The sequence below is a fragment of the Lutjanus erythropterus genome, chromosome 8 (genome assembly GCF_056507025.1).
Source record: "Lutjanus erythropterus isolate fLutEry1 chromosome 8, fLutEry1.hap2, whole genome shotgun sequence".
In the NCBI taxonomy this organism is placed as follows: Eukaryota; Metazoa; Chordata; class Actinopteri; order Lutjaniformes; family Lutjanidae; genus Lutjanus; species Lutjanus erythropterus.
In genome coordinates this window covers 16,046,452-16,190,630 of record NC_139324.1, presented here as the reverse complement: position 1 = coordinate 16,190,630, position 144,179 = coordinate 16,046,452, and the positions used below count along the sequence as shown (strand labels likewise).

The following is a 144,179-nucleotide window of genomic DNA, read 5'->3' as shown; positions in this document are numbered from 1 at the left end:
TCATGTCAGTCCATCCAGTCATTATGTAGTTGTTATACTTTAGTCTTATCAACCGACTAACAAACCTTGCCACCCCTAGAGCCAGATAGTCTGACTCAACATTAATACATTGAGGTATACATTTTTGATATGGGTTTAATGTTATTTTGTGAACTGTGATGTTAAATGATTCCCTGCAGAGAGTGACTGCAAGAAAGACAATATTAAAAACATAATTGGTTTTAATCAGAAAATCTGTTGTGTAACTGATACAGGCACACGTGACAACACACACACATGCAGACAGAAAAAACCCACACAAACATACATATTCAGAGACCCACACACGCATACACTTACACACACCACACACACACACACACAATACGATCCCTCTTGGCAATCTATGACCCAAATCCTCTATGAACCCCTCCCTCTTGGCTCCTCCAATTCTGTTTTCTCTCAGTCTGTCTTTCTGGCAAGGGATTGGGACCTCATACACACACTTACGACTTTTCTTCCAATCAGTTTCAATTTTACATGAACACAAGACTCAAATACACACGTTTCTCGACAAAAAAATAACATTTTCTACACCTCTCCAAGGAGAAATCTCTGTTGTTATAACTGAAAGAGTATCTAAATTTCCACATGTACAGAAGATCTGAGTTTGTCTGGAGGGCCATGTGAGTGGGACAAAAGACAGCAGCATCCTTCCTTAAGACACTGATTGATCCTAATAGGTACAAAACGATTCTTACCTGACCTCCAGTCAATCAGTGATATGATTTCTCTCTTCTCTTTCACAAACATCTTTACCTATTTACCACATCACTGTTCTCACCTCTGCCTCACCATGTGAAGGAAGAACAGGTGTCCAGGAGGGAGAGAGGCTGCCGGGGCTACACAGGGTTAAATGCGGTCGCTGACCCCCACTGATCACCCTGCTGAGTCTATAATGCCACCCATAGACCAAGGGCACAGGGAGACACACACATGGCTCTGCAATGAGAATATAAACTAGGCAAGACTTCTGTGGGTTGCAGGGAAAACGGAGGCAAAGGATTTCAAAGAGAGTCTTCTGAGAGTTGCCATATGCTCAATAAGCCCTTTAACGCCTGCACTCTTTACCATAAGCCGTCACTAGGATGATAGTCACAGAGTGAACAGACACTTCTATCCTTCAGAACCTTCCCCTTTTTGACTGCTTTGAGTGCCTGACCAGGGTATATTTTTAATACATCCTTAAGCATTTCAAAGCAAGATCTATTACTTTTTTCCACCTTTAAAATGAAATAACTTGGTGAGTATTTACCAGTGGTGGAAGAAGTACTCAAATCCTGAAAGTAAAAGTAGGCCTACCATTAAAACAATGTGTAAATACTCCATTACAAAGTAATGAGGCATTCAAAAAGTAACTTAAGCGAGAGTCGAAAAGTATTATCGGCAGGAAGCCAGCATTACAACTAGATCTGGGCGGAAATGGGCAACCAGCACCATCATACAACAAGCACAGTGCTCACTCAGGACAAGGGACATCATTGGAATGCCTTGCACTAGGAGACAAGGCGTCAAGACATCTCACTTACAGCACCTGACAAAGGAAAACCCCAAGGAGAGAAGAGCCATGATTCAGGCAGAAGTGAGGAACCTGGAGGACGAAGAGAGGAGACCAAGAGCTGTGGAGCTGGACAAAGTGTGTGGTCCCAAAAGAAAGGAGGAACTATGGCGCACATCATTGACCCAAGGCAGGTACAGATGGCGCCATGATAAAGTATTATTGATGCTGGGAGACATCTTGGTCCAGGAACAAAGGAAGAAACCAAAGACCATCAGGGTGTCAGTCTACTTCACACCATCACCTTTGTGAAGGAAGGAGGAAAGTCTCTGGCCAAAAACTCAACCGAGCCGCCCCTGCTTCAGTCAGCAAATGAATGGGAGATGGGAGCTGTCCTGGGAAGGATGACATTTGTACAACTGGTGCCTTTTTTTATTTTTTTAACACCTGCCCCGCAGAAATCCAGTCTGCCACTGAGTGCAGTCCATCACTGATATGTACACAATGATAAAACAAAACTATTCTCTACTATGTGTGCCTATTCCTAACTTCAGTCACGAAACAAGACAATGGGCCTGACGCAAGAATATGTCTCCTATAGTTCTGGACCACTCATTCATTGTGTGCCATACAAGATAAAATTTAAAATACGAGAACACTGGTGAATGCAGCAAAGTTCTCCTCGCACACACTACCTTAGAATGAATCTGTTTGCGTGAGAGGTTCGTGCATGAGGCCCAGTGCTCACACAGCAGATCTCACTGTCTACAGAAATGAAGACAAAAAAGGTCACACAAACACATCACGACCAGACCAACAACAAAGCTCTAATCAGCTGCTCAGCCTTTCTGGAAATTACACCATTACACAAGCAACTCTCTGATGAAGTAAGAAGACACACAGCGGGGAGATAATACACTCTTGCACACTATTGCGGGGTTACTAATATCCACTGTGGACTGGCAGTGATGAATGAGATTCCTGGTCTATGTGGAGGAGTATTGAGCGGGAGGTAAGAGAGTAAAGGATGCAGAGAATGGAAGAAGGCAGTTGGGTGATTAACCAAAGGTTGCATGAATGGCCCCTCTGATAGTTATTTCAAACGTGTATTGTTACATGGGCGCTCTACAGTGTTTGAATGTGGGGTCTTATTATTCTCATGGCGGATATCCAGACACTCCAGGAGAGGGAGAGTATTCTTTATGCAGACATTGTTTCACCAGGCAATCTTTTCATGCTTTGCTTTACTATTAAGTTTTCTTTGTGGTTTCAACAAAGCAGCTCCTTTATATATCCGCTCAGCAGCAATCAATATTTTATCACTCATCTGATTTTGAACTCATGAAAATCTGGACAGGCCAGACAATGTTCAGACCACTGAGTGGAAACACCTGCACTTTGTGGTAAGATCATGCTTACAATGTAATATGGTGCAATATAAATCATCAAGCTAGTAGTGAAAAGCAACTAATTACCTTTACTCAAATGTGGAGTTAAGTACAATTTTGAGGTACTTTAGTATTTATATTTTATGCTACTTTACACTTATACTCCTTATTTCAGAGGGAAATACTACATTTGACTGACAGGTGTAGTATCAGATTTTCAGTACAGGATTTTCAATAAAAACTATAATGATCGGCCTATAAAACACAATAAATTGTGAAAGACAGAAAGATTATGAGACACTAGTTCCATCTCAGATTTTCCACCTCAAAAGGTTATTTCCATGACTTTTTAATTAATGCCTTTTTTAGAAGCTCCTCAATTATGAGGGTTTGTGGTGTTTCTTATTATGGATATTTTGACCCTTTAGTTTCTGAAATGTATCATGCCACTTTCTCTATATAACTTTTGTTTACAAATCTGCACATTAAAGTGTTAATTAAAGTATGCCACACTGAATAAACACATTCTGGGTTGAAGTCTTTCATGTACAGATTGCTGTCACCCCTTGGTTGCACTAAACCAAACATGATATTACTCATGTCCCTCATTGGACGCCACCCTTGCCTCTCTGTTAGTCTAGGACAATGACTGGCCTGAAGCTATAACAACATGCTCAGCCAATTTTCAAATGTGCCCTATTGGCTGATACATGTGTGGATGTATATGATTGGTTGTCTTTTATATTTTTTCACCTTTGTGAATTCCTCTGTTCATGTTAATGTGTTTCATAACGAGTACGATGAAGGCCAGAGTTGAAACGATAAACGATAAAGTACAAGTGTTGCTGGAGTTTTACCTTTCTGAGCCCTTTCCCCTTCTCTGTGCACCTTTGCATTAGGTGAAGTTGTGCCAGGAACTCCTTCCTGTTCCTGGACTAGTAGTTCCCTTTTGACCACTTAACAAAAAAGCAGTGTCTACTTGCAGCTCCCTTGTGTTGTTCTGTATTTCTCAAAATGCGTTTCTATCCACCTGTTTTCTTTTAAATTTGCACATAAATGAAAGCACTGACACCTTGAAAAAGAGCTAAATAGATTTGTTTCTACACTTGGATGAGTTGGAAACTAATTACTCATTACATACATGAAGCATGCTCTCAAGCTTCTGCTCCACTGAAGAGATGAAAAAAGCAGTTAACACAAACATCAGCTATTCTTTAAATTAATCAATGAAATAAACAAATATTATGTTTACATCATGTTTTCCACTGTTTTACTGGGATTATTATTTAGATTATTTACAGCCTTCTTCATTTTCAATTGTTAACGGGCCTAAACTGGAGAATGAGAGCCACAAAGAGACAATTTTATCTCAGTGCACCCGGCTTCTGATATTTGCATGTCAAAAGTGGATCGTAATTCATTTTCATTCTCTTTTGCTTGTTTTGTTCTCTTTTTCCCAATATTATGGAAAGTTGGTTAAAATTTGTGTAACATGTTAGCAGTTTCCCTAAAGAGAGATTCCCCCTCTAAACCTCTTAAATGCGCTAAAATGTCAAATGGACAAATATAGCATAACATTTTTTGTTGTTGTTTTTTTTTATATTTATTCTTATATATGCCAATAATCTCCTCATGACCCCTCAGATTTTATATAATAATACTTCATTTGTATTAATCATGTAATATATATATCATTGATGATCAATAGACATCTTGGTGATTTGTTTTGTTTTTGCCAGATGTGCGTGGACTTGTTCCATTTTGTTCATCCATGACCATAGCGAACTGCCTCATTAATTCCTTGTTTGGTTCTGTGTTTTTTACTATGGGAGGAGGACAAAGAGCAGGACTCAGAGAAAAAGTCACAATTAGAAATCCATCTGTTTCTTCATAGACAGCATCATGGATTCATTGCAGTACAGTCAGGCTACTGATATTTCAGAACCATGGTCGGTGCCGTAGTAGATTCTCTCTGCTACTTGCAGACAGATGGGGTATGGCAGGTTAACAAGGTTGTGCATTTTGGTCATTTTGTTATCAAGGAGGATGGCAGCCTCCTCAAATCACCTCCTGCTGGCGGTTGATGATTTTTCTGCAGAACAAGAACTTTTTGAGCACTTTTTTCTCATATACTACAGGTTAACTTGAGTACTTTAATGCCTTTAATTTGTAATGGTTTATGTTAACATTGTTGTTTGGCGACTTTTAGTTAAGTAAAGGATCTGAGTTTGTCCTGCACCACTGCTTCCAGGCCAGTTTAAGCAACTCATCAATGATAAAGGCAGACAAAGCAGAGCAGAAAGGGAAGAGGAGCACAAAGAGGTGAGCAGATGTCTTTACTTAACATTACTCCTCCAGGTAATGTATCACCTGCTATCCTCTGCACCATTGTTTCTCAGTCTTTCTTTTTCTTGGGACCCACTTTTTTAAAATGACAAACTGTTGCGACCCAATTAACAATAGGCCTTATCAATAAATCTTGGGAGGAGTTCATTTGAGCATAAAGAAACTGTTGTTAAATACTTCACAAATGGGAAATAAATGCATTTAGCCCATCTCATTGTTTTAATTTCCTCTCATCAGGCAAACAGTATAGGATAAGCCTACTTCATCAATGAGACAAAAGAAGTGCATTAAATGGAGTAAAGAGGCATTCGTTTTTTATTCCTATCATCAGTAAAACAATACACACATTTTAAATGATTTATAAAAGGGGTACTGCAGATATGAATCATAAATTTGCAGAATTTCTTCTTTCTTCTTTCTATTTGGCGACCCCAATTAAAATCCCCTGTGACCCAGCTGTCACGACCCAGTCTGTGGGAATGACTGCTCTGCACAAACCACACATAACCAAAAATATAGGGCTGCAACTATTGATTCATTCCATTGTAATCGTTTAATCCATAAAAATCAGAACTCCTAAAGCCCAAGGTGACATTTACATATTGCTTGTTTTGTCCAGAAAACAAAAATATACCATTTCCAATCATATAAAATAGGGAAAGCATCAGACTTTACATTTTGGAATCTTCAAACAGGGATTCTTTGCTTGATAAAGGACTTAAATGACTACTAGATTGCCAAAATTGTTTTCTTTTCAGCTGTACAATAATACATCTCATACACCTCCACTGGTTTTGATGGCAGCTCTGGGAGAAATAAATCAAAGTGCCTCCCAAATACCTTCAGAGGGTGAATAACACACTGTACAGTAGGATTTTAAATTAAAGAAATTTGTCTTTCAAGGTACAAATGTCAGTGTGCTACAAAGTAGACAGAAGATACTGTGTGAAGTGCAGCATATTTCAGACTTGTGCCTGGCACACTTCTGACTGTTTAAAGTAAAGCTCTTCTCAATTTGACCTCATGGCTATTATAAGGATGTGAGAGCACCTTCTCAGATCTATAAATGGGTGTCTCATAATGAGTATGATGACACCAAGCCGAAATACTCCTCTGTTTCATCAGGGAACTCACACAATCTGATATATTCTATTCTTCTGTGGCAAACCCACTATAGGAATGTCCTTTGTTCAAAAGGACTGTTTAATCGCTTTTGCAAAAAACACTCAGAAATTGACGTGGGAAAGTCAGCCTTTGAGCACTCCGTGGCAAAGAAATAGATTTCTAAAGCCACTCTGATATGTTGCATCTTCCAGATTTAGAGGATGTTACATCATGTTTGGCCTTGTGGGTGAAGAGGCCAGTCTTGAGGTCTTGTGTGTTTACCTAAATGCCACTGAGCTGCAGAGTTAATGCTCTCTACTGAACCTGACCTCTAACCTCGCCGAAAGGAGAAGGGGCCAGAGAAAAGAGGCTGCTGGCTTGCTATGATTACGTGTGCTATGTGATGACTTGACATTTCTGCTGCAGGTATGATTGCACTTTTGATGACAGTGGCGTGAGTGGAAGAGATGAACAATATTGGATTTTTGATATTCAATATGCCGATATTTTCTGCTTTAATTTGGCTGATGCTCATATATGCACATATGTTTTTTCCACCTAATTGCAGTGAACATCAAGTCTCTCCAGCAGGCTCAGACAGGCATTCTGGCATGTCTGGCAAATGCCAGATGGGCCAGTCCAACTAGTAGGCTGCAAGGCCACCACCAGATAAAAAATAAAATAAAATAAATTAATCAATTAAATAAAAAAAATAAAAAAAAGTACAAATATTTTTTACCTGCCAGATGCAGCCCACTCGATGTTGGAGTGGCCCATCTGACTGGGATGTTACATAGTCATAGTACTGTAAGGCAGGTGCAGGGAGTGGTACTGACCGTCGTCACCTCCTCCTCCAAGTGGAACAGCCCACCCATGTCATAGGTCAAGTGGGAAATAATCAAATGAAGACCAAAACACCACAGTCTGAATTGAAAACAAACAAAACAAAAAGAAAAAATAAAGTGGAAAACTGCTAACTGCTAACAATTTTGAACTATTTTATATTGCTGGATGGTTTTATCCATATTCTATCACAATGAATCATATTTCATCAACTTATCATATGACATATCACACGTTTTATGTGTAATAGCTCTGTATGTAATATTTGGGGCAGAAAATAACAATTATTTATATTATGGATTTTTGAGATATTGATTAAGCTGTTAATTATTTTCCTGATCAATCCATTAATTGGTTGCTATATAAAATGTGTTAGAAATTGTAAACCCAAATTTATTCGTTTTTGTAACACACAAGACAGAAAAGCATACCTGAGGAGCTGAAACTAGGGAAAATTTTATGTAAAGAAAAGAAAAAAGAAAAAGCATGTTGTTTGTCTCCTCTGTAATTTAAAATTAATAACACTGAAAACAAATATAGTTTAAAATGATCTTTAAAAGGCATAGCAAAACAGAAAATGCGACATTCATTGAAAAGCCCTCAAGGATCCTGTGCTAATTATGAAATAAATGAGCAACAGTTATTGATAGATTTGGCTTCGGTGAACGAGCATCAGAGAGTGTTTTATTTCCATTACTGCAGTTTGTGCGTGGAGGGAGGTTACGATGATTAATATTGCCTCTGCATGAGCCTGAGTGATGGAGCTTGAGAAACAGAGAGACAAGGACAGGACATGAATGCTCCACTGCACGTCGGCCCTGGTTAACCTTACAGCCACACAGGTTGTGACGGAGAGCGAATATAAATGGACTAATAGGCCCCTCCAGTGTATTGTTGTCCAGGTTTTCCCCTTCTTCTGTCAGATACTGTATGTTGCACCAAGGCTAACTGTTATTATTTGTAATTTATACAGTACATAAAGTGCAATCCACGTAAAAAAGCACATAAATGTTCTGGCATTGATAAAGAGGAGTGGAAATAAAAAGCTGATGGAAAGACTTTTTTAGGATAAACACTGCAGGAGCTGCTTTTTCCTCTGCTGTAGATGCACTATCATCCACGGTTACACCACCGCTTCAGTAAACCACATCACTAATAATTCTAATAATGAAATGATATAACCACATGTAGTGGTGGAATGTCACTTAATTTACTGAAGTACTGTATGAAAGTTCAGGTGAGGTATTTGTATTTTGCTGAGTTGCTGAGAAATACTTTTTCTCTACATTTAAGAGGAATTATTCTCCACTATATATTTTACAGTTATAGTTACTCGTTAGATTCAGATTATTAAAACAAAATCTAATAAACATGAACATTATGACAGCCAGCGTAGATAAAATAAGCCTCATCTATGCCATTTGCAACAATATGATCTTTGCACATTGTTGCATCAATAAGTATAATCAAACAATACCTGCATCTTTGTGATATGTCAAAACACATCATTAGTACTTTTATTGTTGTTGTTCTGGTGAGAAGCGTCTCACCAGTGACAGTGTTTTGAATGCACTGTAATATGTCTGATACAAATTTCAGTGTAGTTGACTGTTAGAAGTGTCCACACTTCTTGTATGATTTTGCAAACTGTTTTTTTCATTCAATATTAAAGGGATAGTTCACCCAAAAATGAAAATTCTGTCATTATCTACTCACCCGCATGCCAATTGAGGGTCAGGTTTATTTTGTTAGTCTGCAAAACACGGCTGGAGTTTCACAGTAAAACAGCATTGCAGAAACAATATAAGTGAATGGTGACCATTTCTATCCAGAATTTATAGAAAAACTTTACATATGTAACACTTGTTTTGAAATGGAAAAAACAACTAGAATAAACATAAAATGCCTCCATACTGCTCGTCTGGTATAATCTAAGTCTCCTAAAGTCCCAAAATGCTGTTTCAACACTACCATAACACACACCCAGTTCAGATGGTGCGCAGGTGAATGTGGCACCAAGCTAAGGATCTACAGTGAAGATTCAGGTTAAAAATATGGTGTAATTAACATTGTCGGGGCTTTAGGAGACTTGGATTACACCAGAAGAGCAGTATGGAGGCATTTTATGTTTTTAATTTGTTGTTTTTTATGTCTGAAAACTGGTCACCATTCATTTCCATTGTTTGGGAGATTTTGCAGTGCTATTTTCCTGTGAAACTCCAGCAGTGTTTTATGGACTGAAAAACTAAGCCTAAAACTTTCAGTCGGCATGATGGTGAGTAGATAATGACTGAATTTTCATTTTTGGGTGAACTATCCCTTTAAGTTTCAGCTTGTTGTGAACTATGAACTAACACACTGATCTACACAAAATTACATCCAGTAACCTTTCTCACTGAGGGGAAATCACTCCCATGGGCCATGCTGCAAAAAAGTACACCAAAGCTCAAGTCATTTGCCTGGAAAACTTAAGTTGAATCATTTTCATCAAAGAGATTATAAATAGATTATAAAATTAATTAACTGCTAATGTAATTAAGTGTGGTGTAACTATATGCTAGCAAAGTGTAAAACAAAGTGTATGCTTCATGAAAGCAAATCAAAGAAAATGTTAAACACTGCTGACAAGCACCACATTTCTTGCAGTGTTTCTGCATAGACTTTTTTAAAATTACACAATCTGTATTTCCCACTGTAAACTGATTCTCCATTGAATTAATTATTTAATTGCATTGAATAGCAGGCATCAAATAAAAAAATAAAATCATGTACGTAGCGGCTTGAAGGTAAATAAAGGTTAACAAAGGACTAACAAAATAATATATTGGTTAAAAAAGCTTCAGTTTTTTGATATCAAGAGTTCATTATTCTAAGTGAATTTTACATTATTTTCAGAAAAAAAATGACTTATTATTTGGTGGTATAGCACAGCACTGTTTGTGTGTGTGTGTGTGTGTTTGTGTTCATCAGTTGTCCTACATGCATTTGTGGTACTATATATTTTGTGTCAAAATGCACTTGCATTTATGCCCTTCCATCATACCTTTAAACCCACAATGACTGATTTAGGCACTTGGGGCAGTGGAAACAAGCTGTGAACACTGACACATCACCATCTTTTAAGTTGATAATGCAAACTTATTTGCAAATGTGCATATTAGGATGTCCAGCAGTTACAGAGCAACTTAATCATTCATTTTGATTTCTTTTATTTCTGCCCATCTGGTGAATGCAAGTCAAGTATTCACTCTCTTTCCACCGACCACTGGTATCAACTACATACATTTTAATGCAATGTTAAGGTTCCTAAACGATGTCATAAAGTCAAGTAACATTTCCACATTAATCAGCAAAATAGATCTGTCGTTATTAATTTAATGTGACAGACCCCTAAAGGCAAAAATGACATATTTAAAAATGAAGATTGACCAAATGACACTTGACATCAGTCATAACATGTCCATGACCAGGTGTCATGTCATGGTTATGATAGTGTCATGACAGTGTCTTATGCACACCCTTTCAAATGAAAGTGTTAAACTTATAATAACCTTGTTATTATAAAAAAAATATTACATCCCTGACAAAGACAGAGCATCCAGAAATACTGACATCAATAGTGTTGTGTCCTTCAGCAGACAGTAAGGTGTATACAGGTCAGCTTCTATGATCTGAACCTGTGCATGTATGCCACCATCATCCAGCTACATGTGTTTCCTTCTCTGAATCCTTTCTTCTTAACACATCCTCTGCTTCACTCAACGTTCCTCCCTCAGTGTCTCTCCGTCTCTTGCGTTGCAGTCGTTTGTTTCTGGCTGTCTTTGATCATGAGCTGTGGAGGACAGTAATGTACTGGAAGCCAAGTGTTTATATCTAGGACAGCTGAGAATTAGGTCACACGTGATTTCTGCTGCCCTAGGCCCACATGGGCGCTGCCTCAAAGTTTCCTCACGATCGTCTCCCTCCACTGTGCCCAAGTTTGTCAACAATGACTCAGCAAAATGGATGCACACGTCCAGCCAAGTGTCAAGGTGAGACCAGGATAAAAGACAGATGTCCCGCATAATACTCTGTACTTTCACGCTATTTAAATCAATAGCTTGGCAGCAAATCAACTTCAAAGGAGATTACAGTGATTTACAGAGTAACTACACCCTCAAATTATGCTAGAACCCTCTATCCTGTCATCCTCAGAAAATGCAAAAGAGGAGTGAGAGAGCACTGTAGGAGGACACGTAGTGTGTGACACTAGGGGTCAGGGGACACAGGGACAATGTTGGACTCACTGATTCCTCTCTGGAGAGACAGGGTGTACCTGTACCTGTGGCCATGCTGTTTATCACAGTTAACGTTAGTGTTTGTGAGCTTTAAATATGTTGTTAAGTTCTGAATATAGCACATTGTCCTTTTATTTATACTTGGCTCTGCAGGTGCTACCAAAACTACCGGTCACGTACAAAATAGACCCCAGAGCCTCGCCTGTTACGTCACACTTAAGAAAGGAGTGAGAGAATTTGGCTGAACCCAACTTTCAGATCCAAGCAGATATACACATTTTTTAGTACAGAAAAATACAAGAATCACACTGTGTTTATGTGTACAGAAGTAATTGAGTTTGAGTAGCAGTTGTAAAGCAATTTACTACTGTCTGCATCTGGTTTATATTATACTGTAAATACAGCTGGCTTCAGGTATGACAGTGGGTCCATAGTTCGACAACTATCCAAAGGATTCCCATGAAATTTTGTACAATAATCCAAATCCATCTGGTTATGCCCTAACTTTTCCTGTTGCACCACCATGAGATTGACATTTGTCCATAAGAGTGACGTTTGCGTTTTTGTAACTTTAGCGTTTCCCAATCCTGGTGACTGGGATTAGAATGAGCCTTTTATACCCACAGATGATGCAAGTCCTCTTCCATGGAGGCCGTCATGTTATTTACATACAGATTGAAGAGACAGGGCTGCTTAAACATAGACTTCATAGTGTCGAACAAAATTAATGACCCTGGGGAATCATCAACCGCCAAACAAGAGCTTTCTTGGATTCCCCTATGGTAGAAAAGTCTTTGGAATTCATTCACAGCACCTACATGTGTCAAAGCTGCTGCTGACATCCTCAGTGAATGTGTTAAGCTCTTTTTAGGATGATGTCGGTGATCACAATTGGTAAAAATATTAGTTTCCTATGCATATTGACAGTGTCTTGTTTATCCCATTGAGGAGACTGAAATAGACTGTTAGTGTGAATACAAACCCCATTACTGTGTAAAAAAAAACACTTTGGCACTATGAAAAGAAATCATATTTGCTATGATGGATTTTCCAGTACAGGCCTTTTTCATTAATGTATATGTACATTGATCTTACACACTGCACATACATATTTTGATGCTATACAGTTTCCTCGCTCTAGTAGCTGACAATTTGCCTTTTTAATGTAACCAGAAAATACTCCAAAATATTAAAGAAAAAAAAAAACTTGTCTGAGTCTCATCAAAGACCACACTGAAGCAGAGAAGTGTTGCCATTACCCTCTCTACATGTGTTGTCACATTTATATAATAAAATAGTACTTTGAAATTTGCCTGCAGACACAGAGCAGCAGGATGCCTCGTTGGCTTCTTTGAAAAGGTAATACTGCTGCTGATCAGTAATGTGCACAGACTTAGGGGGGCCGGGAAGGAGCGAAAATTTGGACTTTCGTAAAGCAAAGTTATAATATCATAATAAAATGTTTCTGTCTGTACACTTACACATAATGCTGCTCTTTCTTTACTCCATCAGGCAGATAGCAGCACGCTGGCTGGGCAGACTGCACGGTGATGTCAGGGAGGACGGAGGCACGTGTGCTCCCGCAGATGTGCCGGTAATTATGGGGGAATGAATAGTGATGTTTTAAGAGGAGATCAGGGGCAATTACAGTGATTTAAAGCAATGGAGCCAGGCCTTGAACACACACCTTCTAATTACCAGGCAAGATCTCAGATCTCGCAGCAAGCTCGACAGATTTGGCATGTTTGCACAATCAAACAAAGGCTTCTGTATATGTTTGTCTTTCAATATTTAAAGGTCTCGATTCTGCTTGTGCTCGATAGCGCATTTGCTCTGTGATGTGTTTGCTTCTGCTGCCGCTGTTGTCGCTGTTAATGACTTTGAAGGAGCTTGGTGATATATTTAGCTGCTAATCAGACAAAATTAATCTAAAGTCGTTTGGAAGTTTTGTTGCCTTCAATAGCTTGTGGGAACGTGTTACATAGGAGTGTGTGTGTATGTGTGTGTGTGTGTGTGTGTGTGTGTGTGTGTGTGTGAGGGGGTATCCACAAGAGGCCAAAACAGGGATATAATTTCATTTGATTGCCACACTCATCAAGTCCAAATGAAGATCAATGAACACATGATGGAGGATTGAAAATAATAATATTCCCGTTGTCTTTAGGCCTCTAATTTGTTTGAGAACATGCTGTCACGCTACAGAGGGCTTATTGGCATTTGCTAATGGACTGCTCATTGTAATGGAGACGAGGAGGGGGTGGAGGGGGGGACATCTGTATACACTAGAAAGGCCACAAGCTATAAAGAGTGTAAGAACGGAAAGCGGTGTGGTAATGTATGTGTTTTATAAGTGCTCTTTGAGGCGACTGTGATGAAGAGAAACTTAAACACAAAGAGTGTGTGAGCAGGAATGAGTTAGTGTATGAGTAGAGGGGGGTGGCCAATTCCCTAAATAACTTGTTCATTGATTGCAGCAAGTAGATGCAGTATTGATAGTGTTGTTCGCCCAAAGGACCCAGATCCACTAATAATTAATTGCAATAGAATAAAGAGGCAGGGCATCTATACTGCATTGCAGCTCTACAGAGTACATTGGAGATACAGTATATAATATGCTCAACCCTGTATATCATACTATTGTAACAGCTAATACATTTAGAGATAGTCATGCAGCCAGTTTTTATCAACATGATTAGGAGACATTTATAGCCCTCTGTGGTACAGTGTTGCCTTCAGGTAACATACCCATTTTTGGATCTTTATACTCACACAATACCTCTTCAATTATGGTGCAACAGAGCTCAACTGTGACAGGCCCACTTTTTCAATGGCCCTGGTTCTGGAAGTGAATTTCTCATTTATTCACTCCATTGATGTTTCAGAAAATCCTCGAATAGAGGTTTAAGCCTGGAACCAATGATGGTAAATAAAGATGGACGACACATCTCCACTTCCTCCAACAGTACAAAAATGATGCCGCGAGTGATGCAATCTTGTGTGCGGTGACGTTATTTGGAGCCAGAGTCTGCGCAGTGGTAACCAGTGTTGGAGCTGCGGTATCGAGTTCACACCCACGCACCTGACAGACTCAAGTGCAAGCAGAGCCGAGCTGTCAATCATGGCATAAAGCCCAGTTTTTATATCATCAAATAACTATTTAAAATCAAACCAATCAGAAAAATGAACAGGAAGGAACTACTCATCCCATAAACTACTGTAAATGATACCACTACTTAAATTGAACTTTTGTCATTATTATAGTGTATATATTGTAATGAACAGCATTGCCATAAATTATAGTTTGTGTTTGTGAGTGTATAAATTCTACTTACTGTGGTATAATGACATTATTAGTGCGACTTGTGTTAGTTAACTAACCAGCCTACCCATGTGTAGGTTTGGTTAACATTTCCATGGCAACAGCTCCACCAATCAGAGGCATTGTTGTTATACTTTTGGACTGTGGATAGTGTAGTACATCTCCATGACATTGCAAATAAAACATATTTTTCTTAAAAAAAAAAAAAAAAAAGGTTGATATCATATGGACTTGTACAGGAGCATAAACCATTGTTTCATATTCTGATAACTCGGGGTCAGTCTACCTTGGAAGGTCACGACATTATACTAATAATTTTAAACTTATATTCAGAATGAATATGAATAGGCTTTTTACTTCTGGAACCTCACAGTTGAGCTCTAAAACAGGCCCTAGGGAATGCAAGGGAACCAATAGCAGTATTTTAATTTTTTACGTGACTCTCTGGATCTTCTTTTTCCACAAAAATGGTCTGAAAATGTCTTTTTCTGTCATTTTTTTACAATCTGGAAAAAATAATTCACAATAATTCTACATATGCCATTTTAGGCAAAGTAATGTGGGATCAATATGAAGTCAAAGCACACAGACGGGTACGACATACGACAGTTCAGGCAAACAATTGCATAATGGTGCATACCCTAGGCTAATACAGAGGTGACAATCCCCCCCCCCCCCCCCAAAAAAAAGTACTCAGCATAAAACAAAAAGCAACAATGACAATGACAGTTATCCGTCTAATCAATAGCTCCAACACCATGTTAATCAATCAAATGATGCCAATATCACATCCACTGTAGAAAGTACCAGTACATGTCAGTCAGCCCAGTGATAACAATATCACTGCTCTAAAATGACAAAAGAGACACAACTGAAGGAATAATGTTAATGTTAGCTAAAGATCAACCTTTAGGTGGTAACTTAAACTGCGTTCTTGTTTAATGCTACATCCTTCAAGATCAGAGAAACAGAGTTCACAGGAGTTCATGAGTCGAGTTCAACCAATCAACACATCGGATGTTTTCTTACTTTGAAAACAACTTACTAACTTTTGTTAGTTAACATTTCTTTGTGCAAAATTTTTCCCTTAACATTTTTAACAAGTTATGCTTTCAAAAAGTGGTGTGGACGGCATCCACAGTGTAAATGACATCTATTATTAACACACATGTCTCATGTGTCTTAATCTTGCTATGGTTCAGAGTCCGTCATACAAGAACATTACATTTCTGGATTCTGATAAATATTTGAATGTGGAAAAGACAATAGCCATCAAAAAGAACAGATTACCTTAATTTGAAATTATAAGGGGATTATTAGCAGTGAGTACATTAAAAAAATATTTGTTTACATTCTGTTCTTTGCTTGATTTTCTTGTGCTTTTGTTGTTTTTGTTAGAATGTAGGATAAGTGGACAATGATGCCATTTGGGTACAACAACTGAGTGATCAGAATCTAAAGGACTGCTGAAGTTTTAGTAGGTAAAGAACAAGAGAAACGAATGGTATTCGAGTTATATTTGATATACATGTATGTTTATATATGTTAATCATATATTGTTTGAGTTGACCAGATATGAAGATACTGAGCTAGCAGCATTAAAATTAACATGTAACGCAAGTTTATTATTTTAATTTAGTACTTTACAAGCATCATTGCTAGGAACAGGGCTGCATGTTGGATCACATCCAAACACTCATCTCTAGTATTAAATCAAGAACATGGCTGCAGACCGTCCTACTGTATTAAAAACAATTAAAAACAGCTTTATGTTCAAGTTTACATGCTTTGTCTTAGAGTCTTGGTTTTATTTATAATGTGAAGGTTCAGCTTCCATAGATTCAAGCCTCCAGACGTGTTCCACAGCAGCGTGTACAGCTCGCTTGTTCTCCACCCACACAGAGTGATAGGTTATCTATACTGTAGATAGAGAGCACACTGGAATAGAATATTCACTTCAGCATGATATTCACAAACTTCCCTTTGTGTGTATGTGGGTGTGTGTGTAGATACACAACACACAAAGGTTGAATAGACTAATCAGTGCAGAGCAAGTACGTTACAATACTCTCTAATATCTATAATGTGTGTATATTCATTAGAATATTCACTAGCATTTACTAACACAGTCCCTCATTACACAAAGTAATGTCCTATCTGCAGCCCTGTCTCCTAGAAATTACATTTATATACAACTAATTTGCAACAGTAAATAATGACAGAATAATGAGGGCATGTTGTTGATGAACAGCTCTGGCATGTCACAATAATGTTAAAACTGAATGAATCAGTAAATGTTCACTGATGATCATTTTCCATCAAAAGCCAAATACTTTTGTTGCCAAAACTGGGGGTTTAAACCTACAGCTCTTTTGTCTTTCTCCAGTGGCTCCCTGTGGCTTTGACAAAAAATTATATGGAAATCAATAGGAGTTCTTTTTTCAACATTATTATTTTCATTTTCTATCATTGTTGTAGGTCTGAAGTGATTCTTATGTGCCCAGTCTCATTCCCACCTCATCAAATATGACGTTTTGTCACCACCCATTGTGGACCCATATACTGTAGATGCACAAGGTACCTGCTAACAGTTGAAGGAGATGCATTGACTTTTCAAGTGTATGGATCACATGGTCTACCAACTGAGGTATAGAGAGTCTCCACGCACCAAACTTTTGACATAGTATAATGAGGTACAAATCCATGTCTGGAGGGGTGGATGGATTGATGAGTCAAACAAATACAGAACTTTTATTTATTAATAGTTTGAAGGTATGTAACATTACATGAATCACTAGACTTTCGTCAAATGACCTTCGTCTTGAGAGTCACTTCAGTGACGTCACATGACGTCTGTAATGTAACATAGTTATTGTACCCCCAAACCCCAATCATCCTAAACCTACCCAAGTAGTTTCTGTGCCTTAATCAAATCAATCTGTGAATGTTTCACGAAGTTAACCATTCTACACAATGCTTGTGATTCCACCAGCAGCACCTTGGCGCATCCCAGAAGCGGCTCCTCGCTCCATTCCTCTTCAAAAACCTGCTGAGTCTGTTTTTGATGGATGCCGTGTCAATTAGCACAGAGCAGATCGAATGGACAGGAATGCAGACATAGAAAAGGCGGGGAGAATCTGGTTAATTTTCAAAATAAAAGACCCCATACAGACTCACAATCATAAAGACAGAGAGAGGATAATATAACCACATAGCTTGCTTATCCATGGTAGACTACTCAACAAAATCTGAGCGAGTAAACATTATCTTGAGGGCAAAACAATCCACTGCTGAAATGCTGTGGTACAGATGTGCCATGCTTGGTGGAGACACCGGTAAAGGATATCTTGGGCATCAGTATGAAACACAGGGGGCAGTGAGAAAATGTTTGTAGTCTATACAGTGAATCTGAACACATTCATAGCCTACATTAACAGTTAACATTTATTCCTTCACATTTTGCCAGTGGCTAGTCTAGACCTAGGCTAAATATGGATGTCAAATCCTAGACAGAGAAAATAGAAAATCAGAAAATAGAGAATTGACTGTTTTGTTCTTTTTCAACCAAAAATCACTCCTTTGATAGTACAGGTTGCCAACCCCTGGACCTACTGAAAATAACAGGTTTTCCCTAACCCTAACCAAAGTGCTTTTATTACCTAAACCTACTCAATATGATGATATTTCCTTAGCTCAACCAAAGCGCTTTTGTTGCAGGAGTATGAGTGAGTGACAGTGTTTGTAAGCAGCACAGCTCAATAACACCATGCTTGTGCATATGAGTTATTAATAACAGTGTGCCCTTGATTCTCATGCTCTCAGCTCCCGCTGGCTGACACTGCAATGTCTTATTCCAGGCAGCGTTGTCCAAATTGAAAGTAGTGAGATGCCTGAGGTTTATGAGTTCTGTCGCAGTCAGGGCCGGGAAATCACGTTCAACACGCAGCTCAGATGAAATGTGTGATTCGAAAGGAAGGAGACGACATCCCTAGTATTTCCTGAGTCACCAAGTATCCACTCTGATACCTTCCACCAGTCCTTCATCTCATCTCTTCCTCTCCGTTCAGTCCCACTATTTGTTTAAAAATTTAAGCCTAACTCACTTGGTATTTTATTAACTTTTCAGCAGAAGTTGGGGAAATGAAGACAGAACGTAGTGTGCATATTGCCTATTTTATCTGAGTCGAGTGCCTAGCTGTTATTTTCATCCTTTCCCAGCCACAGGTTCACACAGGTGGGCTTACGCACAAGCACATTCACATTCACATTTATGCACAAACAGCAAGAATTCTGCTGCAACCTTACTCATAGCTGGGGGGGATAATGTGTGGGTGGACCCTCGGGGCAATTTCTGATCCCTCACACCACCCGGGACGGAGCGAGAAGGTGAGAGGGAGAGAAACAAGAGTGAGACAGTGAGAAAGATGGTGTGTATGTGCATGAGAGAGAAACAGAGGAAGGGTATCTGAGGGATGTGGAAAAAAAAGTCTGCCACTAACATTATGCATGACCTTTGGAAATGCAGCTCTCTTCTAAAGTAGACTAATTTAATATAGAACAGAAAAAACATTAATTAAACCGTGTAGACTATTTTTGAGTTTTGCAGGTGGTGGTGAGAACAATCTTAAAGGAGACACAGATGTGTTACGTGTAGCCTTAAATGTATAACAGGATTACAAAAAATTACATGTGCACCAAACAACATGAGGACACAGAGGAGTTAAAACACTTAGACAAAATTATTTTTAAAAATGTCAGGCAGATTTGACATTGACTCTTAGAGAACTGCTAATGAGAACAGTGTAAGGTTATTCAGCTTGTGCCCTTAGAAGAGCCCTTTTTGGTTCCTGGTAGAACTTCTGATCCATAATCTATGAGTTATACCTAGGGCTATCTGTGAAAGCTTCCGCCAAGAACCCTCTTTGAGAGGTTCTACAGAGCACCCCTCAATAGTGTAATGGTTCCACGCAGAACCCTCTCTGGCAGTTCTATCCAGGACTGTTCCACCTTCTAAGAGTGTTAACAAGAACGCATCCAGGAGGTTCTACCGAAAAGCATTTCATATCCCAAGGGTTTAATATAGAACTGACCCAGAGGGATCTAAAAACATATTTTGTAAGGATTTCACTCATAACCCTCTCGTCTCCAGAGGGTTCTGCAAAGAACCACGCTGTATTCTACAGGTGACACAAGAAATTATTGAATCCTGTTGATATGAATTTACAAAACATTGTTTAACACCCATGATTTCAACAATCCTTGAAAAAGCATTTACTCCACAAAAGAGTTCTTAATCCCTTGTTTTACAAAGAACCCTTGACAAACCGTTTCAAAAAGCGTTTTTTCCAGAAGCAAATGGTTCTGGACTCAATAATTTGTTACAAAATATTAACCTAAAATTATTTTGGTAGTCCAGAGTCTATGATCAGAACTGCATCCACAGCAATAGTCTGTTCTTCATAGCAACAATATAGAAATAACAGACCTTATAATTGACCAATCAGAATCAAATATTTAAGAACTTTAAGTACTGCAGCAAGTATACTGTGACATATATAAGATGGACAAGATGAGAGCTCCCCAAACTGAAGCTGAAACATCTTGATCGCCCCCTGGTGGCTGGCTGCAGTACAGGTTATGAATCCTGCCCCCCATTTTAACTGATAGAACATAGGTCAAACTAAAACATCAAATAACTTGTCAAATACATTTTACTCTAACATGATTTCTGTCTTTTTAGGCAGTTCTCATCATGCTGATGTTTGTTCAAGTGTTCATTTGTTTATAATTAGGTATTTAGTAATTTGATGCTATAAAGACAATGTTTTACGTCATGATGGACAGCTGAGTCCTGCTCGCAGTTTAGTCAGCTGGCAGTAACTCGGAAACACGGCTCCATTCACGATCACTACTGCGCAGGCTCTGGCTACAAATGACTTCAGCAGAGGCAAGATGGCAGTGTTCGTATGCGGGATATTTTGGCTTCATTTTTGTACAGTGGGAGGAAGTGGAGATGTGGTGTCCATCTGTGTTTATGTCCATACTGCAACACCAAGATGATACATGTCAACTTCAACATATTAAATACACATAATCCTGTGACTATCAGTTTATGGATTAGAATTTAGATGAGCAATAAATGCTGTTAGATGAAATTAGTAAATAAATAATAGTGAAACTGCTGTCACCAAAATGCATTGCTTTGTATTGAAAACATTCTTAAATGTTAATTGTAGATGTGAAAAATTGAATGTGACTATTTTCTGTGAGTGAGATCATGCTCAACTCCTCATGAGGCCAATCTTACAGAGAAATCATTACATCAGCAATTTGTGCAAGACAACAGTCATCTTTATGTCAATGAGGCTATAAACTACTCTGCTAGTGTCCTTGTAACAAATTAATCATTACTTATTACTTATTACTGATTACAGTTATTTAGAAATTACTCAACTGCAGAAGTAATTCGTTACATGTTACATTATTTTCCATAATTCAGCCAAGTTCTGTCAACGGTGGCTTCCAAGAAAGCTTCCACACCCACACATCACATCTTCTGTATATTTAACATCATAAGAAACAGAAAACACTGTGGCTTAACAAGCAGCCCGCCTACAGCTTGCAGATATTTACTGATCAACTAGCTGGTGACAGCACACAAAATTCCTGAAGCCCTGTCTTTATTTTGAAGCTTCAGGGTTTACACAGCCTCCAACTCTGAACAAAAGTTTGAGTCATCTGCAGCGGGGATCCAGGACTCTGGGGCAAAGAAGCCCATTGAGACTTCAGTAGATGACCACTGATATATACAGTTGATGCTGCATTCAGGCTTATGAGATGTGTCTCTGCTGCCTTCATCATGTAGGTGCTCAGACCCATTCAATTAGTAGAAAATGACAGACTTTTGGAAATGATATTTGTGAATCAGCTATGTCATCGTTATTGTGTTAAAGGTGCAGTAAGTGATTTTGGCTCTTAACAACAAACATCATGTTGTATAAAGTCCCAATTTTGTGTGTAATTGTAATATTTAACACAGGATATGTCAATCTTATGTTGTGCAGTGAAGGTTTAATCTCTTAACAAGCATATACTTTGTGGCTGATAATAAAGGTTATGATTTATCAAAATGATTAGCTTCAAAGTGCTTTAAAAGGCAGGCAAACCAATAGAGGATCGAAGAACAGCAGGGGGATCTCTCTGCCTCAACGCCATCAACAATCAAGATTGCATGTTTTATTTCTTCAGCTAAGAACGTGGTTTGCAAATAACAGGTAGCCTACAGGTCACTTCCTGTATATTCTCTGACTGCTGGAAAATTACTGACTTGACTGCAGCTATTTATCACCACCTCCTGCTGCCACCGCCTGATCCCTTCTCTCCAGGCGAGGCGCAGTTCATCTCAAAGGAGCCTATTTCCATGACAGAAAGTACACACAAGTCAACACGATACACGCAGTAATTAGAGAAAAATACACTGTAAATAATCACAAGTATGTGCATAACACAATGAGCAACATAAGATATGCGTGCAACAAAAAACACAACAAACCAAAATAAAATACATGCAATTCAAAACACCATAACCCAAAATGTAAAGACCATAGATCCACATTGGCAGAGTGCTAAAACAACGTGTGGAGTAGCTCACCACAGACATATACAGGATACGTAGACGCCACATTGACCACTTTGGCCTGTTGCTGTGACACATCCACTTTGCCCCCATATTGAATCTGGCAAGACTGGCCTGTGAACGAATACATGCAAACAAGGAAACTGCTGTTTTTCTGGATATAACATCTACACTTCTCAACTGAGTGAGTCATGTTATATTCAAGGGTCTATGAACTACATGGAGTAAGAAAAACGTTATGTTTTTTTTCTAACTTACTTTACATAGATCCAAAAGCCAATCCAGGGTCTACATATATGTGTCAATTATGTAACCTTCACTTTTAAAGCTTCAACGGGCCTTTGCTCCACTCTTCCATTACTATATGCCTCTCTACTGTTGTACTTGTGTCACTTATCTGATTATACTCCTCAACTGAGTTTTACATTGTCTTATAGTCCCTCAATTGTCTTCACATATTGTTCCATTGTCTTTGTCTGTGCGCAGTATGTGTAGCCTACGTGCATATCTTCACATCTTCATCATGAGCTCCCTGTTTGGAACCCAAAGAGGAAATCTCTGCATGCACAGATTTATAGTTAAAAGGCTTTTCATCTATCAGGAACCAAACTGAGTCAGACATGAAAATGTGTGACAAGCCACCGTCAGTGACCCAACACACATTCCAAACCATGAACCACTGCTTCACACCATCAAATCTAATGTTTCTGTGGACGCTCACACCTCAGGACTGGTGATGTGTGATCAACCTGAGGACAGAACAACAGCATACATCAAACCTAATAGCTTTGTCAGTAACAAGATATTGATTTGGATCCTCGCCCAACAGAATGATGATATGTGTCTGCTTAGTTTGGCCAGCTGACAAGGGAGATTTTTTTTTTCACTCCTCTCTTGCACTTTCTCTTTAGTCCCATCCATGCCAGACCCGTCTGTCATCTCTCATCCATTTCAGAGTGTCTCTTCCGGTGTGAAGGGAGACCCGAGAGAGTGGCAGAGGCATCTGAGACATGGCATGAAGATAAGGGTTATAGTGCTCAACAGACAGTGTCTGTCTCCAAACCCCTCAGCCAGATGGCCACTGTCTGCCAGGGAGATGGCCAATCCCCCAGATTTACACATGCAAAATCACACACACGAACACATATTAAATAAATATGCTACTATCATATAATGTGACTGTATTAAATATGTTAATAATGGTATGCAGCAATAAAGTAGTCACACAGGCATAAAGTACACATTGTTTAAATCTCTACTGATTGGAGCTGCCATGTCAGCCAAAGGTAATGAAAGCTCTAAAAGGCATAAAAATGTTTCAGCCATATGTGTTTTCTGTGGCACATATGCGGTTTTGTTGTCCATGCCATTGTTGGCAAACACTGGCTGTATCATGGCAGCCATGGAGAGCAAGGCCGGGAAACTGAGAAACTGAGTCTGTGTTCAATGATATCCACCCAAGACCCCCCTTCTTTTCCAAGGGGAGATCTAACCTTCTGTAAGCCCCCCAGATCCACACACAGATGGACTCATCTTTCCTCCACCTCCCTCTCACTCTATTCTCCCGGGCGGAGCCATTCATCCTGCCCCAGGGAACATATGTGCTGCTTCTAGGAGGAAGTGCAAAATCTCATACAAGTGCCAAATTTGAAATCTAGCCTGTTTATTATTCTGTTGGACCGTCTGTTTTGATGGACATTCTTGGATTCGATGCCCACATGGCGACCTCTTCTGTAGTGTCACAGTTAAATTATACGAGGGGTAGGGATGAAACCATTACCCGTTTCATGATAAACCACAGTAAAATTCCTGAAGATTGGTATTAGTGTTTAAAATTAGAATTGCTAGACCATGTTTGATTACCACACTTTGAAAAACTCTTAAATACTGTCCAACGGCAACTACAGTTAGCACAGATGCACTGCTCAGACTAGACGTCTTCATGGACTCACCCAAACCATAGCACCCAAGAACCATATTGGTTCCAATGCATGTACATACCATCAATCAGAACCAGGAACAACAAGACTAGTATGAAGTTAGGCTTTGTTAAAATAAATCAACAAAATGTTCAGTCTCCTTGCTGGTCATTCCGACACATTCAGACTCATTAACCTTTTTGTCGTTAGCTTGTAACTGGCAGCTTGCTTCATCACCCAAAAATAATCTAACCTTAACCCTTTAAATGTTTAGATTATTGTCATAATATCATAATATCATAAATGTGCAATGACTAGTTGACTATTGGTTTGAACTGATGACTATTAGTAAAATACAACTATTGGTTGTATTTTACCAACTTTCTTGGCAGGAGGATAATTATATGAGCCAGGCACAGGGGAGGGCACTACTAATGTTACATTAAGGAAGAAATAATTTAACTTTTTAATAACAATAAGCAGTGAATTTGATGCCAACCTGTTTGGGTCAGATTTGACATTTGTTGGCTCTGCATGGGTCCAGGTCTCACCTTCCAAATAATAGATGGGTCTGGTTCGATTCTGGGGTGTACATTTCCCAGTCTTGTTGGCTTTGGACACACATTTTTGGACCTGTGAAGACCTCTAGCTCAGACACAGCATGCAATGTGGGTTTGTTTTGGTCATCATCCCGAAAGTCACAGTCCTGCACCTCAAAAAGTATGAAACAGAGAAAAGGCTATGAATAGTTCAAGTCTGTCAGCAGATGAAACAACATTGTAGACATGATGCAAGTTGTTGGCTCTTTCTGATTGTTTTGAAAGCCTACTTCGTCATCTTATATTCCTTTCACTTTTACAACAGCTGAGGATGAGTAAATGCAGTTTCATCCAGATAATGGGTTATTAAATGTCCCCACCTCTGCCACTCTACAATTAACTCTTCAATTATTTTTTCTGAATAAGATGTGTAACATTACTGTCAAGTATTTGCAAAGGTAATAATAAAGTTAACCATGGATTGCTGTCATTGTGCATTATTTTTTCCTGATGCTGCTAAAATAGATGGTCTTGTGTTATATACATGGCTTTCATAAGGATTAATGATGGATTTTTTTTCCCCTTCACTTTAACAGCAGTATGAAAGTATTATTCCATTTAATATACAATTTCCAAATCAATTGAGCGAGTGATGATCACATTACCATATTAATTCTGTGGCCAATTATTATATTAAGTTGGTAAAAAAAAAAAAAAAAAGAATGGTTAGTTCAGTGTGTTTTTACACAACAATGACTTAAAACCATCCTAATGCATCTGTATAAACACTACACAGAAATGTGTGTTTCAGTGTGTATAAAAATAACATAACATTACTGACCTAACCAGAAGAGACAGCAAGACAGTTAACATTAACATTAGCCTACATTACAAGTTTGATTATGTGCGGTGTGTTTTACTTTCAGGCTTGGCATTAAGAAAATGTGTCCAGGATGTGCATTGATATTTCAGAATTAATTTCCACATTTTTATCATATTGTGCAACAATATCAAACGGTAATATTAGCTCAGAAGTGGCTGAATTCTAGTGTTAGCTGATGTCTCATGATACCAAAGGAGTTATCAAATATGTAGGTTTATCTTGAAATATGACCCAATGTCCACTTCCATTGTCTTTTCAATTGCTGATCAGTGAGGAAGTGAAGAAATGATAATGATTTTCCAGATTCTCTACAATTAACATGCAACCTGGAACACAGCAGTGCAACATTTGAGCTGTGTATGACTGTGACACCTATAAATGTATTGTTACAAATTTTCTGTGGTTTCTGAGAAAAAGGCCACACTTAATGTAAGGTTACAGTGGTTTTGCGATGTCGCCTTGAAATTACAGTTTCTTAGTTGCACCACAGTGAGAAGTCACCTCTGCTGAGGTGAGCTCTGGTTGTGGTGTGGCCGCGTGGGGCTTCCACCCCTCAAACAGAGAGCAGCCTGCTGGATGACAGCCACTGACGTCCCCTGTCTCCCTTCCTCCTGTGTGAAGCAGGTTAGTACTGTGTGTTATAACTTCTCGCAATGCATTTTTAATGACTTTAAAAGCCTTCCTTGTGCTGTTTGACAAAGTTTCGGGTAGAATATTCAAAGTTTGGTGATATGAGAAAGTTTTCCTGCCCAGTGCAATGCTTTGTTAACTCACATGTAAACAATGCAATAAGATGGTGGCCTTACTGATGTTTTCATGCGTTATTCCTGCAGCTCCTTGACACTTATTTAAGCTAGTTTCCTAAGATTATTTTGGAAATACAGTTATTTAAGGTGATTTAAGTGCTTATTGTCACTTACTCTGGTCATGTTATTAAGATGATATTGTAAATGAACTGTAGTTATGTTTTGGTAATGTTAAATGGCCAAAGGTGTCAATACATAATACATACATGTTTATATTTTGTAACTGTTATAGAAAAAAATGTTAAATAAGTAGGCTTAGTTACAGTGTTAAAGCCACAGTTTTTGAGGCTGGTCAAATATATATTTTCTTGAAGCTGATAAGCAGCAGTAATTAATGATGAGTCATAATGTGCATTAAGAAATGTAAGACAACTTATTTCTCTTTAAATTGGTGGCAGATTCACATCTTCTGTCAGCAGGTAACTCAGCTGAGGCCTGTAACGTGATGTCATTGGAAAACGGCTGCCGTGTGGATATGGTGAATGGACTCAAGTTAGAACAACTCAACTCTAGCTGAACTTTGAATATATTTAATCTGACTGCAAATACTTATGAGCAGAAGGACCAAAAGCATGTTAATATACTAGACAGACTCTGACAGGTTTTCTTTATGGAGATAATAGCAAGCATCTGAATGTACATACTCCTATGTCGTTTTTAATTATGGTGGCATTTATGTCAACTAAATTCAGTATAAGTGATAGCAGAATAGACTGATACATGAACCTCATTAATTACAATAATGCAGTTTGTTGGAGCACAACAAATGTTATTGCAGATGCAAAGCTCATACTTTCAGGATTGTCTTTAATGGACAAGGCAAAATGTAACAAATGGTAGATTGACTGTGTTTTGTATAGAGGGTATGCACTGATGTTACTTTCCCTCTGGGAGACACCCCCTCAGTTGGACTGAGTGGCAAAACAAGAGTTAGGAATGAGAGCCTTTAGTGGGGGAACCTGCAAAACCGAGAGAAAAACAATTGATTGCCTGCATAAATTAAAGGCAGTTGGACTCGATAGTGACCCATGTGACTTACCAAAGACACAGTGGTTCATTGATGTTGTCATTTGACTAGGAATCAGGTTTGCTGACATTTATATGTACCTGATTTTCACAGTGGGGAAATACACAAAGCAAAGAAGGCAAACAAAAGTGGTCATTTGATTGTAATGTTACTTCAAGGCAGGATTGGTTGGTGAAAACGACACCAAAGTATGTGGACAGGTCTGAGCAAATATGTTTATTTCATGACATTATTGGAGAGACATGTTTGCACATATCGAAAACACAGTCGAAACTGATGAAAAATGGTTCCTAGATGTTGAACTTTTAATGTGTAGATGTCGACCATATTATTATCATGTTGTTGCTGCTGTTTACAAATTCAGAAAAGTCTGACATAATTATTTAGTGAGTGTATGCATGTATTTATTTGTTTTATATTTTTTACCCAATTCCATTCTGAATTGAATTAATTATCTGTAATACAGCTTTATTTTGTGTGTATTGCGAAGGACAACATTAATTTTGTGCACAGCGCTCTGTTGTATAGTGATAATAATTAATGAGGTGCAAACATCATCAGGAAAGAACATGTTCAGGATCTTGAGATATCTGCAAATGTAAAAAGAAGATTAAAAGGGGAAAAACTGTAAGTTGTTGTGAAAGAAACTTTCAAATGAGTGTAATGTAATAAGAGCAGCCCCGCATTCAACTTCAGATCACTGCTGCCATGACACAAAAAATACTTGTAACCAAAGGTAATTCATTTGTTTTCCTTGGCCCACAGTGCTGTTGTGCATCAGGGATGCCTAAAGGAGAACTTTATTGTGTTTGTGAGGCAGGTACAGGATTGGTAGATTAGTAACAAGAGAAACATTAAGTCTGAACCAGGGGCGGGCCTGGGGTGAGCGCAGATCATACAAGTCATCAAGGTTCATGACTGAGTGTGATACTAAGAGGGAGCATGGAAAATTACCACACAGCAAATTAACTCGGCAGAGTGTGATTAAAAATAATTTTTGTGAAACTAATTTGCACTTACTGTAGCATAAAATTAAGGTTGCGTTGGAACAGTTGGTTCAATTTTCAGAGGACCATCAGGACTTTTGAAAATTTAATGAGGATCCAAATTGCCTCTTTCTCTCCCATTCACATCATGTATTTGTGACAACCCAATGCTGTCTCTGTCTGTTAGAGACCAAAAAGCCTCACAGCAGAAACACATTTATACTGACACAGAAGCACAGGTGGATCTGAAAAGGAAATATCTTAGGTTTATAGTAACTATCGCAACAATTATCTTAATTCTTTCCCCAACATTAGGTTTTTATTCCTAATTTTGACAGATTGTGTGGAGAAACAGAGTTATACATCTGGTGGAAATAAGTGACGCTTCTCTAAGCCCCTCCTCAGATCATCAACTGTCCAATCACAGAGCGGGCACCACAGACCTGTCAAGCTTTGTATTTCTCTACATGTTGAGTTTGGAGGGTGGTTCCTTTTTCCTAGTCTTTCAAAAATGTACCTGCTTTTAGCATGTCCGGCTTTCTAACTGCAGTAGTATTACCTTCAACCAAACATGTGTTAGATGCCACAGCATTTGCCAAAGTAATAGCTTATTCCCAGGGTTTACGTCAGGATTTGTTATGTGGGGGGTTTGAGGAGGAGTATTTGGGCTGGGGCAGAATTAAAGTGGACCAATGACAATACAGTTCTCTCTCTTAGGTATAAACCAGGTTAGCTTAGCCCTTATCCTGAGGTGAATGTGGTCCGGCTGCTCTGGCTGGGTGATCGGAGGTGTTCAAGCATTAGCATTGGTTCACTAGCTTGGCTCATTAACTTAACATTGGCAGGCTACATTTATGACATTTGCTAGCCAGTTATAATTTTAGCTGACAAAATCCACAGCTGTCAGCTAGAAATAAGAAGCCAATTCTTTTGTTTACCTCTCCCTGTAATGGGAGACATAGTGTTTCAACAGTTCCTCCCAATTTCAATGTTAAATCTGTGACCATTATCAGTGTAAACTGAATATTGATACTGCCAGGCGCAAACCTCACATCTCCATATTTTGACTTATTTTTTTCATAAATCAATGCTATTGGTCACTCGCTATGTCTGTCTGTGGGTTTTACAAATATTTAATCATAGGATATGAATATGAATATTGAAAAGAGCTACAAACTTTGACTAAGCAGCATTCAGTTAGTTTAAAAACACAGGATTTTTTCAAAATTTCCTGAAAACTAACAGTTTTGGACATACTAGGTTTCCGCCTGACAGCAACCTGCAGTCAAGAATGTAAAATTTTACAAGCATAGCAACAGTAACTGAGGAGGGCAGGGCTTAGGATCTGATGAAAAATAAGTGAAAGTATAAAAACGCTACCATTTCACTCTGCTCACTGGTCTTGTAGTGTCAAGAGAATAGCTCTACATTAAAGGTCAGAGGTTACAGGTCAGTGATGGGTTAAATGGTTGACCTTTCAACTCTGACTTCAGTTACAACCACAGAGGGCAGAGATAATTTATATCCTAATAGCATTTTATTTAGAAATCAACTCACTGCATCATCCATCCTGCTCTGGCATTTAAAGGGACGGGGAGAAAATCCATGTCAAATAATCTTAATGAATATGTATGCAGGGGCCACGAAAAATACACATCGGCAGTGCAGTTCTTAGTCACCACAGGTCAAGTTTTTGGGAGGTGAAATCCTGGGAGGTGAAACAGATGTTGAGTTTTGGTGATCCCACAGTGAGACTGGCACTCGGTGTGTATGTGGTACCTTTCCCTCATGTGGCTGACACACAGATTGGCCTACTTGAAGAGGAAGAGAGCAAATCTTTATGAGCTCCTCATGATAAGGCAGGGAGACATTAGGGTGACGGGTGTTCTAACCCGTCCTCCTCATTGTCATTGCTTGGAAGAGAAATGTTAGAAGATGACAGCAGAGAGAGCAAGCAGAATATAATCATCCTTTACCTCTGCATGGCCTCCATCCAGCACAGCCAGTCTTTTCTTGTCCTCTGCAGACATCCGTGGTCTGTCTGAAATGACAGAATAAGAGGCCATGACTGACTTTGATTTGTTAGAGGTGACATGAGTGCCCGCCTGCTAGCCTTGGTGCTGTCTCAGTCCATATACACGTACAGAAGTGGAAGGAATTTAACAGTGTTTTTGCCCCCTGGTGGTGGCTAGATTTAGCCTAGTTCAGACCTCTGATTGACCGCCCAGAGTCACACAGATTTTCAGACAGGTCTGATGTCTGTAACCAGTACCTTTTCTTATTGGTTGGAGAGATACATGACCAATCAGTGTTTACTAGGTGGCTTTACAGACTTGGGACATCATGTTCCTATGTAGCATGGAAAATTCACTGTGGACAATTACCTCATACAACTCAACTTCAAATAATCCAAACTATCTCTATAAAATAAAAATATTTATTATAGTGACTTTAATTACTGAAACACTGTGATGATGTTTTTGTGCCTCTTCTTAAATGTACATACTGATGTGCGTATTTTGTAGTGAAATGTGCTCTATAAATAAAGCTTTGCCTTTGACTCTTAGCAACCATTACAACAGCTTCTGTGTCAACTGAAACTGACAGTGAACATTTCTAAGAACATGCTGGTTGTAGCACTGTTGTTGGAGACTCCTTAGTCTCTGATGAGATATATGATTTAGTACAGTAAATAAACTAGATATTTCTCCTTTAGGTTCCAGAGCCATGACACCTGACAGCTGATGCAACTGTGGTTTTTCCTTCAATTCATGTACTTTTCAAAGCTTCCAGGAAGATGTAACCTGCACGGTGGCATTCTTTGATGAAAGACGTCAAATTGTTCAAGGTCAGAGCAGCAAAGTTCAAAAGTTACAGGACCGATCTGAGTTCAGGTCTTTGTCAATTCCTCTCTGTCTCAAAGCTGAAAATCTTGCTGCCGGATCAGAAGGAGCTGAACCCAGTTCTGTGGTTTTGGTAACCTTGTACCTTCAGTGAGTGAACCACAGGAGGGCATGTTTCTGCCTCAGGCTGGACACCTGTAGTTGAAAGGGCTGTCTTAAAGCGATGGATATGAAAGGCCTGAGCTTCGATGAGAAAGTGTGAAAGAAACTGTGTTTCAGGGAGCAGACTGCAAGGAGAGAAGGTGGATTTTGAACATTATTTGTGGAGGTTGTATCGCTCAACTGATACCAGACACATCTTGTCAATGCTATACCATATTTTATGAATGTTCAAGCTCCAACTGTACCAAGTTTTCTTTCTTTGATTTATCAGATTGAAAAGTATACAACCTTGTTCTGACATTCTCTCTATGTTTATTGCTCTATGTTTCTGCATATCATATCATCGATACTCTGCAGTTGTGAATATGAAAATTTGAAATGTGCACAAATGTAAGTAATCTAAGTAGATTACAAGAACAGACTTGAAAATCTACTCATACCTAAATACAGTAATTTGAGTATTTGTAATTAGTTACTTTCACCCCTGGTGGAAAGATTCTGGATAGAACCCCCAGAGTTCTGGGTGGAACCATTACACCATAAAGGTTCTCCTTTCTAACTTCTCATATATGTAGGGTTCTGGGTGAAACCTTGACAGGTGGTTCTAGGTATAATCCTTTATATTGGGTTCTTGGTAGAATTCCCTGAAAGGGATCTTTATAAAAGGTTCTACCAGGAACCAAAAAGGGTTCTCCTATGGGGACAAGCTATAGAACCGTTTATGGTTCTAGTTAGCACCTTTATTTCTGAGAATGTACCCTTGTTCATGCCCTCACAAAAGACTTACATCTAGAGAATCATTTTCTTCTGGCTTTTTTGCTTCTCTTGATCACTTTTGCTTTGGTTGAATTCATATCTCCATAACAGAAGACATTCAGATGTGTTAAATGGTAATAAGTCTAATTTAGTTAGTGAAGCGAAAGGAGCAGAAAAGGGCCACTGGTCACAATTACAAATCAGGCTAAATGAACACTGAGTAAAATACACGCAGATACTTTTCTCAAAGGTTGTGAATGTGTAGGCTGTATTAAAACTGCATTCATTCAAGGAGATCACAGAGGACTTTGCCAAAATAGAATCTAGTAACTCGAAACTCGTAACTACATCATCCAGCAACACAGTGGGTTGCCCAATCAAATATGTGCAAGCCATATTCCAGATGGATTACGTTGCAATCTTGGAAGCCACTGTCTATCGTCTGAAAATGACTATAGCCTCTGGGGGCGACGGCCAATGTTTCAGGGCTTCTGATGCAGCCAGCAGATGGGCCAAAACTTCCTCTTCCATGCACCGGTCATTGTTTACAGTCCAATTAACAACCTGAGACATGAGGCTAATCTCTATAAATAGGCATCTCCACATGAATGCAGATACATTTTTAAAAATCAAATAAAAAGCTTATTCATAATCGGATGATAGCTGATCAGTTCCATGATTGCATTGCAGCCAATGACTTCTGCGTCTTTTTCTCTCCACATGGGATGTTTACCTGCATGCAACCCAAGGCCACTCAAATGTGACTGGTGATTACCATTTGAACTACAAATGGAAACCAGAACACTTCTGATACCAAATCTTGTCCCTTGCCAATGATTCTGCATTCATATGAGGCAGTACAATATAAAATGATTGCTGCCAGCTGTAAAATCCGACACATGAAACTCATGAATGTATCGCTTGGACTCACAATGGACTTCATAATCACATTTAATCTTCTCACCTGTAGCAACATACAAAGGTGTAGATGATGATATGACTGTGAGTCCAGGGGTAGAGATCTGCTATAGGCTATGTTCATGTGTGTGTTTGTGTGTGTGCCTGTGTGCATGTGTGTGTATGAGAGGCAGTGATCCAGTGTCCAGTGACGTGATACAGTGATGAGGAATATTAGGGGAAGAAAAAGAAAAAACTAAAACTAATAACAATAATTATAATAATAATAAAAATGAGAATAATAAGTTAATACTGACACTAATACCGGTAATTACAATAATAAGAACAATAGTGATAACCCATTTTGAGATGAAATCATAGAATATTATCATATTATATCAACATAACAATCATTCTTTGTTTAAAGATAATGGAGGACCTAGATAAGATAATGGAGTAATGAAATAAGGCTCCAACTACTGGTTTTTATTTTCTCGATAAACTGACTAATCAAATCCAATAGGCTGAAATCCAGAGAACAAAAAAAACAACAAAACACATTTTGAGACACTTGTTGAGACATACATTTCATTGTAAATGCCTTACAGTGAAAGCTCATTGTAGAGCACAAACAAATTATTTTGAAGTACGTAACGCTTCAGACACTAATGCCAGCACACTACCATGCAAGGGACAGGCGTTACCATCAGGAGAAACTTTGGGTTCAATGTCTTGCCCAAACTTTGACATATGGACAGGAGGAGCTGGGGATCAAACCACTAATGCTGCGTTTAGTGGGTGACCCACATGACCAGCTGAGCCATATACAAAATTCAAAACACAAAGCAGTGCTTTATGGTTCTTTTTTTTTTTTTTCTTGTCATCAATTTGGTTTTGAAAGCCACCACCTTTTGTTCACTGCATCCAGGGTCATCGTGGCCACAAAAAGCCCTGTGAGAGCACTCAAGAGCTTTGCTCATGGCACACTGTGGTCACTCCCCAGGCCTCAGAGCTACAGGCCTAGCTGATCTCAGCTTGCACTCCTTCTCTCCTCTGTGACTAAGTCTCTTCCACCCAAAGTTAATTTTTAATGACACACTTTGTTATGTGGGTCCATAGGGGGCCCTTAGTGGCTGTGCTTTAATAAAGAGAGTCTCACTGCTCGCTCCCTTCTGAGAGGGCTTCATTAAAACTGGTGACAGGGAAAAAAAAAAAGATCTTTGAAGTCCCAGATTTAAGCCTATCTAAACTTTATATTTCTCTGTCCATCTGTCTGTCTGGTGTTTTATGAGTTTATTTTCGTTTTTTACGTCAATGGTTGCAATAAACAAATAAGATATATTGAAGGACAGATGATGTAACCCCCTAAGGCCCACTTCATAACTGCAATGGTGTGAGTGTGTGTGTTATGTAGGTCCATAGGGGGTTGGGGTAGAGAGACAAGGTACACATACACCATAAATCTTCATCAATAACCCTTTATCATCATCTTATGATATCCCTTCTCATCAGAACCACCATCTATATCTCTCAGTGACAAAATCAGTAGGTTCAGGACAAGGCTTCCAAAGGTGAACTCCTGTAGATAGGTTTGATTACAAAGCCACAGACTTTCTATACTTTGATTAGAAATACACTACTCGGGGTGCTCCCATAGCTCAGCGTTCGCCCCATGTACCGAGGCTGCTGGTCCTCTGCAGCAGTCGCTGGTTCAATTCCTGCCTGTGGCCCATTTGCTGCATGTCATTCCCCCTCTCTCTACCCCCTTTCCTGTCATATCTTCAGCTGTCCCTATCCAAATAAAGGCAAAAGCCCAAAAAATAATCTTAAAAAAATACACTACTCAAACCTCTGATACCTAAAAGGCAGTAATTTGGGATATTACCATTTTTTTCAGTAGTTAAAATATTTTAAATGCTTTAAGAGGTAATAATTTTATAGAGTAATCAAATGACTTTGCAGCACCTTGCAGCTTTCAGGAACATTCAGCTCATTGTTTGCTGGTCACTGTTGTCAAGTCTGTTTTCACAAAGATCTTGGTGCAGCTAATTTTACAGTTATGCACTGATTAATTTGGTCACTGAACGTCCCAACACTATTTCAGACTGCATTTCCATGGTAACAATTAATAACACCTGACAAAGAAGGAAACGTGGCTCAGATTTTGGTTTGCTAACAGTGTTTTGGAATAGGCACTGATGAAGGCAAAAGGGTTTCTATGCACTCCAGTAAACCAGCAACTGAAGTTTGCTAATATTGGCAACCACCTCTTTTTCAACATATGAAGTTATGTGTGAATGTGGGAGTTCTTCAGTCTCAAAACACAAGCCTGAAACTGGTTATGGAACAGGCTTTGGGAAAAACACAACATTGACATATCACTATTAGTTCGCAGCCAATAACAGCATAGCAAGTGTGGTTTTGGATGATCTGCAGACAAAAAGACGTTTAGCCATCTATTCAGACTGGACTGAACATTTTGATGACTATATGTTCAACATGTGACAGATACTACAAAATGTCCTGGATATATTTCCTGGCTGGTGGTTAAATAGTAAAATCCTTCACAAATATTACAGTGTAAATGCACTGAGATTCCACCAAAGTAATAATGGCTTATTTAGTTCTGCATACATTTAAGCTGTCAGTATAATGCATCAGAACTTTTTATCAGACTGGCAGATACCTTCAGAAACTGCAGATACCTTCAGAAACTGCAGATACCTTCAGAAACTGCAGATACCTTCAGAAACGCGCTACATCTGTCTGATGTCAGCTTCATCTGACCATTTCTCTCTAAGACTGATGACACTCACACCCCTTAGTCTACAAAGAAAGGCCATGTTTAAGTTTGTGTAAAGGAAATTCAGAGATTTGTCTCTAAACACATTATACAGGTTACAAAATATTTGCTGAAAATGTGAAGACTGAACTATGTTGAGGTGAATCGTGGAGTTAAAATTAAACATTAAAATGTTTCCTTCTGCTAAACTGGCATTTTGTATTTGTAGTGCAAGTGATGAGAAGACCAGTTCTTTTACATAACTTGGTTCATTTAGTTCAGCCACCATAAGTGAGCCAACTCATTTTAAATTTTGATGTGGATCATTTGATTCCACCATAGAGGGCTTAATATTTGAATCTTCCGGCACGCTACCAAGTTTTGCTCTGAGTTAAGCAAGCCTGATATCTGGAAGAACTTAGGGCAACTTTCTCCTTTCCTGTTTACTTAGATATGCTGTGTGCTAGGCTTGTCTCTTTTGGAAAGCAATTCAAATTTAAAGATGGTTAAAAGATGTTGCTGGGCGACCTGTAAAACATGCAGTAAAACATAGTCACATCTATGATAATAATAATAATACTAATACTACTACTAATAATAATAATAATGATAATGATGATGATGATGATGATAAAAATAATAATAACAATAATAATAACAACAATAATGATGACGATGATAATAATAATAATAATAATAATAATAATAACAGCTTAATTTTTTTTTTCACAAACACATTACGTGCTTCACATGTGGTAGCAACTTTATATCAACAGATCATGAAACAATTTGAACATAAGAATTCCCAAACAAAATAAAAATTGAAATGCATCAATAAAATCCAAGCAAATGAAGCAAAATGGAGCCAGTACAAATCAAGTAAAATCAGGAAAGACTCTCTGATTTAAAAAAAAAAAAAAAAAAAAAGTTTTAAGAAGAGATTTTAAAAAAAGTTGCTCGGCTTTTATCAGAGCACAGAGTAAAAGAGGGTGTGACTTAGGAAGGGTCAGTTATCTCTCTGACAACTCTGTGAGATAGTTGATGCTCTAAATAGCACATCATGTGAAAAGTAAATGATTTCAGGCTAAGTGAACCCTCCAGGACCTGCAGGGTTGTGCGCTGCTATGGAAACAAGTGGCCTTCAGTCTCAGTGAGGATTGGTCGGCGGGGGTGATTCATCACCACCGTTGTAAATGAAGTGAATAGACAAAGTGCCAACTCAAAGACAAACTAGTGTTAGCATCACAGCCACAGCCAACCGGTCTGACTATGTTTATCTGCTGTACAAAACCTTGTCTGACACCATTTTCCTCCAAGTCGGTGTAATCTAGTATCAAACTACCACTGCTGAGGGAGAGACATGTAATCTGCAGATAAAATAAGCTTGGTAGCTCACAATATTAGATACAGGTTGCAGTACCTGTTTTAATGATGTAGAGAGAACTTTGAAGTTGAGTGGAGCTGCTAGTAATTGTTCTGTATTGCTGTGTACTTCTGTTCCCTGCCAGAGTGAACACCTGGCTCTTGGCTTGTTGCTATAATAACCACGGGAAAAAAAGACTGCAGCTGTGCTGTAGTTGTATTTAGCCCATAAATTAATAAATATTTTCTATTGGCTACAACTGCCTTTAATTGCTGAAATTGATTAGACAGTTTATCGGATGTGTCTCCTTTCTCTTCTCCCATCTGTGAAAAGATGTAATTTTCTTTTCCTACACTTCTCAATTGAGAAAATAATTACAGAACAGAGTGATGAGAAAACTAAATGAACGCCATCAGAAAGAAAATGTCATTGTTTCAGGATTGGACAACTGAATGGTCCAAGTGAACAACATTACGTGGGACTAGTTAATGCTGGTGAGGAGGTGTCAATCGTAGGACACTGGAGCACATGATTTTTCATTATAATCTAGCCTTTGGTAAACTCTTTATAATCTTGTGTAAATCTCCTGCATGACCAACAAGGATATTACAGTATAATTAAGGAAACCACAGAGGTTATTTTAGGAGGCAATTACTGAGCCATGGCAGATTTCTCCTATGGTTTGGGGACACAGCGGATAACGTTCAGTGACGAATTGGCCATCTGCAAACTGGGCAAATGCCAGAGGGGTCACCTACCTAAAGATCAGCCACTTAGGCCACAAGCATCATCATCACATCAATGGAAATCATAATAATAAAATAACTACAGTTTTGTCTTTGATGATTTTGATTCAAAAAGTTATTTTGTGCATGCCACCCAATAAGAGAGCCCAAGTCTGTAGTAGTTGAATGAATTTCTATCCTGTTTTAATTGTGCCACAAATCACATATATGACGTTTATCAATTTGAGAGATAATTTTACAAGTTGGGAAGGTCACAGTTTATTGTAAAAATCTTGAGGTATAAAATTGTGATATACGTAACACTTCCAGAAGTCATGTTAGTGACATCATGACTTTCTCCCTACAAAAGCGAATATTGGCCACTGAAACTACAATGCCAGTGTGTTTTTGTACAGGGACGTAGTCACAGAAGCAACTGTTCTCGTTTGAATTTTGCTTCCTGGCTGATAAAAGAACCAGGAGTCATTGGATAAAACACATCAGGTAAAACACAGTTACAAGCGACAACAAAAGTTGGTTTTGGTGATGTACAGTACTTTTTGAGAGACAAGAGATGTGTTTTACTGAGCAATTTCACACTAAACCATTAATAAGGAAAACCTACTACAAATGGCAATGTTTTGGTCTCGTAAAATTATACTTTAATCATCAGAAAATCATTGGACACTCGCTATCAACCACTGTTAATTATTTGTTCTGAAGTACTTATGGAGTACTTTGGAAGGGGAGGGACGGTGCCTCTCTATAAACACATTTTCCCATGATCCCCTCAACTTAGTGAGTGGAAAGATCAAGTGGGTTTGGAAACTCTGAAATTAAGTGGACTAAAATTTAACATTACGTGAAGGGGGAGGAAGGCAGGACAGAGAAAAAGACATAATGCTGCTGGCTGAGAGGGAGGAAGAGACTGAGATCCTAATGAACCGGGATGATTTGAGTGACAACCTTGTTAAGAGTATGAAGGTAAGACATATTTATTGATTATTGCCTTCACCAAGGAGGTTATGTTTTTGGTTCAACTTTTTGTTGTGTTTGTCTGTTTGCAGCAGAATTACAGAAAAACTACTCACCACAAATTAACATGAAAAGATTTCAGCTTGACATGGCGTGACAAATTTGTGCTTGGTATTGTGAATCTGCGTCATAGATGTAGGCTATGACATTGCATTGCTCTTTTCATGTTTTGGTATAGGGCTGTTGTATTATTATGTGCTGTGAATGTCATTAACATTTGAACAGTAAAAAAAGCATACAATATTTCTTGAAATCTGTGTTTTGTGTTTATTCACGTCTGTGCCTGCATAAAGTTACAAGAAAAATCAAAATCATGCTTTAGGTAAAGAGATCACAGACAGTATTTCTGAAGCTGCTGTACTTCAGAGGGAAAATATCAAACATGGAAACTCAAACCATCACAAAGACTGACAGATCTGTCTTTATGTATCTGATACTCTATATAGCAGAAGGATTTTTTTTTTGTCTTGATGTCCATCTTTCTGCATCCACAGGCACTTGAACAGAAACTATTTTGTTTTTTTATCAGAGATTATTTAAAAGGGTAAAGTGAGTTTTTCACTGCATTGCATTCGGCCCAGTAGGGAGTGCTGCAGCACCCTCAGCACCCCTCCCTCGTGCCCATGTAGTCCCATTTTAAATCAACTAATGTTAGCAAAACTCTAGCTAAATAGTTCACCATTATGTAGATTAGCTACATATTGTTTTGGTAATATTAGCTATCAGATTTAACTCGCCAACTATTGATGTAGATTAGAAAGCTTGTTAGCCAGCCATAATTAGCAATCACATGTATTATAACATTGCTATAACATTGATGTAGATTTGCTAGTTAGCTAATATTTTGCTAACATTAGGTAACTTAAGATATATGTCACTTTTACAGGTCCTCTAGCAGCATCTTTCAGACAATTTTTGGTTTTCTTTCCCACACAGACAAATCTAGCACATAGCATATCAAAGTACAAGAAACAGGAAATGAGAAAGCTGATCGAGCTGATCGAGGTGCAGGGCTTAGGAAGTGTCATTTACCTCGAAAGAATCTGACAAATCTATGAAATAGTTGATACTTTAAATAGCACATTATGTGAAAAGTGTAAGTGGTGTATTTTTTGTATGTATATAAATGTCTGTAGCTGCAGAAAGTAAAAGTAAATAACTGAATAAAAGTCATGCTTTTTGGTAAAGAGATGATAGACAGACAGACATGGGCTGAAATATTCTGCTGGAATCTGTGAAGTTGCTGTGCTTCAGAGGGAAAATATCAAACATGGAAACTCAAACCATCACGAGGAGTGACAGATCTGTCTTTACTTATCTTCTATGCTATATGGCAGGAATTCTACAGAACGATGTTTGCTCGTCTTTCTGATGGACACATGCTGAAAAATAATTTCTGGTCCACCTTGAGCCTCACCCTAAGAAAAAGAAAGCCATAATGGTGATTTCACTCAGATTTTCCAGTTTGTACCTCTTTAGAGGATGAAATTAAATTATTAATCTTCTAAAATGTTTTTAAAAAATGGCAAAAACATGAAGGCATTTATGCCGATTATGCTAAATAATTTCAATTATGCTGCAGGAGACTTTTTCATGTTTAATTCTTGATCTTTCAGAAGGTCGCCGTCCTTCTACTGCTCATTGATTAATAAAAGTGAGTATTTTGTAGCAGATAAGATCAGTAGTAGGTGATGATTTAACAGGGGACATGTGAATGAAGCTTGTGCTCACTGCAGTGGCACTGCTCTGTGTACTCTCCATTTGTTTCATGTGATTTTGCACTCTCTCCTCACAGGAGGGGAAGAGCTGATTGCAGTGTTCTCGCTGTCTTTTTCAATAAGCCCGGCACTGTCGACTCCTCTTTGACTCAAGCTCGTGTGTGGAGTGACTGTCAACCCGCCAAGGCCCATTCACTCCAGCACACACCGCATCAAAACTCCCTGCGCTCTGCCTGCATCACAGCTCCTCCCCAGCTCACTCTCCCCTCACTGTCACGTTCTGCAGCTTTGAACTGAATTCAGCTCACCTCCAGTCTTTACCCCACAGTCCCTTTCCACTTCCCCATCCCCACTCTCCTCCCAATCTCATAAAACCGCCCACCCTCCCCTCACTTCCCTCCAGCTCCACTCGGGGCTACATGATAACACACTTTGGAGGGAACCGCTTTCCCCCAGAGCAGCCCAAACTGTGAGCATATTCACTCCATCATAACAGCACTGTAGCAAAACTGCTGTCACGCCGAGTTTGCCATGCTAATGTGGCTCTAGGCACCACTACCCTTCCCTTAAAATACTGTGATGGAGGTGTGCGGAGTGTTTTCTGGGGTGCTGGAGGGAAGGTGGGGGTTGTTTGGGGAGGTTAAATAGCAACAATGCATGGCTGCAGGGGTGATGCAGTGAATGTATGGAGGATGGGCTGGAGAGAGGCTGTGAAGATAGTTCACATCAAGGGAGCAGTTCTTCTTATAGCTGAGAGCGGTTTAATTCCCTGCAAGGTAAACACTGCTCCATGAATGGCAAAATGAGAAAACACTCAAGCTAGCTCCTCCTATTCTCACCCATCGACCGTATGAGAGGGGTGAGAGAAGAGGCTTCAAAGGGTTCGATTGACACCTGGCAACGCTTTGAACTATGTCCTTGGACTGTCATACGGAAAGACACACACTCCCTTTAATCACCTACTTACAAGCATCATGTATCAAGACAGACATACTCAGATTGTACATCATACAACGTCTCAGCATTGCCTCACTCTTATCCAGAGATGGATAGTTCACACATTCTGCACTCGCATCAAAGTACACATACTTGTGTAAGAAAGGAAAGAATGACCCTGTTATAAGCAAAAGTACAAATTCAACTTTTTAACTCAAGTATAAAAAAAAACACCCTCTGAAATCTACCGGATGTTTCTGTGCAAAGCTAAATGCACCTCACCTTTTCTCCTATCCAGTCTCCCTCACTTGTCTGCCTCATCTTGTTACATCTTTTTAATCTTGTTATGTCTTTTTCATAGCTTTTAGTGTTATGCCTTTTTTCATCTTGTTAGCATCATCTTTTTATTTATATGTATGTATATTTGTTTTGTTACATCTTTCTTGTCTTGTTACATCTTTTTTGTCTTGTCTTTTTGTCTTGTTACAGCCTTTACATCATTTTTCATCTTATTATCGTTTTTGTTTTATCTCATTTTTCATCTTGTTACATCTTTTTCATCTTGCTACGTCTTTTACATTATTTCTCATCTTGTTATGTCCTTAATGTTGCTTTTTAGTCTAGTTACATCTTTTTTGTCTAATGCTGTTTTACTCTTATTATGTCTTTTTTTTTTTATCTTATGTTGTTTTTCATATTGTTCTTTCTTTTACATTATTTTCCATCCATTCAAGTTCAAATCAGTCTTGATGTTTGGAAAGTCACATGCAATGGTGCAAAGTAAAAATAAACGATGATTCTACTCAAATGCATTTAATCTAAAGTAACAATCATATTAGAAAATGTAAGGAGAAGAAAGTACAGATCTTTGTGTCCAAATGTATGGAGGAAAAGTAAAAAGTTGCCAGAAAAATAAATAGTCAAGTAAAGTACAGATACCTGAAAAATCTGCTCAAGCACAGTAACGAAGTATTTGTACTTAGTTACCTCCCACCTCTACTTTTATCCCAGTAAACACTCACACACACAGAGTGTTTTCTGCAGAGTGAGGGACTGATGGGAGTAACGAGCTCTCACCTTCCTCCAAATGAGCAATAACTTCCTGCTGGCAACATGTTGCAGTCGTCGGCAAAATCATTGCGACACCAAGGAGGGCAATCAGCCAATTACCATTACCACATTTTTCCAGGTTACAGGCTCCCATTTATTCAAAAGCACATGTGGGATGCATGAAAGTGATTCCTCCTGTGTCTGTTTGCTTCATCTTTGATGTTTCATAAAACTCAGAAATGGCTCTGTGTGTGTGAAATGGCTGGTAGCTGCTTTGTTTCTCATGTATGGAGTTCAGAAACAATAACAAAATCTGCCTACCAGCGCATCTCAAACTCACTAATAAGCATGTTTTATCTTGTTTGTTTGACTGTTCCTATTTTCAGCAACTTTCTAGAGTCTCTGTCGGTTGCCCGGCAACGTCACAATAACAGCAAAATTCCAAGGATATTACAAAAGAAGGAAGGGTCATTCCGTGTTACACTTGAAAGTTCTCAGCGCAGTTATCAGTGTGGTGAATTGGCAGACCACTGCTTCATTTCTCACAGATTATCAGTCTGGGTGATGGAGGCACTGGTATTTTGGTGTGTTGTTATTGAGCTAATGTTTCATGTGTTTTCAAGGTGCATTTCGTTTGATCTGCATGTTAATTTAATAATTTATTTGTATGCAAGTTATGTCAGCGTTATGCTGGATTAATAATGGGATAGAGCCTCTTATGCATATGGGACTAAGGTTAGTAACAGACATATGTTAGTAAGTTAGAAAAACTGGGATAAATCCTAACTAAATTAATTCTGAGTGTGTTAGCTAATGTAATGTATTCTATTGTTTTTGATATTGTGACCAGAACTACAGCAGTGCTCCAGTTTTCAAGTTCATGATGAAGTTTTTCTGAAAGTTTCTGATAGGCATGAAATCCCTGTATGTCTGTTATTTTGAAGCTAAGGGTTAGTTTATATCCTGCCAATGCACAATTAATAATGGGGTGATTGTAAACTTTTGATTTGAATATATGATATTCCCAATAACATTAACTATTGTTAGCTCCGTCAGTCGGGGTGAAGCAGCTGTGATAAAAAACCCAGTAAAATATGTTTATAATCATCTTTGGATATTATTTGGAGTTCAATAACAAATAAACTAATGTGCACATCTGGAAAAATCGGTCAGTACGCTGTGTGATCTTTTACTTGTTAGTGGCATTTCTTCACTTAAGGTCACATAACGTGTAGGTGTGCTTCTTCATGCATTTCCCATAAGCTTCAATAGAAATGGGGCAGAGGCGTCCGAGCATTAGAACATCAGTATTATGACATTCTGACCCTTTAGTTTCATTGAAAGGTTTACTGCAACCATGGCCAAGAAATAATCTTGCACATAATCACCTATAAAACCACAACCTGACATTTTTACACTTTTTCAGTTTTTGGAGTCTTCTTATCTTGTTTCCTGAAGTCTGTACCACCTCTCCCAGTCATCCATAAACAAACCCTACATTTTGACCATATAATTGGCCTTCTCATACTATTTCTCATTTCCCTCTTCTTGTGCCTACTCACAATCATTCTTAACCTGCCACCACAAGTCTTTCTCTTTGTCCTTGTTCCACTCAAAACATTTAAAGCTAGAATATGTAACATTTCCGTGTTACAATGTCTTAAAGCACCAGACCTATGTAATATATTTTGAGTTGTGTACTCACATTGTCCCAAATGTTTCCAACAATGGTCAAACCCAGAGAAATCTGTAATTTATTCAATGTAACGGTGCATTTTCTGTTAGTCGCAAGGGATGTGCCCAGTCAAGTCCCAAGTCCTAAACTTTGACTTTCAATTCCTAAGCAAGTCATAATGTACTCGTCAACAAATGTAATGACATTTTAACAACAGAGCCTCAACTTACTGTTCTTTGTGCAACCTCAATTGTCAAACAAAGTTGTTTCATCTCTGTCTAACATAACATTAGTTCTTTATGGTTCTCTAGTGCAGCTTATCGGACGCTGTCAGATTGGTTCAAACAATGAATATCTATGGAATTATGTGAAGAGCCTTTGTGAATTAAACCCAATTGTGACTTCATCATTTTGTCAGGCTGGTCGCCAATGCAGGAATATCCCCAGTGGAGTCTAGACTCCTGTGTTGTCGAATGAGTGAAGATCTTGATGGATGTGATGTGTAACGAGATTTTTGACGAGCTTGCTGGAAGGACCCATTTAAGGCTGGTTCTGATCAAATCTGGCGTTGGGTTGCATAAACGTGACACTGAATTGACAGCAGCAGAACAAGGAACATTTTATAGTTTGACAGCAACAAGATGATTGACAGAGGTCATGATAAAATCTAATTGGCTAAAGTAAAAGGTACGCGCCTTCCAGCAGCTTATGGATTTGAAAAGTGAGAAAGGAAAAGAAAGAACATCAATTGAATAAGCATGGAGAACTTTAAATTTTTGTTACGTTTTCAGAAATTATATATTGTTAAAAAAATAGTGTAATAGTAATGGTAATAGTCTTTTTCTGCAAATAATTTAAAGTTGATCTCCTTTAGTTGAGCTGTAGATCTAATAATGGTGCAACAGTGTTAAGACTGTGGTCTTACAATTTGTATTGCAGTTCATTGTGTCTTTTCTGTGTGTTGATATGTCAAGGCTCTCATTTGTGTTGTCTGTGTGTTTGCGTGACGTACAAGTAAAACCAGAAGCAGGTCAGGAGTGAAATCAACCATCAGGTTGTTGGTGTGATGGAAAATAGACGATTGTTAATTCATGTCGCTGATGAATAAGTGATCGGCTCCAGCGTTGGGGGCCAGGCTTAAAGGCACGGGGCATATGGGGAATGAGGAGGGGCACAGATGCTCCTCGGGGCCAGAGGGCTGATAGGCAAACTTTAAGAGGGACACAGAGAGGGGAGAGGAGACACTGGGGCAAGCATGAGAGAGGAAGATAAAATATGAGGCAAAGGCAGAGAGAAAAGAGAGACATGCTTACCCTGCCTCAAAAGCCAACTCTGGTCCCACTGTGCAGAAATAACCCCTAAACTCAGCCCCCGAACCCAGCAAGTGAAGTGCCAGTTCACCGCAGGGTCCGGGAGAGACACTGCTTTAAGTAGTCTGCCTCTGAGCATCAGGTCCTGTCCTACTCTGACCTCTGACAAAAGTAAACAGCTCAAAGAGGAAAAGTTCTGCACCCACAAGTGACACCACAGAGTGGCCTCATGGGAGTCAAACAGAGAAACCAAATAAAATACAGACAGCACAGATTTTGATTAAAATATCCATATATTCCCTTAAAAGGAAAACTATCAATGTTCATAATCACACACATGCAGCAGACACACACACACACACACACACACACACACACAAATGTACAAATTCTGCAGAGCTACCCCTGGAGCATTGAGAGGATCTCAGCTCCATCTACTGGTGGCATTGTGAATAAGCTGCTCCACTCACTGTGGCTGAGGGGAAATAAACACCAACTCAGTTCCCTAAAATCATTTTCTCCACCGTCTTTGCCAAGCCTCTCCTTCTTCCATTTGCACCTCCTTCAAGCCAAGAAACTAATCTGACATGATTAGTTACAGTTTGCCAGTGCAGCAGTACGCTATCTTTTATCATCCATAAAGACCTTCTATTATACCAAAGGAGGAGGAAGGTAGTTTGAGATTAGATATGATCTAGATATCAGGCATTTTTCATGGCGACGTCTGTTTATAAAAATAATTGCAAAAAATCCCCCCCTGACTATGATAATATGACTTATCATCATATTTTAAGTTGAAATGGCAAACTTGTTAACAACTTGCTTATTACCCATCCAGCAGCTATGTAGCATCATGATCATTCATTTGGAGTTGTGCTTGTGGCCACCAGACAAATACAAGTCCAGTATTTACTGTCTCTTAGCTCTGATTTGGTCTCTACCAACTCCTGAGGGAAATATCTGCTCCACTATGTTCACCGGCTAGTCTCTAACCGTGTCTGCTTGGTGTTGCTGAGCAGGAAGCGTATAGTAAGGTTTTTAGCATTTTTGCCAAAAACCTTCCACTGCCAAAAATAATGCTATGAGATCAGTGAGAGTGAACCAAACCTGTAAAGTTGTGCGCTGGACAGTTTAACAATGAGCTGAAACTCACTATAAAGCTCTGTAAGACCCAGAGGAGCTGCAGACTTTGATCATTCTTTGTAGGTTCATCACTACATGTGACCCCCTTTTACATTACATAAGTATTTTAAAATTGTCAATTAAGTTGTCAATTCTGTTATAAAAAAAATATAATAGGGCTGCCCCAAAGATTTACCTAGTTGACCAGTAGTAGGCAGTTCAAGCAAATGGTCGACTAGTCCTTGCACGTTTATTATATGAATTCATTTTTTTAAATGGAAATATTTTGGGGGCATGAAATGAGCTGCCTATTAAATGCCAACAGCAAAAGGGTAATGACTCTGAATATGCCAGATCAACCAGCATGGTGACTGAAGATGTTGTTAATTTCTTTCAACACAGTATAATCTTTTTGGTGAAAACACAGGCATAAATGACTTCCAATTTTACAAAAACGAATACTTGCAGACTTAACAATATGATGGATGGTGTATACTTTTATATAATTATAAATTAACTCTCTAAGTTACAAACTTGCACCACAACTTCTTCCTGAACCTGACCCTGCCATCCACCACCCACCACCTTCATCGTCCCTGGAATCAACTCAGTTTTCCTGGTCATCAAATTTTCTCCCAGTCTAATAGGACCGTTCACTGAGCTAACTGGCTGATGGCAGCACAGTTAGCAGCAGTATGCCAGTGACTACACTGGGTCCATGTTGCAACACTCCCCAAACAGCGAAGCACAGCTCACAAATGGAGTGGGCCATTGCTTTTTCTGCAACTAACAAATAAATTAAAACGTGGTCGACTAAGGCTCTTTACTGACTAATGGTTTAGTCGACTACTAGGGCAGTCAGAATATATATTATAGATTGTGATGTACTATATATCATACATGCTTAAAGTTCTAATCTTCTATATTGAATGTTGAGCATCACATGACTTTCTTGTCCCATTATTTACATATATTGTTAATTCTTTGTCTATGATTTATATTTAGGAGGAAGTCAAACCATTATTCTGTGATTTTTTTTTCTGTCCCTCACCCTCCAGAGGGTTTGTTCAGGATATGCTTAAAACAAAATTCCAGTTATTTAGAATTGCAATTCCATATCCTGATTTTAGTATCAAATATAAGTAAGGCCTCAAAACATTTCATTCAACATTTCCCATCATGCAACTTGATAACATCTTCAGTTAGAAGCTCTGTGCCTCGTAAATAGAGAGCTGAAATCAAACCAGAACTTTTGGGTTCTGCAACAGAAGTAAAGAAAAAAAAACATTTAGAGTAGGACAGAGAGGAGCAGACAGTTCAGATGTTAATACACAGTAGTGATGGGAATTGGAACTGGATCTTGTGGCACCATTCTTTTCCAAGAGCCCTTCAAAAGAATGGCTCGTCGTTCTTTTTTCTATCAGGCAGGCGTTAGTAGGATTATCTGCAAAATAATTACTACTACCATTACTCGGGTAGTGCTGAAGTAAGATTTGCATCAGACTCAAACTGAGATATCCACCAATATCATTTCATCCTGCATGTGTGGATTAGGATTAGCTGCACTACATTACTCGTATTGCACGAGGCTGATGAGCAGCGTGGTGAAAAGATCATCTGATTATTCTGACTATTTGTTTATGAAAAAGAGAGAAAGAAATAATAAAACAGCTCTGAGACAGGAGCTCAGCATTCACTTAAAGGAGCTGACTCATAGAGCTGACTAGAGACGATCGGCGACCGACTACTTGCTACTAGAGAAAAGAGAAAAATTACATTGGTGAATTGGACCGATGCGGAAGAAACAATGACGTACCCATGCTGGTAGATCTTTGTGGAAGTCTCTCCATGTCTTTTAGACTCTACGCCCCCAATTTATACAACCCAGGCTTTCTAATAAAAAAGTGTGCGGTCTTTAAGATAATCCTGATGACATCAACAAGGTTTTTGTTGTAGTGTTTTTTTTTTTTGGTCCCCTTTCTTCAGAGGGCTTCCTCTAGAACCACAGAAGACAAACAATTGTTTTCTGATTGCAAAATAGTATTTTCTGTGATAAGTAAACTGAATGTGATGGCATTGTACTGCTGTGGACAGGGACAGCAAAAAGTATTTTAGCCATCTCAAAAAACAGAAAAAAAACAGTATGTTTAAGTGTATGCTGTATTTACGCTATTTTCACTGTTTCAGCTTGCCTTCAGACCGCCTTTTCCAATGGAAAACCAGTAATTTTGCCTCACAGACTGGCAGTGTACCGCTGCCTTGATCTGTTCGTTTGTGCTATTCTGTTACTTCTGTGAATTTGAAATGACCTGAAGTCACACAGTAACACAAAAACCTAAAAGATTGAGGCAGCAGTAGACCAGCAGTTCCCATGTTCTGCAAGGTATAATTCATAGAGTCTGGCTGGTTTGGAGAGTAATATTTGGCTTACATAACGACAGTTTTCCATTGGAAAAGGCTGTCTGAAGGCAAGGTAAGGTGATTAAAATATTCCAATTATCACATACACTTAAACTTAATTTTTTCATAGGCCTTTTTTTAGGTAGCCAAAATTCATTTTGTCCACAACTGTACTTCCTGCACAGGTATTCCAGCATCCTCTCCCAGAAATTGGCACTCAGACTTCAATCACGCTTAAATTGCACTACACAAGGAGTTGACTTGGACTTGTAATGTTAGTTAATTAATGTTAGTGCCTGTGGACTGTTAGCAAACATGTTTAGCTCAGCATCAGCTTTTTACTGTTAGCTTGCTTGATTAGATTGGTGTTTGCTGAATATTTTGCTCAGTTAACTGCATTTGTTTGCTTGGCACACTTGGTCTGGCTCAGAGTGCTGCTTCGCCATGACTGTAAAATAATTTCACCCCCAGCTTTGTGCAGAGGAATGATGACGGCTTCTTCATCTTTTTGCTTCTATTTCATTAGCTTTTATTTGTAGGATGTCTCAGTTTTTCTATTTGTGATTGATATCAGGTGATTCGCTCCCCGTCCTGCCTTTCAGCGCATGGGGAGCTGCGTTTTTTCCATACTCTGATCTTCAGGGCCTCTTACAGTGTATAACCTTCAGCTCTTCTTTTTCATACCAGTAGGCTTTATTTGATCCCAGCCTTCATCCCCTCATGCAGAATGTTACATATTCTACCATGTTGTGTAACTGAGGGGCACATTGGGTTCTGTGATGTGTCATTACTCCTGCTGTGACATAATTTCATACTGCATTGCAATAGCCTGTTTAAACTGATCATATACCAAACAGCTAATCAACTGATACTGCATGTTAGATAAAGGAGTGATGATAATACTGTACATGCTTTGAACTCCGTAGATAGGGGAGAGTGAGGTAAGATGAGCTTGTGGAGAAGTTGACCAACCCCCCTGTTTCTAGGCAATTGCGTGCATGTCATCAAGTTTATTTTATAGGATAAACCTCTTGAGATGTATCATCTCGTTTTCAATGGCCTCCCAACATATATCACAATCTGTTTGTTGTCATGCGACTATAACTTTAGGAAGTACCCATCATGTCCATAGACTGAGATGGATAGAAGCACATGGAAGAAGTGATTATTTTTATTTTTATTCATTCATTTTCTGTAACCGCTTAGTCCATAAGGGTAGCGGGCTGCTGGAGCCTATCCCAGTTGACATTGGGCGAGAGGCGGGGTTCACCCTGGACAGGTCGCCAGTTCATCGCAGGGCTGACACATAGACAGACAACCACTCACACTCAATTTAGAGTCACCAATTAACCTAGCATGCATGTCTTTGGACTGTGGGAGGAAGCCGGAGAACCCGGAGAGAACCCGGAGAGAACCCACGCAGACACAAGGAGAACATGCAAACTCCGCACAGAAAGGCCCCGCCCAGCTAGGGGATCGAACTCAGGAACTTCTTGCTGTGAGGCAGCAGTGCTAACCGCTGCACCACGTGCCGCCCTTTATTTTTATTTTTATTTTTATTTTACAGGCAACATTTTTTTGTTTGTCAAACTAAATTTTCTGCAAACTGCTCTCAGTGTCTCATTTTCCTTGCCTACAGGACAACATAAGAAAATTGGCTCTTCTTACCCCATGCTCCCCTATAGGCATAGTGTTCTAAGCAGACCTAGAACTATAAAAGACTTGAGACTTGACTTGCAAAAAATTGCTTGTGAACATCTCTGGTTTCTCCAAACTGTGTGTGTGTTGCCCGCCAACTCCTGTAATTAATACACTGACTACATGGATAAGTACTTAATACCACCACACTTCAAAAAATCCAAACAATTTCTTCAAAATTGGCATTGTAGTAGTATACGAATAAACAATTTAATCACAAAAACAAAATCTCAGTGTTTTTTGTGGGATTGATTCAGTCATCTCTATTATCAAGTGATTTCTAAATGTTTACTAAAATGACAATTTTATATCATGAGCTTGATCCCACGATGCATTTCTTCTTGGTGGAAGCAGTGTCTTTGAGGACAGGTTATTAGAAGAGATCTTCAACTGGCGTCTGAGGTCGTATAACGTAATTATTGACTTGTAGGAGATTAATGTTGTAAACGCGCATCAGACAAAACAGTCTACAGAGCTACAGTCACCAGGGGAGGCTTGAAGCTGCTATCTCAATTATTTTGACAACACTATGTAGATGTAGCACTATTTCTGGTTATATTCTGCTTGCAGTGTGCTTTTCCTATTCTTATCACCGCCGACAGCAGAACAGCAGAATAATAAAATCTATTGTGTAGCTACTTGTAAAAATGCCCCTCCCAACAGCAGAGAGCTTGTGGGCCATTTCCTCAGATTAAGTTTTCGGTTGATGTGGAAAAATATTGCATGACACTGAACATTTCAATGCAGCGGTTTCAGATAACATTCACGGAATATTTACACAGGTAAAGTGGAGACCAGATAACTGTCGCTCTGAATCAGCATATAGCAGTTATGAGTCCGTATGTCTGCATGTGTTAAGGTTCTCCCATCATCCTACAATTACGGACAAATACATCACTTTGTTATCAATGGGAACAGCTGCTCAAGGACTGATTGTAAAATGGTAATAAGCTGCGAGGACCTGCGGAGAACAGTGACAAGACAAATCTTCCTCTTAGGAGCATCTTTTTAGAAACCACGACGTGGTCCCTCACAGTCCCTATCTCCTCCTCGATCAGAAAATGAATTGCTACTGCACAGAGTGTAAACCAGCACACTGCTCTTCTTTATTCTGCATGATATATAGAGCAACAACACAACAAGGTTTAATAACGTCGTTCATGCCAGCGATTTGTTTTTGCCAAGGACGTTGGTTAATTTGCGTGCATGTGAGAGTCAGGCTTTTCCTTTTCTGATGAAGAGAACATGATGTACTGGTGGAGCAGAGATTTCCTTGATAATATCACACTCACACACACACAGAGTTACAGTGGGAGGAAGTGAGGGGCTAATAGCTTCTCTAAGGATGATATCCAACCTAATTTGCAGCATGCAAATTCCCTGTGGTAACTGCACCTACAAGACAACCATATTAATGTTCCTGGTGCATCTATGATCTTGTGGAAAAATTAACAGTATAAGCATGTTACAGAATGTGACTACAGTATGTGTGTGTAAAGAAGGAGAGAGGGAAAAAAAATAAAGAAAAAGTTCAATGTTCCTAATCTCTTTGATATCTACACTGTGACGTTCTGTACCAGGCAGAGAAATGCCCAAATTATTCTTTTGGTCTTTTATTCACTACCTGCGGGACATCCTGACTTACCCTCTTACTGCTTTGCTCCCAGTCAAACTCGATCCCCCTCCTCTTATTCTGCTCCTCTCTCATTCTTTCATTTCCCGTCTTATCATCCCCATGTGTGATATCTTACTAAGCTCATGCATTCGTGAGTGATGACTTATTTCCATAAAGTATATAGTGCAGTGGTGCGTGTGGGGTAAAGAGGCAGCCCTGAGAGCATTAGCATGTATGTTTTTCAAGATTATGATTAACAGTAATTATGCACTGATGGAAGTAATGCCCATTTGGATAATTAGTTCAAAATGCATTTTTATATCTTAAAATGAATGATTTTACGATTTAAGCATGTCAACAAGTTCTCCATTTTCTAATCAATTTCATGTTTTAGTGTTGCATAGTTCATGGGTCTTCAACAGGGGGTTCAGGACCCCTAGGGAGTACTCAGAGTTACTGCAAGGAAATCCCCAAATTATGGTTGGATCTTTTTTTTTGAAAAGTGCAGAGGGTGAGGCTAATGTAGCTAACAGCTGCCATGCTGCTAAATTAGCAGCTATGGATAAGCGTAAACAGCAAAGACCTAAAAATAAAGTAGAAATATATATAGTGTACATAGCTGCTCTGTCTCTTTATCAGCTGAAAGGGCCCATGGCACTGAAAAATGTTAAAGACCCCTGCTCTAGTGTGTTTTTTTATTCAAATACGGGGTGCACTACAGAACTTTTATCCTTAAGCTAAAACAAAATGAGTCTCAGGTGGAATTTTTTATTTATTTATTTGAAAACAAAGTATATTAGTAACATTCAAATAAATGTAAATGCACTCAAGTTAGCTGAAGGCTAGTTTTATAGTCCCTTCGCCTGATGTTGTTAGTCACCCTAGAATAATAAAAATGATACAGAATCAAAATTTAGTGTTAGAGAAGCAAACATTTTCTAACTTTAGGAACCCTGTCTTATCTTATACCATCCTCTTTTTTTTTTTTTATCTCAGGTTAGGAAAACCTCACTTATCAACGTTTATGTTACCTAGCAACCAACATTATTTTTCTCATCTCACCAAGCTAAAATTGAAACACAAAAATGGAGCAAAAACAACAATGAGCACTTAACTTGAAGACAGATTTAGATTATTTAAATTTTGGGAGGTCAGGATGCTTGTGTAACACACTTTTCATATCTTAGTTCAAAGGTTAGGATGGACTTAGATAATGTTCATCTGTAATGTTTTATTTTCCTAAATCAGCTCCTAACACTAAATAACACGGCCAGATTTTCACGGGTTAGTTAAGGTAAAATAGCTGCTTTTATTTCAGGTAGAAGAGAAATTTGATTATGTTTTCCCTGTTGTCATCTTGGGCTATTGAAAGTCATCATGCTGTTTTCAGTCCACACTTTGAAGTGAAAGACAGCTTTTAAGCCACAGTGCAAATCCAGCTTCTGTGGAAATAAGTCATTTTGAACCACAGCAGCTTTACCACTGCGCACCATGCCATAGTTGTGATAGATATAAATCTTTTGGAGGGATATCTTCTGGCTATGTTCCTACTGACTAGAAAAAAGTTATCAAATGAAAACATTCTGTATTTCATATCATTTTGCACAATGACAGCAGTGTGAACATTGTAAGCTACTTTTTTTGCCTCAGGGTCTTACGGTGCAGTGAGCCACCATGTGGTTCAACAAGAGTGGAAGCAGGAACATTTCTTCAAGTCAGAAGTTTTTTTATTTCTTATGGTCATGTACTTTTTTCAATAATAAAAATGACGCTTTACATTATTAAATTTTGTAAATACGACTTTATTGATGATGTTTAGAAAACAGTATCACCACAGAGTCTGTTTGGTAGCTGTTAATGAGCAGATAGAGTTTGCTATTTGTAGATATCCAATCTCCATTTTTCTTCTCATCCAAACTTAACTTCACTTTTGACATTGGAAACAGCTGCTGAGCAAACACCTAAGGGGTGTTTCATGTAGTCAGATTACCATTTTATTTCAGTAAACCAGCATCATTTGGGGGAAATTCTGTCTCATAAAGGAGGTTTGAATATCCTGACGTCTGTAACCATAGAAACTTATCTAGCCATGTCTCGCCAAGGTTGGTTTTCAGATTTTTAGCCTCACCTCAGGCTGAACCAGTGTAACAATCAATCTGCCAGAGTGAAACACACTGTTTCTCCAAGGTTCCTCCCCGCAGGTTCCTCTTTATTGCTGTTCTGTGAACATGAGCCAGTTTCCAGAACATGTCAAATTTATCACATTTTGACACATGGGCTGCACTTAAAATCTGAGCTCATATAAATTTTTTAGTATAAAGTATTTTCACAGTTTCCAGTCAACACAGCACTGCAGCACTGCAATGGAAATAAAGCTAATCAACTTTTTAAACTACAAATCACTAGAGACCAATGTCATTTTGAGTCGACACTGATGCCTTATGCTAACACACCCTAACCTTTTTTGCCCTTATAGTCGTTGGTTTTGTGAGGCAGTGAGTGTGTGAGGTCAGCTATAAAGTGTGTAGATAACCTGTGTGTTGTGTTTGCCGCCATGGAAAGTCCCTGTAATGTTACTATGGCATCTATGGCATGTTACTACATCTTCACAGTGCAGTTGGTTGACACCGTGAAAAGCTAACGCAGCTATGAGTCAGGCTAAAGACAATTAAAAAGCCTAAAACCAGCGTTGTCTCAAATATGTTTCAGAGCTGTTGAGCTAGAGGCCGCAGGTAGAGAAACAAACGCGATCAGATGATTGATTATATTTTCTTTTAGTTGCAGACCATCATGAAGTTAGCTTACACGTTTCTTAAACAGTGACTTTTAATTTCTTTGCTGCGGCAGCAAGCACAACACAGCTTTTTAGTAACTGTAACGCTGCAACCTGAGCTGATCTACACTTTTCTTTTCTTAAATTGGCTTAAAACAGCCTTGATTACAGCGTCAAAAATCGCCATTGTTGTTGTTACTCCTCCATGGTTCTGGTGCACAGCTTGACAACAGCTTTAATCCTGTCCCAGGGTGCCGACTGGCAAATCATTAAGATCATCAAGAAATGACTATATTATGATTTTATAGTGTGTGCAGAATGCGTATGTAAAAAGCAGATAAAAGAAAAGAGATGGGTTTGCCTTTTCGAGGGTATATATGCCAACTGTCACCAATTTTTCATCAAATGTAAGTTTTTACTGTATGTATTTCTAATTCTACTCTAAGGGACCCATTCTCTGTCCACACACTGTTGCCCTTCTCTCTCTATGGGCCCACAAACAGATGGGCCCCACAATCACACTGCTTTCACTGTCTATTTTTAGGCCCCTGCAACTGACAGAGAACTTTAATTTCTATAAAATGCTAATTGTGTCATCTGGCTGGTGCCCTACTGGGCAATTCAAAGTAAATGCTATGTTGCATCTCATATATTTTGTATGTTTTCAGCACATGATAAAAATAAAATTCATATTTGTCACTCATCGGGACTTGAACGCTCAATAATATAATCAAAGTCAGAGCACTGCACAAACTCAACACGCAAGTGTTGAGTTTTTCTCTGTTTGAGCTGAGCCCTGAGCTTACAGAAAGTCTACATCTTGCTGCTTTGTTAATTGCAGTGGTTTTGTTCCTGTTTTCTGTAATATTTTATTCTCAGTGTTGTTTAATACGAGCCGGTCTGTGGCTGTGAACTCCACCATTTTCTTCACTGTGAACTGATTAGAGCTTGATGCTTTGAGTCTGTCTTTCAAAGTCAGTTTTTGAACGAGACTTGACAGACAAGTCCTGAAACAGCCTTTAGACGCTCCTCTGTATGGACAAACACGGTTAATATTTAAGAGGAAACGTGATGTTGAAAGCATATTGATTGCGTGATCACCCAGTTTTCCATCCATCCTACAATTCATGGGTGAATAGTTTACAACAGAAAAGGTGAAGAAAGAAGTCTGTAACAATGGAGTGAGTCAGATGTGTGTAAATGTCAACACTGTATTGTTGGCTAACAATCAATAAAGGCAGACGTTTGAGGCATTTGGTCTTGTCAAGGCCTAAGTCTAATTCAATAATATTCACACTGAGCTCTTGAGCAGTTTCATCTGATGGCTACTGATAGCCTGATAATGGCCCTGCACATACTGTTCTGTAGATTTGTTGCTCCTGAAGTGCATCAAATAACACTGTTAGTACTTTAGGTTGTTTTTTTCAATACAATTTCAAACTGTGTCTGATCTGAATCTGGAAGTGATGGGATTGTACGTGTGTATATCAGGTCCCTGATAGAATATATGCTGTCCACTTCTACACATTTTCACAGTGGAATCATACACAAAATCCTCTTGAATAAAGGAGCCATTTGCAGCAATTGTGCATGCAAAAGAAAACTGTTATTGTTTAAGACTCCTATAAAAATAATCCCTTCTAATCATCACTGGGGACCCACTGGAAATGTGTGGTGGGGTCTGCATCTGCAGAGACACTGCCCTCTGCCTATACTGTATTATTCTTCTGTGTTCAGGATGATGCTGGTCATCAGCTTGTGTGCAGCAGTGTGCGGCCCACAGCCAATAACAGCAATCTTGAGAGGTCGGGACTCGTAGTGACCAGCGTTTATATCTTTGTCTCCGTCTCTTTCCTCTGCTCTCTGTCTGTGACAGCTACAGAGAGAGATGAACACACATAAACACACACACAGGCAGAGCAGACTGAGAACACAGTGACAGGATGAAGGTGTGGTCATGTTTATTTGTACTTTATTTGTGCTTTTGTGCCTTAGAGCGTAACAACCAGAAAATAAGGTTTTATTTCTCAGATCCACTCTTTTGTTCTCACTAACGCCACTCTCTCACTTCATTAACTAATTCTCTCAACCACCACTGCCCTTTCTCTCCCTCTCTTCTTTGTTGAGCTGTAGAGGTCAACTTTGAATGAAGCCTTTATAAACAGCAACAGATAAATCCTGCATATTAACACCTTTAATTTGCTATAAATTATAATAAAATAATTACTATATGTAATAATATAACTTATTTTTGTTGAGAATATCCATATCATCCATTTACTTCCATCATAGTTTATATTTTTCAGATTACAGTTTCACAGTTTATGGTGCAGTTTAAAGTTTAAAAAAAAATACAGTTTCTTGTACAAAATATTCATGCATGGATATATTGTATATAATCATCCACTCCATGTATATTTATTCAATACTTATTCTTTTTACTCTTTCTTTTGTTCACAATTTACTTCTCAAACAACTGGCTTGTATATAAACTTGTATTTATGGTGCTCATTGATGATTTTTTATATCTAAAGGCCTACAACTATGTGTTCAGTTTTGGTGTCCTTGTTCTTAGCTCTATGTGTTGAGAGTGTATTGAGAGCAATTACATTAATCAAATTTGGGATGTAACAATAACAAAACTCAAGTGCATCTAACAATATATAATACAATATATAATAATATATCTGACAGCATTTTTTGTTTGTATATTTTTTCTTTTAACTTAAAGTGCTTTTTCTATCCTTCTTTAATAAAATATATGAGTTGTCTTTGGCAGTGAACGAATTATGGCAATGAATTAAGCAAGTGCAATTGTTAAACAAAAACAACGCAGCAGTCCTTTTATCAAATAGTAATAATAAAATGAAATAACAACATTTAAAAAAAAAAGAAAAGAAAAGTAATGTATACAGTAACTTAAGTTAAAGTTTCATCATCATTTTCCTCTGTCATTTGAGATCCTGTTGCACTGCAGCAGGAGTCTCAGAGTCATGAGAAAAGGTTGAGGTCTGCGTGTTTTCAAACAATAAAGTAGACAAATCATTACTTTTTTCTGCAGCTATAGTCAATTCATAAGAAGTAAATAACAGAAGTTTAATCTCATTTAGCCAACAACACAGGTGTTTGTTCATTTTCTAACTGTCCTGGCCTTCCTCTGCTGGGTCACATAACACGACACATTTGACAGGTGCATTACCCAGAGATCTCCTCTCACCTTGTTTTGTACTTCTGTGTCCCCTCAGTGATGTACGTGTTGAGGGAAAAATATGTGTCGCTAACCTTCCAGCTGTGTGCACGGCCCTCAGCCCTTAAACGCTGTCATCCCTGCAACTAACTATAATCCCTCTCGTCACTTACCATAATTAGAGAAGGGCCAAGATGTCGCGTCACTCTGTCCACACCGTAGAGTCTCTGCTGTCATCAGCATCAACAAGCTGAGGTCTCACACATGGGAACTTATATTCTGTTCCATCTGCTGGAAATAAGAGGTATGAATAAGAGGACACATTTTGCATTCAAATGTATGATCTCTTGGAACAAAGGTCAATAACAACAATTCTTTTGAAAGTTCTGCTTTTCTTTGTCTAGCAAAGCTTTGTGCCTGATGCATTGATACCCACTGAAACTACAATGTGGCACTTAGCTATCACTCATATCAACTCACCCAGTGCTTGTAACTGTTACTGTTGTAGCTGCATCAGTGTGGGACTTACAGTATGTCTTTGCCTTCAGGGCCATAACTTCTCCTGAGGGTCTTAAAGTCATGTTCTAATGTATCTGGTTGTGTAATATGTTAAACAAATATTTCATATGTTGGGCCTTTCTAAGACTGATTCTTTTAGAATAAAATTCTTAGATCGATTTTTAAGATATTGTCTTTCTTCTAATAGGATTATATAACATGAAAGAGCAGGGAAGGTTTGACATGACATTTAGACCATAATTAAGGAAGACACCATTTAAAGAAATATAATCAAATGGTTAAATTCTAAATAAATGATTGAAAATGAAATAAATGTTACACTTTGTGATTTGGTAGAATTTGGTAGGTGAGTCGTCAAGTTTCTTGGGGAAATTTGAGCCTTAAGTGACCCTTCTTAAGTAAGTTGAGGAAGCCTTGGTCAACTTTCTCCTTTCCTGTTTCCTGTTCTATGCGACATGCTTGGCTCATATATGTTGAAAAGAAAACCACAATTTCAAGATGGTTAAAAAGCACTGTTGGGTGACCTGTAAATGTAAGACATATTTACATCTTAAGTTAGCTAATGTTAGCAATGCACTAGCTACCTAACTGGCTAATCTCAATCAGTCATTAGCTAGCTAGTTAGCCAGTTTTCTGCTGATGTTAGCTAAGTTAATATGTGAATTCATATTTCGCTTTACAGGAAAAGGACAAAGTTGACAGAGCTACCAAGTTTGCTCAACTGTCACTGGAGCACGGTGTGAAAAGAGGCAGACTTCAGAAAGGTCAGTTCCTATCAGTAACTTTTTTTTTATTTTCAGTGTTGTATATATTATACGTGACCAATGGAGACAACCATTTTTGAAACTGGTCCAGTGTTGACTGAGACTGCTATACCTATCAGCTGCAAAACAGGGTGCAGTGTAATCCCTATATATGTTGACTCAAAGTGTTTACTTTGCCACTGACAGGCTCAGATTGTTATTCTAACTCTCTGACAACATTATGGAAGGGATCCCTACAGAGAGATCCTTTTTGTTGAACCACAAACAGCTGTTACATCACTCTCGCCAAAGCCACCAGACTCCATTTACAGAAACAGTAACGTTATCATCATAAAACACACTTCATTAAAACTCGACAGAAACCAAATAAAACTCACCAGGACTGTCTTAGTTCATCTTTCCGCTGTTCCATCAATCACCAACTCTGGTTTGGTCAAAATAAACCCTTAATTCTCTGAGTTATATGTGGAAAAAAAACAGGAGAGGAGCGAGAGGGAGATTGGACATCAGGGAAACAGCAGGGAGAAATGGCGTGCAGAGCCAGGATATTTTCATCGTCTCATCTCATCAACCACAGTTGGTGGTGGTGGAAAGACCAACCAAGATGGTTTTGGTAAGTTTAATTTTGTTTCTGTGTGCTTTACAATAATAAAATTACTATTTCTATAAATGGAGTCTGGTGACTGGTAAGTGAGATAACAGCTATTTCTGGTTAAACAGAAAGCATCTTAGTCCTGGCTATGATCCTGCCTGTGCTTGGTCATGTCAACATCCAATCAGCTTCACGTGTTTGTAAAATAAATAGAACTCTGTCTAAGTTAAAAAAAACTGAACCTATGATGTTTTGAAAAGCTGACACATAATTTGAAGATTCAACCGGACAACATGTCGTGATGTAACCTCTGAGCTGTCATTTCTTCTTCAGCACACTTTGCAGCGTGTGACCTTAAAACTTCCATCAGGTGCAGCGTGACCCATGTGGTTCGACAGTTGGTGAGGTTGACAGTAACTGGGACCTTCGCCATAACGATGTCTGCCCCGAGATACCTTCTGTCTTACCTCTACCCCCCTGACACATGTACAGGAAGGTAGTCACTGTCCACAAACACATTTTGCCTGTACAGTGTACACGTGACCACAAACTGATGCCGGACTCAAGTATCACAGAAATACATTATACTGACATTATGATATTTGAAAGAAATTATAATTATGTATGTTCCGAGATATTTTGTCTTTCATGTCTGTTGGCATCGCCTCAACGCATTTGCATATGAAAAGCCCTGAAAAACAAAAAACATGACAGAGAGCAACAGCAACAAATGAATATTTGCCGAGTGTTTAGAATGCAGCACATCTCCAAGCAGGTCAGGCTCAGCCAGATGCTCATGAATACAGGTGTAACTTGGAAACCTGCACAGGAAGTTATGTGCGGTGAAGTTTTGGAAAGCTCAAGGTCACTTCCTGTTTACTTGCACTTGGTCACATACTTGCTGTCAAGCCGCTGATTACCTTTCTGACCCTCCTGTTCTAGCTGTGGCATATAAACATGACAGTTACTATGTTTCATTTTATATTCATTTGAATCATCATTTTTTGTTTTTCTGCTCTCATTAAAATTTAGAAGGCTATTGTATGTAGTTAACTTAAAGGAATAATCCAGATTATTTGAAGTGAGGATGTATGAGGCACTTATTTACACCACTTTCCTGCCAGGAAAGTCCTTTTGACAGGAAGCCCTTTGGGAAGCCAAATATTGCTCCTCCCAAACCAAACTCTATAGGCGCAAACAGTAATTTTACCTTGCAGAACACAGGAGCTGCTCGTGTCCCACTGCCTCTTTCTGTTAATTTCTTTGTGTTATTGTGTGACTTTGGTGAATCCAACCTATGCTTTTCAAAACACCAAAGTCACACAATAACACTAACTAAATAACAAAAAAAGCAGTAGAAGACCTACCACTCAAAATTTCTGCAAAGGTAAAATGACTGGAGTTTGGTTGGTTTGGAGAGAGGATTATGTGGTTTATATAACTTTGGTTTCTCATCAGAAAAGGCTGTCTTGAGTGGTGAAAATATTATAAATATAGAATACAATTAAAGTTATAATGATATTTTTAGGTAAAACACCTTTTGCTGCTGTCCCTGTCCATGATCCAAACTAGTGTGTGCCACCTGGCATCTACTGTATAGATTATACACTGACTATTGACAAGTACCTCATACAACCCCCTTCAAATAATCTGAAGTATCCTTTTAAACACTTTATCCTCCTTGGATTGTGTTCCACTAATTAGACAGGGTTGTCACACATTGAGTCAGGAAATAAAATCTTTTATGTCATCTAACTAATCATTTTTCTCTTAAATACTACAAAAGCACAATCTCAGTGCCACTCAAAGTAGCAAAAACATATGAACAAAACCTGAATTGTATGTTCTTCTATGAATAAAACAAAGGACAAGAATTCAAAGAGTCACTGCAGACAAGGTGTACGAAACATGACAATAGGTAGGAAATAGATAGCTTTGTGCATGTGTAGTAATTAGCACTGAACTTTTCCAAAGCCATAATTAGTCTGTGTCCATTCTCACTTGCTGTATCCCTCCCTGTCTTTCTCAGTGTTCAGCAGGAAAAAAAAACCCTCAGTGAAAAGAGGAGAATGGAAACCCGAAATAACACATCTTCTTGTGATCATTAAAATGAGAAAGTGGAGGAACAGCTGCTTACAAGAAAATAAACACATTAACACCAATGCTCCGCAGTGTGCAATCACAGAGGCCCGGAGAGACAGCTGTCCGCCTTTAATTACAATGACATTCATCTTCTCTTTTAGCATTCTCACAACTTTCTAGACTTTTTTGTTTGCATTTAGATTTCGGTGTATTTTTTTTCCTGTGTTGCTACAGCATTACTCAGACATAAACCTGTAATACTTTCATCCATTTTTAACATAATGCATACAGAAAAAGCCTGCTCAGGCTCAGCGTAGGTCAGTTCAGTGAATCATGTATGAATAGAATTGAACAGAATATAATCAAATAGAATAGAATAGAATAGAATAGAATAGAATAGAATAGAATAGAATAGAGTGTTTTATAACAATGATAGTGACGCCTGGAGAGAGACAGTAAAAGCAGTGGGTAGAGATGAGAGAGGTAATGATATGATGCAGCAAAGGCCCCGGGCTAAAACTGAACGCAGGCTGCTAAGGTAAGAACTCAGCCTTGATACATTTCTAGTTTTTAATAAGTATTTAATTAATTCACTTATAAAGACATATGCTTTTTAATTATTGATTTATTTATTCATTTTATTAAATGTATATTTATTCATTTAACAAGTACCATGAAATTCAATAAATAGAGGGGACTCATTTAAAAAAAAAAAAAAAAACATCCCCTCTCCCACACTCTCACATAACATCTATACAAATATAATATAAAATGACAAATAAATAGTAAGTAATCAACCCTTCTTTTTTTAACATAGTGGATATGTCAATGATAAAATAAAACAATATGCACTGATACACTGTGAAAATAAATGATTTGTTCAAGCTTTACAATGTTAGTGTCTGGGCTGCCTTAAGATTGGACTGAATTTGAAAGGACAATTTAATTTTGTAATGACAAAAAACAAATGAACTTTTCTAGCCAAATAAACTCGATAGTAATTTATTTGTACTCGCGTAAACATGTTCAACAGCTTCAGTCATTAAGTTGAACCAACATCTCTCCAGTCACACTGACCGACTGAAGATTATAAACAAATCTGATTTCCTCTTACATTTGACTCATCATTTCAAAAGATTTCAAGTTAGATGAACTCATGTTTGTTTTAAACGTTTCTGACAATAAATAGAAATTTTAAGTTTAATTAACAAATAAAACATATATATTTACATTAAGAGAAAAGAGCCGATTCCACCAAAATCTTAGTATGATTCTTTTGACAGTGCATGCATTGACAGTCTACATCAAATGCTTCATTTGTCCTGTAGGGCTTTAAATTAACTATGCAATTTATGTGTCACACGTCCTGTGAGGTTTACAAAATGTGGAACATTTTGGTTTCACCTAAGATTGCCCAGCTCATTGTATGTGGATTTATTGTCATATTCCCAAACCATATAAATTTCATATTGCACAGTTTTACGAAGGATTCATCTGGTTTGACTGCCATATATACTTAAAAGTTTCAGATAAAAGACCTACGCATTCAGTAAAATGTATTCACTATATGGAATAGTTTGACATTTTGGTAAATAATCTTACTATGGTTCTTGCCAAGATCCCTCTCTCGTAGCTGTCTATTACATTTGAAGCAAACAAACGACCAGTTAGCTTAGCTTAAAGAGGAGACAGGGGAAACAACCTCGCTCTATCCAAAGGTAACTATATTTTGAGATGCATCTCAAAAAACTTCTAAAATGTACACTGTTTACTTTATTTGTTTAATATGTATGAAAATGACCAATTGTGGTTTCATTGCAGTTTTGTGAGAAATATTTTCTTGGCCGTGCTCAGTGATTTCCTGTCAGCAGGCTTACTTGCTGCTGGCTATAGTTTCATATTTAACTGACACGAGTGGTATCGATCTTCACGACTAACTCTCGGCAAGGAAGCAAATATGTCTATTTCCCAAAATGTCAAACTAAATTTGAAAACAAAGTGGAAGACATTTTAAATAAGTTAAATATGTTCCATAATTTGTTACCCATCAGCAAACGCACACAATCACAATCTTTATTATACATCAAAAGATGATCCAATGAGGGCTCTTTCCATCTTATCTCTACAACCTCTTTTTCATGTTTTTGTTTTACTGTAAGGCCGTGAACCCCCTGTGCACTCTACCCTTTTAAAGAGCAGTTTCTCTTTTACATAAAGGTTGGCTGACTAACAGGATTTTTAAGTTTCACAAGTTTCCCTGGGGTCTAGAGTACAGGATTGTGTTTTTGTACAGCATATTGTTCCTAGTGAAAATGCAGCCAAATGATGAACAGAGAGAATGGCAAATGAGGAATAGGCCTGTGTTTTACAGGAATGATGCTTAATTACATACAAAGCTGCCATTTAGAGCCCATTGTCCTGCCTGGATGTTGGCAGGCTTCGGCACAGTGTGTTGACTGCATCTTTCCTTTCTCCTTCTTGATTTGTTTTTCTTCTCACATTTTGAGGGTTACACAGCATAACCATTCTGAACCCTGTATAATTTCCCCCAGTAATCAGTCTGTTCTTTTTTGTGGCAATGCTTAAAACAAACAAATCTCATAGCCTCTACCAGCCAGAAATGTGTTATTCCGATAGAAACACAAAAAGCATGCAATTACTCCCAGAGGACCTGTCCCTCCCCTCCGCTACAGCTGCAGAAAAGAGGGCACTATTCCAAACACGTTGTCGTCCTCCTCCTTTCTCCTCTCTTTCCTTTCTTCTGTGTGTTGGAAAATAACATCATCCACCCCAAACCTTAATGACAAAAGATATAAAGATGTGTAATGTACCCAATAACCTAATAAAGAAAACGGCTTACTGCTTTCTTCCTCTGTGGAAACATGACCTTATGAGACCTAAATAAAAAAACAAAAAGGATCTATCCTATGATTGCAGGTGTCCTTTGAAGAAGAAACACTGAAAGGAGAAATCTTTAATATATTTACTATAATAAATTATAAAATATCCATGATGTGTCATTAGAGATGAAGTAAACATGCTAAATTGATGAACTCGCTTCTCTGAACAATGCTACAGCTGCTGAACTGAATTCAAATTGTGTATTGTATTGTTACTGAGTGTGTACATTCATGATAACAAGCTTAGTTTTACATGTAAAAGACAACTGACAGTTACAAACAGATGATCAACTTACAGCATAGGACTTGTCGCTTGTTATCGTCAAATTATAACGTTGCACTCGTCTTGTGCTCCTGCATCCTGCTTGAGCTTCCTTAAGTATGGGGAGGACCACATATTTAATAACTGGTATACAGTTACCCACAATGACCATAACACAATATGTAACAGGCCATTTTAAATCCACTGTTGACCCACAGTCCCCGCCACCCCAGCCTGTAGGGCCATTTATCCATTTAGAAACTGCTCAGAAAAATGTCTGTGGGTTATCTTGAGTAACCAGGTCATGAGACTGTGACATCACTAGATGAAGATGAGATTAGATGATGAGAAGGCAGACATGCGTGAAGCCATTATCTCCTAATTTTGGCAACTCACACCAAAATCAAACAAATCTAAATAAATAAATAGCATCACAGGTAAGAGGAAAATTGTGCTTGTACGTATTTTGGATTTTGGGGTGAACTGGCCCTTTAAGGAAATAACTGGCAAAAGGCAAAATCATGAAACGTGTCCTGTTTGATAGTACTGCATCAAAAATAGTCTCCAACATAAATTGTCCTTATTACCTTAAACATCAACTACAGCAGGGAAACCAACAGTGAGGCTTCCAGCTGACACAAATAGTTAAACAACAAACAAGATTTTCTTATTTTTATGCTCACAAAAACAAAAGTACTTATAGAGCAGAACACAAACTTATATAGAAGCAGGAATTTATTTTATAACTTTGTGCTGTCTGAGCCTGCTGTTGGTTTATTTTACAAACATGCGCTGTGTGAGCTTTTGTTGATTTATGCAACTTAAGCCTCAGTAAATCTTTTGACGTTTTTCAATTATAGCTGTATCGCAAACAGATGACTGCTCACATTTATTAAGGTCAGCAATGAAAGTGTTCTGTTTTCAGTTTTGTCCTGACATGTTTAGAGAGACTGTTGCCTACGAATACGGGTTTCTTTCTGCTATTAAAAAACATTCAGATGAGGTTTTCCCCAGCAACCATTTAACATCTTTGACTTCACAAGCGCTTTTTTTTTTTTTTACTAAACTCATGAAGACAACAAGAGATTATGTGTGTGTATATGTGAGTCAGAACCATTTTCTGATTTTATTTTATCAGTTTGATGTTTTTGTTTTCTGTCAAATTATTATTAAAGTTTTTTTTTTTTTATCTTGTTTCAAAAGCAGCGCTTCTAAAGGGTGATCATAAAATGGTGAGTCTCACGTTATAGTCTGCGTGGTGTCGTTTCAAACGTGCTATAAACGTGCTGCCTTTGAACGCACCCCTGTCGTGTCTCTCAGCGGTAGATTTGGATTGGACAGACTTCTAGCTGAGGAAAATGGGTGACGACTTGGGTGACGAGTGGTGGACACACGAGGGTAATTCAGATATCTTTCCAAACTCCACTATCTTTGACTTTTTTCGTATTTCTGAGACTCGTTGTCCTGGAGGTTTTGGTGAGCTCATGAACGTCTAACGTTAGCTTGTAGCTAACCCGACAAACATCGGTTGATTATAGCTAACTGTATGCTAACATTAGCTAGCCAGCAATGGTCAATGAGTTGATTTAGCAACATTCTGTTAACGTCACGTTATGTGAATGACAGTTGCCATAGTGACAAGTGTACGACACAACTTTTGTGTCGCTGAGCCGCCTCCGATTTGTCAAGACAAGGAAAGTTAGCATTGATAGCGTGAGATGTTATGAGTCGATGGCATGTAAACACGTGTGTGAGTGTGTAAGAGAATATGACTTAATCACAGAAAGTAGTTATGGTAACATTTATGTTTCCCTAATGTTGTCTGTCATACCCCGTTTCTTCACTTGAATCGCACATTTGCTCTCTTCTTCTTCACATAACTTTCTGCATTCATTCTGCCATCCTCATCTTCATACATCAACAGAGGAAGTTCCCTGCGGCTATTCCCTGTTCAGCTTCATGCACTCTGCATACCAATAGAGGGCAGTCATGTCCTTTAAGGATTATTAAACTGATTGCTTTGGACAGCAAAGTGTTTCTGCGTTGCCGACCAGAATAAGATGAGGAGTGTTTTCAGGAGGTATTAAGATGTAACGTTTATATTTGGCTCATTCAGACATGCAGACCCCCCCCCCCCCCCCCCCCAATCTCCTCTTTCTTTCTGTGTCTCTCAGTATAAAAACCTCAGTATTTGTGTATGTTTATGCAGGGGAAGAAAGTGATGCAGACTCACATGTTGGTAGAAAGAATATGTTTAGCAGTTATTGCAATTTCCTATTATGGGCCCCGACTACACCAATCAGTTGTATAAAAAATTAAAATACAGCTTCTGTAAAGTTTATTCTTATTTTTACTCTAGTATTCTTCAGCCAAAGTGCACAATTAAACCTGTTACTATGGTTTTACTGATAGTAGTAAGTATAGTAAGATGTGGTACCGTGGAGGATGACAAACTCATAACCTGTTGAAAATAAGTGGTGTATGAGCTGTTTACAGGTGAGCAGCAGAAATAAATTGACAGGTTCTGGATTGTTGTTAAAAGGGCTGCACAATGTGGTAAAAAAAAAAAAAAAGTTGTGATTATTTTGACATACTGCACATGGGACAGGATTCATGATTAATGGAAATTATCATTTTGGAACAATTTTCATTTTCACTAAAAAATTGCAAATACTGTGATTTGGATATTGCACTCTGCTATATTGTCTTTCAATAAACGATTCAAGGATTCAAAGGCTTTATTGTCATGAAAAAATAAACAAGTTATCTGTGCAATGAAAATTTTTAGTTCTCTATGCCTCTCTACCTGTTCCCATCAATTTTGTTTAGAAATATGTATATAAATTAAAAGAGAACATGAAACAACAATATTATTGAGGTACACACATTGAAAAACAATATAAAAACAATATTTGCAGTATAAACCAGAAAAAAAAAACAGTATGTGCTGTAAAACAAAGAGAAAAGAACAGCATAGAAGTTTGTGCAAAAGATGACATTATAAAAAACTATATATTCACTATAGAAATAGCAAAGAACAGCTTACAAGAAGAAAAAAAAGTGTTCAGTTGGTTGTGTGGGGCAGTGGGGTCTCTGCATTAATGACAAATGGCCAGTGCAAAGAATGGGCACAGTTGCATTAGTAGATCCTTTGTCTTGTTCAGTGGAGGTGGGAGGGTAAGGGGCAATAGCTTGGAGGTGTTCATCAGCCTCATGGCCTTTTGAGCCTTGAAGTCATGCATTTCAGACTCCTGTAATGTCTGCTTGATGGCAGGAGTGTGAGGAAGTGATACTGTGTGTGAGAAGAGGTTTTGATGGTGTTGTGGGCCCTTCTGAGGACTCTGCTGGAAGGTAGGGCCTTTCCTGTGATGTGATTAATTGTGCAGCCTAATGTTCTTCACTCAAACTACAGAACTGTAGAACTTTTTACTACGGCTTACAGGTTCTTAGTTTTAATGATAGTAAGATGTGGTACTGTTTGTACTGTGGATGACAAAAGCACCCACCAATAACATAATTGAATGGTAGAAGTAAAGATAATGATAACTTGACAGATTAGTGATTGGTGTCTGGCGTTATGCATTTGTAACGTGTCCTTTAATGTCATGGAATCATATTTTTACTACAGTCGTCAGGCTACAGTGATAAACAAGTTGTAGTTACAGGCCTGTTGGGCCTCAGTGTTTTCCCTGTATGCACAGAGGGGGCGGTGTCATGCTTCTGTCCTGTACTGAGAGCCCTGTTGCTTCTTCTATTAATCCTTTGGTTTTGGTAATCCTTGTTGGATTGGCTTCTTCATCCATCCTAAAGGAATCTGATCAGAGAAAAGGGGCATAACTATCTGTTAGGTTTTGTTAACCTGATGTTCACTCCTCTACATTTATTTACTGTGATGCATGTGTTGTCATAGTGTTGAATTTTTGAAAGTGGAACACATGACTGTTACCACCAGCCAGGTATAGATGCTTGAGCCGCACCATTGTGGAGTGAGCCTTGATCATGTGCATTTTATCCAGAATGTTTTGACATCATTATTTGTAAAAGGCAGGAGTTCACTCCCAAGTCAAAAAAACATATTTTTGCTCTGGTCTGTAGCACTATTTATTCATCTAGATTGTTTTGGTGTGAGTTGCTGAGTTTTGGAGATGTCGACCATAGAAACATCTGCCTTCTCAGGATGGATCTAAATGGCACTCAGCTTGTGGTGCTCAAAGTGCCAAAAAACTACTTTTAAAAAAAGTAATGTCTTTCCAGAAATAATGACATTGTTACTGCTGGTTTCATTTTGGTAGTTGTGTTGTCACAAATATCAAAATATGGATACTGAATAGTTGAAATGCTTTCAATATTATTTTTATCACTGTATCAATACTCCCCTACCAGCTGCACTTTCTCAGTCTCTCCTCTCTCTGACAGCGAGTTGACACACTGCTGCAGTGCCTACATAGTCTCGCCCCCTCTCACTTACTCACAGTGCTGTCTTCTTCTTGTCAATTGTCTCATTTGCTATGTCCATTGTAATGTTGAACGTTGAGTCCATTTTTCATTGTGGTATCGAAATTTGAAATTCCAGTATCATGACAACACTAATAAGAACTACTTTCTTTACATCCTAGATTCTCAAACTATGCTTCCACCACTGGTGGGGCTTGAGCTCCCTCAAGCGGTACACTGAAGAAGCTCATAAAATTATAAAAAGAAATTAATTTAAAAAGAAAAAATCTAAAATCTATTTAAAATAAATGTTGTCTTTCCCTGTAATATGTTTATTCCAATATCGGCACACTACATAGTCACACACATGCTCATAGTACATGCAAGCATCATCCATGATCAGTTGCAAACTTAAGTGCAGTTAGCCACTGTCTTACTGTGACGGCAGTGTGGCTGTAGCTGACAACAGTCAACAATTAATAATCTTATTAGTATAAACCTATGTCTTGCGTGAACAGTGTGTAGGCCTATGCTGCTATATTTTAACATCAGTCATAATGGTGGTACTTGGAGAGCCTAATACTTTTTGAGGAGATATGTAGTGTAGCAAGTTTAAGAATCACTGCTCTATGCAATAGAAAGAAAGTAGTTCCCACATGAAACTGCTCACAACAAAGTCTGTGGATTATCTTGAGCAGCCGTGTCATGATTCCGGAAAGAGACATTGCTTTTGAGCTTTTCAAATGTATTTTCTGATGAGCACCACAAGCCAAGTGTCATTTAATTCCATTACATTCAAAAAAAGGCAGACGTCTATGGCCAATATCTTCGAAACTCGGCAACTCGCACCAGAACAAACTAAATGGTTAAATAGCACTACAGGTAAGAGGAAAACAAAATTATTATTGATTTTGCAGCAAACTGTCCCTTTTAAGTTTGACCCTTCTGTTAAAGTCATATTAGAGGATCCATATCAAGCTGCAGCCAGTTGTGCTGGTGATTTTTCACTATGCAGAAGAAATCTGTAAGAAAGTGTATCACTCTGTTTTTCTTGTTTGGCAGCTTTACCCGCGCTGACATGCCATCCTTACTCACATTTATATCACCGGGATGTCTGACAGGAAAGGCTGTGCGGCTGACTGAAAATTGACAAGACAGAAAAGGAGAGCTGAAGCCTAATAGATAGAGCATGGCACTGACTTTGAAGTCTCAAGAATAAAGAGGAGATTCATGAGAGGCAGTATGGCTGTTATGGTGATGTGTCCTGTGGCTAAACAGTCACACTAATGACAAAGATTCTCATGAGGCTTCCGTCATACTACAGTCTGCTCTGCCCCAAACTGTCATCAGATGCCTCATCTGGTTTCCACCTGGAAAACTGGTGATGTCAGCGTGGTTAACGTTTCTCCACATTTGTCATCATATACCTGATATGTCAGCTGTCTCCCAGCCTCTCATACCACAAGAAGCCATATGATGTCCCCAGTGCTGTCGCCTAGTTTCCTATTTAGATGTCCCCACTCATCACAACTTTGGCAGCTAGATAGAATTTATTAAATCTACGTAACAGACAATTAGTGTGTTAGAACATTTATTTATGCCATAGTAACCATATATTTTGTGGTGCTGACTTAGAAAAAAAACCCCAATGCCTGTCTTTAAACCATGAGTGCTGTGGTTAAGGTTTTATGGTTGATACTACTCTCTAATTTATTTAAAGGAACTGGCTGCGCTAAATACAGATAATAATCAAGTCAGTTTATTTATAGGGCACATTTAAATCTTCTACGAGGAGTTTTTAACTGGTCATGAAATACTCGAATACTGATGCCTCTATATGAGACATTTTTATTTAGATAATTTTGTTTTTGGTGTTCTATTTTGTAGTTATTGCGGTTGAAACAGTCCTGCCGTTGTCTCCAGGGGCCTCCAAAAATCAACAGAATATGAAGGTTCCTTGTATGATGATTATAATCAAAAGAAAGGCACAAAAGTAATTAAGATATGAGTACATTTATAATTATTTAACACTGAATTTTTTGCTATTTTTTTTTTTAAGTTACTATTAACTTTATAATATATAATATTTAATTTAATAACAGTTTTATTACTATTACTTTTAAATATGTTTTTTAGGAAAAAAATGTATTCATCACATTGTAACAAGTCCAAAACAAAACCAACATGGACCCACTCTGCACTAATAACGTAAACTCCTGCAACACCTATGCAATGATGATGTTAGTAAGCTGTTTAAAATGTTGCTTGTTCTGACATTTTGTCTTACTTTTTTGACACAATTGACGTGAAGTAGATTTCAACCTGCAGAAACTTTGAAGAGGAAAAGCTGAGGAAACAAGAGCATGGATTTATGTGAAAGTTGTAAAGGGATTTAATCACGCATCGGTTGACAGTTTCAAAAGTGTTAAGACTGATTATTACAGTGTAATGCTTTTAGTAGTCCATCTACCATAAATCCTGAATAACGCCACAAATACTAGGTGTTCCAAGCTGTATTGTGTCAGAAAGACATGAGTGTAGTTATCCAGTGAATATTTGAACGGAGGTTTCACACTTACACACACAGAATTGTGAGGAATTCTGCTGTGGTTGAAATAGCAAGTGACTCAACTTTTGAATCAAATTTGACCGATACATAAACATTTTCTATCCCAGTAACTTAGGTTTTTCTCCCTTTATGTCATTGTGTGAAAAACATTTGGCTAATACATTGGCTACCAATATTTTTGTTTGATGTGTCCAGTTGTGTCCTTGTTTTTTTTTCTTATTTCCATCTGTTTTTGCATTGAAATTAGCAGCCGCCTGTTAGCTATGTTGATGCAACCCCTTCTCAAATATCTTCAAGGTGAATAAATAAAAACAAGACTTTTAATGAACAGAAAAAATATTTATGAAACACAAAATTATAAAAAGCACATCACACATTTGATTAAGATGATGTATATGTAGCTCTCATACAGACACATGTCTTACATTCAATAAAGGGTCATTAAAGTCAGTTAAGTCTTGGGACAGACTAACTATCAAGTAGGCTTTACAATGGTTCCTGTTGGACAAATAGTACAAAGCATTTATTTGATGACTGTTACAAAATACAACCAACTGGGTTCTCAATAGAAGAAGTGTATTGTTTTAGTTGTGTAGTCAAGGACCGTGACGGAGAACATAATACTCTATGTTCAGAATATACATTTTAACCTAATCACAAAGGCCACTTACTGTAATATTTGAGGAATGTGAGGCTGAAGAGGTAGCAGGGGATATAGTAATGCTACTTGTAATCTTGCCAACACCTTTGACATGGCAGCCATTTGCCAGCACTTGAGTCCTTTGTTCATGTCGGAGATAGTATGGCGCAACTGCCTGTGGCATGTTATGGGTCACACCATTCAGAGACTGGACATATGGGCTCCCCAGATGGATATGGATCTTGTTATCCTCTGTGGTGATGATACTGGGACTTGTCTCGGTGCTGTTGGACCTTTGATGTTGCCAGCTGTTCTGTCGCTCTGGAGTCTTGCAGAAGACAGTCTGGTTAGCAACATCCGTTGGTTCTGGAGAGCAGGTCCTGACTGTGACAATCTGAATGGGGGAGTTGTTGTGGTCAGGTGTCACAGAGCGTGACGAATTTGGACTTAACACCCGAGGGATGGGTGTTCCGTTAAGTGGGGAGATGGTGCGATCAGGGCTTGAAGGGGGAGTTTTAGTATTGACTGCAGAAAGGGCTGAGTTCTGGATGATGGTTATTCTCTGCTTAGGTGAGGCTCCACTTGTTGGAATTACAGCTGTGCTGGTGTAGGATGTAGCTGTGTCTCCAGTGGGGCTGCTGATCTCGAGTGTGGCCGTGTTGAGTATATGGTGCGGGGTCACTTTAATGTGCAAGGGCTGCCCTGGTGTGTGTGTTAACATCATCACCTCTCCATTAACTGTTTGGTGCATATCTATGCTGTTGGGTGCATGGCTTATGTTATTATTTGTGCTGTTCAAGCTGTTAAGGTTGTTGACAAGAGAGCTACGTCTATTTATGATTTCTGCATTATGGTTTGGGTCCTCGTCCTCATATTCTTCATCTTGTTTCTCGCTGTAGTCTGGAGACAGGCTACCCTTCTCCTCAGTTTGGACCTCTCTGGTGGTCTGATGAAGATCAGAAAGACACTTCATTCGCCTATATCTCTCAAGCTCACTGCTTAGTTCCTTCATCTCTCTGGCCAGCTCTCTGTTCCTGGCTTCCTGCTGAGTCAGTTTACTCTGCAATGTGGAATGATCTGTCTGAACCCTGCAGATGGACTCCTCAGTTCCCATCAGCTTCTGGAGTTTCTCCTTCAAGCTGTCTACTTCTCTGCCTAACAGTCTGGACTTAACTTGTTCCTTCTGAAGACGGCAGAGCAGAAGGTGTTCTTGGTTGACCTCCTGCTTCTCTGCTTGGTCGTATCTGGAAAGTTCCCTCTTCGCCACCTCTAGCTCCTCTGTTAGAGCCTGGCACCTCCTTTGTTCATCCATGAACCTCTTTTCCAGGGACTCAAAGTCCTCTTCTACCTTCATTAGTTTCCCCTCCAACCTCTCCTTGTCCTGCAGTCTCTTTCGCAGCCTATCTAGCTCCTGGGTCAATTCTTTAACTTTGTTGTCCTCTGTTTGGCAGTGATGGTTAGGGTTATTTGTGTACTTCTCTTCTTTTTCTTTCCTGTTTTCCAAGACCTGTAACCTTTTCTTCATTATGATTATTTTACTCTGCAGCTCTCTGTTCCTCTCCTCCTCTGTTTGTAGTCTGTCTTGGAGCTCATCTTTTTCCTTTGCTATACCCTTAATTCTGTCCTCTAAATCTGCCTTAGACCTCAGTGTCTGCTGCCTCTCCTCTCGCAGTCTTTCAGTCATTGTTGCCAAATTGCTTTGCTCATTTCTTTTGCCCTCCTTCCTGTTGAGTTTTTCCTCAGCCTGTCTGAGCCTCTCAGCCATAGTTTTTCTGTCCTCCACCAAAGCGACAGTCAGCGACCTGAGCTTGGCAAGGTCCTGTCTAATCCCCGCTTCACTCTTTTCCAGTTGGCCCTCAATGGCCTCTAGCTCTCTCACCTTAACTTTCAGAGTGTCAAGCTCACTGGACAGCATCTTGCTAACCTCTCGTTCTCGCTCCAAACTGCCCTTCAGAATGCTGCAATCCTGTTTGCTCTTACCTAAAGCTTCCTCTATCCTGTCTAATTCACTAATTCTACCGTTGAGTTGATCCACTTCAACTCTCAAGCTACGGCAGTGGCTGGTTTCTTTCGCTAGTCTGCGGTCAAGGTCTCGACATTGGTCCCACATGCGTAGCAGCTCCTCGTCCTTTCCTTCCATTTCCACAACCCTCCTCCTCAGTACCTCCACCTCTGACAGCAGGCTTGGGGCTGTCATGGTGCTCTGGCTTTGGTTGAAGATGGAAACTTGGTTATGGTGCTCCACCTCCAGATGGGATTTGAGCTCCTCCTTTGTTGCACTGGGGCAAGCAGCGCCGACCTCCTGCTTGATGTGGTCAGTGATGGTGGTCAGTTCTCTGACACGACGCCTCTGTTCCTCCAGCAGCTCGCTCAGACTCTGTTGCTCCTTTACAACCAGCAGTGCAAAAGTTTTCAGCTTGTTCAGCTCGTTCTTTAGAGTTGATACTTCTTTTTCACTTTTCTTCTCCTTGATCTCCTGGTATTCTCTCTGCTTTTCAAGCAAGAGCTTGAGTCTGTAGAGAAAAACACATGAGGTCAAACAGGATGTTGTGGACTGGTTTTATTGTGTAACTGACTCTTATTTCAGCCTTCAAGGCCACTGTTTCATGTTTATACTTAGCCTCTTGGCCATAACCTTTTAAACAGCAATAATTTCCTAAGTTGTGTATTTCCAGCATAAACATTTATTTTCATTTTCAGAAGAATCTGAATCACAATTTCCTCCTTTCTCAAACTTCTGCAGAAACTAGGAATACTTTTTCTCTTTTGTACATTTATCCGTGTCTAATTTGTGAGTGTGCCTACAGTCTATGAAAAAAAAAAAAAAATCAGATTAATCCATTTAAATTAAGATATAAAAACAGGGTTTTTGCAGGTCCTTCAAAAGTCTAAAATCAGATAATCAGTATTTTAGGCCTTAAAATGTATTTAATGTGTTTTTTTTCATGTCTTAAAATTTGATAAAATTGTGAAGTTAATATTATTTGTTTAAAGTTACATTAACTTCAGTCTTGCAGTCTTGTATTGATCACTCTAACAACATCAAAACCAACACTGACCCAGTAACCACTAATGCAAACTCTGCATACTTGTACTTTCTTGCCAGCATGGATGCAAAATCATCCTTAATTCACATTCATAGTCTTAAAAGTTAACTTGTTGAAATCTGCAGAAACCCTGAAAAATATTTCTGAAGGCCATTTATTTTTGCAAAAGACTTCTAGTAGTAGTTCTAGTTCAACAAATAATATTTAAATTTTCAATCATATATAGGTTAGGTTCTAATCTTATAATCTATAACTCTTAGTAACGACTATAAATCTTACTCCTGCCAGGCAAGCACGCGTCATCCACCCGTCACCCATTAATTGCAGAAAGCGTCTCTCTCTACAGGGACATACACGGGGCCCGGTATATCTTCTATCTTGTAAGTGGGTCCTCGGCTTGCCTTGAGAAAAAAAATTGCAACCCTCTGCCTTAAAACATGTAGACATGTCCCTGTTATTCCATGTTGTTTTGCACTTGTCTCCCAGCAGCATGCGTTCCTGTAAGATGTTTTGCCTATCATGGCAGATGGTCCCTTGGCAGGAAGTGTTTGTTAATTAAGAAGTTCCTCTACCCTTGAGTACCCTCAACACTGCACCCAATCACCCTCCTTCTGTGCACATCGAATGCTACCCGACTTCCAGCTAGGAGAGGCAGGAATTCCCCCTGGTTCCATAAGTAATTACAGACGGGCTACATTTACCAAGTGCTGTCACTCCTCACATTTCCCCAAATGCATACCAGCAGTGTACAAATGCATTTTATACACATTGTACGCAGTCTGTGTCATGTGTTATTGCAAATGAGGCACACTTCCAAGTGATTTCTCACTGGGGCTGTGTGGACTGTTCTAATAGGGTTGTCACAATAAAATTCAAACTTAAATACAATACTAGTAGTAAAAAAAAAAGCAATACTCAATACCTCTTTTGATACCATGGCAAAAAGAGGCAAAAAGTCCAAGGCACACAAAATAGGATTTTTTTTTTTTTAGTCAGCCAGTGAATGCTGCAAGCCAAATTTGAGGACAATAACTGAGCCGAGGTCTTGAATTAGCACTTACATATTTTAATTTTATAGATTCTATTGAATGAATAAAAAACATTGAATTGAAACTATTGAATGTTAGTATTTTATTGTGGTATTGAAAAAGTGTTAAAGTATCCATTCTTTTAACTGCCTCAGCTGCTACTGAAGGTATCCAGAGTACTGACATTATTTTCAAAGTCTGCGTATCATTTTTGTCATCATTACACAAAGTGCTTTTTTCTATATTTCAAGAGTAGTATGTGGAGAGTTGCTATTAATTTGTGGATACGATCGTTAGGGCAGCGAATGTTAAATTTAAAATATGAACCTGCACATTGTAAAAGTTTTTTTTAAGAAAACATTTAAAAATGTAACATTTAGAGCATCCATACCTTTGCTATTAAGCTACGCATCACCTACAACTGTGTGTGGGTGTAGGTATGTGAGTTAAATTAACAAAGATTTAATGTTCCGAATAGAATTGATTAGTAGGCTATACTACCTAACCTCAAGACTGATTTTTATATGTTCTCAACTTTAGTTGTGAGTATTGCCTTGTCAATAATGTCTCTTTAAAAAGTAAAGAATTGCAAAATGATAACTTAAAAATTAAACGCTCTAGGTTTTCAGTGTAAAAGTTTCAGAGTGAGACTTCCTCTCTTTAAATATACAACTTTTAAAGTGCACACCTTTGTTGTTATCGACTTGGCATTGTAAGGCACTTTATCTGTCGAACCCATGCAGAACTGTCTAACTCTCCCCATAATCTCATCTGGCAGTTAAAAAAGCAAGCTTTCAAATGGCACACATTTCTACATGCACTTAATATCTTTCCGCTGTTCACAAGTCTTTTGACTGTTCCTACCTGTGCCGTACTGTTGTTGGCCTCTGTCCTTTTTAAAATCCTCAGAGAATAAATTGTCTCTACTCTTTCACCTCTCCCTTTCCCGGAGATCCCAGTGATGTGGACATTCCATCCGGAAAACCAAACATTATGAGAAGTGCTCTGCACACTGAGTTTCACTCGCAGGCAGTGGCGCCCATTACATCATCAGCAAGTCCTTATATGGGACTGTACAGGCTCTATTGGTGTGTGTGTGTGTGTGTGTGTGTGTGTGTGTGTGTGTGTGTGTGTGTGTGTGTGTGTGTGTGTGTGTGTGTGTGTGTGTTGCTGGAGTTCAGCCCATTCTAGATGAGGTCATTGTGTAGCCATGCCAAAGAGGCTAATGGGAAGGACAGAGTGTGTGTGTGTGTGTGTGTGTGTGTGTGTGTGTGTGTGTGTGTGTCTGTGTGTGTGCGTGTGCATGTGAGTGCAAAGAAAACTAAAGCCTCAAACACAATTCAAACTAGAAAGGCTAACACTCAGTTTGCAGGATTAGCGTGAGCAAACATGTTAACCGTGCTACATAAGTGCTGGTTGGCAGGTTGGCGTGTCCTGGAACTGTAGCTCATCTAGAAGCATGAATATTGTATTATATGTCGTGTGTGTGTTGTGTGCCCATATGTTTTAGAAAGAGACATGTTTTGTGAGTTGTAGCTGCTTTGCCTGGGGCCTGATAACCTGACTGTGAGATGACATCATTCATCGGCCCTCAATTACATCCATATGTTTCTCTTTCACTCTTTCTCCTCCCCATGCTGCTTCTCTATCTTTTTCTTTTTCTCTCTGATTTTGTTTTTTTTTTTTACCTCAGATATGATTTCAGTTTTTACCTTTCTTTTGGCATCATCAATTTCTCCTGTATCCCTTTGTTCTCTTATAGTATTACTCAAGTTAAATGTACATGTTTTATGGAGCAGGGAGGGATGACAGATTATGTTCTCATTATTCTCGCTGCTAATCCCATCTGTTACGACAAGAATGACAACAATCATAATGGGAAAATAAATAATATTTTAGCTTGTTAGATGATGATACTACCAATGCTGCAGGAGAAAATAAACATATAGGTCTAGGGCTGCAACTAATGCAGGGTTCAGTTACTGTCTTTTCACTTGCTTGCTTGGGGAAGTTGGTCAGAAGTCTACTTGCCCAAACACAATTTTACTTTCCCCCTGTATAAATTGTAGTATTTAGTGGTTATCAAATAACAACAAAGACTAAAGTTAATTATCACGTTAAATCTAGAGCCACAGCATCTATAAAATGTCAGAAAATATTTAAAAATGCCCATCTCAGTTTTTCCAAGTCCAAGGTGATGTCTTTTAATGTCTTGTTTTGTTAGTCTGAAAGCCAAAGATATTCAGTTTAATGTGATGATAAACAAAGAAAAGCAAGAAATCTCCATATGTAAGAGGCCGATTGTTACTTACTTTACTACAACAGGCAATTGAGTTGACTTTTGGGCCCTGTAAAAGTTATTTTCATGATTGATTAATCTACCAGTTATTTTCACAATTAATCGTTTATTCTACAAAATATCAAAAAATGGTGAAAAATGCTCATCACAATTTACCAGAGCTCAAAGTAACATCTTGAGATTGCTTCTTTGTCAACAACCAACAGTCCAAACTAGAGATGGATCAATACAACTTTTTCTTTTCTGGTACTGATAATGCAACCTTGAGTATCTGCTTATATAATGCATGTTTTTCCTCATCCTAAATGACTAAGCTGTTAATAGTTTGTTAATAGTTGTATGGATGCACTTTCCTTAGGGTAGCCATCTAAAGAATATTTAATATGTGAAACAAATATACTCTGTTGTGATAGTTTAACATAACAACCTAACATCCCAACCCCCAAAGAGTCTTTAACAAATCCTTACAATTAAGAAAGAAGATTTTCTTGAGAAATGACTGAAACAATAATTGGGTTATCGATATAGTTGATAAATCCATTGTTGTCATAGAGGCAAAACCCATTGTGTTGTTTTTTTTTTCTCTCACCACCAAGCACTTCATCCTAACACTCCCCAGCACCCTGCCAGCACTTTTCTGCCAGAGAAAAACGCTTTATGGACACAGCCCCTTACTTATTTTATGATCACATAAAACTATGACTACAGACATTCAAGGCTTCATTCGAAAACCTCAATAGAAGCTTCAAATGTAAAAAAATAAATAAATAAATAAATAATACATTCAGTACAGCCCTAACAATAAATTATATTTTAGCTTGCTAGATGATAGTACTGGCAGCAGGAGAAAATAAACATATAGGTTTTGTGTCTGACGCATGTTCCCCTCCAAGAGCACTTTGGCACTATGGCTCCCAGTTCAGCTTTCACTGGGGAAATAAACCTCTGGTGGTATTTCTTTCTGTCAAGCAAACCCATCTAGCCCCCAATTAAAAGAGAACTGTTTCCCCCATGTCATTTTGTCATCACACAAGAATTTACAGCCTAAAGAACGCATTTAAAGGGACAGTTCACCCAAAAATTAAAATTCAGTCATTATCTACTCACCTTCATGCCAGTTGAGTCAGGTTTAGTTTTGTAGTGTGCAAAACCCTGCCGCAGTTTCACAGGAAAATTGCACTTACATTGTTTGGGAGATTCTGCAACACTGTTTTCCTATAGACTCCAGAAGGCGTTTTACAAACTAACAAAATAAACCTGACCCTCAGTCAGCATGAGGCTGAGTAGACAATGATTGAATTTTCATTTTTGGGTAACTCCTTTTAAACTTCACTTTTCAGAGCTTTCTCAAGCATTTTCATGCCAAGCATGAACATTCGTGCAGATTGTTCATATCTTTAAAGAAAGTAATGAAAGCTTGCGCAACACTGCAGAACATTAGTGCAGCAGAAAAGACGAGGCCAAACTATTTAGATAAATGGCAGAGACGAGGAACAAGCACACATAGTTTATAAATGTGCAAACATTGTCTCCATGGTTATTGAAAGTTTCTGTCAGCTCCACATTCAGCAGCTCTGTACTAACACAACACATTATGTAAAAGGAGAATAAATTCTTAGCATTTTTAAACATAGTTTGTCATTTTTTGTTACACCCCTTGATCACAAACCACTTTGACACCTTTGTTTTTATTGTAAAGCAATTTATATATCGGTTGATTGAGTCAACAATGTATTCAAAAGTACAGAGTACTACTTTAGGTCTGCAGCATATGTCCCAAATCAACTGTGTTGTCTCAACATGTGAATTCTATATGGCCTTGTTATGTACTGACTGCCAGTTACGTAATTTAATTATGTAATGTATGTGTATTCTGTGCATTGTTGGCGTTCTCTTTAATCCTCTGATTACAACAGTGGCTTCCTGTTTCAAAGTCAGAGATCACTGTGGTTGATAGCATTTTGTCTTGACTTGTTTTTGGTTTGTAATATGCAATAATTTGATGTTGAATGCACTTAAGTTTGTCATTCAGAAAGGTTAGAATGTTTTGTTGTATTTGAGAGGTGTTGATTCTAAAGCTGCAACGATCAGTTTATTAATCAATTGGTTAGTTGTCAACTATTAAATTAATTTACAACTTTTTGATAAATGATAAATCATTTTGAGAAAAATTAAGAAAAATGTATTTTTTTTTTTATTTTGTTTTAATTCTTTTTAAAAATTCTCTGATTTCAGCTTCTTAAATGTGCTTCAGGGAACACTGATTGACAGTTGATGCCATTTTCTGACATTTTCTGGACAAAAGAACTAATTGAGTAATTGAGAAAATCAAGAGTTAATTTGATAGTGAAAGTAATTGTGGTGTTGTTCCCTAGATAATTCAACTTTTGTGGGCTGCCTGGTGTTGTTGAATTTTATTGCATTACCGTTATGGATGTAGTATTTAGGGATAAAATGATGATTGGATTCATGATAAACTCTGATAAAATTCCAGATGTTCAGTAGTGTTTGATTACCATGCTTCGAAAAACTCACGGTAAATACTCTTCATTATCAGCCAATGTCTCTCAGATGCAGGAACACCATGCAGCGTAGGTTTGTTTTTGACCTCACAAACTGTTGATAGGTTTCCAGTGTAAAACTTATCTAAATTATGGGTACTAAAATATTTTCAGCACATTTTAACAATATTAACAGTAATGATAACCATGATAATTTTGGTCATAATAATTGTGACAGGAAACTTTTATACCATTTCACCTCTATGCTGAGCCATTTTTATATTGGATTAAGGAAGGGCCACTTGATGAACTAATAACTTGGTGTAAAATCTGTAGTGTACAGCCTGGACTGAGTAAAGACGTAGAACTTCATCCAGTCAGTATAATATTGCCTGGCTCTCTGGGAGTAAATGATACTACATAAACAATCATTTTGTTTAAACATGAGTTAAGATCAGGCAAACAGCCAAATGTTGCTAAAGTCAGCACCCCACTAACCGTGTTATCGAGAGACACCATTTTATTCATGGTACACCTTAGATATTAGGAAATTAGTCTTGCCATCTCTCACCCTCAGCACTTGCAAACTGATCAGCTGAAAAGCTGCGAATCAGATCAGGGTGTGAGGGTGTGATATTCTGGTTTGACCCTGAGGAGTCTTTTGTCAGGACAGGGCCCAGTAAGATGAGATATTTTTCTTGTAGTGGAATGTGAGAGAGAAATCCTTCTCATTCCTTGCAATTCTGCTCCACAGACCAACTCCCAACCAAGAGTTCAGAAGGTCCCCTTTCCATTTGAGTAGGAGTTGGCATTGCATAGCCTGTCCTCAATTACAAGCATGAACCCTCAAGGTCATTTCCAAGAAAACCCTCAAACTTTGCCGATATGTAATATACCCTTTATTTGAGAGCAGCACTCTGTTGTCAAAGCTCCTATTTTCATCCAGGGTTGTAATTTAGACATATTGAATTTTCTTAGCTGCTGCCTTTAACAAATCTTCCAGTTGTACCAAGCACTGCTGTCGAGGGTCATAAAAAAGCCATATTGAAAATGCAAAAAGAAAAGCAGCTGCTCAGGCAGTCTGTCCTGGCTTTCTTCTCTTCATTTATCAGCACATTTAATAAAATTGAAGCAATGACTAAACTGACCTCATATGCTTGGTATAGCTAATAAATGGGCCCAACAGCTTGCGATCAGAAGCGCGTTTCTTGTCTGAGGTGATGCACTGCCAGACTCCTATGGTAATTTATGCACATCTTCTTCTGACACATTATGGGCTGAGCTGCCAGATGGTGGATTTGACTGTGAGGGATGGACAGAACAGCTGTGGGCTTCCGCCATGGCACGGCCAAGTTTACCCTGTCCTTTTCCTTTGAGCAAAGTGTAAAAAATGTTTCTTCCACCATGTTTAAACAAGCTAGAGAGCTTTTCTTTGAGCTTGTAAGCATGTTGACTTTAACATTCAGGTTACAGCACTGCCATGCCTAAGTGTAGCCACACACGGCAACTTGCATGGCTGTAGGGTGGGGCAATATGTTAAAAATGTGTTAAAAATTTGTGCATGTGTATATGGGCTCCTCTTCCTCCTCCCATCCTCCCCAGTTTGGGAGGTGTGTGAGAGGGGTAAGTTTCCTATGTCTAGTAAACAAAATAAATTCACAAAGTTTCAAGAAACCAACCATTTTTCCACCTATTTTCCTTATCAAACAGAAAAATACAAATATACACCTTCTGAATTCAAGTTTCTGTCTATTACTAAACTTGACTCTTGGTTAAACACATTTCATTACAACTCATCAGAAAGACAAAATAAAGCTCACTAAACCATCTTGGTTAGTTTTTACAATGTTCACACTACAGTTGCAAATGTGAATTTATTGATCAGTATGTCCTATACACCAGTATCTCGCCCAACGGCAACAAAAAAACTTTTTGCAGATATTCTCTGGTATTTTAATGTTATTTGATAATATGTCTTTTCCACCCAAACACATCTTGCACTCAGAGACATTACCAAGGCACAGTACCAAGGTAGTATTCTTGCTGAGGTTGGCTCTTGGCGCTCTTAGTCAGGGACTGGGCTCCCTCCTGGCATTACATCCATGCACCGCTTTAGCTGCATGATGGGTGGGCATAACACATAGTGCCATTGACTACTTTAAATGCCAATCAATCTCTGTGACAAGTCCTGCCTCATCTGCAATTGTTCCTTGTCCTTTGGCTCAGTGGGTGTGTATCATTGCTGAGCAGCGGCTCTCACCCTGCAGACCATTAAATTAGCAAAATAAAATGACAAAAAACTAATTACCAAAATAGAGCAACCGGCAAAGAACGCAGCCAATTGCCAATAGCCAATATATTTGTCCTATTGCCCAATCCTACATGGCTGTAGAATGAGTCTTTTATTATAATATTTTCTACATCGTCTGCATTCCTTTCCTACATCTGTAGCACTTATTGATGATGTATTGGTGAGATGGCCACATGAGTTGGGGAGTGAAAACATGATGGAGTTTAAAAGTGGTTGGCGGATATAGCAGAGAGCCTGTGAAGTTTGTGATTCAGAACTCAAGTGAACAGATGAGAGCGTGGATATCTTTTGTGTGTTGAACATGTGTGTGTGGTTAATTCTGAAATGCTGCCAGCCCAATGACAGACCATACGAAACACACACAGAGTGAGAGCATGTTCTGATAGCTGAGGTTGGAACAACCAGACTGCTGCATTGTGATGTGCAGATGTAATCATCCTTTGACACGCAACGGGGATCATAGTATGGCATAAAGTGATTATATGCCGTGACTGGAATTTACCGTATAGTTCGCAGCTGAAACAGGTCATCTGCTCTGCACATGGCACCTTGTGCAGCCACTTTGTCAGAGAGATGAAAAAGAAAGAGGGGTGCTGATTTTAAGCCAGCCTGAGTGGCTCTCTTGGCTCAGAGCGTATGCTTTGAAAAGAAACGGGTAGGGAGATTGAAAGATAGCTGAAGAGGAGTAGGAGTGGAAATTCTTTCAGTTAAATATTTAGGCTACTGCAAAGCAAGATGTAAGAAGGACAGGATGGAGAGGGAGATGAAAAGGACCGGCGTATCGCCATGTGCGTTGTGTTGTTTACTGTGTGGATAAGTGCAAGCATTGACTCAGCTCAAACCTATCTGTGCCAAGCTCAAAGAAGCTGAAGTGCAGTTTGAAAAACAAAGGAGAATACAAATTCTCTCTCAAGTGTGCTTTACAATAAATAGAAGTATATATGTACATAAGTGTGTGTGTGTGTGTGTGTGTGTGTGTGTGTGTGTGTGTGTGTGTGTGTGTGTATACACACGCTGGCAAGAGGATTGCTGTGTAGCTTGATTGTGACTGGGAAAACATACTTATATGAAATGATATAGGACTTTAGTGTTGTACACTGAACTTAAAAAAAAGATTGACTTGTCAAATATTGGTATTGTACAGCCATATCTGATTTGACTGGAAAAAAAAATCTTAGCTGGGGATAGCCTTACAAATCTATGTTGAAAATAAGACCAGATTTTGAAGATATTAGAAGATGTTGCTTGGGGACCTGTAAAAGTGACATATAGTCACATCTTAAGTTAGATATTGAATTATTTCATTTAACTAGCTAGTTAACTAGCATTTTCCTGACTAGCTAGCTAACAGTTGATATATATTAGCTAACTAGTTGGCTCAGGTTTTTCTTAACATTAGCTAATGTAAGATGAGACTCTATATGTTGCTTTTACAGGTCCCCCAGCAACATCTTTTAACCACATCCAAAGTATGGGTTTGTTTTCCAAGTAAACAAACGTAGCACATATCTAAGTACAGGAAACAGGATAGGAGAAAGTTGGATCAGGTCGAGAAGGGGCCCTTGATTTTCAAATGTCCTGCAAGATTTGTATGCATTGTTTCTTAATGATGCACCTTGGACAAACTAATTATGTTGTATAATGTGACAACGCTGTCATTAAAGGGTCACCTGACTTATTGATTAATTGTCTAATCGTCTCAGCTTTAGATAAGAGGACAGAAAAAGAAAGATAAAAGGATAAAATGTGAGTAACATGAAGTGACTGTGGTCTGAGACAAACCAACATATCCCTGGCAGTAAAGCCAAACATGACAATGTCACGATTTCATCATTCTGTGGGCCCATACTGTAGTTTATGTGATAAGTTCAAGTATGATGTTTAATTTAAAAGCATGTTCTTGAGAGGAATTCATAAAGAGGGGAGGGCGGGGAGATGAAAACCGTCTGTGTTTAAGCAGTCAGAAATGTTTTAGCCACACAGGGTTCACACTGCGCCACAGACATGCTGTCTACTCATGTATTAATCATCATTAGGCCACGTTGAACCACAAAGCCTTTATGTGTGCATGTTTAGGGTTTCCACATTGTATTTGAATAGACAGAATTCTAGTAAACTTAATCACTCTACTGGCATGACTATTTTTGGTCTTTAATTGCGTGTGTGTCTGTGGTGGATCAGTAAAGCGTTTTCATTTTGGCATGCAGATGCAGACAGCTAGTCTCCTCCCAAGGCTGCAAGCCCAGTGTGGGTCCAGTCCCTACACAGCTAGATTACAGAGTGGACTCTGATGGTACATGAGCTGAGACAACCAGGGACTTTAAGACAACAGCCCTGTTGTGGGCCTCAAATTGCATAGGAGAACCAGTGACCACCATCATGTTAGACCTCGGTGTACCCTTGGGCCACATCTAAATGTGCTCTCTATTTGGGAACCCACCAGCAAACCCTCAGCCCATTTACTTAGTTTAGAAGAAGGCTTCATCCTGTGCTGTGTGGTGCTGTTGAATTGGGCAGTAGGGTGCCAATTTAGACCGTACATGTAATTGCATGTGAGTGCATGTTTATGTGTTTACAAGGGAGAGTGAACAGAGCCAGGCTGGCCGCGAGGTCTAACCGAGTCCAGGAGGTAATGGACTGTGTCTGAGTGGAGTAACTCTAAGTACAGTCTTGAGGTCACATACACTGTGGCGGTAGAAATGCAGCAGCCAACAGTGCCTTTGCTCTTTCACTCAGCTATGAAGAGCATTACAGGACAACATAGACTAAAAGAATCTAAGCCTGCACAAGTGTACATCACAGAGCTCAGATCTGGCTTGTTCCAGTGTGCCAAAATACTTTAATCCCTTAGCCTCTTCTACGCTAGCTGTAAATCCCCATCTATTTACACCAGGAGGGATTCTGAAAGGCAGGGATATTTCTACAAGTCTAGTTTTTAGTACAGGCTACCAAATTAGTGGGAGTTAGGCCTTGTTGCCTTTGCTTAGGCATTCATCTGAACCTCTAGGGTTTGGTGCACTAACCTCTCTCTGTCCTGCTCCAGCAGAGTGGTAAGACAGTTGCTCTTATGGATAAAAGCCCTGTGGCTCCTGTCTTGCTCCTCTAGCCTGCGCAGAGCGCTGCTGTGGGAGCAGGACACCTCCAGGAGCTGCTCCAGCATGCGTTTGGATGAGCGCTTCTGGGCCTCCACCATGTGGTTGAGCTGAGGGAGAGAGGGAAAACAACACTGTGAAGAGGAAAATTTCCGTGTACTCTGACTTTAGAGCTGAAATGATTAGTCAACCGACAGAAAACTTGTTGCCAGCTATTTTAATTGAGTAATCATTTCAGTTATTTTTCAAACAGAAAATGTCATATTTGCTGGTTGCAGTTTCTCAATTGCAAGGATTTGCTGCTTCTTTTTTTTTTTTGCAATTATGGTAGTAAATAAAGGAGTCTTTGGAATATTTGTTGGACAAAAGAAGAAATTTGGAGATGTCGTTTTGAGCTCTGGGAAATTATCATGAGCATTTCTAATCATTGCAGAAGAATAGAATAGCACATGTACCACCTGTAGTGAAAAATAACAAATCTGCACTGATGCAGCCGTAATGGAATCTCTTATGTCAGAAAGTAATTCATTCACCTGGTTAAATTTGATTATCTGCTCCATATGGTGCCTAGTTTTTTAGTATTGGCTTTTGGTACCTCAGCAATTGGTTTTTCATACACATCCTGCTGGTGGTACTGCTGGGACCGGAGCGAGTCTCTCTGCAGGGCACGGAGCACAGTCTCTGGTCTGCTGAAACCATATTGGGCCCCCAGTAGAGCTGAATCTGTCTTCTCTGATTTCAACACAGCAATTACTTCATCTCTGGCCTAATGGGACAAACATTGCAGTGGAACATTGACTTAAACTTCAGAATTTTATGATAGCTGCAGATTGTTGCAGTTAATCTGACTTTTGATTTTCACATGAGATGGATTCAACTACAGAATGTGTGAACAAATAATCCTACCTGTAGTTCTCCCTCCAGAATACTGAGCAGAAACAAAAGGTCATCACGGGACAGGTCTTGTCTTGTGGTACTGCCCTCCCTCCTCCCTCTCTTATCTCGCATGTCGGCCCTCTGGATAGAGATTTTTGGGGACTGGATCGGGTGGTTGGGAGGTTCTGAGTCGTGGTTCTTTAGATTATCTTGATTCCAAGGAAGCAATAAAGATTAAACAAGGCCATACATTGTGTATTAGAAGTAACATAATAAAAGTGGAATTGATGAAAATGCATGTGAATTGAAAAATAGAGGGTTAAAAATGTATCTAAAATGAAAAGTAGAGTGATAAATGATCAAATGATTTGATTAATTTATCATATGATGAAAACAGAACCATGTTTACATTCATCATTCGCAACACAAAATTGTCATTTATCATTTATGCAAAGTGGCCTCAAGGGTGGGAGTGACAAAAAAAAGGATAAAACAAATTTTGTTACTTCCACCCCTCATACAAGTGCTTATTGTGAGGCTTTAATGAGCAACTGGCTGATGCAGATTATATAAGGCCATGTTGGCTAATCCAAAGTCAGAAGGCCTCTTGTCATAACAGTTAGTGTTACTGAAACGGATAGGACTGCGCCTGGCATTACTCTGCGTTGGGCTTATGTCATCTCATAGTCTTACTCTTAGTACATTTACAGCAATCATTGTCAGCTTGGCAGACAAAAGGACTAAAGGTTGCCAGGAAGTAGAACTTAGATTACTGACCACATGAGAGTGAGATATGTGTGTATATATGTGCATTATTGAAGCAAATCACAACTGGCTAAGTGTTGGCTAGCCAGCTTTCTCCTCGGTGTTCTCATGCCATATTTAGAGACAGAAAGCAAGAAGGTTCATATTAGTGAAAGATGATGTAATCTCTCTGCTCCTCGGCTTTGCTTCCCCAGTCCAAGCTCTCACAGTGACCGGGAACGCCCATTATTCCCCAGTTGTTGGTCAAGTTTCTTAAGATAAGTTAATAAAGGCCCTTTCACATCTTTGCAAAAAAGCAATGAGGTGAAATATTAAGAAATGTCTGGAGTTCTGTGTTTCCTTTTCAGACCTTTTTACTGGTGTTGTTAGGAATTATGTTACTCCTGTTAACAAGAAGGCATTGAGACTCTTTCTCCCTCGCCCCCTTTCTGTTTTTTTCTCTGTGTTTCTTTCTCTTACACAAGCACACAAACACATAGACAGACAGCATCTGCTTGTTGTCACCAAGGCCTGAGTGCAACCTTGAGTCTCTAAACAAGATGAACACAGTACATAATGGACAAACATTGAGCAGGAAAAACACCAAAGAGAAAGCCGTTTAGCTGGTTCTAACTGTAGACAGTAACACCTTCAAATGTTGAAACCTTGCGAGAGAGCTGGCTTGCTTAATAGATGGAGTCTGCACAGAATTTTCTCAATGTGGAACAAAGAGTGACCATTTCAACCTCCTCCTTTCCTCTAGATACCCTCTCTGTATCAATCAGGAAGACAGATGAAGCTGTCTTAGCTGTCCCTGCATTCCCTTACTCCTCTTGTTTTCAGCAACAGGACGGGATGATGGAAGCTCGTAAAACAATTGCCGTGGAGTTTTCTTTAGGTCACTTTTAAAACTGTCAAGACTTACTGTATTCAGAAAGCATTTTCACAAAACAGAGCTCCAGATTTATAGAAAGAAAATGGTTGAGGATTGGACTAAAAAGAGCCTTTGTCAGTGAGCTTGTATGGGTTTAGCCCAGGGTTGGTCAAGATGACTACATTTGGTGGAGCTGTGGTGGCCTGCATGGTGCCTGTTTTTCTTGGACATGAATGTACAGATTTCCTCTCTGCCCATCAAGATGGTGCTGTTAATATGAGCAGTTAAGGAAAGATACATGCTTCTGTATCCTTACCCTTTTAGGATTCGACATAAACCATTGATGATGGTCTGTGGCCACAAAACACTACTCTGTGGCCACCACATATTCCATGGAGGTGGTCCGCTGTGGCCACCGAAAACTTAATTTGGCCAACAAATAGAGAGGCTTGATAGCCTGAGGGGCCACTGCTTAGAATCATTAGCCTAGGGTCTGTCCCTGTTGAGATTTGGCCTAAAGAGGACCTTTATCTGTCTGCTTGAATAAGTTTAGCCCAGGGTTGGTCAACATGACAGTATGCAGTGGAGCTGTGGTGGCCTGAGGCCTGTTTTCCTTGTACATGAGTATTTCTCTGCCCATCAGATGGTGCTGTTATTGTAAACAGTCAAGACAAGATCCATGCTTCTTTATTCTTGCCATTCAATTGCTGATGGGGTCTGAACAATTCACAAATCTCTCTCTCGCTCTCTCTTTCTCTCTCTCTCTCACACACACACACAGATGTCATGAGTCAGACTGTGTTCTTTTAGTGTGGTCACAGTGTCTAGACAAGCACATGCATGCTGATGTCTAAACACGCTCCCACACGATGCCAGACATGTGAAAATACCTCCAAACTTAAGTTCTGGCTCAGAGCCAGAGTCCGCCCCAATGGTTGCCAGGGTTGCCCTGCTGAGGACTGTCCGCTGGCAGGCAGGTTGGCAGTTGCACATGTGGCTTGGCCGCCTTTGTTTATTTATCTGAACACAACCCAGGGGCAGCCTGCCTGCATCCTCCTGCCTGCCGCTGTCTATCCAAAAGGGCACCGGCTGCCCTCGGAATAAACCATTAAGACTTCCAAAAAATAATCTCACTGAGTGGACCCCATTGTAACACCAATTCCTTGATATTTTCACGACAGCTTTGTAATCAGCAGTAATCCCAAGTTGAGGTTCATCACCTTTTTATGCAGCTATCAATCAAGCACAAATATCTTTATATGTTGCCATATGTTTATCAGATTGTCACACACATATATTTAGAGTTTATTACTAAATCCAGACTGCAAATTAATTTCCCTTGTATATAATATCCCTTTGTAACTATCCAATTAGAAAAGACTAGCTGTGGCAATTCTAATTCTAAATTCTAAATTTGAATTGTACATTTTAAGTCTTTCTTTTCAGTGGATCTTTTTTTTTAAAGTAGCTATCAAACATTTTGTTGCTGACCCTGTCCACAGCAGTAGCTTCTGTGCTGGTTCTCCCCTCGGTGTCTCCAAACAGGGGGCGTGTCAGCAAGGATTGACTGTCAGTAATACACCCCATAAATACCTCATAGAAGTCCAGTTCAAATAATTCGAACTATCCTGTCCCTAAAGGTTGTTTCATTACAAGGTAAAGGGGAAAAATATTCTCAGTGTAGCTTACACTTAAACTGATATTGATACTAATATTATTGCTGCAGTATTTCAGTATCTATGTATTTATGTATGAGTTTGTAGATTTATACAACACATTTCTATTTGCAGTCCAAAATAAATCCTTAATTCTAAATTCTTAATTGTAGTAGTAGCTAAAAGTAGCTAAAATATGTACAGTATTGGTGATGACCGTGTGCACAGCTGTATATTCAGAGTTTAACAATAAGAATTGCTCACCTGCCCAGGCCAAGTAAAATGCCATGTTGGACTAGTACATCTAGTAACTCATTTCCCCTGACTGGGCAAGTGATAAAAAATAATTAAACTATTAAACTATTTTGATTATCATTTATTCATTAAACTAATTTCTCATGCAAAAATGGCAGGAATTGCTGTTTTCATCCTCTCAGATATGGAGATTTCCTGCTTTTCTCTGTTTTATATCATATTAAACTGAATATCTTGGGTTATGGACTGATGAAACGACATATAAAGATATCACCTTGGACTGGAAGTGAAAAACTGCAATAGATATTTTTCCTTATTTTCCAGCATTAGCTTTAGTCTTTGTCTTTATTTGATAACTGCTAATAAATGAGACAGTTTGTACAGGGGCAAGTAGATATGTGACACACTTGCCCGACTAAGCAAGTGAAAAAGAACATTACCCATTGAACCTTGATTAATATTGGCATTGTGTTTCACATTGCACTGATATATTGTGGCACAACTGACACTGATGTCTTTTTCTAACCTTACAAGAAAGACCTGGAGACAGTGGAGAGTTGGACTCAAGATTATTCTTTTGTGTTTTCTAGTTTTGACATTGATGTTGCTGCTTCCTACTTCATCTGTGAGGTGAAAGCTGAAGTCTTCAAATAATACCTCTTAAAGTCACAGTGAAACAGGAGTTAAAGCATCTTTGTCTTCTGTAATGTTATAAGATGGATTTAGGCCAGGCAGCACAACAACAATTAATTTAGAATGGTATTTTGCCTCCTGCAATTTGAAAATTGCATTAGGTCATATAGTGATTTTAAATAAGTTCTTAGTAACTGTTCAGCCAAAGTCTTAAAGCAGCATTATGCTACTAAACATGTTAAGCAGTATGATGTAAGGGAGAGAAGATGGAAAGACAAGCAAAGCATATTTTCCCCCTGAGTGTTCTTTCCCCCCTGAGGAGCAAACAACTTGGCCCATGGCCTACAGGTAATTCAAGTTCGAGACCCCTGCTCTAACTACTCATTCGCCTTGAGCAGCTAATATCCACTTTCTATCCACCTGTCATGGGAGGCTGGCTCAGTCTTTGCCCTAGAGTTTTCTTTCTTCTCCAGTTTCCAGGGTCAAGTTGGCACAGCACTCTGTAATATACATTCTGTATGTCTGATGTATGTTTTGGCATGAGAACAGTACTGCAGGCATGGTTGGTAGGCTGGTGTTGTAATAGAGAAAATTATTGGCTAGAGTTAGCAAGCCAGCTAGAAAGAGCAAGAGATGTTGGACAGCCAATAAATTTATCTTCAAATGCTGCTGTTGTACTTTATGATAATGAGTGTGATTAGCCTGCACTTATTTCCAAATGCTTCATACACTAATGACTTTAGCATAAAGAGAACATTAGATGACAGTCCACCACCTTTCTGTAGCTGTTATAATAACTCTCTCTAATGATGTTCTATGCTCTGCTTTAAGTGTTAGACTATTGGCCATGGAATTTATGTAGTATAGAGCAGATTTGTCATCTTGATTATGTATCTTGACCTCATGGTGGTATCAGAATAGGTACTGAGAGAAAAAAGTTGGACTTGTGCATCCCTAATTCTTAAGATAAAACAATTAAGGTGTATCATGTTTCTGTAATTCTTATAGATTGGCTCATAATCTGACTGGTATGACATTTTATATCATCTACCCGATCTTTGAGTCTTATTTATTTATTTTTTTTGCAAGACTGTGCTGAAATTTTTGTCCTGTTGGTGCACATTAAAGGGGTAGTTGAAATGTGAAACTGAATTTTGAGTTTGACTTTTGACTTATGGGTTTGGTGTAGCTGGTCAGTGTTGAAGTAACAGATCGAGTTAGCCGTGTGAACTCAGCAGCTGTTAGTTTATTTCCACAGAACATAGAAAATATATGCATGAAATTGTGAGCACACATGTTGTTTTATATTCAGCAGATGAAGTAAAATGTTCACAATAGTATTATTGTGATGCTAATTTCTGTTAGCTCATGAATGGCAATTCCCATTATATGTTAGCATCAAGCTAATGAACTAAGCACTTACTGCTACACTATTGCTACTGTATCGATTCTTAAAACACTATTGTGGTACATGCAAAGATTTTTGTTGCAGTGGTTAATTTTGTGTTCTGTTTAAACCCAGACCTCCAAATAGGTGTGTTGTTATCTTCACTGTTCTGATTGCATTAAAGTAAGTTCTCCTAAAATTCTATTTTAAAAACTGCAATATGTCACCTTGCTTACAGTATCAGAATATATTGCATTATATTGAACTGTAACCCCTACATTGTGATATTTATCATATCACCAGGTTCTTGCCAATAAACAGCTCTAATAATACAAGCTCTAGTAATACACCGACTATCCAGTATCTCAAACAACCCCACTTCAGATAATCTGAACTATCCCTTTAATGTTACAAGAGAAGGATTAAAAATGAAATGGATGTTTTTTGTTTAAATATTTTAGCTTTTTTGCAGCAGTGCATCTCTTACATATAGAAAGGACGATTTATAAATGTAGTTATCTTCTGCGTTAAACGTCATTCCCTTTCATTATTTGGGTGTGTTTAGTTAATGTGCCTGCCAGAAGGTGTTAAATATTTGAGTATGGCTCCCATTCTCTTTTTATTGCCATTGATAAGTTTTAAGTGCCAGATGTAGCAGTGCTTCTGTCATCTGTGCTGCTTAATGTGCTCAATGCATTCGAGATTGCTGAATGTTGCATTTAGGGGTGATGAACCATGTTGACTGCAAACATTTTCTCATTATATAGATTCCTTTGAAAGCTTCATTTATGATCTGAACAATTGGCTCCACTTGAAATCAAATATTTTTCTACTCACAACATCTGTGAAGGAAGTGCACACTTCAGTGCCATTAGGTGTGCTGCCGTAGAGCTGTCTGTGTTCAAGTGATCTTTGAAATCTATATTGTGATGGTTTTGGTTGTTCAACTAAGATAAAAGAGGGTGAGCCACTCATTTAAACAGTATGAGGTAATGCAGTACTGTGCTATGATTTTTATATAACTGACTAAAAAGCTTGGCTCTTTTCTGAGTCCTCTTTACAGATCTGTGTACTTGGTTTATTTGGTCTAAATCTCGTAGGTGGTCTTTCCTACATTTCAGTAACTAAGGTCTATAAATCAAAAGGTAACCATAGTTGTAGACAGCAAAATAACAACCATTTGGTCAGTGACAGTATTAAATATGGTCTACATTGTTGTGGTATGATGTAAGGTTTGTCCTCGAGAAGTTACGGTTGTTTAGTGAGACCTCCTTGACAGGAATACTGTGAAGATGTGAAATACTGTTGATTTTGTGTGTACTGCACTTTCAGACAAGCAGACTCTTTGCTCATGAACACATTTCACACCTGTCCTCACTCTGATATCAGATGCTAGATTCCACTTGCATTGCATCAGAGTCTTGTGTTGGTGATTGATAGAGAACAAAAGATGGGAGCAGTTGGGGGATTTAGAAAAGAGCAAGAGAGGAATAGATGCAAAGACAAGGATGATATGCAACATTTTCCTTAGAAAAACAGTGTAGACTCATAACCATCATCATTTATGACCCACTAGAGGTGTGTGGTGATCTGCAAATACCCTGCCCTCTGCCTGTTTTTCCTTATTTTCCCATTATTATTAACGTCCAGCCATCTTTCTGGTGCGTTTTTTGCAGCTCAGACAAATTCTACTGATTCAGTGTTTAAGTAAAGAATCAAAGGTGGAGGGAAATGGAGCTGTAATAATAACAGTTTTATCAACAGCCTCATTTTTTAAGCTAAATTTTGGCAGACTAAATTAATTAGCACTATACACATTACATAAGTTGCAAAAAGCTGCCAAGACAAGGTGACAGAAGGGTTTTCTCATTTGGTGGCTCTGAAAGCTTAAAGGCTTTGAGTCATTTACATAACCTCATGTCTCTGAATAGCACCTCCTGTGTGACATCATTAGGAGCTCCTGACACACACTGCCAGCCAGGATTGACCTGATGGAAACACAGAATGTCAGTGTCCCAGTGTTAGGGGACAATACCACATAAAGAATTTTAACATTACAAAAACAAATTCTCGCAGACTTATGATCACTATGAACGATGTGTACTTACAAATTGCGTCAGTTACAAACTCGCTCCTCTGTCACTTCATGCCTCCTGTACCTGCCTGAACCCACCGTGTTTTCATTGTCCTGGAGTCAGAATCCAGTCGAAGCAACATTAACGTTAAATATCCATGGTGCTGTATTCCCTGTCAACCAGCCTCCGTTGATCTCAGAGGCTGTATTCTATACGACTGCTAACTGAGCTAACTTGCTAATAGCAGCTGCAGCAATGTGCTGGAAGAAAAGGTCCATGTTGCAACAATCTCCCGGGCATATCAGCAAGATGCTGCTCCCAGATGGATTTTTTTTTTCCTAATGGTTAAGTGAACTATTAGGGGATAGCCCGTATATATATTACACATCGGGGAGTGCGCACGGGTCTTCTAGGGTCTGTTTGATGTGAACTGCATCATCAGAGCGTGTATGCATACATTCTGTGCGAAGATCCATGTACCTCCAAGTTTTTGTGACTGCACAAAGTTGTGCGTGGAAAGCAAAACAGCTACTAATTGGTGGTTAGTGGCATAATGAAATGTATCAAGGGGTAACAGGACCTAGGAAGTGCAGAGAAGGCGAAATTACAGCTACCTCTACAACCTGTCTTTGGCAAGCTTGTAAATCTCTGTGAATCCTCTATGGACTTCATATTTTTTTGTCTTAGTCGGTGTAAAAGATTTACCATAATCAACGCCCCAGATTCGCATCACAACAACCAACATGGCACAAAGTATACAGCCAATGGATTTGTACCCCCACTGGTATCCTACTCTACACTACAGCCTGCTTGATAATTTTGTGCGTGCAGCAGCCTAAAGTCCCCATTGATTTAACAATAACACATGCTCAAATTGTGGCTTTAGAGAGGAAGCTGCAGGACTCCAAAACCAATAACTGCTACACGCACTCAGCCACCCACACCACTCCTAAGATCAGGCAATGGTACGTCTTGGGATGAGTTATTGATTGTATAAACAAGCGCTGAATTGATTTCACAGAAAGTATCATATTGTTTTTATAGAAGCACACAGCCATAATACCACACAGTATGTTTAGGGGTTTGGGGACGGCCAGGCCTCCATATAATGGGATGTGTTTGGGTTGCAGGAGGATAAAAGGTATAATTGGTTTGTCTTATCCCTCTGTACAGGGCAGGCCAAAGTGTTATCTTTAATCAGACTGATGGAGTAAACTGTGGTGGTAATTAAAAGCTTTTCTGACGTCATGGCCGACACAGTTTGAAGCAGTTGTGCAGGCACAGTGCCAGTTTACACATGTGAGCGTATCACCAAATCTGAGTGCCATTTGTCTGGAACTGTAACAATCAACCACTTCCTGGAATCCGTCGATTGATCCTCATTACATCCAGTCAGTGCCATTGACCATCCATTAAAACCAGTCACTTCTATTGATCACCCATTAAAAATGACCAGGCAGCCCCATTTCCCTGCATCTGAGCCCTCCCCACAGCCACTGACTTTCATTGATCTATGGTTATCTGAGCTGTTAGCTCAATGCCCTACACGTCTCTGAAAGCATACTCTGTTCCATATGGAGCGATGGTGGTATGGAGGATATTGGGGGGGTTAAACCTTAGGGTACACTTAAGATACTGACCTTTTTATAGGTCAATGTCTGCTCTTTTCAGGCAGCACTTTAGACTTATTAAGACTTTAGGCTTCTGTGTGCATCTTCCAGCAGTATGCAGTTGAATCAGGTGCTTTTCCGTTTGAGGACAGCAAGGTTTAAGCTAATGATGGGTGATATGGCTAAAATCTTATAACAAATTTTAAACAAATATTATACTGATTCTTTGACAATGATATGATATTTGCTGATATCACAAAGTCTTCTATGAAAAGGATTAAATACAGAGATCTATGATTGATGTCAGATGATATCATATGTCCATTGAACACATTCAGTTACATTTATGTCAAGTCACAAAGAGCATCTAAATTTTGATTTGACAACTTTATGAGTGAATTCGTCCTGACATTTGTGACACAGACATGCCATGGAAATTTTAAAATAAAGGTGTATCTTTTAAGATGACAATATGGATCATTGGATCATCATTGGTTTGTTGAATGTTGAATAAATATCGATACAGATACAGATCTACGTATTGTTACACCCCTAATGACAAGGTGCATGTAATTTCATATCATGGTTAGAGGTGAAACAGTAAGAACATTTCATATCATGATTATGATGACCAAAACTATCATGGTTATCAGTATTATAGCAGTATTATTAAAATGTGCTGAAAATGTTCAGTGTATACTGATACACACACTGAAATCATTTTTTATAATTAAGACCTCTCAACAAATTGAAATGGCATCATGACCTTTGTGATATCAATGTTTTCATTGATGCACAACAAATCCACGTCAAGTCCTGCATCTTGGGAGGCAACTTTGGTTGATGCTGGACAGCATTTACCACAGGTTTGTCAAACCAGGTAATCAAACATGGTGTCAGTTATTAAAATTTGAAACAATGATACCGTTGGTCAGGAAATTTAATGTGAAACCAGTAATCACTTCATCCCTAATCATGGTAACGATATATCACAATACAGTAATTGTTCTGTAAAGTCAATTAGGAAATTTTAAGATAACCCTACCATACTTCACCACATTAGATTATATTATATGGTATATTATATACCATCATGGATGGATGAATGGATAAATAGGTAGATCAATTGATCTGTTTAGCAGAAATAGGCTCACAATCACCCAATCCTGCTTTGCTTAGTTTCCTCCCTACTGTTCAGTTTATCTGATATACATTGAATTACCCTCTGTCATCTCTGTCACAACCTCAATTTACTCACCATCCTTTTATTCTCTGCTAATGTTTTTATCTCGTAGTTACTGTCTTTACTTCCTGGAAGTAATAATTGCTATGGTCCCTGATAGTCATTTACGTTGCAATTTTAAATGGGGTCGATTGATTTTTTTTTAATTGCCTGAGGTAAGCATTTGGCATTGATCTGTGAATGCAAAGTTATGCAGGACGTATTACAAGTACTGAAGAGATTTTCTTGCTCTTGCACTTAACTACTACAAAAACTGCATAATCCCATGCTATCATGCTATATAAAGCATGCATTTTTTTTACCCTTCAATAAGTGATCTACTAATTACAGACTGATAGCATGTGCAGATTGGATGACTTTGCATAAATTAAGACCCTGGGCCCCTGTAAATTTTGAGCTCCTTTCAGAAATGTTGTGTTTTGACAGCATTTACGGAGCTGAAGGAAATAAAACCAAAGCTACTTTTCAGTCTTATTACCGCTCACCTGAATTACCTTGTTGCAGCTGTAGCATTGTCTTTTCTTGCATGTGGTACCAGAAAATGATCTTAAATGAAAACAACTTGGCTGTTTACAATCCAGTGTTGGTACAAGAGAAATATTTAATCTGATACTTATACTCCAGCCTGGTTTGTCAGATATGGTGAAGTACCGACGTCACACTTTGTGATATAAGTGGATAAGTGGATTTAGAAATGGTGAGCCTGTAATATTTGTGTGGTTGGTTGCATTATTAGTGTGGCAAGTAGGCCTGGGTGGTATCTAATTTTTCATACCCTCCTGACATTTTTCCAAGGTATATGGTACTATGGTGGTATTAGTTGCCAGCTATTTTTTTTAATCGTTTATAATGTAAATGAAGAATCTTCAGGTTTTGGACTGTTGGTCGGACAAAAGAAGCCATTTGAGGATATCTCTTTGGGCTCTGGGAAATTATGATGAACATTACATTTTATAGATTAAACAGTTAATCAGTTTGTTGTGAAAATAATCATCAGATTTATTGATAATAAAAATAATCATTAAACCTCATGAAATTAGTTGACACACCTGTATGTAATAAACTTGCAACTGACCGTGTTTTTTTGTTTTTTTTTTTTTTTGCAATTTGGTCATCTAACCCTTTAATAGGCATCTATCCTGTCGACAGTCATTTCAGAAGGAAATGTTTTTGCTTACTTTGTTGACACGTAACCATAAAAAATATGTGCGTTAAAGCAACCTGTAGTTGATGAATTATCCAGATCCATTATCCATTTCCTTCCATAACGCCAAATCAAATACATGCTGAATCAGCAGCTCATCACCTATAAACTGCTGCTGAATGGCTCCTTGGCTGTGTGTTCGGCTTTTCTTTGTGCCATTGGTGATATTAGGAATTTGTTTTTGGTTTAATATCAGTGTGACTGTTCATGTCAGCTGGTCCTTCTCATCTCTGGGTTTCGTTTACAGCTCACAGGCTTATTGTATCAAGTATTTCATAGCTCATCGAGTTCAAAACAGCCATGTCAGGTAATTGCATTTTGTATGGGAATTGCAAGGTTTGCAACATATACTTGGTTTGCAACTTTTGTGCATTTTCCTTCCCCGATAGTTGAAAACACTACCAATTGATTAATCAGTTAATCATTGTAAGCAATTGATACAAAACCGTTGTTTTTTCATTTTAAGTTTAACTTTACTTAAAACACTGTCAAAGTCGGGACAATTACTGCCATTTATGGGTTATCAGTTAATTACTGAAGTACTTTTTTAATTGGTTAAATTATTAATGGCGATTAATGAGTAATCCTTAACAACCATAACGTATACTGCTATAGCCATAAAAAATATTTACTAATTTGTTGATTATTGATCAAAAATCTTTATATTTTGTGAAAGCAACAATATTCATTTCTACAATATTGTTGCAACATCTAAAATATTCATGTTAAGGTACTTGTTCAAAAATATCTTTATATTTGATCTTGTTCATAATGCCCAGACATAACCAAAAACCAGATCCGTCTGGTAAATACCAGCACTAGCAGTGGAATAATACTTACTTGCTGCAGGACAGGCACGCCTGGACCCCTCACTGGTCATATAGAGGCCTGGATTTTCCTTTAATTATGATCCATTTATCTCTGATATTTTTGCAGCAAATCTTCTTCACCATTAGTCTCCCCTCTTCCCCTTGTTCTCTGTCCTCTGGTCTTTGGTACCAGTGTGTCCTCTCTTCCCCTCCAACAGTCCAGCATGAAAGTGAGAGAGGGATGAGTATTGGCACAGAGAGAGAGAGAGAGAGAGAGAGAGAGAGAGAGGGGAATGGTTGCTTTGGTCCATCAATAGTGGGGGTGGTCTTTCAGCAGAGTGGACAGATGACTGTAACAAATAAAGATAAAGGTATTGGAGTGAGGGATGAAGCAGTCGATGAATGCAGTTATGGGATGATAAAAAAAATATGGGAAAATGAGAGCAAAAGGGTGGACTAAGATCCCTCATCGATGTACCACAGTGTCTTTTCTTTTATATGATAATTTTTTTATGGTGCTTGACTACAAACAGGAGAAGAGTGTGATAAGATCAGATGAATTGATTGTATGATGAGAAATTAAAGGACAAGGCAGAAAATCTGGTTTCAGGCGGTGTCTCTTTTGACAGTGCTCTCAGTCTGTAGCGACAGTCCACTGTGGACTGTGTTCAAGTTCAAGTTTATCACTGTGTTAAACTGAGTTTTCATAGGCTTGATAGTTTATAAGGGTCATCTGTTTTTGTTTTTTAAGCATTGCTTCATTATGCACACTAGGAAATTATACTGCATGCATGTTGGCAAATTGGGGAGAACAGGATTATCACGACTCGAGAGTGTTCATGGATGGTTACCCCCTGTGCTAGCCTTGTATCACACCATTTAAACAGCCTAAATTAGCTACTTTCGCAGTGTTGTGCAGTTTGTTAAAAGTGAAACAACACTAAACCAATCTGGTTATAGCTTTAAATAAACTGAAGCATTACAATAATAACAGTATTAGTCTTAATATTGGATTGCAGTTGTTAGCAATGGTGGCTTTGCAGATGTTTCCCATTGTTGCCAATAATTTATTGACACTTCTGAAGTTCTTTTCACCAAATTGGAGATGTTGTTGCATAATATTAGATAGAAAGATATGAATTCACCCTTAGCTGCCTAATTCTTAGAAAAAAATCATCAGAGAAGAGGGGATAATTTAGATAATCTGCTACTTAAAGGGACAGTTCACCATAAAAATCATAAACATAATTTTCTTTGGCCTGTTGCACTGTGTATCGATTTAGATAGTTCTGGTGTGAGTTGCTGAGTTTAGGAGATATCGGCCATAGAGATTTCTGCCTTCTCTCAAATATAATGGAACTAGCTGGCACTCCGCTCTCGGTGCTCAAAGCATCAAAAAATACATCTGTAAAACTCAATCAGAGTGTCTTTCCAGAAATTATGATCTGTTTACTCAATAATCCACCTTGTTGTGAGCAGTTTCATATAGGAACTACTTAAGTTCCTTGTCCATCTGGTATGAGATGTATTTAAGTCTCCACTGTGTAACATTTATGGGGATTGATTGGCAGAATATGGCAGAAACAAAATATAGTATAAACGTGAAACCACCTGGAAAATAAGAATCGTTGTGTTGTTGTTGCCTTAGAAAGAACTGTTTATATTTGCAGATGGCACAGGTCCTCTTCTATGGAGAATGCCATGTTAAACCTCCATGTTTCTACAGTAGCCCATAATGGACAAACCAAACTCTGGCTGTAGATATGGCTTTTCACCTTTTTGTACGAGAAAGTGTTGCATTGCTCTCTATGGCTCGAAACACCACATCTTGTTGGACCTCTTGCCCAACCCAATCAGTGGCAGTTGTTTTCCATTAGTAATAAATGATATCATATAGCCTAACAATCTTAATGTTATTGGTTTTGGCAAGAAGCAAAACATGCTTGAAATTTCAACCCATGAGCAGATTTTTCTGAAATCCCGTAAAGTGTTGTCAGGAATGGTGGTAATGTCAGCCTGTCTGTTCTTTGATGCTGAAGGTCCACAGGGAGATCTACAAAGAAAAAGTGCCAGTATTTTAAAAGTTTGGAAGGACACTACACTGAAACTCACAGATTTATTACCAAGTTCATTCTGGCATCTGTTTTTAAAGCTAAAGTATTCTGAATAAGATGCATACACGCCAGAGGGTCTGAGCATGACCTCATAGCATGAGATGAGAGGTATGCTGAGAGAAGTGGTAGCAACAGAGAGGCTAAATATAACCAGATGCATGGATTGAGGTCTGCTGCATTGTTATTATCTCAGTGAAAGTTTGTGTATTTCTGCTTCTCTGCAGTGACTGAAATGTGCTGCCTGGACTCTCACACCTGATGAGCAGCCTAAACAGTCCTAGAAATAATGTGCAAATGCCAAATCTCTGGTTTGGGACCAAACTATGGAAAGAGATTCTAACTCTGCACCCTTGTATCCACGGAGAGAGCCTGTCTCTAAGACGGCTGGGTGATTAGGCATATCTGTAAAGGCTAACGTGAAATGTGTTCTCAGCTCTGTGTTTCCTCTTTACAGTTTCTGTGTCTTGCACTACCCTCAGCTGCAAGTTAACTGATAAATCCAAAGTTGTAATGAGGAAATTTCTCCCTTTTTCAGATCCATCTGAGGCAGAGGAGGAGGAGACGCAGGAGAAGCAGCCAACAGAAAAAACAAACACTCAGAGAAAACCAGAGAAGAGGAAGAGCGAAAGAGAGAAAACAGTGAAGGCCAAGAAGAAGAAAAAGAGTGAGCAGGTATTGCAGTGTTATGGCCCTCAGAGGGTTTTTATAGTACATCTAATTAGAAAACCATTTTCTTCCCATACACTCATTGCCAGGATGTTATTCTGTTGGACTGAATAGATATCAGGAAATGCATCACGTTAATGGCACAAAATCTGCCTGCAATTCTGCATGTCATGAATAGAAAAGTAGTAAAGTCAGCCAGTGTTAAATATAGGCCTGGGCTATAAAACAATTAATTAAATTCAATTGAATTCAATTAAATGCATTAAATGCAAAGCACCATGAAAGCACATTATACATACGCCCTGGTTCATAAACAGCCTATCATATCCCTCGATAATGGAGTGTGCTGAGAGTGATATGCAAACAGCTAATCATTTAACAAGTTTGTTGTTCCGCTGCATCATCGACATGTGACACAACAACAGAAACAGTGTGGAGTGAGATACTGAGTGCAGACGGTGAGGAAATAATGTTAATAAAAAATTATTTCTTTTTAAAGTCAGATTCTGTTTGTCTTTAATAAAAATAGGTGATTAAAACTTAAAGTCATTTCCAAGCAGAAATAGCAAACATTTCTATTTCCAGGAAACAATATTGATAATTTATAGCAGTGTTCATTTTGTCAAAGAAAATTTTGAGTCTAAGCATTCGTTGACATCCTTTTTTTTTCATGACTTAATTGTGATGACATTTATAGAAAAGATATTGACAACAAAACTTCATAAACGTTCTGTTTGTTCGTTTTTGTTTGTCTGCTCACACATTATCTGTAAATGCACAATTTGAATAAAAGATTTAAAAAAATAAGGTAATCTCTGTTCCTTATGACAAAGACGAGACCAGATAGTTTGCTTTGTTTGTGTGGATAACAGAAGTTAAATCACAGTAATCTTAAAAATTGTGTGCCTCATCTGTAATTTGCAATTTTGAAAAAACACCTGAAATTACACCGTCCTGCAGTGGCTGCCAAGGTAAATATCAGTTATGCATGTTGATTGATTAAATAACATGTATGTTAATTCCCCTTTAGGACGAAATGTGATGTTAGTGTAGCTCAAAGCTTTGTGAAGATTCAGGGTATGTTAGCAATTAGTTTGTCCCACTCCGTTAACATGTAACAGACACTAACTTATCTGGCAATTATTTAATATAATTCTGTATAAATTTTTGTGCCATGTAAACTAAATTAACATGTTTCCAAGATAATACTCATCTGATTTTGTTAATCAGCAGTAAAAATCTGTAAACTGCGTTGTTAAGGCAGAGTTCAACAGAGTAAAGCATCACACTTGAATTTAGCAGAATACCTCAGTGATATATTAAAGTCTGTTTTGTCAAATAATAAATATTATCAGTGTTTGATAACCCATAATGATGCATCAATAATAACTAGATGACATGGTCAAGGTGTATCTTCTCACTGGAATTTTTTACAGACAGGAGAAAGATGCTTCAGCAAAATCCATTACGGTATCATGAAACTGAGAAAATTATAGCTAAAACACTGGCTAAAATAATGACTAAAACATTGATTTAAAGTATAAAACATCAACCAAGTAAGACTGGAACTCCACTGACTAAATCTTGACTAAAACAAAAGAAACACAGAAATCTAACATTAAATGAAATTCTAAAAATTAACATTACTGCCTGTAGCTCTGTTGATGTGTTCATATCATTTTGATGGACTTTGATATGATGACTCTACATTTTCTCCCGATGATTATACAGGATTCAATTGAGTTCATAATTTTAGATATTTATTCAAAACACTGGTCAGTGTATATTATATAAAAGTACTTTGCCTTAACTGTGTGTTCTGCATGTTTTGTTTTCATAGACAGAGTGTATTATTCCTCAGAAGAAAGAGACCGGGGATGAAAAGTCAACTAAACTCAAAAAAAAGAGGAAGGTGAGTGTAGCGACACCTGCTGTTGCAATTAGTCACTGCTGAACGATGTGAATTTTACCCTACATGACTTTATTTTGTTTACCAGAAGAAGAAGACGATTACAGATGTCCTGTCCTCTTCAGAGCCCAAACCGGGCTGTCCAGCAGAATTGCAGAACCTGGTCACACAGTACTTCTCAGACAAGCGCTCTGTGATCGAGCAGGAGGAGCTCAAACTGCAGGGTGAGTCCCTTTTAACTCACAAGTTCAGTCGATATTTTCTGATCGGTTGACTCACCAAGGTCACTGTCTGCCCTCTCACATCTTCCAGACTCCTGCTTCCTGTCCAGTAACGACTTGACGCACACCCTCTCTTCGTATCTGAAACAGGGTTAGTACTGTACTAACGTAAGATATTCCATTTGCGGTTTACTTTTGAACACGTTCTTATTTCCTCTTTTTCCTGTTATTCCCAGTTTGTCCCAAATGGGCCAAGATTCAGAAGCAGCACAAGGAGAAGAGTTCTGTGGTTCTGCTCATCGTCTGTAGCTCTGCTCTCCGAACCATTGAGCTCATCAAGTAAGTGACACATCAGTGGCGTTTTTCTGAGTTTCCTGTGTTACTTTTTAATTATATTTACGTGAGTGCTGTTTGTTCTGTTTTCCCCAGGCAGCTGACAACCTTCAAGGGTGATGCCAAAGCAATAAAACTTTTTGCAAAACATATCAAGGTACAAGAGATGACAGCTTATTAGGATGCACAAGGTTTGTGCACAATGACTAGTTTTTGTCAAAAGTTCTCCTTTTGTTTTGTCTTTTGTCTGTGCAGATAGAGGAGCAGGTGAAGCTGCTGCAAAAGGGCGTCACTCACATTGGAGTAGGAACACCTGGCAGGATCAACGCTCTTATTGAGAAAGGTAGGCAAGGACGCAGCGTCCCTACTGTCTAATTACAAAGTGACAATGATGCTGTATTTACTTACTTAATTCCCTGTTTTGCATTTTGCATCGCAGCATTTAAAGGGACGGTTCATCCCAAAATCAAACATACATATTTTTCTTACTTTTACTGCTATTTATCCATTTGGATTGTTTTGGTTAGAGTTGCTGAGTTTTGGAGATATCAGTCATAGTGATGTCTGCCTTCTCCCCAGTGTAATGGAACTAGATGGTACTTGACTTGTGGTGCTGAAAGCGCCAAAAATTAAAATTTAAAAATTGTAATGTGTCTTTCCAGATGTCATAACCTGGTTACTCAAAATAATCCACAAATGTTGTTGTGAGCCGTTTTTGTTTGACTTTCTTTTAGAATCAACTGGAAACAATATGAAACTGTTCACAAGGTTTGTGGTTTATCTGGAGTAACCAGGTCATGTTTTCTGGAAAGAGACACTGGCGTTCAGTTTTTCAAATGTATTTTTTTGACACTTGAGGCACCACAATCAAAGTGCCATTTAGTTCAGTTATATTTGAGAGAAGGCAGACGTTGCTTCAGCTGACAGCTGGAAAACTGAGCAACTCGCACTAAAACCATCCAGATGGTTAAATAGCACAACAGGGGAGGTGGAGGAAAAATATGTATCTTTCATTTTGGGGTGAACTGATGACAAAGATTAAGACGAGAAACAAGAATACATTTAACATCACGATCACAGAAGATGACAAGCAGCTGAGTCGGGATTAAGCTCCTCCTAGTTTTCGGATTGACTGTACAGAAGAGTTCTTAAGTCTAACCTCATTACATTTTGGAACCCTGTACCTCCAGTTTGATGGTAACAACCTGAATTCACTGTACAAGACGTGGTTGGGATCAGAAACAATGTTGCTGGCCAGTGCTGCTGTGTTATTATGGTCGGCTGATTCATGAAGTTTCTCCAGAAGTTAATTTACAGTCTTCAAGGTCGAGCAGTTTTGACTTCAAACAACCTCTGGAACCATATAGTACTGCATCCCAAGTTGGAGGTCCCAACCCCCACATGGGGTCGCCAAAGCTTCACTGGGGGTCAGCAGGCCCTCTTGATTTTAAGAGGCAGGGTTGAGCCAAAGGACAGTGGCATCGTCCATCATGATGAGTCCTCGTGATTGAAAAGCCCACTGTATTCGAGGTTCTGTGTCTCCTCAGAATTGCTGCCGAAGTTCCATTTTTGATGTGCGAGAGGGAAAATAAAAAGAAGCTGTTGCTGCTGTTCATTGCACTACGTCTCTATTTTCTTTTGTTTTGGGGCTTTTCTTGCCTTTATTAGATAGGATAGGTGAAGAGTAGACAGGAAAGGATAACTGTTACTTGAGATATAAAGTTAATCATAATCTCAGAGGATGTATGATATTTAAAGTTAAAATATACAGAATATGCATAATACAGACAGAATTGTATAAAATGCTTCATAAAACAGCAGGAAAACTTACCTCTGTAGTATTTACAGGAAATAATATATTCAGAATTCATCAGAAATGCTTGTTTTCCCCGAACTTCCTGCAGGTTTTGTGTTCCCTATTTGGGTTAATTTATTTTGTTTGTTTATTTGACAGGGGCAGTGCAAAGCTCCTCAGCTGTACCAGAGTTAGGTACAAGCTAATTTTCAGATGTAGTCTGTAGTAATTGCACAGTTTATGGGTTGTTCTGTACTGTTATTGTTATACTTGAATATTATATGAACTATCCAAAGAGTAGGTCACTTAGTCAGGGCTCGTCATTTTAGTCAGTGATAGAAAAGGGTTGAGAATCACTCAGAATCACAGAAGTGAAAAACATAATAAGAGTTTGTCTGCTCACCCCCCAAAAATCTAAGGCAGTGGAGAAAATCAATTCCTTTTGTCTTTTTTCAGGCAAATTCCATGTGGTCTTTCCATGTTAAAGTGTTTGAGGTCTAATCATCCTGTTATTATTCTGTTTTTTGTCCAGAGGGTTTGAACTTGCGGGCGTTGAGGTATCTGGTTCTTGACTGGAACTGGAGGGACCAGAAGCTCCGAAGGATGGTGGACATTCCTGAGGTGAGCTACTGCCCCCTGCTGGGCTGAAAAGATAATTTGACTGATCACACTGCATGATTTCATCAGGTATTTTAGTAGAGAGGGGGTCCCTAGCAAAAGGAAAAGTAGAATATTGTAACTTTTAGCACATTTTTTGGAAGTTGAAATATCAAAGGAGGAAGAACCGTAAGCTGTGTTGATTGATTATACTTTATAGGTATTACAGTTTGATCATTGATTGACTATGAAGACTTCATTATCTTCAAACCTACTGTGGTCTCATGTGTATCTGTTGTGGGGGTCTTGAGATTTAAAAGTTTGGGAACTCTTGCAATGTCAGACACAGAAACAAAAAATCTAAAGACACTTATGTCTAATATGGTCCTCAGTAGTAAAATGACAAAGAAATCACAGAGGCACAAAAAAAAATAAACAATATTGTCCTGAAGTCCAAAAGCACACCACCACAATTAAAGACACAAATAAAAATATCCAACAATGACTTCTATAAGCCCCTCTTATATTTAAAAGCTGTAGCAGAAGGCTACATTCTTCACTACGTGAACACACACTGGTTTTGTAATATAGTTCTGCTGAATATGAACCACTGTTATCTGAGAACACAAGTATTAAGTACCAAGCCCACTGATAATATTGTACATATGATCCAGCTTCTGTTGTTCTACTCTGAGCTGTACTGGCAGCAGTCCTACTCTTCTGAAATCACCGTTACCAACATGACTGACCTCAGGGGGATTCATTTAAAAAGTATACCTTATATATACATATATATTTTACATCACCTGCAGTTTGTTCCTAAGTTTAGATTTCAAACCACTGTACCAAACAAAATATGCATAATTATAATTTCAAGTCCCCCTCCAATCAAAAATGTGTTATTTTTATTAAAAAATAAAAAAATCTTAAAATCTTATTTCTTTTCCAGTAAGTTTACATTTCTGTGTTTTCTATCATATCTACATGTGTATTTCAGATCAAACTGGACTTTATGAAGCTGCTGGAGAGCAGTATCCTGAACAGTTGCAGTGAAGACAAAGTGAAAATTGGACTGTTTTAACTGCACATTGTAAAAGTTGCTGTGTGCTGATAGACCACACGACGCCTTGATGTTTGAAGCCACATACTGATGTTCCTCACAACACGCTGGAGGGGCCCCATCCTGTTTGTTTTCCCTTTGTGTCAGTGTGAAATCTGCGCTGTGCTTTTGCTATTTTCAGAGGCTGTGTCAAATGTGCGGTGTTGTTTGTTCGCTCTTGTAGTCCGATGCAATGTCCCGGTGTGATGGATTGAATAAACGGCCTCAGAATGAAACCAGCATCCTTCTGTTTGTTTAGTCTGACCTTGGGAAGTCCCTCCTACCGCGAATGTGAGGTCATGAGTTTACTTGCCTACTAGGAAGCCTCATTTATCATAACATCCTTTTGATAAAGCATTTTAAAGCAGCATGAAGGGAGCACAGAACTAGCAGAATGTCTCCCACAGCAACATTAGCATAAAGATATAAAATACACCTCTGTGTCATTTTGATGTGAGTAAACAGAAACCTGTGTTGTCTCATAGGAAGGAAGCAGTGAAGAAGAACAAAATAATCACTGAGAACCGTGGAAGTAACAGAGAACAGAAAGAGGTAGTTGAGTAAAGAATTGTGGTTAATAAGTAACAGGCCACAACGGTCTCACCCACCCTGCAAAGCCTGCTGGGAAAATCTCTGGCCAAGTGTGGTTATGTGTGTGTGTGCGCAGAGAGATATCGCTGAAATAAAGAACAGGAAGAGGAGCGCCTTCTCTGACACTCTTTAGCTTTCCGTCTGTCAGAGTTCCTCTTCTGTCCCTAACCGAGGGTCGCTCTGATGGGCAAAGTGAAGGGCCAGTCTGGGCCCCTGGCTCGGAGGCCGGACAACTCGGCTTTCAAACAGCAGAGGCTACCTGCCTGGTCTCCCATGCTCACAGCTAACACTGTGCTGCCATTTTTTTACTTTATGGCTTTGATATGCATGTTCCTCGGAGTGTGGCTGCTGCTCACAGTGCAGAGTACACAGGAAATAAAGGTGAGTGTCTGTGTGCGTTCCTGAAAATAGCACTTGTTTATTTAGTACTTGTAGTTTTTTTTTTTTAAATAAATGTGCAAATATTGTAGTATAATGCCAGTGTTGGTTGGAAACTACTTTAAAACGGTAGTTTACCAAACTACAAGTTATGAGTAATGAAAATTAAAAAAGAAACAACCATAAAAGTAAACTACATCTGAATTACTTCCTTGTCAAACAAACTACTTTCATAAAGTAGTTCAGCTACAGCCAAGGTTGTTACAGTTAAATTAAACTAAACTGAAAACTAAAACTAGGTATGAAAAAAACATTTTGGTCCATGGAGCAATGTGTAACAATCCTGCATACAAAAATATCATTAAATAGGTTGAAATCCTATTTAATATACAGTCTATAGTTGAAGCTAGTTGTCCCCTCGTCCCTCCTCCTCAAGACTTGAGGAAGCCCAGGCAGGCTGCAGGAGAGCAAGACGAGCACAACGTTATAATTTGACAACAGAAAGCAACAACGAGTCCTACACTGTAAGTTGGTCAGCTGCTTACAACTGAAAAAAAGTGAAAACTAACAAATATTTTGTATGTACGAACCTAATTAAATATAATAAGAACATCCAGGAAACGTCTTTAACTTTAGTCTCGATTTGGTCAAATTTGTCAACACAACCATGAGGAGGCGTTGTGTTAATTCAGACTAGGATGTTTTCATGACTGTGAGTCAACTACCTTCTGATCTTCTTAAATCTTGCCTGTGACAAAAACCCCACATATTATAATTAAAACATTTAAAAAAAATATATAAAAAATTAATAAACACTAAACTAAAGCTAAATATTATTAAACAATAAAAACAAAACTGAAAAGAGCAAATCATCTCTCAAAATTAACTGAAACTAAACTGAATTAAAACAAAATTTAAAAAAATACAAAATAATGGAAAATACAAAATTACATGGGAAGTTAACACAATCTGAAAATTCCTATTATTATACGGAGGTACAACTGAACTACTGAAGAGCTGCTGATATTTGAATGTAGCTGAACTGCCACCCAACTGCTGCAAACTGTAGTTTAACTAGTAATTGAACTACATGTAGTTAACTACACCCTAACACTGTGAAATACACTCTGTGTGTGTGTGTGTGTGTGTGTGTGTGTGTGTGTGTGTGTGTGTGTGTGTGTGTGTGTGTGTGACAGAGAGAGAGAGAGGAAGAGACAGAATGCCCTCGTGTGCAATAAAACAGGGAGTGACAAAGAGAGGAAAGATCCAAGGTTATGTTTAGAGTTTGGTAAACAGGAACAGTTTATTCACAGTTTATTCTTCTTGTCTGTAATGAAGTCTCCCCTGTCTTCTCAGCTGGACTACACAGAGGCCGGGACATGCAATATGTGTTTTGAAAAGCGCAAAAACGTGAGCAACGCTGCTCAACCCTGCAATTGCTCGGTGGTGCTTGACATTGAGAAAGAATTCAAGGTAACGATCTCCAAGTCTGACATCATGGTAGAGATGTAGCAGTATACTGAGCATCACAAAAAAAATGTCTTGACACCGTGCCGGACTGTGATAATATCTACTGTGATATTACATTTATTATTTTTATTATTTTTATTGTAATTTAGAAAAAAAAGACTGCCACTGACCATTGCATTGTTTTTGGTTTGCAATTGTATGTACATAATTCAAATATTTATTGCAAAAAAAAACAATTTGTGCCATTTTTTTTGCACATACTTAGGTCATGGTTGGCTACTTTTATTTTTACTAAAGAGGGAAAGCAGAAGCACTTTAAGTTAAGTAAGTGTAAATGTAAATTAATAAAAATGCTGACCTTAATGTTTAATTATTAATCAAGTTGAATATTTCTGTTTGTTTGTTTGTTTTTTAAATGGTGATAAATATCGCATTGTCAGCTTTTTATTGAGGTATTGTTGTACCATGAGTTTTTGTTATTGTTACATCCTTACAACTCAGAGTGACAAAACTTAACACTTTCAATCACACGTATGGTTGAAAGCTCTGAAAAATCTTGTAAGTGGACTTTGAGTTCAGAGTATTTTTTCTATATGCTATATTCTAAAACTTTCACTCGCAATATCCAGCAAGCCCCTTTTCCAGTGCTTTTATTTCTTATCTGAAGCTTGAAGTCAGTCAATTACAGAATTCAGTGAAGCAATTTCTGTTTGCACAGCAACTGTGTGTTGATGTTTTGTGCTGCGCTGCTGTTCCAGGGAGATGTGTTTTTCTACTATGGTCTAAAAAACTTCCACCAGAACCTCCGCAGATACATGGACTCCAGAGATGACGGACAGATGGTTGGCAGGAAGAAAAACCTGAAGGTAGCTTCACAATATATTGTTAGTAATTTATCACAATAACATTGTTAGGGTGCTGCATTTACAACAAACACCCCTTTTTATCCCCAGATAGCCTGCTTGAAACTGAAATGGTCCACTGCTGAGTTCACCTTTTTCATGCAGTGGTGGACAAAGAATCAGGGTTTTTGCTTACTTACCAAAAGTACAAATACTCTTTTACAAGTCCTACATTTAAAGTCCTAGTTAAAGCTACTAGAAGTAACTTTTCATATTATTTTGATTTTGAACCAGTGGTGATTTAATAGGCAAAAATATTTACGTAACAGACAAGTGCACTTAAAATATATCAAAAATGAAAGTGGTATTTATGCAGCAGAATGGCCCTCCAGTGTTACATTATTGAATTAAATAATTGTTGAATTATGACTGATTTATTACTGTTGCATGGATCCAGACCTTTGAATCTGCCCGCTGCACAGAGTTTACTGATTCTTCTGACATAAAATAGTTTCTAGGCTGCAAAAAAAATTGATACAATAAGTGCTGGGGGGAGGGGAGACTAACAGTTAGCCAATCAGCAGCAGGGATGGGACTTACACCGTCGTCAAGCTGTTGTCAAATGTAAAGATGTGAGCTGAGGATAGATGCTGCTATCAAGGCTGTTCTCAATCGATTACAGGCACCAATTACTATGAAATATGATTGATGCCTTGACATGAACAGCGCTCTGCAAAACCAGTATGTTGTCATGGCTACGCATCAGTGTTGAGGATGAAGTGAATCCCCCGACAGAGGTCAGTGAGAGTGGAGGAGATGTCAGACTGAAGGTGGAAACGGAATTGAAAATTTAGTCTGACGTCAGGCAGTAATTACTCTGTAAGCAGCATTTTACTGCTGTTGTTGGAGCAAATATTATCAATTTTATATACTGTAATAAATCTGCAAAATAAGCAGAGGAAAAAGTACATTTTCCTTTGACACGTAGAGAAGTAAAATTGTTGTTTAAAATTATACACAAGTATAAAAGAAATACACAAGGAAAGTACCATACGATTGTACTTCAGTAAAGCACTTGTTTACACTCACATTGTTAAATACTATTACTGAGTTTTTCGTTAACCTTTTCTCCTGATCCCAGGACCCCAGTACATACTGCAAGCCGTTCGCAAAAGACCAGAATGGACTTCCCATTGCCCCCTGTGGTGCTGTGGCCAACAGTATCTTCAATGGTGAGCAACACTCATACCACACATCCTCAGTCATCTCATCCTCCCTCGACCTTCTTCTCACAGGCCTTTTGTAGTCGATAGTTCGGATTATTAAGGAGGGGTTTGATGAGGTACATATTGATAGTCAGCGTATTGGCAGCGTATCAGCGTATTAGCTAGAGTAGCTGGAGGTCAGCAGGAGCAACAGTGTAAGAAGCTCAGTGATATAGTGCTGTGGACAGGGTCAGCAGCAGAACATATTTAAGCCACCTAACAAAATGAATATTTTCACTGCTTTACTTAAAAAAATAATGTTATGTTACTTTAGTCAAATGTCTCTTTATCCAAACCAACCGGACTTCAGTGACAAAACCAGTCATTTTAACCTACAGAACACAGAAGTCGCTGATTTAGTGACTCGATCTCGTCATTTGTTTGTGTCATTGTGTGACTTAAGTCAATTCAAAATAACGCTGCTGGCGTACATTGTAGGTAATACACTGACTATCAATAAGAACCTCATATAACCCCACTTCAAATAATTCAAACTTTCCCTTTAACTCACATACTGTACATTTTCCCAGACTCCTTTTCTCTGACCTACCATGGCTCCGGTGATCGTAGCGTTTCGGTCCCTCTGCTGAGGAAGGGCATCACCTGGTATACGGACAAAAATATCAAGTTCCGCAACCCACAGATGGACAACCTGACGCTTGCTCAAGAGTTTGAAGGTAACTTCCATCAAACACAGTAGTCTGTAATCAGGTTTAAATGCTGTGTTTCGAATATCGCTCACCGTGTCCAATTTGCGATTACTACAAAGGCACAGCACCGCCTCCGTACTGGCAGAGGCCTGTGTACGAGTTAGATCCCTACGACTCAAGCAACAACGGCTTCATCAACGATGACCTGATCGTATGGATGAGAGAAGCAGCCTTCCCCAACTTCAAGAAGCTCTACGGGGTTTTATACCGAGCCAGGAAACCCTTTACTAAGGGTCTGCCAGCAGGGAAGTACTGCATCGATATACAGTATAGTATCCTTTCACCGCTGTGTGTCACATGGGAACTTTGGCATATGTTAAAGCAGGTTACATTCATCCTATTGTGTGTGTTTGTTTCCTTTGTCTTATCTGCTGTTCAACTAAAACATATGGACAGACTATTTCAAGACTACATTTCCATTGAGCCTCTCTCTCTCTCTGTGTGATCACCTATTTTGAGCCTTGACCTCAACCCCTCCAGACTTCCCAGCTCAGTACTTCCGAGGCAGAAAGGAAGTGGTGCTGACCACGCTGACCTGGTTCGGAGGTCAGAACCATTTCCTGCCCATCGCTTACCTCGTAACGAGCAGCCTCATCCTGCTGCTAGCTGTCATCCTCACGGTGGTCTGGTGGAAGTTTGGGAAGGATGGGAAGAACATGGAGGAGTGACGGGCAAAGACGCGCTGCGGGATGAAGTGAGAAGGACACCGATGCAAGCAAATAAAGGTGAAGGAAAATGGTGTCAGGTTATTGTTTATTTGGTACAACACCACTGCAGCAATGAAGAATTAAAGGGATAGTTCACACAAAAATGAAAATTAAACTCATTAGCTACTCACCATCATGCCCATTGAAGATCGGGTTTTGTTTTTTAATGCAAACTATCCCTTTTAAGTTTGGCATCTGGAGCATAACTTTCTCACACACATTTTGCTCTGAAGACCCAAGTGAAAGCTTCCTTTACATGTTGATTTTACTCGAACGTTTACATTGTTTAAGACACACCATCTGGTCCTTGCACTGTTAATATTTATTCATATAATTACAATATTTTATTAGATGATGATTATTATTATTATTAGATTACATTATTATACAAACAATGCATAAATCGAGTCTCTGTAGTGTTACAGCTACATTTCTAAGCCTCAGTAAATTCGAGGTGGAAACTCTCTGATACACTTTAATAAGTGTGTCAGGGCCGGCTGTAACAGATTACATGTACTCAGGATTACATAATCAGATTACAAAAATAGGTAACTATAATCAGACCAGATTACATTAGGAAAAAAAATGCGTAATTACATTAGAATTACTTTCTCAAAAATTAGTTGATTGATATTTTTTGATTGCATCTTTGGCAATTTTAAAATTATAAAACTTTTTTTTTCATGACAACCCATATTCATGCATTTATGCATTTTATTTCCACTCAAAATGTTTTGAGATAAAAAAAAAGGAATATTTGTGGAACTCACATTTTTGTGGCTGTGTCCATTTTTTTTATTATAATGTGATGTATTTTCAATGTTTGATTTTTAAGTAATCCAAAAAGTATTCAGATTAGATTACATTTCTTTTGTAATCCACAAACTGGCTAGTTGTAAAGAGCTGACTGTAATCAAGCAAGAGGTTGTGTGACACAAACTGCGGTAAAGGACGCATATTCTGAATGTGCTGTATACTCCTCCCAAGAATACTACTACATGCTACTACTGTACCTGAATAATACCAGCACATCTCACATCTTATTATTTTCTGAATAATAGTGAAACAATAGTGAAGATGTAAACAATGATCACTGTTGATCAAAGAAAAGATGTTTTATTCTCAAACTCAGACTATCTGTAGTGTAACTGTGAAATGTGTAAATGTCAGCTGCAGGTATGTGCAGGCACAAACAGGCATTAATCATTTGTACTGTCTCTTATTGTCTAAAATGTGTTGATGACAGCTGAAGATTGTAATAAAAGATTTTCTTTTAAAACTCTTTATTTCTTTATATACAATCAGTGAGAGCCACATAAACACAATCCCTCTGTGAGCAGGGAGCACCACAACTCTGGTCATTGATCGCCTTGGTTATTGAGCATAATCAAAGCATGATTGGTGGCACAGCTGTGTGAATAACACCGTCCCCCAGGTGAGGTTGCTATTCTGTAATGTTATAAAGCAGCTTGTTTTTCTCCATCTGCACTCCTGTCACAGAGTGTTTGGTCAGATTAGTACCACAGGTGGACAGGAGAGGAATGCAGTCTACTGGTGCTACAGACGACAACTGAACACGTCCTACTACAACTATAAACCAGTCCAAAAAAAAAAACTAAACACACAGGACTGAACTGTGGAAACAGCTTACCACACATACAGATGTCAATGCACATAGATACAAGGAAGGAACAAGTCACACTTGAATGCATTAGGACAGATCAAACACCCATTTCAACACGAGACAATCACCACGATGCACAAATAAAATCTATGAGGTTCAGGACAAACGCACAGGAAACTCTATGAAATGATCAGCTGTAACAGATTCACCCATCCACCTCTGTTCTCTGTACCTTTTCGCTAGGACATCGACAACTAACTATGACTTTAAAAACTGATTTTGTTTTCTACATTAAGACTGTTTTAATGTTTATTTGGCTGAACTTGCACTGTTGGCACAATTGTGAAAGTTGGTTCTGTTGTGATTTAATACAGAAAAAGGCGACATTTGGTCTGACAAAAAGTATTTTCTCTTTGGGAAGTTCACTGGATCACTCCTCCCAGTTGGCCTTTTCATGTTAAAGGCATAGTTTGGATTTTTTTTTTAAGTTCTTATCCATTGTCAGTGTGCTACAGTAGACGGCAGTCAGCATGCTCTCAGATCGGAGAAGCAGCAGGTGTACAGGTGTAGGAAACAAAGCAATGAACTGCTGTGGACAGGTTCAGATACAAAATGCATTTAAGCCACCAAAAGAACCCAGTTTAAGTGTACGCTATATTTAGAATATTTTCACAGCTTTACTTTATCATCAGGCAGTCCTTTCCAATGAGAAACTGCAGTTGAAAGCTAAATATCACTCTCTCCAAACCAATAATTTAACCTTGTTAAACACAAGTTGCTCATCGACCGCTGCCTCAATCTGTTTGTGTTATTGTGTGACTTTGGTGTTTTAAACAATGGTTTGGATTCACCAAACAAGCAAGGCAGCAGCAGACCAGCAACCCCTGTGTTCAACAAGGTAAAATAAGTGACTTTGCCCAGAGTTTGGTGTGTTTACAAAGAGCTTTTTCCCACAGAACACAGCTGTTATAAAAGCCAAATATCGCTATCTAAGTTCAAGGTAAAGTGGTGAAAATACCTTTTGTTGCTGACTCTGTCCACAGCAGCACATTGCTTAGCTTCCTGCTGCTTCTCCATACTGGGGGCGTGTTAACTGTCATCTTCTGAAGTTAATACACTGACTACGGACAAGTACTTCATACAACCCCGCTTTAAAAAAAATTACCAATTATCCCTTTAACATGCAACATCTGACAAATAACAATGCACTGTCCATAAGGAGTACACAACAGTGCAAACACAATTCTTTGATGTGTAATCAGTGAGGGTAGTGGTGGGCTATTTGTAATAAGAGTTTCTCCTCATCAGCAGGATGTGAAATAAAAATAAATATCAGTAAATCATCTGAGAGTTTTAACAGGTTTGCAGTATCGGAATTACTAGAACTATACACAATTTCAAGTCATGCTTTTAAACAAAGTAAGACAAAACGTACCATGGTAAACTAGAGTTTCTCTAGAGAGAAGGAATTCTTTGACCTTGGGATGTGGGGCACTTAATGCAACTAATTCACTAAGAGGATTTTATGATTGTAAATCATCAGGTACATTTTAGTTCAACCTGTTTCAGTATGTAACAGAACAATAATGAAATAATGGAAATCACAGTTTCACAGAATGCAAGAACTACTAAGGATCACAGGACAGGGACAAAGTCTTTATCAAATAGTAGTCAGTTTTCTCCTTTTCATCCTCCATCCCTCCATCTCCGCCTCTCACACGTGGCACAAGCACATTCATCGTTGTGGTTTCAGTGATAGGACTGTAATGGCACTACACAAGCAGATTGTGGCCATGCAGAAACGTTTAGGCAATACAGACATCTCCGGATGAATCTAAAGCTAAGGTAGTGTTCATTCAAGACTCGAGCCCAGGCTCCAGGGCTCGCAGGGTCACGCCGCCTCCTCCACCTTTAACAACCATGCCATCTTTGTCCATCGGGTTGTGTTGGCAGCGAGGGGCAGATTAAGGCCATGTGCATCCAGACTCCTCAGCTCTGTCCCGTCAGCTTCTGAGTGCTACTCTGAGGTACCTGGTAAGTCAGATCCTCAGTGGGCGTGACCTGTCCAGTGGCGTTCTTGGGCGTATCGTAAGCCGACGTCCCTGACTGGCTGCTGTCCGTCCGTGTGAGCAGGGAGGCCGGCCCGGCACCCATGAAACTGCACACCGCAGAGGACTGGTTCAAAGAAGAGCCGCCTGATGGGTGGCAACCCATATCAACCACAATGGGTGTAGCATATTCAGATCCCGACGCCGGCAGGGGTTCTGCGTAGGCGTGGTACACGTCTGGCGAGATGGGAGCATCGTACAGATCAGGATCCGAGTATCCTGGGTCAGGACCCTCATCTGGTTTGAAGGTTGACCGGGCACCTAATGTTGTCACACCACTCACCAGAGGCTGAGCATATTCTGAAAAGAGAGTGTGTCATAGTGTGTTAATAACCAAGGACACCTTAGTTTATCTTTACCTGGTGTCCACACTGTGAAAAACATGTCCAACTATTCTCTACAGACGTTTCTGTGAAGCTGAGCAACTACAAAAAAAAAAAATTAAAAGGAAAAAGAGAAAAGAGCCAAGTACAGTGTAACAATAGTACATAGATGGAGTTTTTCTATCACAACTGCCAGTGACTGTCATGTCTTATTAAAAGGACAAATAACTGCAACAAAGGCGAAGAAGAAAACCACACACTAGTGTAAAGTAAGCAAATTTTTCAACATTCAAAATAAAGGTTTTGCAAAGTAGGAAACGTTTCTGTTGCATCACAAGGAAACTTGCACTGCATTTCAGTGACACTCAGGGTTGGGGAGTATTCAGAATATTTAAAGTACAAAATATGAGTAACTGAATACTATAACCATCTCTAAAAATAGATTACTTGAAAAGAGTACTTTATTTCTCAGTATGGTTTTGTTTTATTTATGCTCAAAAATTCAAAACACATTTCCCATAAATACATAAAAAATTGCAACAATGTGTGTGCATGCAGTGCAAATATTAATATAAAATGATTGTTAACTACATTCAGAGCGACTCAGACACATGGGTTCAGTAAGACGATTTTGAAGTATTCCAAAACTAATCCAAAATATTTAAAATATATTACTTAACTTGAGTAATCTATTGGATACAAGCTACAATTCAGAGTATGTATTCAGTAATATGTAGTGGAATAAGTTTTAAAATTAACTCTCCCAACACTGCAAACACTGAATGTATAAAAAGATTTAGACAATTACACTGCTTATTTTTAAAGGGTAACCTTAGTTTTTTTTTTTCAGTCTGGACCCTGTTCCCTCTGGGGTTTTTTTTCTAACTATTGGTTGGTTTTTGAAACTGGTCCAGCATTAAACACAGTCCCTCTAGGCAACTGCAGACCATCAAAGTAAGTCCATTAAAAGTGCTTGTTTATGTCACTGACTGGCTCAGACTGTTATTCTGTGTCTGACAGCACTACGGAAAGGATTCCTACAGAGAGAGACCTTATTTAAAGAATAAGATACATTTTGATTAACCACAAACTTCTGTTTTATTGCTCTCGACAAACCTACCAGACTCCACACCACTGTTCCATCAATCATTTAACTCTTGTTTGATCAAAATAAACCCTTTATTTACCATTTATTTTAGAGCCATCTCTCGAAACACACAACTAGTCTGAATACAATGCCCAATCAGATGAGTTTCCTGCAGTAAGTTTGAACAGTCGCTGTGTTGAAGAGTGTTTACCTGCAGGTTCAGCATGTAGTCGGGGCACGGCGCCTCTCCCCGTCAGCCGGCCCACCTCACTGCTGCTGTACCGAACTGAATCCTCCGTCTCCACCATCTTGGAGGGTAACAGCTGCTTCATGCTTTTCCACCAGTCTGCGACAGAAGCACAATGAGGCACATAGTCAGCTGCAGCAGGGAAACCTGTCGGCGTCTGTGCTGCAGAGATGTCACATACCTGTGCGATCCCAGTGAGGGAGGTCATATGTTCCCTCAGAGCTCTTTTTCCTGTCAAGACAGAAAAGTAGTGTCATGGGGGGCAAAATGAAAGGCACAAACACACTGAAATCGATAAGTGACATCACTTAGTGCACCTATAGCAGGAATTAAAGTTTGTGTATATTACAGATACCCCCATTAATTTTCTATGCTGTTTCTATTTCTATGATTATTTTTGATAAAAGGCCTCGAAAATTCACACTTTTTACAAGAACTCCCCTAAACACAGGCTTAATATGGACATATACTGTCAATTTTCTTTATCCATTTATTTGTTTATCATTATTATTACTATTATTAATTGATTTAAAACAATAGCTGTATTTGAAAATGTGTGCATCAGATGCTTTCAGTGGGTTTGGACCCTAACATTTTCAATGAGATACGTACCTGTTTCTCCAGTGCCACGCACAAACCACAATCAAGATGAGTGCAGTCAGAACCATGACCAACACAGGCACCAGAACTGCCGCCAACGCCACATCTAAGAGCAAAAAAAATACTAGAATAAACACCTGTAGGCATGAAACTTTTAGGGATTAAATAACCATTTTGCTTATATCAAAACTCTGACGCACCTTTGCCGCTGTGAGGAGGCATAGTAGTGTTTCGGATGTCTGGGGTGTGTGTGGTTTGGCCAAGGTGAGGCGGGCGTTTTGTACCCACAGGAGGTGGCGTATGACGAGACGGGGTATTCATCCTCGGTCTCAACTCTGTCTTCCGCCTCGCTGTCAAACAAACAAACAAACAAACAAAAGGGAACAAAGACAAGATATTTAATGTTAATGTAATTCTTCTAACTGATTAACTTTTTTGTGAACATACACTCATTCTGAATTTGATACCAACAACATGTTTCAAAAAAGTTGTGTTTCCTATTGCGTTATACCACTTTTTCTTTTAACAACACTCAGTAAGTGTTTGGAAACTGAGGACACCAATTGTTAAAGTTTTGAAAGTGAAATTCTTTCCCATTTTTGTTTGATGTACGTCTTTAAGGTGCTCAACAGTTCGGCATCTCCACTGTCATATTTTGTGCTTCATAATGTGGCACACATTTTCAAAAAGGAGACAGGTCTGGACTGCAGGCAGGTCAGTCTAGTACCTAAACTATTTTACTATGACGCTACACTGTTATAACACATGCAGAATGTGTCTTGGCGTTGTCTTACTGAAATAAGCAGGGACGTCCCTGTAAAAAAACGCCTGGATTGCAGCATATGTTGCTCCAAAACCTGTATGTTACTTTCAGCATTAATTATTTACAATTTACACAGCAACCCATCTTTTTGGACTTGGGGTTTCTATTTAAGACATATATTTTTTTTAGGGGATACTTGTTTAACTACAAATCAGCCACGTCCTCTACCTACCTGCAGGGATTTGGCAGCCTAGCAGCTCCAACTTGAGTGCGATTCTCTGATGCCATTGGGTTGGATTTATCCTCATAAAACGAGCCTCAATCGGAGGAATGAAGTTATTCCTCACCTCATGCAGGTAGTTGATGTTGCCTTGAAAAACCTACAATAAAACAAGAACAAACTCTCATCTGTGCCAAAAACTTTAACACAACTAGCTCAGCTGTAATAGTTTAGAAGAAGAAAAAAAAAAGCAGCAGAGCAATTCTTGTTTCAGACTGTGAACAAATGCATTAGAAGCCATAAGCTGATTATTTTCCAACTTGGCAAGCTAATAACTACTTTGCTCCACACAATAAGAGCCTGTGAGAATCCCAGCAGAGAGAGCAGCTCACAGACAGCAGTTCCAGTCTAACAACCCAGCCACTAAATCCATATCCATTCATTATTAATGCCCAAGTGTCCTGACTTGTCTACCACAGCACTTAACTCAAACCACTGACTGCCCTCACTTCCTGCTATAAACATCTCTTAGTCAATACCAGTTGCTATGGAAACAGCCCAAGTATCTGTCCCTGCAGCCTTCTAAAGTGACATTTTTGTCCATTTGCACTAATTTGAAGTAAAAAAAAAACAACATAAAAGTCAATGATGTAATTGTTGAGCAAGCAGGGTTTATTGATTTGGCGCTTGTGTTACCTTGTCTTGTGTAGAATTGGCTTCCCTGTAGATGTGCCACTGCTGGCCTTCGTTACTGTACAGGACCTGGTATGCTGACACATAGTACGGGTATTCTCTCAGGGTAGAACCAGTGGTGACGATACCTGGATGACAGCAGAAACAAGAGGAAGATGTACAGCGCTCCAATTAAAGTTTAAATATGTTCTGTTATATTCTACTGTCTCATTCGTAACCCATGTTGATTGTGGTGAAATCAAACATTTTTTTAAAAGTTCTAACCTTGTTGGTGAGATTTCAGTCTAGACCACATAAATACCATATTCACTCAACTTCGTTTCACTCCATATTTTTCTCCTGGTCATCCACAACCCACGTGTATTAAAGATAATGGTTTTAGTGTGCAGTCATTTCAGTCATGCAGCTGTGTACCTGTGATCCTCTTCACCCTCTTGAGATCCACCTGCAGCCACTGCTGCTGGTCACTCTGAGAAGGCACCCAAGGCTGCCCTGCCTTCTTGAGCCGTGCCCCTGATGGCGCCCACACGCTGTGCTGACCAATGATGTTGTTCCACTCCCACACAGAGGAAGCAGAGAGCTGAGTGTCCGCCACGCCGCCAGACTCTAAACCCAGCGTTCCATAGCAGCCTGCAAGCACAGAGTGGCCATTACCATCACTAATGAGAAGGTCGAGTGTTTGAGGAAACTGAATGAGATGGAGGAGACCATAAAGGGATAGTTCACATTATTTGAAGTTGGACTGTATGAGGTATACGTAGTCAGTGTGTTACCTACAGTAGATGGTTAGTTGGCTTCAGATGGCGGCTAGATTTTTTTGTAAGTGGCTAAAATACGTTTTGTTGCCAACCTGTAGATAATACACCATACCTCATACAACCCCTCTTCAAAAAATCCAAACTATCCCTTTAATATATTTTTTACATTTCCTTTAACCGAAGATTTCAAGTCAGGCAATAACAGCAGTCTGAACTTTGCGCATGTGTAAAAAATGGCAGGTAATTCTCTCCAGATTTTGTGCTGCAGACTAATAAACTTACAGACATGGCAAGATTTACACTCAGTTAAAATTACAGATGTTGACAGTAATAATTACACTTCGAGCAGAACTATTACAGTTTCTAATAGTGCTTCAGAACAGACAGAAACTCACCGCTGGTCTTGAAGGTGAAGAGGCTGTTTGACAAAGTTCCTCTGAGGAGAGAAGTGCAAGATTAGAGGATTGAATAAACAGATTAGTACATCTAAGGCTTATTGATCGTTTTGACTCGGCGATTACTGACTGAAATCCACCCAAAGCAGATGAAAACCAGTGTGAGGCATGTCTGTGTGCTATAGTGACTGAAGCTTTTACCCAGTGGAAGTGACATTGTTAGCCAGTGTGGCTTCATAGTGAGGGATGCCTTTGCTGCTGACCACGGAGATCCTCCCTCCCACCGCGTTGGACACCACACCTGCGTGGACGGCTGCCACACACAGAGGAGAGGACTGCAGGATGAAAGGAAAGAAACGATGAGATAAAAGGACACTTTCTGTTTCCATTACAACAAACAGTGCCAGGAGCTCGGGCCAATTTCCACCACATCTGATGAACTGTGAAGATTAGGGAAATTAGAGCGATAACAGATTAAAAGCTTTGTTCCTAAGACAAACAAGTCTTTTGTTGTGTGACTGTGTGATGTTTGGTCGGATGTTGGAAAGGGGACACACAGAGATACAAAGGGAGATCACAAAACTAGAAACACTGGCTCTCAGTTGTATGCCTTTGCAAACTGGTTAAATTGAAGTCTACATCCACATCTGTCCAGACTAGTGTTGTCGCGATACTGGAATTTCAATATATGGAATATTAATATTTGATACCGTAGGAAAAACTGACTCAATGTTTTGGCATAAAACTTAAGATTTTTGTGACAAGATAAACATAACAAGGATATAACATGACAATAAACATTCAACCAAAACAAATTAGATGAGTGATGAGAGGAAAAGAGCACTGTGAGCCATCTGATAAGGTGCTTCTTCTCAAAAAACTGTAAAGAAGTACTCATCATTTTCTTAAGATGGTAATAATTTACTTGAGCCCAAAAAAGAGTGTGCACAGCAATACTGCATCCATAGTTTCACATGTTTCAGTCTTATATTGCTGTAACATCATTTGCTAGAACAGCTTTTTCTGTGAGGTCCTGGAACTCACCAAGAGTGCAACCAAATCCTGGTTAAATTAGCAACAAACTTGTAGTCTTTCTTTACAACGTTGTGCTTTATTCTGTCTTGCTGTACTTAGCTTTTAACAATCCTAATATTCTCAGTTTACCTTCTTTCTACTTCCCTGTTTTAATCGTATTTTCATAAAAGCTTTGTGCATGCTATCTGACCCTATCAACTATACTACAAATAAAAACATAATAAAACCAGAGTGGAAAAGAATATATAGGTATGGTTGGATTCTACCTCACCACATTTTCTCCTCTGTAGAGTACTTTGCTTGGATAAAAGGTGTTATAAGGAAACATAGTTGAATTTTCCAAGACTCTCCAAATTAACGGATTTGTGGTTTTCCATGTATTATTTCTCATGTCCTTCCATATTTCTGGTGTTAATTAAGAGACGGGCTCAATCTGATCCAATGTCAGGGATCAAGGCCCTGTGTTGGACTTGTGTCACTGATACACATTCTGATCAGAATTTCCACAACACCGCCTGTTCTCCATTTGTAAATATTACACTACATAGCACAAGTTGAGAGTTGGATAGTGCGTTTCACTTCTCCTCTGCATTTGCATGTAATATAATGGCAAAGTGTTCCAATATGATGTTTGGATACAAAGCTGGGGTGAAGAAATGTACCAGACGTCTCACTCGTGGTGTAACAAAAAACAGAACAGACAGTACTGTCTGACACTGTGATCACAGAAGAAGCTCTTAACCTTCAGACTGTGCAGATAAAAGCTGATGAGTCAGCATGATGTCACTTCTCTGTAGAGAGCATACCAAGAGGCTCTGATGGTAATGATTCACTGTCCTGTCCAAACTTGCTGCCACATCACTGAGAAATGGACAAAACCTTGATAACGCTCTGGTCACAAGCTCCTTCTCATGAACAGCTGCTGGAGTGAGGTGGAATTTTTTTACTGGAAAAGACCCACACTGGAATTCACAGCTGACAGGATTGTGGGAAAACTCTGGTGACCCACAGAGTGACAAACACATGTACACATACATTCACAAACACACACTCGCATGTATGGCCGTCAGAAGCTGCCACGAGGAATCAACGCTCGCCCTGTGACTCTTAAACTTCCCAAAAACACACACCACATCCTAACGAGCCCCATACCAAACCACTAACACAAACACAAAGCTCCGCTCCAAACCGCCGCACCCTGCCTCCAACAGAGGAAACCACACTGACACACAAAGATATATGATAAGTGGGACGTGGAAATATAGAAACTAGGACATGGATCACGCTAAGAAACTCCTGAAACAGATTTTTAAAAGAGAGACTGAACTGTATATTATCTACTACAAAATTTCTGGTATCGTGACATTTCTACTTGCATGTATACAAAAAAAAAACAAAACAAAACAAAACAAAAACCTTAGCCTGCACACATACAGGTTTTCTCCAGCTCCTCACTCACACTGACTCACTCTGCAGCTTTTTGCCTCTCCAGAACACACACTCAACACACAGCTCTGCTCAGCACCCTCTTGCAGCTGGACTGGATTAAAGGGTTATTATTTTCGGCCAAACTATTATCTCACCTCCCTTTCACCCGCTGACCCTGCCCCTCCTCTGTTCCTGTGGGGCACCTCACTCCCTGAAGCACACCCCAGTGTTCCTCCCTGTCCTCCCCTCAGCCAGCAACACCCCTCCCTCCCTCCCTCCCTCCCTCGCTCGCTCGCTCGCTGCTTCAACAAACTCCGAGCTCTGAGCATGAGGTCATCAGCAAGAGTCTCTGCGCCCATGACCTCACGCACAGCGGGGGTGCTGTGAGGTCATCAGTCCAGGACTCGCATACCATCGAGCGGGGGCCCGTTTACACAAGGAAGAGAAAGAGGATCTCGCTGAATCAAACGGAAAGATGTGCAGACATGCAACACAGTAATGGATGGCGACAGTGAGAGGCCACGAAAACATGATTAAGCAAATACTAATGGTCAGCTGGATCCTGTGTCAGCAGGAGACCACTATGGACACCATGACTCACCTGGAAATGTGATGCGGAGGACAGTGACCACCACTAAAAGAAAACACATGCCGTTTATGTGTACTCACCTCTCTGTAACCATTAGGTATAGTTCCAGAAATCTCCTCGGTTGATGTCAAGCAGCCTGCTGGACAGTATTTACTGAGGAAATACACACAGGACACACAGACACACACAGTGAATATCAGACAGCTTGATCACTGCACAAATATCCACACAAAGTAAATGTTATTTACCTGAACTCTGCCTCAGGGAAATCCGTTCCTTTGTCCAGGCAGGTGATTAGATCTGCAAAAGGCAAACAAACAGTGTCAGAACTGATTTCTCTTCTCACTGAGGCTCACCCGTCACTCCTTCCCCTATCTCTCTCACTCTCTCTCTCGCTCTCTTTGGCCAGATGTCAACCATCATCCTTTTCCAGACAATTCATCTGTCAAGGTATCAAAGTAATTCATTTATCATTATACAACACAGGGTTGCACAACAAAATGAAAGTTTGTGTCTCTTCATGCGACACACGCAGAACATAGTATTTACAGATAATTAGATTTAAATTAGAATAGGATTAAAGTATCAAACAGTTTCTCCAGGATTTCACAGGCTTTTTGGGGATTGTCGCGGCTTGAAATGCCTGATTTCACGGCAGCTTTTCTAAAAAATTGTTATGCATGTTGCAATGTTTTTAGGCAATTTGAGTGCAAGTGAAAATTACAAAAAAAATAACCGTTGTATAATTTATTAAAAATCAAAGGGAACTTGTTCCAATGAGAATAGTAATAATAATAACAATAATAGAACAATGAACAGCAATCAGCATCTATCTCATCCAAGAAGCTCCTTCAGTTCTGAACTAAAGAAGCTTCTTTGATGAGAGGTGAAACGTCTTCAAGAACTCTATCAAGTCCAGTGGCCTACAACAACCCCTGCTACAAATACTAAAATAAAAAAAATTAATTCCTAGAGGGACTGAAAAATAAGTTAAAATAAATTAACATACAGTTAGTTCCATAAATATAAACATATACACCCAGGAGCTAATTCTGTAGTGCATTTTATGAATTTGAACATGGGGGATTATAAACAGCAGCAACGAGATAGCGATGATAATATGGTCGACATCTTCACGTAGAAAGTTTGACCTCTGGGAACTGATGTCCTTTGACTGTGTTTGAGCACAAAGTATCATTGACATAAACACAGAGTCCTCCTCCACTCGTCTTGACCGAGTCTTGCTTCCTGTCAACTTCAATCACAGTCTGCCTGTTAAGTGCAATAACTTGATCCAGGATGCTGTGATGGAGCAGATCTCTGCAAGATGTGGGAACAGTCTCTGGTTTCCTGTTGCTTGTCCAGCCCGAGTCCATTTTCCTGGCCGGACATTAGACAGGAGCAGCCATACGTCTCCTCCTCACGGGGAGATCACACAACCATCAGCAGTGCTCTGCTGGCCTGATTTGATTGGGTGGTCGAAAGACGCCATACGCATCGTTGATCTATTCAATTATCTGGCATTTCAACCATTTAAAAGCTATAAGAAAAAATTTATAGTTGCCTTTATTGAAAGTAATTCTATAAACTCTATACTACAGTTAAGACTATAAAATATCAAAAAACAGTGAAGAAATACCTTCTGGAACATCCCAGAACCCAAGACGACATCACGTCCAAAAACAATCCAAACACTCTGTTTCTGTCCTAACATTCGAGAAGATGAAACCAAAGGATGTTTAATATTTTTTCACCATTTTTGCTTAGAAAATGTTTGAAACTACTGATCAAATATCAAAATAGATGCTGATTATTCTTCTGACACTCAAACCGAATTGACTAATCATTACCTAATGATTCAATTATCAACCAAAAGAAACTTTACTGGCTACAATTTTATAATCCATGAATTGTTTCAACCAGTTCACTGATAATGTTAAATATTTAAATTGAGTGTTTGTAGGTTTTGGACCGCTGAACAAGCAAAACAAGACATTTAAAGACGGCACTTTGAACTTTCAGAATTTGTGGTGGATAAACTAAAAGATTATTCAACAAATCAAAAACATAATTGGCAGATTAAGCGATAGTACAAATAATTGTTACTTGCAGCCCTATAATTTTCATCAGAAATTCATCTGAACGATTCATTGCTTGGTCTAGAAAATGTCAGAAAAAGGTGAAAAGTGCCCATAACAACTTCCAAGTTGGCATACTGAAACTGACCAACAGTCCAAAACTTGACGATATTCAGCTCAGTATCCTCACATGTTCACATTTTAGATGCTGGATCCAGTGATTTTTTTTGGCAATTCTGCCTAAAACTAATCACATGAACTACTAACCAATTATCAGAATTGTTGCTATTTATGTTCTGTCAATTGACGTATCGATTTCGAGTCAACACTGAAGACATCAAAGTCATACTGAACAAAAATGTGTGTTTGTCAAAGGTTCCTGATGAGACACACCACATATGTCCAACAGGACGTCGTGGGCTGCTGGGAATTCTATATAAACCCAGCAGGGGTGGTAAGTCTTGCCGACCACATTATCAAAAAACTCATCTATCTGGTAAACCAACCAGTGAGTCAAACTGACAAACACCTCCAACCACTGCAAGTCGCCATGGTTACTGATTTACTTAGCTGTGCAAACTGTCCTCCCACGCTCATCTGCATGATCGGTTACATTACACTGCAAGGAAAACTTTGGGGGGGGGGGCCAGTTGGTCCACTGAAGGCCTTGTTTGCCGTCCACTGTGATTCAGTCAGCGAGATGACCACTGAGACAGAATTATTACCCTGCTGCATACACACACGTCACTGCCTTCCTCTTCTTGTGGCTTCAATTATCCGTTTATCTGAAGTTACTGGAAATGTTCCACATGACAAAGCATAGCCTTCGAAAACATTCTTATTAAAAGAGAAAATGCACCAATTTCAGACATCAGAGTCTGCTTCGGTGTCTCTCGGACTGCTGCTTTAAATAATAGCTACTGGAGATCTGTTGAATTACGTCTAAAGCAGCCATTCCCCATGCCAAATCTTGGTTTAACACCTGTTAAACTCAGTCACATAAATTAAAATGACACGTAATTTGAATCCCTTGGCTTTGTTTTATTAGTTCAGATTACTTTTTAAAATCAATCAAATATTTTGCTGTAAGTTCACATTTATAACATTGAAACTCAAAAGCATTTTATTTATTTTTCATAACCTCTCAAGGCCCACACTTTGGGAATCACCGGTGTAGAGCACACAGCTCTGTGGCAGTGATATAGAAAGTGTCCACTCATCTCTGTCTCACCTGTCTCACCCTGACCCACTGTGCCAGCTTACCCTTATAAACAGACATTGATCCGGCTCTGTTACTACTTCCCCTGGTGGACCAGAGGCCTAACAGAACTGATACCCCCATTCCTCCTCCATGCTTTTTACATAGACAGCGGGGTGGATCAAAGGTGCAATACTCCGTCACAGAGGGATCCCCTTAAAGAAACGTCATAAATGTAAATTATTTTATCTTTGATAATGTCATTACATTTAAGTACATTAAGACTGTTTGATAATACAACAGTGAGGTGATACAAGTAAACAGGTCACTCTGCATGAGGAAAACTGTTTATTAGACTAATCTGAAATGGGATGAATCCCTTAAAGAAGTCAAAATTGGCTTATTCACTATTAGTTTATGAAAACGTTTTGATTTTTTTGCATGAATGAATGCATGAAGTTTTGATATTAAATGTGTTATAGTGATCTTAGACAGTAGAACACGACGTGCTTTTAATTCTCTCACTACATGTTGAATTTATCTGATGGCAGATTCAGACTTGTGTCAGAAATGTTACAAGAAATGACCGACTGAGATTTCCGCTGTGACTTTTACATAAAAGTGACACGAGTCCGACATGTCTAACTGCCATCACATTAACTTAAAGGTTAATGTGTGAAAGGGGCTTATTAACACACTTCTTCATTGGTATGATATCACATTAGAGAAATGTTAGCAGCTGCTCACAGGCAAGAAACCTTATAATAAAACCACAAAACTACTATTACTTTCCATTTCTCTCTATTACTCACTTCCTCTGCCCTTAGTTCCTGTTCTTTACAGACATTGTCTCCGACTCATCTCACCACACAAAGGTCAGTCCTCACTGTCCTCTGTCCTTCACTGCTAACTTTTATCAGCCACACTCCCCTGAGAAAAGTCACAACTAGCAACCACAAATAAAGCCACAGTAAAGTCGATCTCGATTCACATTTTGCATAGTCACGGAGGGGCAACAAAACCGCAGTGTCACTACAGATTAGAAATCTTGTTTGTACAATTATACACACGTCTGCTGGTGGCCCTCGTCTGTATTCAGTAGTGTCTGTTCTCACATTCAAAGGAAAAAATAAGACAATAATTTGAGATGATGACCGATGCCCACTAATACGACCCTGCACAACGGAATTCCAGATATGTGACTGATCGAAATGCACCATTCACAGCCGAGCAGCCCCTTATCTCTTCTGTGTGTTTAAATACACTCTCAATGGTGAGCAAAAACCACACTGTAAATGGCGTGTGGTGTACTCTGTCTTGTTTGGCCTCCAGCTAAACTGCAAATACAGTTCAACTCAAGTCCTCCTGTTACTCTCTCTTTGTATGAACTGCAGACTGTGTTTGCTCACAGAATAATGAGAAATGTACATAATCTGCTTTGATCCAATTACATATATTGGCCCTGACATGCAAGCAGTCAAACTGGACAGAGCACATAAACAAAAAAAAACACCACAGCATTTAATAAAACGCATCATGTAGTGTTTCCTCAGGGGTCCAAAACACAATCCAAAATGGACCTGTGGAAAACCTACATGTAATAAATTACCATCTACCAATAAACATGCAGATTGTAAACACCTCCCCTCAATCCCCTAATCCAAGCGTGTTGGAGAGCCTACACTGGCAGCAAAACTAGACAAAAAAGGAGGTTTTTAAAGCCCATGTTAGGTTTGTCTGTTCTGGGCTACTGTAGGAACTAAAGCTGTCATGATACATGACATTTAGACTTTGATATAATACAAGCATTAAAAAACAACACTTGATACCACAACAAAATGAAAGAAATAGTGCTGGTACAGAAGAAGTGACTGAACACGGTCTGGTTTTGCTGCAAGCCAAATTTCAGAAATGAAAATAAAGACTGAATCAAACTGAGGCCTTATATGAGAACTTAGATCTTTTTTTTGTAGCTCTGGTACTTTTGATACTATAATTAAGGAATACTGTATTGTTTGAAACATGTCATATCAAACTTTAGTAGATACTTGGTGGTGCAACATGGCAGCGTCTGTGGAGGAGGACCTGTGTCCTCTGTAGGTAGAAAAGGCTCATTCTAAGGTAACAAAAACACAGATTCTTATTATAAGGTGATTCCAGGGGCTGCAACTGTTTATTATTGATTAATCTGACAATTAAGTTTACAATTAATCGTTTATTCTTTAAAATTCAAAAAATTGTGAAAAATCCTAATCACAGTTTCCCAGAGCTCAAAGTGACATCCTCAAAAAATGAAATGAACAACAAAAAAATACTGATAAATGTAATATTCCATTTCTGCTATATTCTGCTAATAAATTCTGCCCTGTAAATCTTACACACCTTTAACCCAACATTGATTTTCATAAAGATACCCAATCCAAAAGGGACCTGAGGACAGTCAGACCCCATCAGAATTTAACCAAGAAAAAAAAAAACAATGAATGAATGAATAATTACACCTGTTTATAATAATGTATTCAACCTAAACAGACCCAAACAAAGAGAGAATACACACTTTTAACTCTGCGTCTCACCTCCAAAATGTTGTTTATTAGCTACGGTTAAGAGCGACGTTTGGGGAAAAACTTAGACTACCTTAAAGGTAAAAGAACACTCAGAAAAAGTCAAAATTGAGCACAATTTATCAATCAATGAGGTTAAACATTGTCCAGAAAAGGCCAGCAGAAGCCATTAGTCACAAAACATTTGTAATCTCCAAATTTCATAATTTGATGTTTTAACTTAAAAAAAGCATCCCAGGACAGAATGAAACATGACTTCAGGATTTTCCACAAATCCTGAAGACTGTCAATCTTCTGAGAACCCAAAACTGCATGATGGTTAAGTGTTTTTGATTGAACACAAAGGTGACACAGGGGCAGTAATTTTTCACACAACAGTGATAAGACAGGTCAAACTATGAACGAAACAGCTGTTACGAGACTCGCATCAGACTTTGACACACACACACACACACACACACACACACACACACACACACACACACTGTCTCCAAAGCAACTCTTAACGCCAAAGGCCAAAACAGAAATGTAACCAAGCTCGACACTGAGATGACATCAACAAAACATCATTCCAGTCTGCTACACCTTTATCACATGACCCCCCCACCAACCCCCCCCCCCCCCTCCACCCCTGCAGGCAGGAACCTACGGCTGATCAACAGATGAGACACAGACAGGTGAGGCGTGTTACCTGTGTCTTCAGTGGTGGAGTAGGACAGGTAGAATCCACGTCCACTGTGGTGGGTCCCACTCATGAACTGGACAGTGACCTGGTTGCCAGTGGACTCGATCAGCTCTTGGACCTTCAGACCCAAACCGCAGTATTTAACTGTTAAACAGGACAAAGAAGTTCTGGTTTATTATACAAGGCTGCTTAGTTTAACACAACACACATGTACTGTATTCCTTTTTTTTTTTTTTTTTTTTTACAGTACCCTAGCTACCAGGCACTAGGTATCAGAGATGCAATTCTTCTGCAATTCTTCGCTTTCAAGGTCTGTAGTCTGCTGTTAAATGCCAGCAGAAGGAGAACACCCACCAGCACTGAACAACAACAACCACACATGTAAGACAGTAACATGCAGCTGCAGCAACAGCTTCAACTCGTCCAAAATAAAAAAGAAGTGATGCACGGATTAACCCAGTTAACCCACGGCACAGACAGGTTCTGACTTTCTAGAAAATGCGTCTCTCTCTCTCTCTCTCCGTCTCCCTCTCAGTCAAACAGACACATGCTGGCTGCTGAGGTGCACAAAGCAGCACATCCAGTGTGTTCTGTCTGCTCAGCTGATCAGTGCTCAAAGGACAAGAGAATGGGTCGATTCTAGAAACAGTGCACTACTATTCCATTAAAATTAACTGTTAAAATATGAAGGGAAAAAGGGGAGGAGAACGAAGAGGAAAAAAGCAACTTACATGTGCTCAAACTTAATACCTGAGAGCACTTTTGCATCACTGTCCAGACATAACAACATGATCTCCTGAGTCCTGATTTGTGGGGGCTTCAGTAAATCTCCCCTTCAGTCTTTTGGCCTAGAAGCTCAGAAGAGTTTTTATTTCAGGTGGCAAAAAAGCAACAACAGTCAAATTTATTCTTGTTTTTGTTTTCTTTTCTGGTATCAAATTAGGTATCAAGAATTGTGGAAATTCACTGGCATCAAAAACTAAATTTCTGGTACTGTGAGATCCCTACTTCAGATATTCACTGGGATGAGATGAAACAGCTGAAATGTGAATGACTACATTTCTCGATAAATGATAGAATTGATTCGCTAATTCCGATATATTAAAAATTATTTTAACAACTGCCAATAGATGTTCCCAGTCTAATTCTAAGGGAAGAGGACTCTTCCTCATTGCTTGTGACAGATTACTGGGTCTGAGTTTTACCACACCACATAGAAGGCAACTTAATACCTGTTTGAAGATCATAGCACGACCATACCAATAATTCTTAATGATAGGCTATAATTAATTAAATTAAAAGGACCTGGACCCACATAAGCAGCATAAAACAGACAGACAGATAAATAAAGTAATGAAAAATGAATGAATTTGATTCCATTCATTTAAGTTTTTGCTGAAAATCAACACTTGCCCATTATAAGTTGATAAGCTCTCTATTAGGGTTGGGTGACTGGACAAATATATCTGCTATTGACAAGTGGCTGAGTCCATCACTGGTTGGTTTACCACAGTGATTTTTTGGGTGTTTTTTGTCTTTTTATTTTTCTAATTTAAGGGTTTGCACTAGAGTTGGGCGATATGCTAAAACTTCCCAAATGCTCATCGTCAGCCCATCTATCGGCGATTGGCGATATCATCGTCCCCCCACCCACTTTCTCCTGTCTTTTCAGGTCTCAGCTGAGAGAATTCACTATGTTACGCATGCTGCGTATATTCACTACATCCAGCAGACAAAACAAATTCACAGAGTGTGTAGAAATTACATGTTCTCACATTAATTTTGCATTTTAGACAGAGAAATACAACCGTACACCAGGTTTCTCTCTTTTACCAAACTAAGAGGACCCTAATCAGCTCGTTAACTCCTTGAAAAACACACTTCATTTAAACTCAACAGAATAACATGTAAAACTCACTAAAACAGTCTTTGTTAGTCTGTCCTGTCTTCCAACAATCACCAGCTCTGGTTTGGTCAAAATAAATCCTCACTTTACCGCGTGGAAAGAGTTTAAAGAGTCTGACTCTGCAGGCTGTTTTCCTCTCACTCGTCACCCAGCTCAGCTCACTCCTGGTCAGCTGAGTGGGTGTGTTCTGTGCCGCTGGATGAGAGCGCGGTGCAGAGCAGAGGCTGTCACTCTGCAGATAATTACATTAGCAAAATAAAATGACAAACATCGCCCTAAAAATCGTCCAAAAAAAGCAATCGGTGATGGATCCAGCCCATTGTTGATAGACGATATAGTCGTCCAATCGCCCAAACCTAGTTTGCACAGGTAAGAGGCACTGCTACAGGATGCATTATAATTCAGCAGCACAGTACGCACCCACTGGGCCTGAGGACAAGCGAGAGGAACACAGGTTGTAGAGCCAGACTATTTTCACATCTAACTTGAGTTTATTGATTTATTTCGATCAAACCAGAGTTGTGATTGTTACAACAGTGGAAAGAGGAACACAGACAAGTTAAAGCTCGTCTTACTTGTAGTACTAGTAAGAAGTAGAGAGAAACCTGAATTCAGAAGTTGATCAGTTGCATCCTTCTGTTTAATATGGAAAAAAAGGTGGAAGTATGTCATTTCTTGACAGTGTTGAATTCATTTTGTTTAATTATTTGGATGTAGAAAATGTCCACAAAAAGGGACTAAAAACAGCACAATCCACTATCACAACAATCTCACTTTTAGTTTACGTGGATATCGTCTCTTAATAGCCCCAATATGGTGACATCACTAAAATTAAGAAATGACCAGTTAAATTGTTTTGTATTAAATTGTACATCTATAAGTCTATATTTATTTTCATTGGAAGTGTGCCAGCAGCACTCACGAGACCTGGATGGAGTCAGTCACTGCGTTCACATGAACTTAAGTGAACTGGAATTGTATATTGATTTATTAAATATCACATAAACAAATACCAAACAAGTGAGTATTTAAAGAGCATAGAGTCACTTCTGGTACGCGCTGCAGTGCCGGTGGTGGTCTCACAAGCATTGTGCAGAGTGGCCGCTATCCTGCCTCAACAATAAACTGAAAGTGTCTGCTCCAAACAGCAGCAGCAGAGTCACAGCACAGAGTAGCAGAAGTCACATTTCAACGCTGTAAACTAATCACAGCCTGACATGAGGCAGCTTGACAACAGGACATGACCAAGCAGACTGACATTATATATTGTATAAAGCTGCAAGATCGCCAAACAGTTGTGGGGCGCGCGCAGACACAAAAGTGAGTATTCTGTTGTTCAGTACATCACCATGAAGGTGCTAGCTGGTACTTATTTATCTAAACTAAGGTCAACTTAGCTAAACCAAGCTAGCCTTCACAAAGAGCTATCATTACTTAATGTTCACATTATTTTAAAACTCATCTGTGGACATCAACTACAGTTGTTGGGTCCGTGTAGGGGATGTTTGGTTTATTGTTAAGTTTCGAGCTACCATTTCTATCAATCTTCTAAGCATTTGTGTAGTTCAAAGTGAGGGGAAAATCTAAAAATATAAGGTTTATGATACAAGTACGTACTCTAACGTCACAGATATTGAGCATTATTGTTCATATCTTTGATGTAAAATGTTCAGTGTAATACAATGGTGTTGTCACAAGTTTATTGACTCCTGGAAAATTTTCCTCACAGTAGTATCTTTAGTATACTGAAACCATAATTTGAGAGTAGAAGGACTTTTTCCCTGTGAATTTATACTCTGCTGTATTTAAACTGACTGTGGCAAACAGATGACAATTTTGGACTAACTGCTTTAAGGATCTGTGTGTGATTTTTTTGTCATCTAGCGGTGAGTTTGCAGATCGCAAACACTACTCTCTCCTTTTAAGTGTGTACGAGAAACTACAGTGGCCACAAAAGGAGGTATTAAGAGGTTTGTCTGTTCTGGGCTACTGTAGAAACACAGCAGTGTAACACTGAAAAGTCTGTGAAAGAGGACCATCTCCCTCTGTAGATATTAACAGCTCATTCTAAGGTAACAAAAAGGTGACAATTCTTATTTCCAGGTGATTATACACTTCTCAACATTATTCTCAATCTCTGCCATATTCTCCAAATAAAACTCAAATGCTGGACCTTTAAACTCGTCCCCAAATCAGTTCAAGTTCAGTCTTACATCAGGTTGTCATTCTCACCGATCTCACTCCTTTCAGGTCCGATGCCGTTGTAGAGGCGGAGGTAGTTGACCTGGCAGTCGCTGTCTTCTATGTCCAGTTCAGCGAAACGAAAGTGGATCCTGTTGCCGCGGGGCACGCTGATCTCCCACTCACACACCGAGTTGTTCGGATATGTCCCCGGGTAACCCAGAGAGGACAGAGTCCCACTGCTGGGGCCAAGCACACTGGGGCCACAGCCATCACCTGCAGGACAACACAAACACGCAGTTTCAGCATTAAAAAAACAAAGGATGGCAGTAATAAAGCACAGACTGGGTGAAATCAGGAGAGACAAGTCCAAAGCTACACTTTTGCAACTCAAAGGGTAATGTTAATCATGAAACATTCAAATGCAGTGTGTCTATAGATACTGGAGGGTTTAAGTATAAGACTAGAGCTTTATTTTTTTTTTCTTATTTTCAACAAATCCAATGAAAAGAACAAAACAAAAAATGAAATAATTCAACAGACAGGTATTGTGTGTGTGTATCCAAGTTGCCAGCAAATGCACCACTTCCTTTGGTTTGCTACTTCAGCCAAAAACTACAGTGCCAAGCTGTTTTAAGAAAGAACTTAGCCCGTTTCAAAGGTAAAACTACATATTTTTACATATTTCAAAAGTTGTATGTATTCTATACTATAATTTCACAGATAAGGTAAAGAATTCTGACTGACTAAATCCATACTAGTTAAGTGTTTTTCCATGATATTTGCTGATAGTGAGGAAAATATAAATTAACACATATTTTCCTGTTATTTCTTTAGCTTCTTGTATTTTAAATGTTGGGGAGCTCCACTGAAGACAACCATCTGTTGAGAGAGATCCACCTAAGAGCATATATGCTTGTTCCACTACATCTAGTGACATTAGTTTCTTTCCTTAGAACATGCAGCAAGGGATTAGGCAGTGGAATAAATTTCCTTTTTTATTCACACAGCTATGTATATGTCTGGGGATTTGCAAAGTTTTGTAACAAGTAAGTGAAGTTTAAATGCTTTAATATAGGCTTTTGCACCTGTTAAATGTACCATGTAAGGGATATCGGGGGCGACTGTAGCTGAGGTGATAAGAGTGCTTCAATCCTAAGTCACAGCAAGACACTGAAAACCCAAATTGAGTGTGAATGTTGCTTTGGAATACAGCTGAATTATTCTCATATAGCCAGATATCTCTGTACAGGGCTGTGTCGGTGCTGGAGGAAGGTCCGCCTCCACAACCATTCTGCTATAGGGGGAAAAACACTTTGGCTTGTATTTCTTCAAACCAATCACAATCGTCTCAGGCAGCGCAAAGCCCGGGATGCGGCAACAGTGCCGCTGCAAAATAGCGTTTGCGGGGGAACTTGTTTTGCTGGAACATTTGGAAATACAGACACGAGCCCTGGCGTTAAAATGGCTAAATCGCTGCAAAAAAGGTAACATCTGATAGCTTGTTTACATTTGTACTGTTAAGACATCCTGCCATTTTTCAGCCTGTAGGTTGTTGTTGGTTCCTGTAGCGTCGTGATTCTGAAAACAATAACAAACAGATAGCAGATGCTGCCTAAAAAAGGCAAGCAATGGAAAGTTTATATCTGATGATGAGTAGATTAATTAGCTGTCTGACAGAAAATTAATCAGCAACTATTTTGATCATTTATCAACAGCAAAGATGTCCAACATTCCTTACTCCAAGCTTCTCAGATCTAAGAAATTGCAGTTTTACTTTGTCTTGTGATTATGGATGACTATAATTAGGATTTTACTGATACAACACTGTTATTGCTTGTCATTATCAACATAATTGGTGCAAAAAATAAAGCCATGACACGAAAAGATGTTATTTTTTTGTTACCTTTTACAGAAGTAACAAGTTTCCTGAGTTTTTGCAGTTAGCTGCATTTTGATTTGAGTTAGTAAATTGATCCCACACGGTTGAACATTTTGCTCCGTCAGCTGTTAGCAGTATTGTTTGTCCAGGAGCTTATTGATATTGATATTGACTGAGCTTTTTGATATCCATCCCTACCTGTGATAGCAAAGTGAACATCTTTGGGTAATGGGACTGTTGGACAAACAAAATAAGACATTTGAAATACCTAAGGATGTTTTATAAACCAAACAATTCTAGAAAACAAATGGCAGATTAATGTATAAAAAAATAACCATTAGTTGCGGCCCTACTTTGATTAAAAGCATCTGCCAAATGAATGTAACGCAGTGTAATTAGGTTCAACAGAGAAGTTGGCTTTGGCTTTTATAGACTTTTGGCTCTTCTGACCAAAACATAAAATTTAAGAAGCAGAATGTTGATTTTATTTGGGGTTTTTTGGCAGGTAAAAGCCCCATACTTAAAATTTAACACAATTTAATGGATCCTGAAATCAATTTTACAAAACTTATGAGCTCAGACTTTCTAAAAAGGAGAGGTTTGTGTGCCATAAGCTGAGACATTGTGTCTGTTGATGCTGTGGCTGTGAGATAACACTCAACAGTCACGCTTCATGGTGCTAAGTGGATGTTCTAAAGTTATGTAAGAGACTCTCAGTGGACACTATCCAGATGAACAGGACAAAAACAAAGCTGCTTCCCTCACTCTGACTCACAATCATTGACTGAACAACTGCATGGTATTCAGCTGAGTTCAGATTACCCTCCTTAAGTTACCCTTCATGCTCCAAAAACAAACCAGAATACAACTTACAATACAATCAGAAATCCATCCTGCCTGTGTTTTCATCAGGCTATGGCTGCACAATATGGTTAAAAAAAACACACATTGCCATTTTAACAGATGTTGTGATACAATTCACAATTAAGTTTGCATGACAATTTTCATTTTCACTGAAAAAAATACTAAAATCACGATGTCACATTTGTTGGGGTCGGTAGCAAACGAACATCTGGAGAACGAGATCTGTAGCCTAGGACGTCTCTACAGCACTTCTTTATAATGCTATTTTGTCGCACGTTTCCTTTATCAAGGTTTTGTGATTCGGATAACTCACTCTTTATAAAACTTGAATTTGAGGATCTGGTTGACTTTAAATCCATTAAAATTACGTACGGGGCAAAAAACAGTTATTGTCTTAAAGTAAAAATGTTAAAAAAAGAGAGAAAGTCAACATGATTTGAGAGGTTCAAACCAGTAGTGAGGACTAAAGCAAAATTACATTGTATTTCAGCAAAAGGACATTAAGTAGGTTTATGCAAAAATTTACAAATAACATACTGAATAAATATAAAAACAGATGACCAGATAGTAACACTAGCATAGAAGGAGAGATAACAAAAACTTACAGGATGTAAGCTGCTTTTTATAAGCTGTTTTTTGTTTTGTATTGTTTCATCTGTCTTATTTTGATTGTCCTTGTTATAGGAGGCAATGTTCTTATGTATATGAATTCGTAAACTTAAAGATAATGAACTAATTCCTATTTACAGACCAAAAATAAATTCTAATTCTTTAACTGTAAAACTGTAATTCTGATATTGCACTTGGACATATTGCGATTTCAACCAAGTTGTGATTAATTGTGTAGCCTTGCACCAGACAAGATTGAAATAATCACACATAAAGTACCACCAGATAATACAGGTGAAATTAAGAGTTATGACAAACTGTGTCCACGTGTTTACACTCATACCCCCTCTGCTACCCCACCCCCAACCTCTGGCCACCTGAGGGTGGCTGTAGGCTCTAAAAAAAACCTAACTAATACTCATATTTACGTACAATATGGTCTAAGGTCAACGGACACCAATCAAAACGTATTGAGCTTGACAAGACTGTAGAAGTGAGTTGACAGTAAATTCGAGTTTGGGCTACCTGTACCTACAAACAAGGCCACAAAGCTCCAAAATGTGCTGTTGTCTCGAACACAGATAACGTAAAACCAAAATCCACTGACAAATCCGGTACTTTAAAGGTGGTTCGCTTATATGAAAACGCAAGTAAGTAACAGACTGTGACTCTGAACTTTTAACAAATCCTTTAAAGCCACACGTTAATTCCGCAAGCAACAGATCCACCAAGCAGCGGTTATTCCTTCACAATCTGTGTTTTTAGAACCGGTTTGCCTGGTTTTACTACAGCCGTCGTTCACCAAACACACCATGACGGGCGGCGGCAAGCGGTGTAAATCAAGCAGAACTCCACGTACACACGGCCATGTAAGGTAGGTTTAAGTTTGGCGGACAATAACAACCGTGGGTTCGGATTATCTCTAAACATCTAAACTCCCGTGTTCACACTTTAAAGCAGCATGGCCGCATGCGGCTGCGGTTCCACTGCTGGGCTCCTCCGGTTGTCAGGAGCGCAGCTGTGCGGTGGCACCAACCTTTCTGCGCTCGACAGCCCTCCGTGGTGAGAATGATGAGAATCGACAGGACGAGAACCCCGGCCCCTGTCGGTCCCCTGCCCACCATTACCGCTCTGCCCATAGCAGCCTGCAGTCTGAATGCATAATGCTCGCTTCTGGACCGGCTGCACCGCTTCAACCTGGAAGTTACCGGGGAGAAAAATACAAAAACTAATCTTCAACTCCCCGACAGCGCGTCCGCCCGTGGTTTCCTCGCCAGGATGTCTTTTCTTTGCGTTCAGTTAAACAATCCAGTGGTTAGCGACACTCTCACTATGGAGGTAACTGCTCCACTCACACACACTCAAACACACAGACATCCAAGCTGTGGAGCTACTTCCTCCACCGATGGCTCCTCCTCCTGATCTGGAGCTGGGATACCCGAGTCCCCCAAGTGGTCTGAATGATCCTCACCAACACCCCCTTCACAGCCAATACTAATAATCTACTACTAATAATCTAATACTGGTTCATGTTGACTGGAAAAAGGTTTGATCCTTACCACAATAAACCTTCTAACAAATAAAGGAAAAGACGTGTCTTTTCTTTTTTTAAAAAAAGTCATGGATGTGAGTTGCCCTTCCTGTGATTTACATCCTGAAACCTGCTCTCATTTTTTTGGTCATGCAAATTTACATATGAAGTGTGGAAAGATGCTGGCACTGTCACAGATTTTGCTGTTTAATACAGAGATATTGTATGTGGTTGTCTTGACAGTTGCTTTTCTAATGAATCTAATTCTGCTGATTTGTATTTGAAAATTTACAATCCAAATACCCAAATTCTGTTTTAATGAAGAAAATGAAACAAAATACTATTGAGCAATCAAAAGTATTGATGTCTGTACTTATTTAATTTATTTATCTTTTACTTACTTTGTTAGATTTGTGTCTTGTTTTTATTGTCTTCTCATCGTTGTCTGCATAATGCTGATGTTCCTCACATTGTTTGTGTTCACATTTTGAAATAAAGCAAAAGAGAAAAGAAAAAAACTTTAATAACTGTTTTAATTTTACAATAAAAAGCATTAAATGGTCTACATTGGCAACAAATGCAAACATATGCAAAGTTTAGACCCTTACAACATAAGGCTGTCAAAATAATCTGTACTTAATTACTTAATCAATACTACGTTTACTAATATTCAATAGTATCAAAAATATTGAGAGAAAATATAAAAGTGTAATTTAAGAATTCAGTTCTTTCTTTATATTCTCGTCTGAAATTGGACGTGCAGACAGTGTTCAGTGACTTTAGTTCAATTGTGGGCAATTATTTTTCATGGGGAGCCACATGAGAAACTGATCCGGCTGTCATGGACCAGACACAAATGATATTAGATCTGATTAATGGTCAAATCTCTAATAATGGGATGGTCAGAGGTGTTCTATATAGAGCCCTTTTACTCTTGGTCACCCTTTTTGAATTGCCATGCAATGGATTGTGGGCTAATATTTTGTTGGCAGTGTCCAAAACTTGCATTGCAAACATGCATTCTGCATACTGATTGCAACAATAGTCGCAGG

At 38.9% G+C, this 144,179-nt stretch overlaps 4 protein-coding genes across 6 annotated transcripts; 2 read left to right on the top strand and 2 right to left on the bottom strand.

Annotated features, from left to right (window-relative positions):
• The first annotated feature begins 69,061 nt into the window (after positions 1-69,061).
• cmss1 (cms1 ribosomal small subunit homolog) lies at positions 69,062-110,032 on the top strand. The gene is made up of 10 exons (XM_084724691.1): positions 69,062-69,127; positions 103,712-103,848; positions 105,683-105,754; positions 105,840-105,975; positions 106,064-106,123; positions 106,209-106,311; positions 106,402-106,462; positions 106,561-106,648; positions 108,633-108,721; positions 109,695-110,032. Exons 1-10 carry the CDS (start codon positions 69,091-69,093, stop codon positions 109,776-109,778), a joined length of 867 nt encoding a protein of 288 aa, XP_084580817.1. The 5' UTR covers positions 69,062-69,090; the 3' UTR covers positions 109,779-110,032.
• LOC146322654 (filamin A-interacting protein 1-like) lies at positions 73,098-101,289 on the bottom strand. Of its 3 annotated transcripts, XM_084724690.1 has the most exons (5): positions 101,094-101,289; positions 88,604-88,782; positions 88,293-88,463; positions 87,629-87,807; positions 73,098-75,932 (listed from the first exon to the last, which is right to left on the bottom strand). In XM_084724690.1, exons 1-5 carry the CDS (start codon positions 101,131-101,133, stop codon positions 73,430-73,432), a joined length of 3,072 nt encoding a protein of 1,023 aa, XP_084580816.1. In that variant the 5' UTR covers positions 101,134-101,289; the 3' UTR covers positions 73,098-73,429. The 3 variants fall into 3 exon arrangements, 2 of the variants coding, with proteins under 2 accessions (XP_084580816.1, XP_084580814.1); XM_084724688.1 differs by lacking the exon at positions 101,094-101,289 and having other exon boundaries at positions 88,604-88,763; XR_014771303.1 differs by lacking the exons at positions 87,629-87,807; positions 88,293-88,463; positions 88,604-88,782; positions 101,094-101,289 and adding an exon at positions 78,359-78,513 and having other exon boundaries at positions 75,805-75,932.
• Positions 110,033-110,169: 137 nt separating the features above from the next.
• On the top strand, positions 110,170-115,860 carry cdc50c (Cdc50 family member C). Its single transcript, XM_084724692.1, has 7 exons — positions 110,170-110,768; positions 112,122-112,238; positions 112,994-113,101; positions 114,219-114,309; positions 114,873-115,019; positions 115,112-115,324; positions 115,533-115,860. Exons 1-7 carry the CDS (start codon positions 110,571-110,573, stop codon positions 115,718-115,720), a joined length of 1,062 nt encoding a protein of 353 aa, XP_084580818.1. The 5' UTR covers positions 110,170-110,570; the 3' UTR covers positions 115,721-115,860.
• A 2,795-nt stretch (positions 115,861-118,655) lies between these two features.
• On the bottom strand, positions 118,656-143,051 carry dcbld2 (discoidin, CUB and LCCL domain containing 2). The gene is made up of 15 exons (XM_084724687.1): positions 142,633-143,051; positions 138,293-138,517; positions 134,161-134,298; positions 127,878-127,929; positions 127,710-127,782; positions 124,779-124,912; positions 124,578-124,618; positions 123,839-124,054; positions 123,428-123,552; positions 122,744-122,891; positions 121,949-122,098; positions 121,761-121,854; positions 121,330-121,379; positions 121,113-121,247; positions 118,656-119,791 (listed from the first exon to the last, which is right to left on the bottom strand). The coding sequence occupies exons 1-15, from the start codon at positions 142,733-142,735 to the stop codon at positions 119,373-119,375; spliced, it is 2,103 nt and encodes a 700-aa protein (XP_084580813.1). The 5' UTR covers positions 142,736-143,051; the 3' UTR covers positions 118,656-119,372.
• Positions 143,052-144,179: the final 1,128 nt, after the last annotated feature.

Excerpts from the sequence above, each read along its gene's own strand:
- cmss1 (XM_084724691.1), top strand. The coding sequence starts at position 69,091 with ATGGTGTTGTGGGCCCTTCTGAGGACTCTGCTGGAAG. Across the intron at positions 103,849-105,682 it reads AGAAGAAAAAGAGTGAGCAG|ACAGAGTGTATTATTCCTCA; the intron begins GTATTGCAGTGT and ends TTGTTTTCATAG. Across the intron at positions 105,976-106,063 it reads GGAGGAGCTCAAACTGCAGG|ACTCCTGCTTCCTGTCCAGT; the intron begins GTGAGTCCCTTT and ends CACATCTTCCAG.
- LOC146322654 (XM_084724690.1), bottom strand. The coding sequence starts at position 101,133 with ATGACCAGTGAGGGGTCCAGGCGTGCCTGTCCTGCAGCAA. Across the intron at positions 88,783-101,093 it reads GCGTGCCTGTCCTGCAGCAA|ATAATCTAAAGAACCACGAC; the intron begins GTAAGTATTATT and ends CTTGGAATCAAG. Across the intron at positions 75,933-87,628 it reads CTGGAGCAGGACAGAGAGAG|ACTCAAGCTCTTGCTTGAAA; the intron begins GTTAGTGCACCA and ends TTTTCTCTACAG.
- cdc50c (XM_084724692.1), top strand. The coding sequence starts at position 110,571 with ATGGGCAAAGTGAAGGGCCAGTCTGGGCCCCTGGCTCGGAGGCCGGAC. Across the intron at positions 112,239-112,993 it reads ACATTGAGAAAGAATTCAAG|GGAGATGTGTTTTTCTACTA; the intron begins GTAACGATCTCC and ends CTGCTGTTCCAG. Across the intron at positions 114,310-114,872 it reads GGCCAACAGTATCTTCAATG|ACTCCTTTTCTCTGACCTAC; the intron begins GTGAGCAACACT and ends ACATTTTCCCAG.
- dcbld2 (XM_084724687.1), bottom strand. The coding sequence starts at position 142,735 with ATGGGCAGAGCGGTAATGGTGGGCAGGGGACCGACAGGGGCCGGGGTT. Across the intron at positions 127,930-134,160 it reads CTCCACCACTGAAGACACAG|ATCTAATCACCTGCCTGGAC; the intron begins GTAACACGCCTC and ends TGCCTTTTGCAG. Across the intron at positions 122,892-123,427 it reads CCAATTCTACACAAGACAAG|GTTTTTCAAGGCAACATCAA; the intron begins GTAACACAAGCG and ends GTTTTATTGTAG.